Below are 108537 nucleotides of genomic sequence, written 5' to 3' on the forward strand. Positions count from 1 at the left end.
TCTGGAGGGGTTATTTGAAACTGGGTAGCCATATTCGATCACACTATCACCTCAAAACTAACTTCGGTGGGTGATTTCTCTAGTCGAGCGTACACGGGTCAGAGTTCATTGACCTCACGAATCGAGATTGTCGGCTGGCTTCTCGCAAGTAATATTATGAATAATCACTGAATAATTGTGACTAGGATACTTGATATATGATTAGATCGCTTCCCAGTTGCTGCGTTTAGCTTCAGAAAGTAGCAAGTCACGTAATATATAAATATAATAACACTAGCAACTTTACCGCCAGATGATGGACGTCACTTTCGTCCAGGACAGTCGAGTAATTTTCCAACGATGTATTATTCTTTGACAGCAAATAATTTCATCCAAGGCGGGGTCTCGTGGGAATGTTGACTTCTGACACCATGTAGTGTTATCAAATAACTCAGATCACTCCAGGATAATGGTGAATATCCAGATTTATTATCGGTAACTAACAAATGTTTCAACGTCGTCTGCGTCAACCCCACGAAGTACCCCGAGTTAACCCGAAGCACCCCGAGGCTATAAATAGCTAACACAACAATGGCTATTACTACCGGTAGTAGTAAAGAAGTACGTGGATTGTACTTTTTATATTTTTCTTTCTCAGGCGTTTTACATGCTACAATGTTGTTACTTGTCTGCGGTCCAGCTTGGTTAAAAACAACTTGTAGTTAGTTACATTTAAGTCATTTAGTCAATGTTTTACTACTTATTGTCTGTGTCATTCCTGAAAGTGCATTCCACCAGTTAGTTCCTATTTTTAATTTTATTATGAGCTGGTAGTCCGTGTTTTTGATCGACTATTTTTCAAGTCAGTCAGAGCCTGCTTTTAATTATTTTAATTTTGTCATCGGCCCATAGTCTTTTTGATCGTCCTTTTTTTATTTTATGTTTTTTTTCAAATCAGTCTTCTGATTTTTTTTTTTTCATCATCTACACGCTATTATATTAGTGGAACGATCTACGTGATTTATGGACCTGCATTCTATTGTTTTCTCTTCTGCCCTCGGTCCTTTTCTTAAAGTGCGCATCACCCTATGCATCCACTTTTTGCGTTTTTCACACCTCTTACTTACCTCATTTAGGAAATACCATAATATCTTAGAAACCTATGGTAAAATGGACACAACCCACTAAAATGCAACCACTATTTTCCCGAAAATTATGCTGGTGATCTGGCGTACAGTTTATTGCAAAATAAATATATACACGATATTTGCATTTATGAGTAGTCTTCTACATGTATTCCCTCGGGAGAGTACAGTGAACCATGGAGCTCAAAAAAAGATCCACATGAGTGAACGTAATCCTGAATGACAATGCACAGTGTACTTCGGTTTTCCAACTTCTAAAGATTTTAGAACTTACCTTATTTACTGCAAGTCTGTTCTTGTGATAAAACGTGATTTCACTTTCTAATTCTTATCAAACTGCTCTGATTATTGCAACATCAATAAGACTTCCAACGCGGCATGGAGTTTCCAGTCGCCATTTTTCACATTATGTCTGTTAATGTAGATTCATATTCATGTTGTCGAATAATTCAACACTTCAGGTTACACATATCTTGAAAATATCGAAGAAAGAGATGTTTAAGAAATTTTAGTTGTGAAATAAAATCATGTAATTGACCTAGCTTGAACGTAAGTTAGAATTTGTTGATAACAACAGTTTTTTTTTTCGCGTTAAAAAAACGAACGAATGCGAAACAAACACAAGAGACATAATATGTCTGTTCGTTGGCTCATTCCTCTGTAATTGAGCTCCAAGTCGACGTCGTTGAGGGCGTAGGCACAATAACTCGAAATATTGTCCTGTGACTATTTATTTATTTATTTATTTATTTATTTATTTATTTATTTATTTATTTATTTATTTGTTTATTCATTTATTCACTGTCTTTCAATGCACATGTCCATTGAAAATAATGCTGCATACTAGTACTTGAATAAAACTACGATTGTCTGCCACTAAACCATTTTTTGCATCTGTCACTTCCCGGACCTGAAAGCTTTTTTGTCTGAAATGCTGAATATAATTCAAGCGAGGACCGTAATATGTTTTGTTTATATATGTAATATTTTTTTTTTGTATTGGGTAACAGTTCTTACGGTACAACGAAGACCTTATTTTTTTATATACACACTGATCGACAATGATTAAAACCCCATTTTCAATGTTATATACGAAAATTTCAGTCAGGTGTGAGTCGATCTCACGGAGAAATGTGGGGATGGATCTGGGTCCGGAATTAGAAATAATCCTGTAGAAAACCCTGCATGTGGTCGCAGATTTCTCCGTAGATGGGCTGTGATGTCGGGTAGGAATAGTATCTACAGTATCCAGACAAAATTAATTATGAAATTAACGCTATACGACAATACGGCAATCGATTAAACATTGTTCCATTTTTGCCGACTGAACGATTAATTAGTACGAGACCCTAGTTTAAATAACTTTTGATACTTTATAGGCTATCCTAGGTATTGTCCATCGCTATTAATGTTTTATTTTTATTTTTTTATTTTTTATTTTTTTTTTGTGATTTCTGTATGTTCATTCTTGTCGATCCGCTGTACCCCCACTGTCACCATTGTCTTTTAGAGGGTCTATGATTAGACGCTATCTATTGTCTGATATGCGCGTACCATTGACACCACTGGTGGGCAGATTCATTTTATATATAGATCCACCCATTATTCACTTGTTTGAGCTAGACATTAACTATCTGGAATAGTACTATTTTATTGACACCGTTGAGACTATGTTAATGTTTCTTTTAAAGATACGATTGTTAATAAAGGACCAAAAAACACAGATTAAACACGAACACGTTTTCTCCGTATGCAGAGTCATGTGACGACAGAAACTTATGCATTTGAAAATACCGGTAAAAGTTTCATCACAATGGTCTCCGTATGTATTTGCCGAGCTTTCTATGAGTTTTCCGATATCTCTCGACATCACTATTTATATTGATTTTTTGAATAATTTAGATGTATTCCCATATGAGTATTAGGTGTGTGTAGCAAACGCTGTGTAACATAACTACGACATAATGTTTTAAAGGGTAAGTTTTTGTGTTCATTGTAATTTTTAAAGGGACGTGGTCGTCACGCATTTCGTCCCATGCGTTGTATACGTCGCTATGAAACACGACAAGGCACAAAGTTTCGACTTACAAATAGCAAGTTGAAACTACATGTATTGGTATGCTGGCTCATTCCAGCACGTGTTGCTACGTACAGTCTCTCAACCGTGTTGTGTTAGGTTCAACATGCTGGTTAGTGTGAAATATTAAAGTATGTTTATTTTATAAATTAATTAATTATTATTAACTAATTAATATTAATATTATTCTTCCAATCAATATATGCTGCAATAATTCAAAATATAGGAACAACATGAGAATCTCATGAGCGGGTCGAACATCGGAGAAGGATTAAAACGCCTCTAAAAATAAAACTTTCATTTTAAAGATCAATGTTATATTTATTCTTCGATTAAGCCTGCATGTGTATTGTAGTCACGATAATGTGAATGTACATCATGATTATCATGTGCTTTTTTAATAAGTCCAATTTTCCAATTCTCGCTAAAACACTAGTATATTTGTATGGCATTGGTGTAAAATAGTTCATAGTTTGGGGGACATGATGAACATCTCAATGGTGATCGTCATGCTACCCTAGTGCTGTGTAAAACGCGGAACTGGAACTACAATTTTCGTCACCGGAGAACTAATATTAAAGTCGGTTGAAATAAATAAGTGTCTTGGTCAGGCTTCGGGTTTAGGATGATATGCAGTTTACCTACTTTACCCTCAATCTAATGCTATGACACGTTATAAAGGAGTGCGTTTCAATTTAGTTAGATTAAATCGTAGTTAAATTTAATTAATATACTAACAGGACTGCATTTTTAATGTAGTAGATTTAAAGCTCAAATATTATTAAATTAATGTAAATAAACTAAATTTAATGAGGGAAAGGACATATATGCACGTGTATGCGTGCTGCCGTACGTATTCGATTCCGGTTCTATAGCTAACCGTCTGTACGTCCAATGACACATACGTGTACCGACATGTACACACACTTGCACTACACTGTTTTATGGTATACATATCCATTCTATTTTCTGGTGGTTTACTTTCAGTAGTGGGTCTCACCATGAGGTTTAAGACAGCGAGAGTATCTACCTTCATCGTTATCGTTATTGTCGGGTCTGTGTTATACTTTGTTGTAGCGACTACCAATTGTGCTCTACACTTGGATTGGTGGAATGGTGACGTACATCCGATAAGTCGGATTATTATTGAAATTCTCTCCCAGAAAGATCTATATTGACCACAACATTGGCAGTATCCATGCAGTCATAGGCAAGGGGAGGTATGTATGGGGGTCTAAAAACTAACTCTGCGACGCGATTGTGCGACTCGCCGAATGTCGATTATTGCACTCTGCGACAGGATCGCAGTGTCACTCTGCGAAGAGCACGATTCCCATTGGTTGGTTGGTCGAAAAGCATGAATCTCAATGGTCGATCGATGTAAGGGTACACAGCAGCATGCCTTATGGAAATGTTTAGTTTTAAATGGTTATTTCGCCGACTGCTCGCGAACTACGGTAAACAAGTATTTACCGCCGACATGCCGCACGGTTCGGTAATCAGCAACATTTTCCATGATTGAGTAACCCAAATGCTTCCCAAAACACAATGACAGAACTTTACCAGTCTGAGAGCTGTTTACAACTGCAAATAAAATGGCACACTGCCTAGGTGGGTGAAATAAATGGCACACAGTCATACTTTTAAAAACACAAGTTCAATAAGTTAAACTTTATTTATGAAGTCAAAGATTTTGATCATTATTAGATCAATATAATTTATTGATAAGGGACACATTTTGATTTTTTTCTTTTGATTTTCCTTTCAAGTTTTCCTATGACATGGACAACCATACCAAGCTATGAGGCTCCTCATTAGCTTTTCATGTGCATACAGAAATTCCCCTTGTGACGTCAGAAAAGGGAAGTCGCTGGGCAGCTTGCATTGCTGATACGTGTAACTAAGGCAAATTTCTTGTGCTGTTTTCTCATCTTTGACTAAATTGTCACTTATGTACTTGTTCGTCGGGGAAGAATGGACCATAATGAACACATAGTATCAAGTTTGTTGCATGGGGTTTAGTTAGATGCTAAATATGTTCGTTCTGATGTAGCGGGTCACCGTGATCCTCGCCAGGGATCGTCACCGGCGCACATTTGTACACTGTCGCTGGACAAAATCGAGTTTGACGTATGAATTGTCTCGTTATTTAACAGGTTACTAGGCACGTCACTACACTGTTTTATTTCATCGATCGTCTGAGTAAAACAAACAAAAAATCTTTCAAAATTAAAATAAAAAGAGAACATATTTTGACATTCTAAACATTAAACTGCTAAAAAAAAAACACAAATCACAGTTACTAAATAAATGACAGCCGCATGGAAATAAATTGAAATTTTGTTGAAATAGATGAGCGCGTTGGGTCACGACGAGGACAAGTGCGTTAAAGACGTTGTTTAATTAGATAAAGTGGATTCGAGTTAGCGTGATCCATGGCGTGATTGTCATAATTATGACATCATATTAAAACTTTATTTGGTGGAAACACATTGACAGCCCAAGCCCGGATTATTATTCCATAAATTATTACGCAGATCAAGCTGCAAGTAAAGGTAACAGAGGTGTGAAATCGACATTCACCGAACAATTCACAAATTTTCAGCCTGCGAAAATGAAAACAATTAGCAGTGTGTAAGGGCTGTGTAATTTCCTGTTTGTCCGACGCTTCGTTTTTCTTGTCACTGTCAAAATTATTGCTACCTTTTACTTAAAACGGACTAAATGGTCTCTATAAAACGATAATCAGGATCACAAAAGGTTAAATCATTTGAAAAACTTGCCCGACGTCTCTCCCTCTACTGAAATCCGCCTCGGTGATCATGGGCTGGTCCTGAATCTATTTCTTTCAAAAGTGTTGCGCCAGGTTGTCGGCGTTTCTCTTTAAACCTAGTTGTTTTTTTCATGGACGAGAACAGTTTTTAAAAAAAAGAATCTGAAGTTAAGTGGACACTATATACGACGCTGTAAGGAGAAGGTCCACCCCAACCATTTCTCGTTGCTTTCACGGCGTTCGTCCACTCACTGATGTCGCACCTTCGGATCGATTAGAAACGTGTGAATAATTACACTATGACTATACGTATCACTGCAACTGCCCACAACACAACATGTAAAAACTCTCTCAAAAAAATAAAATAGAAAAAAAAAGAAAAAAATCCGACCGAAAAATGTATATTGTTTAAAAGTATATTGAATGGCCAGTGTTATTACGGCTCAGGGGTATGACTTCCTCTCATATTTTGGCATTTGGTGGCGCACTTTCGGAGAGAGTCGGAAATTCGAAAACAGTCGACTGTTTCAGAATAGGTGGGCGTGGTTACAACACGAGAAATGTCTCAAATTTACTTGGATACGAGAAATCATTTTCAGCAAAAAATCAATAACTGCCCATTTCAGTGGGGCACAGATCTAAAATGGGAAACGTGCGGGTGGCCATTGCACAGGCACTTTAACCAATAGATTTGTTGACATGATCACAGCTTGTTGAAAAGTGTATACTTCTCCCCAATGCTCATTAACAGTGTAATTTTATTTTATAGAGATCAAGTAATTATGATAGATGTCAGTCATCAGGAATTGGGCCATCAATCAATAAAGAAAATGTACAAGAGGTCTGGGTAGATGAGGCTGACATCAAGGAAGCCATGCAGTTCAACAACGATGTGCCTGACAATCAACATGCTGATATAACACAAACGGATCATCCTCATTTGATGACTGCAATATTATTGTTTATTCTTTCATGTTGTTTCTGATAGAGGTATTCAGTGCCTTGTGGCATTCATCAAACATCTGCTACTGACAATAGCTACGATCTTTAACATTGATGCGCTGACAAAGTTTGTCAAAATTTTACCAGGCACATTGTTCACTATTAGGAAATTTCTGGGATTTGACAGAAACACATTCAAGCAATATGTGGTATGTGCTAAATGCCATAGTATTTATTTATTTGAGAATTGTTTTAAAACCAAGTTTAACGGACAGAAAGTTTCATTAAAGTGCCAGCATGTTGCCTTTCCACAACATCAACATCGGTCACGTCAAAAGCAATGTGGTGAAGTGTTACTCAAAAAGGTAAAAGGACAAAATGGTTGAGAGTACAGTACTTGTATCCCAAGAAAGTTTATTGTTATAGAAGTCTAGTTACATCCCTGGAAATGTTTGTTAGAAGACCCGGATTTACAACTGTATGCAACAAGTGGAGAGCAAGACAACCAGGAGAAAACATTTTGAATGACATCTATGACGGGAAAGTGTGGAAAGACTTTTTCAATGAAGGATATTTTAAAAGTAAATTTCACTTGAGTCTTACATTGAATGTGGACTATTTACTGTGATTGTACCATCTGACCCTGTATTTCAGTAATAAAATGTGTAAAAATTGCAGATGTTTTGTGTCACAAAAGAAAAGTTACTGTATGTGGCGTCATAAAATGCATTATAGGGCATACTATTTCAGTATCTTGGATTTTCTTTGATAACAGCTATCAGGGGTAAATTCTTTTACTCTCGGGTTCTCCACACTTGTCAGGGGGGATCTCGTCTCGTCTCTATATCTCGTCCCCCCGAGGTACGGGATCGGGAAAGTCACTTATACTTTACAGTCAAATAAGACACACACAACGAAATACGTTTCAGCTCTCGTCTTAGTCGGTCTGTGGAGCACTCTATAAGACACAGCGCCCTGGGGAAAAGTCCCCAAGACTATCGCAAGGCTGACCCAAGACTCTTTTAGACTGCGTCAACACTCGCCCCAAGGCTCTCCAGGACTGCACTAGACTCTCCAGGACTGCTCTAGACTGCGTCTATCGTAGAGTACTTGCCAAGACCAACTCAAACTCTCTTTATTCATTTTCAAAACTCTAACCAATTACAAAGCAGTAAAAAGACTCTAAGGCGTAACTTTCAATCATAAAGCCAATCACACTAAGTACTGAATACGTCATATCTTTTGATTAATCGTTCACTACATTAATAACTATGGATACCAACTGTCAGAATCGCGACGGTTATCTGGTAATTAGTTCCAAATCACTGAGCCAAGTTCCGTCCAAAACTTCAAATAGTCCTGAACGATGACAGACATAACACAGCAATTCGCTAATAATCAACTAATTAAGTCGGTCAACAGATACGCGAAAACAAATTCATGACACAGCTATGAAAGAGCGAATACATTTTTCAGATTTTGTATATAATTGTTTATTATTTTATTATTTTATATGCCGGTCTGCTCTACATAATCATACTTGTTTACTCAGAATGTGATTTTTAAAAGTTTACCTTGGACTATAATCACCCATGCCAGCAGTCTCACTGAAATTATTTACATATGCTTCTATTGGTAATACGCTTCTAATATGCACATTTTTTTCTGTTCATGTGCTTTAAAATGTATTCTTAATTAATCATTTTGTTTTGCAAAACCATGTTTCAGGTGTTATTTTTGGAAATGCACTTCCCATTTGATTGAATAAGGTACTGCATGTGCTTTATTGCTATGGTAAACCTGCCAGTCTGTATTTTTATTAATATTTGGCGAAATGTTTGAGGTCCAGTTTTACCAGAGATGTCACTTTTTAAATAATTATGATGTATTCTGTGTTTCAAAATAATTTTATTAAATGAAAATTTTGTGAATTTGTGTTAATTTTAAGTGTTTGCATTTTACACGTATACAGCACTGCTCAATATGCATCTTGAACTTCAACACAAAAGGTTCTGCCAACCATTGAGTTTGTGCAAAAAAACTGGATTTGGTTAATTTTAACTGTTTTCTGCTGCACAATGCCCCCCCCATTCCATTCATGAAAGTATCTTACAATGCAATGTTTGTTAGAAGCATTCATGACAAAGTAGACTGGCCCAGCTGTGATGACTTTTTTTCATTTAAATGATAATAATAAAAAAAAAAATTGGAAAAAATAATTTTGCAAAATTTCGCGGTTAAAGGGGATTTTGCATTAACACCTCCATTTCGCTATTTTTTTTTTGTTAATTTTAAATTAAAAAAAAATATTATTCGCCCAGACTGTGCCAGTCTAATAACAAAGCAATGTTACATCCCCTAAACATGGCTGTCATTATACATACTAGTCTTGCACAATTATAGTTACCATAAATGATTTAATGTCCAATTCCCAATCAAGTATGGCAAAACTTGCAGGAAAGCAAAACAAGGTTTGGACTATATATATAGCGAAACTAATTGCCCAGGAGTAAATAACAACCTGTCAAATTTATACTTTGTTATCACACAATAATGCATTGCATGGGCGAGTTTGAATTGGGGGTGTTGTGTCGTTTTGAATAAGGAAATTGTTATTTCTTGGTATACCCAAGGGGTCATAACAACATATAAATACCCGAGGTGAGATGTGTACTTATAGTTTGTCAGTATAGTTCAAAACATGTCTTCAAATTTCTCAGCATGTACAGAAACAGATAGCCCCGTTAAGATCAATTCCATATGTCGACGATGTATCTGCACTCCCCCTGTGTAAACCCACCAGTCCGTCAAATCAAATCAAATCAAATCCCCTCACCAGTAGAATTATGTGCCAGTATGTATCAGTATATTTAATTAGATGCATATGTATTTACTTGTATTTGGCTAATACAAGTAAATACATGTACACATCGTAGAAATAAATGGTAAATACATCAGAAATAAACCATGTATTTATAGTAAGTATTTACCTGTATCCACAATGTAATCACCATGTATTTACAAGAGTGCAATTACAGGTGAATAAAGGTATGAATACAGGAAATGTATTTCCGTTTCCTGTTTTCATGTGTATCACCCTGTATCTACCTGTTTTACCAAAAATACAGGCTTTAATAAATGTCTGTACTTAACAATATTTTCGCTATTTCACGTAGTGTAAGGGACTTTTTTTATAGAACATTGTAGAGTGAACATGGCTTTCATCTATCCTCGGGGCGGACATCCGGGTATTTTTACCGCCTAGCAACCATCACGGTGAAAACAAAGGCCGATAACTCTAAAAGAAGTGTACTTTAGGATGGTTGTTGCGACTCCCCTGAACAGCGTACCAAGATTACCCCTACAAGTGCAACATATATAAATGTGGGTGCTCAGTATTATTTCAAAGTTGAGTTTGTGTCGAGTCCTCGACTTTAGCTGTTTTCACTGGCTGTCACCGGGGTTTCACAGCAGCTTGCACAGAGCCCATATATGGTAGAGTGGGGCGCGTCTTAGCAACATGTAACGTTCTGTGACGTAACTCTGCCCCTAAGGATATATCACACAATAACACACAATTTCCCTTCAAATTTCACCAGCGAAATTTTTAAATTGATTGCCTGTACAAAACTTGTATACTAGTTTGTAGGTGTTTACGAAAAAGACAACCCGAGAACACAGTAGAAACTACACCCTCGAAGTTTCAAGTAGCCTGACAAAGTCGCGTGAGTTGCGCCCTCCGCGGTGCTCCAAACCCAACACAGTGAGGTCTGATGCCGTTCGGTCGGCGAGAGCGCCACACACGCCTACATGTCAGGCTAAGTTTCAAGCTGTCTTTATAAAATCAACATGACTGTTTTCTCCATGGAAATGACTCTCCTCGTCAAAATGAATTTTTAATAATAAGATATGGGTCTCTCTAATATCTACGTCTTGACCAAATATGTTGCGATTTTCTTCTATCCTCGGGGGCGGAGCTAAGACGCGCACTAATGCACTCTCCTTTGTTCGCTGGTTCCCGGCGTCCTTTGCGAATGGCAGGTAGGTAGGCTTGGTACGCCATGACACTTGAGGCGGGAACCAGCCGATTGGCTCCTTTCCTTTGCAGAGTCTTCTTGACCTAGGGAGCCACAGAGAGCTGCAACTAGACTCTGCCACAGGCGACATTTTACACCAAAATTGTTGGTATTCCGCGTTTTTTTTAATTCATTTGTTTCTGGTATCCTAAGCTTCTGTTAAAAAAAATGTGTGTTATTTAAAATAAATATGTCAAATATTTTTACATTCAGTGCTAAAATCTTTTCGAAATGTTAAAATAATGAAAAAGTAGATCGTGCGGTAGGAGACGCAGATGTGAATCGTCAGTTCAAATCGTCCGTGCGTTCGCGTCGTTGCCTCGGGGTGACGCAGGCGCCTCGCGCCTGAACAGTTTTCGTTTGGCTGGTTCCCGCCTCAAGTGTCATGGCGTACCAAGCCACAAGAGGCCGGTAACTAGTAACGGTTCCGGCATTCTGATTGGTACACCACTTTCTCGTTGCTTGTTCCATTTCCCTTAGTTACCTGACGTCAGCGCTTACGCTCGTGGCCGTTCAGGGGTTTCCTTTTACTTTCGAAAGTTGGGTAAATAAAAAAAAACTGTTTCTTTTGTTATAAATTTGCATAGAACATATCAAATCTGTAAATCTAAGCAGGCAGTATGTATGAGCATGGGTTTATTGTAGTATTACAGACACGTTTACGCAAAACGGAACTTGGAATGTTTTCAAATTACGTCACTCAGTCACGTGCCTTCCGGCCGGAAAACCGGCCCAAATGGAACAATATGGCGATTACTAGTTACCTGCGTCCTACCTGCCATTCGCAAAGGACGCCGGGAACCAGCAGCGAAAGTTTTCGTTCGCCTGCTATATGACGTCACAACTGGGCGATGTTAGAAAAGAGATAGCGAACTAGGAAATCGATAAGTACAAACGTGTTTAGGTAATTTTCTCAAACATAAAATGCCAGTGGGCGTGATTTCAAAATAAATTTTATACATTTTATACGATTTTCGCTTGCATAGCAACGGACCAATACATTTACTTTCTGCCTTGCTGCAGTTTAGCAGCTCTTATTGGCCGCTTAAGGTAGCAGGATAGTTTTTTTGCATGAAAAATGTAAACACCTATAATCCGAATTAATTTTACAAGAAACCATACAATCTATATATGTTTGGAAAGCTCTTGACTTGTATTTTCCTATTATTAATATTTTGTGAACATTGTGTTTGTTTTAGCGTCACGTGATTCTGAAAATCAGCGGGGCTGATAATTTAACTAACGTGAATTAAATTTTAATTGTCATCTCTACAGTCATTCATGCGATCAAAAACTTTACACTGTTTTGAAGTAAAGGTCATTAAGTTTAAATCCGTATTTCTATTTTTTGCATTAAGTTTTTTTTTTCTTTCCGAAAATCACAAATTTCAAGCACGTTTTTTGGTGTTAAAGTTAGAGTATACCGGTGGTTTGCGCGAGGTTTGTGAAAAAACGCAATAGAATTTTGCAAATATGTAAATACGGATATGAAGCCAACATATCCAAGAGTAAGAAAAGCTAAACGGGGACATCGTAGCGCTATTCACTGAAACGCCATTTAAAATTATGTCAACGGTAATTGGCAAAAACCGAACACCGAGAAATCGGCACTTTTATGATTTCAAACTTCAATCAACGTTAACTCCCGTTTTAGCAGCAAAATTTACATGGGCTAATTGTAAATGAAATGCTTTGAAAGTTGTTTTCGAGAAAAATCATGAACCGACATTTATATCTGTGAAAAACTTTGTTTTTTGGCCGTTTTCTTTCACGCTATGGAGTTTTGTGACTGTCTGTGCTGATAACGAACGGTGGCGTCATTCATTAAAGCTTGGATTATGCAAAGTGGGCGGTTCTGTTTGCGAGTAACAAACAATACAGACACTACACTTGGCAGTTGAAGTGTTTGCAAATACAGTGTATTTATTTTTGGGCCGTTGTGTTTGTAAACTTATTAGTTCAAGCATGCCACGAGTTTCGGAGTCTCCTGGAGGCAGCTCGTACATACTGGCGATAGTGTGGACCCGTTACTGGTTGAGGTAACGCCCGAGGTAACCCCTAATAGCTTGACAGTTTCACCAGAGCGCGCCGTCCCTTTCCAATCGCTCGCATTCCAATGGCAGCTTTTCTATTTATTTCGAAAACTGCTCCCTTTTTTCGGGATGACGGGAAGCTAGGCTGGCTCAGTTTTGATCGAATACAATCAATCTCCTTGCGTGCAAAGAAATTCAAACTGACTGCCTAGACCGTGACGCCTGCGCTCCACTATTGAGATATTGCCTACTTTGCAAAATTGACAAATCTCTTTTTCTAGGGCGCCATTCAACAGTGACATGTCAACGAGTCGAATCTCGCCGTCTTCAAACGATCGGCCGTGACATTCACTTTCACTTTCTTCTTCTACGTCGGAAGGTAACAATATTTTCCTGCGAGATACAGACATCTCTCGAACGTTTTGAACATGAGTATCACCCACTATATCGAAGTCTGATTCATCGGACTCTCAGTGTCACGGTAACACTTTCTTCGCCCACTTCATGGCTGACACTGGTTTCGACGGGGAAATCCGTTCTGTACGAACCCAGCATCGTCTCTTTCAACATCTTTTTTGACAAGAGTGATCATTCTTTTGACGTTTTTCTTCTTTCTTCCTCGCTTTCTTTTTCTTGAAAATTTTCGCGTGCTTACTATCTCGTCCATAATTAGTGAATGACAACTAAACTAAAGAATTACTGATAACCCTCTCCTTCTTTGCATATGTTGCACATTAATGAAGGAAGCTGCCCTGTTTTTTAATTGGTGTGAATAGAATAATTGTAAAATGTGACCCAGTGATGTATGCCGACATGTAGCATTTCCTGTGCTTTAAAATCAAATCCCGCAAAACAGAGTTTTACCGTCACTTGACAGTAACCTCGGGTCTTATACTTGTAGATGAATCTCTTCAACATTTAATTGTAACCGGACTCATTGTTATCATCTATAAAAACTACCTAGATTTTAGATGATCCATTTTTTTTTATACCGAAGTCGTACGAAAAAGTCAACCCTTGCCTTGCGTGAAACACTGGCCCACTATCGGATGTCAAGACGTCGGCCCGGGGGGGGGGGGCTACTATTTCGTTGCCGTGCGTTTTGTTCGCATGAGCACATTAGATAAAACAACCAAGTATTTATCAGACAGATTTATTACATGTAACATAATTTACGAATTTAGAAAAACCTAAGCATGCAAGTATGCCTACTTGGTGAAAACTCCTCTGAAAAATGGATTATATAAACCAGGTCCAAGCATATTCTTATCATTGATCAACCTTTACATGTAGTTTGTGGCCTGTTATCAGAATTTTCATGCAATGCATAGCTACCACAGATGGCCGTATTTTATTGTTTGCAACCATATTTTGTAAAAGGGAGCCCCCTTCCAATGTAACTGCATTACTTCTGGACAAAGAAACTAACCCTATGGTCAGACACCTTTCAATGACAAAGCCAAGAAAAAATATTACAGAAATTTATTGTTAGTTTTTATTCTGTTAACATATAATTACATTGAAGTGGTACATTCATGTACTTTTTTGTTTATTCAAAATTTGTTGTTTCAAAAGCGATTGTTTTGTCTTTGCTGTACTTCCTGTCTAGAAAGGCAGCAGTGCACATGTCCTATCAGCTGTGTGTAAACTACAAACAGATATCTTATCAGTTGTTTGTAAATAGCAAATAAAGAAAGTGGCCCAACTTAAAACTATTTACCCTCAGTTCAGTTATGTTTGTAAACCATGCATATTAATGAGATGCACTAGTTTGGTGTACACTGGATAAACAAAAACTTGGCCATTTGTTTGCACACTAGAAAAAAATCAGTTTACTTGTACAAGATATTTTTTTTCAATAAAATAAAAACACCAATGTATGTAGCATGCCTTAGGGAGCTATTCGTGTGATTTTCAAAAAAAATGTGAAAAGTGCCCAAAAAACTATTCTGCTACCTTAAGCTATTTTGATATTACGTTGCGGCCATCTCTGGTCGCCCGCAACGTATACCACGACTAAGAGAGCTGCATAAACTGCAGCAACTTTCTGCCACGTCGTTTGGGGCACCCTCACGGAGCGACGCGAACGCACTCATGGCAAAGCAAAATGTAGGTCCGGTCATTAATATTTAAATTAGCCTGTGGCAGAGACTAGTGGGACGTTCCCTGGCGACTACCTAGCTTGGTGATAAAAGACCCATAGTCTCTGCGACGGAGAATGGCACTAATGTACATGCATTTCTATGGGCTTTGTGCGCGCTGCTGTAGAACGCCGGTCGAGCCGGTGAAAATTCGAGAAAACAACACAAACTCAAGTTTGAAGTAATCCTGAACAACCAAATTTATATATGTTACACACATAGGGCCAATCTGTTCAATGGAGTTTCAACAACCATCCCAAAGTACCATTTTCAGGGAGTTTTTGGCCTTTGTTTTCACCGCCAGGGTTGCCAAGCGGTGAAAATGCCCGGATGTCCGCCCTCGAGGATTGAAACTTCGGTATTCCCCAATATGTATTAGTGGTAAGTGGGGCCACGTTTAAGTATTCAAAATGTGTGTAAATAAAAAATATACACTTTTTGTATCATAACGTATGAAACATGTAGTCTATTTTGTCTGCGTTTATTCGTTATTAAAGTGAACATCTCCGTCACTTTCCCCGAACATGGAGATTGGCTCCAAACAACGAGAATTGTATAAATTTACAGTGCATTATTTTGACAAATCTCCAAATAAATTTTATGAGGTTTGTACATATTAGGTTTAAAATATTAAGAGAATATCCCGTAATTTCACCTGTATGAAAAAAGTGTGAATTAATGTTTCGAACATTAGTACCACACCCTCAAAATGAACGTTGAGTGCGCTGTTCTAAATACGCGTGGACCTCACAAATTGTGCATTCTTGGTTGTCAAAAATGTTTTCGTATCGAGTGATGCCCCCTGGTCAAGACTTACATTAAATCAGCCGATCTAGTGAATTCTCCTGATTTGGAGATAATCTCCATTTTAGAGGACAATTCTCTACTGACAGGAACATTTCAGTCATTGTGTTGTGTAATGTAATTTATTTCAAGATTTATATATCTTACATACACTCTGCCTCTTTTCTATGTGAATACACATCCCTCTTCCAGATAGAGGTTCTGTGGTTGATATTTACGAATAATTGGTACCGTGGTCCCAATATTATTATTTTGTAGCATGTTGTGGGGGGGGGGGGTTCTCTAAGTCTGTTTATTTAAGGATTATACACAACGATAATTACGTTAGAAAAACTTGTCTAAGAGTGGAATTTGAATAAACCTGAGTTATATTCTAGTTGACCAAATGAGAGGAAATGTCAATTATTCAGTTGAATAACATAGTATGCATGCTGTCTTCTAGGAAAACACACTTTGTGTCACATTTTCAACATAGTTACATAGCCCATATATTCATAAATAAGACTTTATTTTCCCTTGCTGCAGAGGTTATTGTAATCGAGGCACTAAATACAATTAAACTACAATCGTTATATAGATAAATGCAAGGCGAATATACTGGTCAAGCTTCGCTAGACAGTTTCACGTGTAGACACTTATTCCGCTGAATAACTGTAATTAGTGAAACGACCAATTTACTGAATAAATTCCAGTCGTTTTTGACAAATTTTCAATGTCGTTATATACACAGTTGAAAGGAAAAACTTACTGACTGGCGTATAAACCTTTTTTTACTGATTATATTTTAACGGTGTAGCATTCCGTTTCGTTTTCTTTCGTTTTTTTTTTTGTTTTTTTTTGTTCCAATGCCCGAGTGTTGTTTCGGTTCCGCAGCTACGTCATTATTTTATTCTTGTTGACGTTTCATTTTACGCAGTATCCTGAAACTTGAAATTACACAGGAAATTTCGAACTTTTTTTTTTTAAATTTTATTAGGCTACACCGATTTAATTTTATGGATGACATCCGCGCGCGCATTAGTTTTCGCCTGTTCTCTAAAAAAAAAAAAAAAAAAAAAAAATCTCCGACGACTAGTCTCCACAGATCGGTTTTCTGTTCGGAACTTGCCGACTCATATTGTCGCAAAGCGCCGACTTGTCGTAAAACTCGTTTTAGACTACCTCAAAACCAAACTCCGCACAGTTAGATGCGCGTTACGTAAAGCGCAAAGACCTATGGGAAAGAGATTGCCCCAAAACATGCAAATTTTGCCATAAATGATCCAACATGGCGACCACACCACCAAAATACGTGAGCATAAAAGTTCAGAGGTGAAACGGAGGGATTGTTGTAGACTGGTACGCAATTGACGTTGGCCAGGGAGACGTTTACACAGCTATACGAGAGGTCGGTAGCGGCATGCGAGTTTCGCCCAGACAACTTTGAGAACATATTGTCCAGAGTGGCTGTCCCGCGTTTCTTCTGCAATGATGAGAGAAATGGGAGAGGAGTGGAGGTGTATGGTGGCCTAAAAGTCGGTCAGGCGACAAATCAGTTCGGTTGCTTTGTCCGCATTGAAGTCGACAAAACTGCAACAAAGGCAAGCAGAAGCTCCTTGGCCGAAGTCCCCTTATTATTATTTTTTTCATTTTCTGATTCAGATAATTTGCTTGCACACACATTCAGTAATATTTTGATCATATGACCCATTTTCTTCAAGACACATGTACATACTAATTTTCTGCATCCAAATTTTTGTTGACTCTCCGTTGGTGTTTTTTTTTTCAATATCGAGCCTTTTATAATTTGTTACATAGTTGAAGTAGTTCTAGAGCATTTGTGTCTACACTTAGTCTATCTGAAGTGTCACTTTAAAAGCTGTAGTTTGAATGTCAAAGAAGTTAATTTCCAGGTTGCTGTTGACAAACTTATTGTTCATTTTTAATTATTTATTTTTTTCAATACAACACAGTAAGTTTTTCTTTATTATTGAGTTGATGTGTATGCCTTTGGCAAAGCTAACATCTGCATTATCCTCTTGCCTTTTCAAAATCAAAAGTGATGATACCTGTGACAGTAATACAGTACGAAATGTGTACATCAACATGTGCCTCCTACAAATAAAGACTTGTTTTTTTGATACACTGTGGTTAAATTCGTAATAATAGCTCCGTAGTCCTGTTGTTTTAGCAGCATTTTTTTTTTTGCAGAATTTTTTTTTTCGCCCTCTCGCATTAGTTTTGGGGTCTTCAGAGGATGTCATGCATAAAATTAAATCAGTGTGGCTTTATCGTTATTATGTGTTTGTTTCTGCTGTTCCAAAGACCGAATATTTCACTCATTTAACATGATTTCACTATAATATGTGATTAAAAAACAACTTTAATTGTAAAAAGAAGTATCAAGTTCCGTATGTGACCACTAGTGTAAAGAGACGGCGGAGCGCTATTGTAGTCAAGAAGTCATATGACACAGGTAAGGCGTCATGTAAACAGAGGTCTTTTGACGACCTAACGTGACGACCCCAACACACCCACCCATCCACCGCTTTTAGTTTCGTTTGCATATTCAATTTTACTGGAGTTTGTTATACGGTATATTTATCGATGTTTTTTTTGCTTCTTTGAGTTGTGGGACTTATCATGAGGTTGAAGACAGCGAGAGTTTCTACCTTCATCGTTATCGTTATTGTCGGGTCTGTGTTATACTTTGTTGTAGCGACTACCAATTGTGCTCTACACTTGGATTGGTGGAATGGTGACGTACATCCGATAAGTCGGTAAGTATTCTCATTGAAGTGTTCTTGTACACATACCTCATCGTCCGATTCGCGTACGCTTTAACTAAAGCCGGCCTTCCATGTCCAGGCTCACGACGAACCCGTGCGTGATTGCGACCTCAGTTAAAACCTTCCATAGTTAAATTATTCCAACTCGAAAGCGCCTTTGAAGCTGGGTCCATCAATCACTCTCTACAGAGTAAATATCTGCATACTAGTAGTTCAGTATGTTGGTGACCATTATGGTAATATTCCAGGGGCGGATCTAGGATTCTGGAATGGGGGGGGGGGCAATGAGTTGGCCTAAGGCCATGTTCGCGGGCGCCGATGGCGCGAAGCCCTGTTGGTTGTTAAAAATAGGGGGGCCGCGGTCCCCTCGGACTTACGCAAAACTCTGACCAAGGAGTTGGACCCACCAATCAGGTTTACTGTAAGAACAAGTTGCGTCGATTTCAAAATTTAAACGAATAGATTTTGCAACGTGGGCTCGCCCAGAGTGGGCGTGACTACAGGACGACGCCAGCGAAATTCGAAAACCAACCGTTCAGTCAAAACCAAAGCAGTTAGCCATTTCGCTAGCGAGTTTGCAAATTGGCAGCCCCAATACTTCTGAGACTTGCTGTTAGACCAATAAACATTTGACCATTTATAATGGGCTTTGCATCATGTATTTTTTTTATACTGCTTATTGACATACTGTAATTAATGATCTTGTTGCAAAGGATAAAATATTGTTTATTGAAATTAATCCCCATGAAAATTATTTTCCAATATAGATAAATTATAGTATGAAACAAATTTATAACTCATTTTCAACAATGAAATAAAGATATATATATATTTAAATTATTACTAATGCATGTAATGTCCAAGTATCTACCAATATTATACTTATATGTCGATACTCCTATGTATTATTTACGTTGTATTAATGACGTAATGTCACATCCGGGTTATTGGAATAAAGGTGAGATCGAGGCTCCGGCACTTGACCGTTACACCAAGTCACTGTACACACTGTACGAAAGTTGTCTCCTTGTACTATCTTTTGTACTACATTATAATGCATTGCAGTACAACCGAAATTGCAATATAAAATATTCCATCAGTAACACTTCTCAAGGGCGTATTTCGCGGTCAGTGTTATTTACGAAAATATTTGTTCACAATGTCATAAACTGTCTTGGCAATTCCCATCACCAATTAGATATAATGTGTACATGTTTTAATACGTGAACGTACACTAACAAAAAAGACATTTTTATAATATTTATTATATAACCTGGACAAAAGAAATCAATATTTTTCCTTGCTAGAATGATGCATTTTCTCTATCTGTATAACTAATAAAGTTCACAACTGTCGATTTGGCAATATTGGGGATTGTTAACTATCGGATTATTTGTAAGCAAAAGATTCTTATGTGAATTTCGTTCATTAATGGAATATTGTGTGATGACGCTATCTTCAGGACCTAACTGGTTCAGACTCCCATATTGACTATGTCCCGGACTGTTTACTAGTACTTACCATACTTACTTGTCGGTGTCTGACACATCAGAATGGTAAAAAAAAAAATCAGTAAAAGTCAGTTGCCCGTGCCATGAGAGCCGCAGAACCAAAACAATCTGTCGGCTGTCACAGCGGCGACATGATTTTACATTGCATAGAAATGAACACTTTAGATTCATGTGCTACAGGTTACAGAGCACATGCCTAAGCGGCCGTCCATCAGCAAATAATTAAGCCAAGGCATTTTCCGTGTCAAAATCGCGAAACTCTGTTTTTACGCAATTGGAGAAGCTCTAATTACTAAACGAAGTACGACGGAGCTGAAATATCCTAGAACCAACACATACCAAAAACATAGTAATTGGGTATGGCAGGATTAGATTAATGGGTTTCTGCTGGCTTAGCTGTGAAATCATTGCCCTATGTTGCCGGACGCATTTTTTTTTATGTGATTGACTCTGGCCGGCTCATGTGTTCGACATACAACAACAAAATTAATAGGAAGATGTCCAAATGAAATTGTTGGGGCAAAATTTGATTGTATGTAGCACCAAAGAGCTATGGAACCGTGGCTCCTACTGGTCTTGCTGGAATTTCGTTGGTAATTTTATCTATCTTATTTTTTTTTTGGTTTGAATTTGAATTATTAATTGTGAAATACCACTGTAAAGTAAAATTGTATTCGTAAGCATGAATAGGGACGCACAGCGACTCTATTTTGCAGTACGCTAAAACTGTAGACTATAGAAAATAGGGACATCATCTCTTTTTTGAGAAAAGGGAAAAAAATAACTTCCTGTGTACAATGTAGGTTATAATCTCCAGTACAGTTAATCCCATTAATGCTTTTAACTGGAAGATTTAACATCTGAAAACAGTTTTAGTTTTATTTATTTTTATTTTTGATTAAAGCGAGAGGGTTGTCACCTGCGCATGCGTCAGGTGGCCATATCATGTCATTGTTTACAAACAAGCATCTACCCATGTGCCTTTGCGTTTTTAGCGTGTGTTATCGTCGTGTGGAACTCAATTCCCGCGCGTGCGATGACCGAGAGGCGATGACCGAGAGGGTCATATAAAATATATATATATAATAAAATGTAATTATTCTGAGTATATTCAAACCATAAATTTAGTTTATTTTGTGTAGCTACACCCTGGCAGCCATGTTTAGATTTTCATGTATTGTAAATTGTTCTTCAGAATGCTATCGCATAATCACTACACAGTAGCATCGATATATCAAAACATATGGTAAAAATGGTAGTTTTGAATGAGATAACAGACAGGGATCTTCACAGTCTCCCCATTACATTACAAACACGACTAGTAAATAGTTTAGTCGTGTGCCATATTTAAACACAATCCATCCACAAAAGCCTGAAATTAAGTTCCAAAATAGCCTAATTTTACTACCATAGTTACGATTTAGTGATTGCGACATGATGTGTTATGTATAAGTTTGAACATAATTATTCAATGCATGTCATTGTCAGAGATATATTATAAAAATGTAAAATGAAATTAGGAATTTGCTTTATCTGTTAAGTGTACTGTAAATGGAACTTGCATTTTATTTTGTGTAAAAACATAAAATCCTTTTTTTATTTCCTGTACCCCTTGCCCCCCCTCTCTATGCCTCGCTATAAATAAAACCATGTAAAACTTGCGCTGGAGTCATTGCATAACATGTACTGATATAGCTCGGTCAACTGTATTTCTTTTTCCCCCCTTCTCAAAAAAAATCTGCGTACCGCTCATTTCGACTATCCGTTTTTCCCATACATTTTGGCTATCCATGGAGGGTTTCAGCACGCGAGTATACATGAATGTTTTTGCTAACATACATGTTTGTTTTTTCAAAGGAAACCATGCATAGTCAGAAGTTTGCCAGCGGAAAGTCTTGTCAGAGTGTACAACTCGAATATACAGTTTGAAGACACAGGCTCCTTGACTTATCTGTCTAAGTTAACGCACCCAGTCCTGCGTCAGAGATCATGCGCAGTTGTTGGTAACAGCGGAATACTATTAAACAGCAAGTGCGGTGAAGAGATCAATTCCCACGACTTTGTCATCCGATGCAACATTCCGCAAGTTAGAGAATTTACTAGAGACGTTGGGTACAAGACGAACTTAACCATTGTATTTTTAAAAACTATGCAAAATCTACACAAGTACTTATATTCTACAAACATGAAAATACCCCTAGATTTGCTTGACAGTTTGCGATTTTTGAACGATTCAATTGTATGGTACCCCGTAGCCAATTCCTCGTCAATAGCAGATATTCATTATTTGAAATCCAAGTACAATCTGAAGTTCCAATTTGCAATTTCAACTTTTCAAAAAATGACTTTGACTGTGAAACGGTAAGTTGATCTGCATTTTTTGCATAAATTTAATTCTACAATACTAAGCCAGATTGCATATAACGTATATGGTATTGGTATTTCTTTTTAGGCTAACTAATAAGAAAATGAAATAATACAATTCTAAGTTTTCATTTTCCAGATTATTTACACTATATGGTCCTCCAACAACTGGACTACGAGCCGTCACTTCTGCACTTTCTTTCTGTGATAATGTCACTGTGTATGGGTTTTATCCAGACCGATTTGATTCCTATGGTAACGAAGTCCCGTATCACTATTACGGCAAACACAAGACAATAGAGGATCTGCACACATTCCACAACTACCCAAAAGAACATGCTGTATTTAAGTTTCTAAATTCTACACAAGATCTGAACCTGGTCACTGGTCAATGCACAAGATAAAAAAAAATGTATTATCTGAAACTGATCAGCTGCCAAAAAAAAAAAGTAAAAAAGAATTGCCTTTATTTTACTGGTCAGTCAGTCAGTCAGTCAGTCAGTCAGTCAGTCAGTCAGTCAGTCAGTCAGGCAGCTTAGGTTTTTTTTTGCTTCTCAAAATATTGCGAAAAGTCAAAGTGATGGAAACAATCTTGGTTACCGTGTCCACAAACAGGAGGTAATGTGATACTGTTTTTTCCTGTCCATCTGTATGTATGTGACAAATTTTGTTCAAATTATATTTAACCATTTTCTGGATTATGAAGGATATCATAACACCAACCCTTATACATTAAAGACCATGAACAGGTGGAATATCAACTGGATTTATATAGAGGCAAAATATTATATCATTATCAGAAATTGGAGCCAATTAGAATTCGCATTAACGGGTAGCCACTCATTCAACGCCAGCAGTCAACGCTGCACTATTTTATAAATATCAAGGAAGCAAACTGGTTACAAATGTTATTTTGTAATTGTGAAATTATTTTGTTGTTTTATTATTGAAATAGCACAAACAAAACATTACAGCTGGCAAAATAGAAAATGCCACAATAGCCCACATCTCATTCTTGTTTTCTTTTTCAGTTTTTCTGTGTGTGCATGCTTTTGTTACTGTAAATTATTATGTTAAAGCGAGAGGGTCGTCACCTGTGCACGCGCGGGAATTGAGTCCTATGCGACGATAACAACACACGCTAAAAACGCAATAGCTCATGGGTAGACACTTGTTTGTAAACAATGAGACGCTATGGCCATTTGACGCATGCGCAGACGGTGACTTCCCCCGCTTTAATTTTGTGTGGAAAATAAAACATGGGGCCCAGGGGCACCGAAGTCCTTTGGAATTAAGTAGAACTTGGGTCTTGTAATTGATACATCAGAGCAGTTGTTTTGTTAGTATGGGCCAGGAAACTTTGAGTGATTAGTCGGCTATGGGAGTCGAAACCTCAAGTCACTGATGGAGGTGAACATGTTAGACAATGTGCCATTCAGGTTCTCGGGATAGTAGAGGACCTGGAATATTTTGTTATGCAAATTTCCCTCATTAATTATGCATGGTTACCAAAACCTTATCAGAATTTGCATGTTCCATATTATCAGACTTGTTTCATCTGAATATAATGATCGCTTCTTGAGATATCATTTGAACAAGTTTCCCACACAGACAGACCGAGCACTCACTTTGTGCACATTGCTGACATAAGCTCCCCTTTGTGCAGAGCACAACTGGAGCCAAAAATGACAACTGATTCAACTCAACTTTTTAACAAAGTACAAGGCAAGATGGCTACCTTGGCCAGAGCAGCTGTTCTGGCAATACAACACTTCTTTTTTCTTGCCATCTTAATACTGTGAAGGTATATAAAACATGAAGAACTGATGATTAATGAATAAAATGGCACAGATAGTTATCATTAGAAGCATAGACAGGCAGGTTTTTTACTGTATACATAACTACAGGACTTGACACATTGTGAATTTGAAAAAAAAATTGTCCTGATGGTGGACTGAGCTCTGCTGGTATATTGTCAGTGGAATACTGTAACAAGACTGGTTCACTGTAATAGAACAGGGATTTTATCAGGGCAAGCCTGATCTGAAGATACTATAAGCTTCCATCAAAATAAAATCAAGATTTTGACAGGAAATGAGCATGCATATAAAATTTAATAAATACTGACATGTTGGTTTGAAGAATGTGAAAGTATTAATTTGGGGCACAAACAAATTTTATTAAACTTTAATTATGGGTACAAAACGGCAATATTAATATGACTAACTGTGCTTGCTCAATTTCATTAACATCAGAGGCAATAAGTAAACTGTTTGATTAAGAACATGATTGACCACATTACGATTTCGTGTGCTTTGCATAGACCATGGAGCTAAAAAAAACAAGCCATGCATGGCACAGTCCCTGTTACCGGTAGTTATCAAATTTAAGATATATGGTTTTATTTATAGTAATATAGCTGGAATATAACCATGTCAGGAATATGATTTTTTAACATTAAAATGATTGACATTTGTATCTGATCGTCAAACAAGTACTTGTCCATATTAAGAGATATTGCTCTGGAACAGCATTCAAAATCAGCTATTTTGAATACATGTATATATATAACATGATGTATAACGAATATATAAAATTTGAATATAATCAGTCAAAGCATTTAAGAGATATGGCTTTAGAACCCCAATCATTAAAGCAAAATGGCTGTCACTCAGCCATTTTGAATCCAATCTGAAAAATAAAATGATGTGCATCAGGAACCCGTCTAATGTATGTACCAAGTTTGAATGAAATCCATCCATAAATGCCAGAAATGCTTGATATATGATGATTTTTTAGCACAAAAATGATCACCATTCGGGCATTTTGAATAAGATCGTCAAACCAATATATCTGTCTATCTATGAATCATGTATAATGAATAATTAAAATTTGAATATAATCAGTGAAAACAAGTCAGAGATATGGCACAAGAGCCACATTCATTAAAACAAAATGGCCGTTTTAATTTTATCTGAAAAACAAAATTATTTGCATCAAGGTCCTATAACGTCTAATGTATATACCAAGTTTGAACAAAATCCATCTGTAAACAGCCGAGAAATGCTTGATTTTTAGGATTTTTTAGCACTAAAATGGCCGCCATTTGGCCATCTTGAATCAGATCGTGAAACAAAATGATGTGCATCAAGGTCCTATAATGTCTAATGTATATACAAAGTTTGAACAAAATCCATCTGTAAACTGCCGAGAAATGCTTGATTTTTAGCACTAAAATGGCCGCCATTCGGCCATCTTGAATCATATCGTGAAACAAATTGATGTGCATATGTATAATATCATGTATGTGTGAAGTTTGATTGTGATTGGTCCAGGCATTTCTAAGATACAGGTCTGGACACACAGACACACGGAGGTCAAAACATAAGTCCCAGTTTTCGGACTGCGTCCGAACAGGGACTAAAAACTCCATGCACAGACCATCCACGCTCAGGCGAAGCGAACGGTACTTTCAGTGAAATGTCTAGCCATGTGTACGCCACCCTACAGTTTTTAGCGACCGGAACAACAGGCATTTAAAACAGGGTTTAATATTCTCTCAGTGAAACTCCGTAAAAACATGTCAGTACTTTCCAATGATAATATGTTTGCGCTCAGACCACTTTTGAGGTTTGCGTTTGATTCCATTTCCCGACTGACATGATTGACCGCATTACGATTTCATCTGCATTCACACAGACCATCCACGCTCAGGCGATGTGATGGTACTCAGTGCAATGTCGCACTATCAGCACCGGTTTAATATTTTCTCAGTGACACGCTGTAAAAACATACTTATTTTCTAAATGCACTCCATGAGGTAAGACACCCAGGATACGCTAGGAGTTATCAAGGTTAACCTTGAACACACGTTCCTGTACCTCGTGTATTATTCCATCGTGATTCGTATGTGGTTCATAGCTCTCGTCGCCGCCCGAATTTGTTATTGCTCGGCGATATTAGTCGGCCCCAGAGGCGACTGACAAGATACAAAACCATACTAAGAATATAAAACATAGTTGAACTCTGGTGACCTTGCCCTTTGTTATATAATATAATTCCCTTTAACATAGTTTGTTTCAATATAAATATACATTGTCATAATTAATTTTGAATACAAAAAAGTTTTGGGGTTGAACTAACAGTGGGGAATCAGTCTACCGAATGTCCTTTAAAGATGTAAATATCTTATAAAAACATTTGTGCCTTATTTGTTTAATTATTTTAAGGGACATAATTTCCAGTTTTAGTCAAAGTAATTCAGATATTTTAGTATAAAAACAAATGCCTCATTGCAAAAAAAGTGCTGCATTTAGACATGAATAGATTCATAAAACATGCAAGATAACAGAAAATCTTAGCTGGCCTTTGTCCAAGTATTTTGTACAGGTGTCTGTCAAAAATGAATGATTCACTGAGACAAATATGAACTGCCTCATTGTGTGACTACTGTATTATATGAAAAGTAAAAAAAAAAACACCCTTTATGAATAGCTATCATGTTGCAAGCTCTGCTTTGTATGCAAATCAACTTAAATAGTTAGTTGGTGTCCAGTGGAGGGAGAAGTCAACAGTACTGTTGCCTCCTGAGAACCTACATCTTCAAACACTGCAATCTTTCTTTGAAGTGAGTTTTTAAACTAGTATTATAAAAACTCTATCATTCTGTTCTAATAGCTGAAACATATTCCTGTGAGTTTTCATTTGTCGAATGAACTGTTTGTCAAATACAGAATACATATATTTTAGAACAATTTTCTTTTTAAAATGTGGATGAAATGTTTCCTTTTATGTATTTTTTATGTATTGTTTTTGATTTGATAACTTTGAACTAAACAGATTTTCTATTAGCTTCAGATCTTGATCAAAGTTTGGCACCCAGTTCATAGGAGTGCTTATATTGATTTTCTGACATCTTGTTTTCTGTAAAGATTTATTGGTAGTTTTGCAAATGTGTATCAGACTGTGCAATCTCTCCATGAGTTGGTTTTGAAACCCAGTAAGGGATTCTGAGATACATTACCAAGGATATTATTACAAGATAAATCATTTGCTTCATTGAACACATACAACAATGCATATTTCCACTGAGATCAGTGACCTTTGATGTGTATCACCAGTGACCAGTCAAGTAGAAACAGTCAAAATATTTTATCAGTTTTTCTCAATTTTTGCATGATATTTTCATACAGGACATCTGTTGTTCAAACTCAGGGAAGACTTTATACTGATGAACAAGGTGACCAAGTTTGATGAAGTTTGGAATAGAATTAGTAGTTATCATGCACACAATAACGTTTATTAACGACGACGACAACGCCAGACAAAATTTTTCCCTTAATATACCTTTCCCTTCCAACTTTGATGGTACGGGCAAGGTAATAAAAATGTAAAAATCAGCTGTCAGTCGTACAAAAGAGCTAGGGAACCGCAGCTATGAATATAACGGTTGTTGCCTGTCAGTGCCCAGTTCGTGCAATAAAACAGCGCAGCAAGTGTTCAATTCGTCCAATAACAGACACTACTTTATTATCTATCAAAACAATTATTTTACTGTAATTTTCATAGTGAAATTTGAGACATCGAATCACACTGCCATATCGTCCAATGATTGTTTTATGCGTAACTGCGCATGCGTGATAAATTCAAATTGGTACTATTTAATCTATAATTAAACGAATAATTTATGCGATAAACCATCACAACATACGTGAACACATCAATTAATATACATTCTTTATTGTGAAACTACAATTTGATAAGAGAAGTGTGTATCAGAAAAAAAAAACACAAAATGTTTACTATGCAAATTGTGCCACTCACCATGTATGGTAACAAAATGATTCAAGCCAAACTATCATAACGCCAAGTTTCAGAAAAATAAACTGAAGGGTTTTTGAGATATCTTTGTCTACAGCACACGGCCTACAGATTGTGATAGCATTAGTCGGTTGGTCCAAAGGACTAAAATTATTATAAATATAAAAAACAATAATAACCAACTCTGATTCTATTTTTGATAATCAAGTGTCTCTGTTAATAGTTATCATTCATATTTATAATAATCATCAAATTTGCATACTAATCATTTAACTATCAACCTTCAAGTGCCAAATTCTTTCTTGGCAACATTTTGCTCGTTTTTATGTAGTTTTTTTATATTAATTTTGATAATTATGGATCAAATGGACATCATTTTTCATTTGCTGTAAGTTTTGATCAAAATTTTGGAAAAAAATTTGTATGTAGGTTTAAAATTTGTGAATTGTGACAAAAGTTTACTTTGGCACAATCACAAGACTGGTTACGAACGAGTTAAGCAAGGTTAACCGAGTCGTAACCTCAATGTGGTTCGTAACCAGTTTTATGATTGGTTGTTGACAAATTCTGAATAGGCCACGCCTCCAACTGTGCAGTGCATTCGGGCAACCGTTAATTATTCTTAAATGGAGTCATTTTTTGTAGTTTTCTTGATTTATTCTAGTGATATCGGTAAAATATAGGTAAGGCTTTGGCGGAATTTGAAAGAGCAACTAATATTCTTCAAGCTGGTATTTTTTTTAGATTTTATTTTTCATTCAGTTTTTTCCAGTTTAAAAAATATGAGCTGGCTGGAGCCTTCTTCCCTGGTCTATTTCTTACACCCGATAACCCCCCCCCCCCCCCATAGGGACTGCGCACAGTTGATCCATAGTTCCTGGGCTCCCTGTGGTACTTATTAGATTGTTTTCAAGGAAACACGTTTTTGCTTGTTACAATGTAATCTGCACTGGCTGTTTATTCACTGGATTGTAAAATAGTGTTGAAAGTTTATCACTTCTAAATTGAATCTGAAGAGAATATTTGATGGAAAGCTTGTCACATGCATCTACTGAAAGCTTGTGTACATTGATGACCTGGAAATTAAAGCAGGAGGGTTGGCACCTATGCACGCACAATTTTATAAATATCAAGGAAGCGAACTGGTTACACATGTTATTTTGTAATTGTAAATTATTTTCTTGTTTTATTATTGAAATAGCACAAACAAAACATGACAGCTGGCAAAATGACTAGTGACTTTTTTTTACTCTGGTCCTCTCTACAACAATCTAGAATTCTTTCTCAGACCGTTCTCATTAAGGGAAGTCGAGGCAAATATATTGTTCCCAGATGAAAGAGCTCCACAAATGTAGAATGCAATTTACAACTTTTTTTTCACTTTTCATGAGTATTATGTTGACCATCTTGATTCACCAGCAAAGTGTGACATGACCACTGTTGAGAAAACCCGAGCATGAAAAGTGATATAAATCAACTAAGCGCTTCTTACTTGGGTTATAAGTGGAGTAACCAAAAACCTACACGTTTCCATTTGGCGACACTCAAACAGCAGTACTCCCGTAGGATGGCTATAGTAAATAGAGTCAATCACTGTACGTGATTGGTCCGACTGTTAAAGTTTGTATAGCCAATCAGCAAACGGCTTTTATGTTGACAGGTTTTTTCAACACATCAAATTCCGCCTTGTATACATGGTTTACACATGTACCGGAGTTTGAATGTTACAAATGAACACTGCTTTCTGATTGGTTAAATTATTACTTGCTAGAATACCAATCAAACTCACTCTAGATACTCAATTTATTATTTGGCTTTTTTTCACATGTTGCATTGTATTTTACAAGGAAATGACAAACAGTTTTTTCTTACTTATGCAATTTCATATAAGCAGCTATGTTGAGCAGTGTACATGGGTAAGGTAACCGATTGCAGAGATTTTCATTTTTCTATGGCAAAAGAAGTCCAAAAAACGTGCTTGAAAGTGCTTTAGACTTTTTTTAAATTACAAGTACAAGTCTGCTCTCGTCCTCGTGCAATTTACAAGAATTTATGTTTATATCTGCAAACAAAATTTTTTTTGCGTGTGCCCAGTTTCCAACTGGAAAGTATTACTGTAAAATCTGCATTAGAAACCGCAGCTTCTATTAGGGCATCTACACATTATGAATTTATGGTTCTCGGATATCCAAAAAGAATGAGCGAGACTTCTATTAGGGATGCGGCTTCTAATACAGATTTTTGTCGTCTAATTTAGTGAAGTGTTACACAAGTATCTTCGGATATATAAAGCTAAAGTACAAGGACTTTTAAAAATGGGATACAAAGTCTCATCCAAGACTAGTTTGAACCTACCCTGTATGGTTACTTCTCAACACAGTAAAACTAGGGTTATCATTGACATCACTTGATCTGTATTCAAGTGTAAAAATTTACAAGAAACAAAAAGGTGTATAAAAGGTTCTTAAACATTCGTATAAAATTCCCAGAACACTGAATAGACCGACAATGGAGCATTGCAATTGGTCGAGAGGGACTAGCTTATTGGGGTCTGATTGGCCAGTCAATGCAAATCCTCTACCAAAGGGGAAAGACAAAAAACAAAAACACTTGATTTGTAATTGAACAAATACTTGTGCACAAAACAAATTGCCACTATTTATTCATTCATTTTTACATATCAAAGATCGATTGGATACGTCTTCAACAGGTGGTATTTCCATAATCTGACGACAGACTAATCAAACAGACCTACAAAACAAAAATCATTATGGGTTAGTTTTGTTTTTTTCAGTGTGCAATAGTACAAGATGTAAATTAGTGGAATGATAAGCTGATATTTATGCATGTACAACTTCGAATCGTTTTTTGCGCAAGAAGGATGCCCACAATAAATAATTTTCAACTACTCTCCATGAACAAGGGTAAAAGCAGTCAGTTACCCGATATCTACAATTTTTAATGAAATTTGAAGTTAACCAAATGACAGTACAATAACGAGTGCAATGTAAAGGTAGACTAGCTTGCTTTAAAACAAACATTTTTGCTGGGTAATCTGCCTAAAACACATTTCCAATAAACAAAATACAATATATTGAATTAAGAATGTTAGAGTCGTGCCAAGCTATCCATTACTTCATTGACCCTTCGAGTGCCACTAATTTTTTTACCACAATTTTCGTGCAGCATCCTGCAAAATAATTTCTTGTTCTAGAATTTTGGACACAATTTGATGCTGTCTAACCAAAATGTTTTCAAATAAAATTATGGGTGGATGACACTTCAGCGCTTGAAAAAAGGTCAAGACTTTGAACAATGAGTACAAACCAAGACGTTACTAAGCTTTGACGAACTAATTTTTTTTTGCCAATTGAGAAACATCAGCGTTATTTAGTTCACGTCTCACCTAGGTCTTAACTCATACTTGTTATTTCCCTTAGAAGAGGGCATTAAATAGACCATTTTCACGTTCACTGTGAGAATCACAAGTTATGCGTGAAATCGAACGTAAACACAGGACAAACAAAGGTCAGAGCATCGTCAAACATCGCATGCGATTCGACAAACGCAAAAATATTTGGGGGGGGCATTTCCATACTTAATGTGCAGTACACATTTCATGATAGACAATTTCGATTAAATGAGGGTATTCGAAAGCAATATTCCTCTGTTGAAGATCGGTCGATGTGAGCTATGAAATAAAGAAATTTGAGTTTGGTACGCGTCTTTCATGCATCTCGCGAGATCTCGCAGTTGAACGGTAAATCACCTATTGTGGGAAAGATCAATGTTTATCAATACAAAAATCACATGCGTGTTGTGACGACCACCTCACTTTAAGCGTAGTTTAAACGAGTGCTTACCGAATCCCATATCGTCATCGGATTCCTCCTCAGATTCCTCCTTCTTTTCTTCCTTTTCTTCAGGCGCTGGAAATAAAGATAACACATTTACAAATACTTAATTGTGTCAGGTGATCAAGTGGATAACTAGCAGTTGAGAGGAGTTACAAAGTTATTCATATATTCAAAAAATCCTGCACAATAGAACTAATTTGAAAACCCAAGTCAATGAAATGTTCACACCAAAAAGACTTGTATATAGTATACGTTCCCACCAGGATGAAATTGATGTATGTAGCCATGTTCGCCACAAGGGGCTTTAAGTGGGCGGCCTGCCCAGTTACCGTCAACGCCATCACAACTCTTATCCAGCTGAAATGATTTGTAAAAAGCTTGCATTGTTCAAGACGGAAGAGTAATTGCCCAACTCTTTATTTTGCTGTAGTTTCATAAGTCAAGATATAAAGAATGACCACTGGAAGTCTGCAAGCAGTGTATTCATGGCAATGTGTCAATCGTCACAATTCATTGTCGTCTAGCATTGTTACCACTTGTTGCTTACAGTTAGCAACTACAGTAGTTTTGATTCACAGCTGTATTTTTAGTAATCATCTTCCGATCACTATAGTAGGAAGTAAATACGAACAAAATTTATATACACAGAAAATAAATATATTAGCAGACTGCATGTAAAGTCAAACAAAAAATCCGTATTTACAATGTTCGCTGGAGAAGACAAACTTGTGACTTCTTGGCCTACCCTATTCAGAGGCCGTCAGCCACCCAACGCCTGTCGGTGCTGTAACAATTTAGCATCTAAGTTGCATGGGAGAACAAAGCATTGTTCATGTATAAATTCGAAAAGTGGTAACAAAGATCAAAGATGGTTACTGGATTAGTTAACCCCGAGTATTTGTAATTGAATACACATTTTAGGTATCTTTTCCATGTACTTTTTCACTTTTATTAATTTTTTTCATGGTGAATCTTTCAAGAACATAGGATATTGCTCATAAATCACCGGCTTCGAACATTGCATTGCGTAAATATTGATATTGAACAATCTGTTATTTCAAAGGATTTAACACGTTTCAATTAAATGAAAAATAGAATAGTGGATAACTTAGTGTGTATTGCTGTCTGACAAATGCTAGAATGTTGTATGCAAATGACATGCAAATTAATGCTAATTAGGGCCACCCACCAGCTATTTTGGATTGTGGAGAACACTGATGTAGGTCATTATCCCGAATTAGTTAAAGGAAATAAATTTCTATTTTTTTTTTATCAAACCTGAACAAAACAAGATGCTTAAAGGGCAATCACTTTTGCTTTGAATTTATTTTCAAAACAGAGGCCAGTCGATATAAAAATTTACATTTCTTTAACTCTGCTATTTTACGACAGTAAATGTCGTGTAGAATTACAACGTTATTGAAGACTAAATGAATGCATACTTTGCATCTAGGAACGTCAACGTATGCATTAGTTCCACGAAAATCAAGTTTATGTTCAAAATACGTCAAAACAATTCACTGCATTTGATAACTGGTTTTCTAATAATTGCAAGTTATATGATAAATTGAGCAATAAATTTATTTGAATTTACTGGTTAAAAGCAAGTACAGCAAGTTTTCCCGTTTAGGCTTCTATAAATCCTGGATACTCCAAGAATGTACTTCAGGGATCAAGCACAAGGCCTATTGTTGGCTTGGGGTTTTTTTGAAAAGAACACAAGTGAATTATGGAGTGAAGTACGGAGTGAAGTACACAGCAATTACCCCAGCAAACTCGCCTGATGCAAACAATTTATCACCATTATTCAACCTTCGGCTTTGAAATCAATTTATTTTAATTCATAATTTAATAGCATTTGACCATTTAAGGATACAGTGAAAGCTTAACAGCGACAATATTTCATACCACCTCTTCGCCTAACAATGAAATTCATGAAAAAAAAAAAGGTTAATATTACCTTCTGTAGCTGCAGCAGCACCAGCAGCAGGTGCAGCCCCACCACCAGCACCACCAGTGCCAACTGAACTCAGAAGACTGCCAATGTTGATATTGCCTAAAGCTCTTGCAAACAGACCAGCCCAGAATGGTTCCACTTTCACGTTTGCTGCTTTCAGAATGGTTTGGATCTTATCAGCCTGGTAGATTAAAAAAAAAAAAAATTAGTATTGCTTGTGAACAATGCCCAGTTGCCTTTTTTTTTTTTAAATCACCAGTTTCCTATATTTTTATCACAAATTCACAAAATAGTCCCATTTATAGTCTGCACTTTCCTTCAGAAGATTGGGCCAAAAACAGCCAAATTTTTGGAGTAAGAGGGAACTTTGAAAAATACTGATGATTGCAACAGTGGCAGTGAATACCCGTTTCTCGTTGTTTACAGTTTAATGTCAGCTGACAATATTACAGTACAGGTATAGATCAATTGAAAAAAAAAAAAAAAAACGTTGAATTTGAATGTATTTCTACTGATTTCAGTAGAAGTTCCACTATTAACACCAGTGTTCTCCCCAAAGCGTTTTAGCGTAGCGGGGCCGCTACTCCATTATTTATCAGGGTTCTCCCCAGGGCTTTTTAGCGCCGAGGTCCGCGGCGCTATACCTGTGAATCTCGGCGCTTCACTTGGGACCTCGGCGCTACGTGTTCCCACCTCGGCGCTTGATTTCATATTTGACATGCCAATATCAGATGTGAAAAAGCTTTGTTCGCCACGCCGGTCGGCCCCGACCGTCACTCAAAATTAGTGACCACCACGGAAATGCTTCCGACGAGGACTATTGTCTGATTGTTGGTATAATTAAGTACCGACCGACACGCATCCTGCCAGTCGTGGATTATAATTTATAAACAATAGACCTAGTCGCACGATACGTAGCGGCTAGTCAAATTTGTGGAATTAGCACCTCTTTGTTTGTAAGTAAATACTTTCTGCGATGGACACAGTCTTTAGATTTAAAGCTTAAATTATTTCAAAATCAATTCCACCTCGATATAACATGGTCAAATCGGAGTTCACGATCAGTTCACGCTACTCAAGAAAAAAACGTGTTTATTGCGTGATTTGGTAAAATACATTTGAACTGTTATCATTGCGAATCATGTAAAAACTATTCTTTCAAGACCTAATTTACCTTTTAAAAATTGCAAATCACCTCTTTCGAAAGCTGTCATGCAGTTTTCAATTGAAATCGATGCCAACACATCGTGCTACGACATCGCTTTACTTCCGCAATGTAATTTTTACGCTCACTACCATTCGGAAAACTTCGGGTTCTACCGGCATTACCATGCGGCATTTTGATTGGTTAATGGAATTCTTGACCCATCGGGTCAAAGGACACATGCTAATGTTTCACAAACATCATGGCGGGTCTGTTTTTTTTTTACCGAAGCGATCAAGTGATCAAAAATAATCGCTCCCGATAAAAATAAGTCTGATTTTACTTACATTTCATATCAAAAAAAAAAAAAAGTAAAATTTGTTGAGGAATTATTGCTATAACTGGTGTATAACATGGCCAAGTAAGTTATGTCACGTCGTAACTTTGATGATCGTTTTGAAGCTTTATTTGTTCGCTCATTACTGTAATTGTAAACGTTTTAGAAGTTGATGGTACGAATAATAAATTACAACAATACGTCAATTAATTACGTGATCGATTTTTTGAAGGAGAATGTTTTTGGAGTGAATAAAATTATGAGATTCGTGAACATAAATCTGGCTTAACGTTTTGAATGCGTTTCCTTCAACGTTTTACAAAACAATTAAATTGCAACAATAATGTATTTGTGTTTGTTTTTAGTCTGCAGCATTTGTATTTCGAGAATGTTTCAAACTCTTCTAAATTGTGAAACATAATGTGTTGATTCCATTAAAAAAAATATTTGCCCTGTGACTGAGCTCACTAATATTCATAATTGTAAATAAGTTCTGTTAATCAATGAAGGAAAGATATGTAAATGATATGCAAATTATTATGCAAATTAGCCCCGGCGCTATGCATTTTTTCTGGGGAGAACCCTGTTTATGCCGCTACTCTGAGAGATTGCCCGCTACTCTGTGGCATTTCCTGTTACTCTTTCTTTTAGCTTGTTAATACACGTGCGAATCTGTTAGTCAGCGTCATCAGCGTCCGGTACTGTGAGCCAAATCAGGTGTGAATGGAAACATGTCAGTGATTACGCAAAGACAATGGACTAATACAGCTTCGTACTTCGACAATAAACACTTTCGCCCTATTTAATTGGGGTAATAGCGAGTATTTTCTCAGTAGCATATTTGGCTGGAAGAAACAACGATGTCAAACAGCAGAAATATTACGTTGTGGTTCCGCGTAGAACGCCCTGCTGGGCCCCTGGTTGCGAGCGATAAACCCACCAGCAACGCGGTCACCGGTACCCCTGTCGGCAGTGGTACTAAACGTGTCCAAGATGATGTTACAACGAAAAGTGCAAAAAAAATAAACTCTAGATTTGATGCACATGATACGTGGCTGAGAGAAACATCCGATGGCAAAGGTAAAAAAAGTATTTATTTGTAGCGTTTTACTTGGAAGCGAGTTTTGACCTAGTTTAGTAAATTGTTGTATGGCTTCATTTTTTGCCGATCGTCGAAACATTTTTTTGGAAACAACCTTCTTTCTGGAAGTTCAAAAATTGTTGGCTACGATTTATCAAAGTAACTAATACTAGTATTGTGTTTTGAAATAGTTGGGTAAAGTTTATCGTGGCAATTTTTAAGTTTAGCGACTTTTCAAAATGGCGGCAATTTGTTTATTTTCATGTTGATCGTGACGATATTTTTTAAATACAAGTATTGATTCGCTCCTATTTCTTATCTTTTAGGAATGCTGTGACACATATGTGGAAAATTCAACTTAAAAACATCCAGAAATAGTTCTTTGGTATGGAATTCTATGCCATGTATAACTATTACGAAATATGCTATCGATAAACACGCACACTCGGAGATGCACAAGAAGGCCATGTGTAAAGTGGGAAGCAAAGAAAATCACGGCGTTCTCAAAAGCTGCAGATCACTGGGCTTCCATGAAAGTCCGAAGAATCAACATTACATAGAAATCACACAGCAGCAGATTCATTTAATCTTCTACATAAATTTGTTAAAAAATAAAGACACATTTTCATCCATGCAAGCCTGTCATTATTGTTTTCTTTATCTTCAGACAAATGCTAATGATACGTAAATTATATGCAAATTAGCCGCCACTCTGATACATTTTTCTGGGGAGAACACTGTAACACTGCGCAGTTTCACTATATTACGGTAGATGTATAATAAGATTATTACGAGGATACTGCAAAGTACGCGGACGCATCGACCTCCGCTGCGCGTCGTTTGATACTTCTGCTGTACTGTCTTCGTACATACTTTGCAGTATCCTGGTAATAACCTAGTATATATCGACTTTCAGCCCTGAACACTGGCATTACAAAATTTTCTACAATTCTTAGAGGTTAGTGTTTTTATGGTGGCTTTACTGATTGGTGATGAAATCACAGCTATGTAAATGTATATAGTACAGAACAACCAAATGGCAATGTTTCAATTTAGTAAATACTGTATCACCAGCATGTTGAGTGCGATCATGTCCAATTTTGGCCACCAGGGTAAAAGAAGTGAGAATAATAGTCTTATTTTTGGGATTATTGGATGCAATTTATACGATGTTCTCAGACAAATTATCAATAGTGCTTCTATTCAAGATTTACTTGCTACTTATTTTTTTTTAACATTCTTCGATACTGGAACCATGGAACTTTACGTTTATTTTCTAATTACAAGTCATATATTTGAACGCGAGTAAGTTGTTCCCATCAGGATATGTAGCGAACGATATGAACATCACGCACGAAGCAGCGATTGTCGTTGTGTACAATAACCGAACCATCTCTTCTTTTACCCAATTGTCGAAAGAGCAGTGCAAATGTAGACAGACTCGTGGACACGCAATTGTGATAAAAATAACTTATTTGCTTCCGTTCGGGCTTGCTGATCGCAACACACGAAGGTACATACAAACACACATGCCGGTTCAAAAACTCACCGTGATGGCAACATCGTCATCGTGAAGAATAAGTGCGCTGTACACGCACGCCAACTCAGATTGGGAAGCCATTTTCGAAAGCAAAGTTATCAAAATATTGAAGAATATTTTTACGCTATTGATAAGCTTGGATGGCTTAAAATAATGGTACACGTCGCCGGATTGGCCTTAGCTTGACTTCAAGGACTGTGTACCTTGCTTTTCAATATGGCGGAAAGAACGAGCCGAGTTAGACTCTTCCATTATAAGGTGGGAGGGCATACCATTTTCAGGTGGGTGAATGAGCTCTAAAATAAGAGCACAAAGCGTAGAAATAATTAAGTTCATACATTCCGATACATTAAATAGGGCAGTGACAATTCTGAATATATATATATATATATTATAAATATTGCACAATCACACGAAATTTTGTGCTATTACAAATTTCTGAAAATACCCAGATCACATTTTCAAACAGTTTTGACAGAATTAAACACATAGCAAATTCAGGTATTATACTGATAGGTATATTTAAAACAATTGAGCTTTTCCAGGGACATTTTATTGTGGCAAAGAACAGCGGTGGATATCTGGAAACATGTGTTCACTATAGACGTCGGTGAGGGCGCCGTGACCATGACTGCTCTCTCCGTCTCCGTTGCTCTCTCCTGTCCCGAAGTCGTTTTTAAAAAGCTTACTACTCATGAACGCAAATATCAACAATTTGTTCAATTTTGTACTCTCGGGTAATATAAAGATAAATGTTGGCGGTCAATAAGTACCGACAAAATGATGCCTGTATTTTAGTGGATAGTGGCCATTTTCCTGATATCATAACAATGTCAGATACAGTATGCAATATCTCAAATTGTAGACCGGTGACACAGACTGGAAAAATGATATATTGTCATTGATGGAGTAGTTGTACCTTGTACCTTAATTGGTATTTTTTATAAAATTGTGAGCAAGCAGGTGAACCTTTTTTTTCAATATTAATTAATTAATTTATTTATTTTTTGAGAGTACCCAATCAGCTAGACTGGCGCAGTCGGGTGATTAATTTGTTTTTGTAGTTTAAATATAATTTTAAAAAAATCGCGAAATGGAGGTGTTAGCGCGAAATCATTTCGCAGTTACAAGGGATTTTGCGCTAACGCCTCCATTTCGCAATTTATTTAATTTTATTTAAACTACAAAAACAAATTAATCGCCCCGACTGCGCCAGTCTACCAATCAGCCAGTGGCCAGCCCTGTACATAAGCAAATAGTGATCATAAAATGTAAACAATGAAAGCAAACAAACCAGCTGGCAGTGGTGTTTTTGTTTACACTTATAAAAGTTTATTTTCTCCGTTAGTTCTCGTGGTAGCAAAATAAAAATGACATTGTTTGAAAGTAGAGATTATGGGCTGTTGGGAATGGGATGTGAATGGATTCATGTAACCTGACAGGTTGGCGTAGGTGGCGCCCTGGACTGCTGCGATCCTCTCGGTCCCCATTTTCCCATCACCCGGTTCGCAGCAGTCCAGGGCGCCACTCACACCAACTTGTCAGGCTAGGAATCATGCATCTCGGAAAAGGACACATTGGAGACAGTTCACACATTTGAGATTTCATCTATTTCAAGTTGAGAGCCAGAATTAGATGGGAGATCCAGCATACACCCCACCCCAACTACACCCGCTATGACAACATTTGTGAAATGCAACTATATTACATGTATACATGTATACTACTAGCAGCTTGTGATAAGTGGATTTCTTGTTGTCGGTCATTGTTATTTTGTCAACCACGAATAAACTATAAAATCCAGTAAGACTTGTGTTTGATGATGGGTCGCACCAAGTTCTTACTTCACACTAATGGTGTTTTCTAAAAGACAGTCACGGTTTTGGGGGACACTTGGGTGTTTAAGTGGGTATAGAAAAAAATAAATGAACAGTTTAAAAGAATAACAACAAATAATTATTATTAGAAAATGAGAAAATCCCAATATTCTTAGAGGTTTGTTTCGGCTTCGACACTTTCAATCAGTTCAACACATGACGACGCCCTGAACCATTTTCAACGTATGCGTTGAATATCGATACTGAATTGAAGGAGACAACATAAACATGCAGGTCAGCGCTGTTGTAGATTTGTTTAAAGCGCAGTGGTCGTCGTGCAGCGCGTGTTCGACGGAACTTTTCATGTAAATAAACAATGTATTTTACACGCGTTGTATACGTCGCTATGATCTAAGATCTTGTGGAGGGAAAATATTTTTCGCTTTATTGCCCGCAATATATAACGAATTCAGGGAAGCATATATGAGAATATGCGTAACTATACTCATCCAGACCGCGACAGATTTACAATTTTACAATTTATTACCATATGTACATAATTTAAATACAATTATTACAGAAATGTAATACTAGTATAATGCTGATATGGCTGGGAAGTATAAGTTAACTTTATTAATTTAGTCGAGTCTAAGTTTGAAAACAAATGCATGCTCAATTCCTCGTAACAACATCAAAATAATACAATGGTGAAACGACAACAACAAATAATAACAATCATAGCTAGTGGGCAAAATAAAAACGTAATATTCTAAAAATACAAAAGATTTAAGTGATAAATAAGGATAACAATCGGAAAGACATTAAATATATATATTTTTTTAATTTGTGCTTGAAGGTGGAGCGATTTCTTTGTTTTCTTTAGATGGACGGACTACTTAGACCACACTGATGAACTTGTGGGGAGGGGGATTATGGTTATATTAGACAAAGAAAAAGAGTAATCTTGTAACTTACTTGGAGTTTTGCAAAGCATTATGCCGTGCATAAAAGTGCCAAGTTAATATTTAAATTGTTCAAAAATGTCAAGAATGCAGAGAAAGATGAATAGTGGCGCACCGTGAGCCAATCTGTCTTTGAAATTGATTAATATGCGAACTTGCTTTTTTTGTTGTATACAGAGGATTGAGAGAGGTGTAATGGGTGCTGCACAAGGTTTTAAAACTACATGTATGTGAATATGTGGAAGTATTAGTGAGTTATTGAGAAGAACAAGTGACTCGTAGCTTTAGAAAGACAGTGCCATAGTTTAGCAATCAGATTAATAAGTGGATTAATTTTTTTAGTAACATTTTTAAAATAACATTTTCCAAAAAAAATGCTTGTCAATAGTTAAGCCTGGATAGATAGTGAAACAAACTTGTTTCAATATATTATCATCGGAGTTGAAGACCGGATTATTAGTGGGTTTTTTATATAGTTTTTTTCGTTATTAAATTTGCAGACAGTTAATGTTTTGATAAATGTTTCTCTTTCGTTCACCCATGTAGTATATGTTGTCTGTGTGTGGTCGACGGACTCGCGCGGAGCTTTGCCAAGACATCGCAGGATTACAACTTTCGTAACTTTTATGTAGACCAATCATCGCTTATATATAGAGTGAGTGTACAAAACAATGATTTTCAAATGGAGTATTATGCCAGTGGTTTTCCAGCGAAGGAAGTCTTACACACATCAAATACACTCCGTTACATAAAGACATAAATAATAATGCCAGTGTATAATGTACTGAGACAGTTTTTATAAGTTTTCAACCATAACGCCTTTAACGAAAGTATGTCACCTAGAATATCTTTCGCGTGCATTGCAGTCAGTGTCTTCTTTGGATTAAAAAAAAATATATTTTATAAACATTTTATAAATTTCCACAACGTCGTCCATGCTTTCATGAAACGAAGAGTAATTACGAAATATAAATATCTTTCATGAAAAAGAAAAATGCACATTTTGGGCACGGATAGATGGTAACATTATTAGGAAAAGGGGGGGGGACTCAGTAAACAAACGCGGAGAGGATAACGTTAAGACTATATGCATAGAACGTTTTATTGCCATTGTATAGAAGAACTGTGATCCAATCTTCAACTCGACGGAACCAGATGATGACGGTGAAGAAGATCGAAGATACTACTGGTCATATTTCAGATTCGGGACTGAGACGATACAAATTACTTCTTAGCTGGTTCACAGTCCCTTTATCCCTCTATAGATGGACTGTGACTGGTTCAACTGAAACGTGGCAGTCGGCTTTGCTATTTCAGTTTTGATCATGTACTCATAGTTTATGTTTCAACCCAGCGCCTGTGTTTCAACCTACAATGCGTGCGATGTTTTAGTACGATGTTACAAATGATTAGGGTCGATTGGATTCGCGTCTGATCGATGCTCAGAAAGCTCATTTTTTATTCGATAGGGAGAAAAAAATGACAATGAATGGAATAAAAATAATGTGGCGCTATTAATGTTGTCTCTTTTAACCTCCGGTCATCGTCCACTCTCCCTATAAAAAAGTCTTGCAACCCGCGACCTGAACGCCCTCTGTCGGGGATTTCCCAATAAATTATTAAAAATGGCTGATCGCTAATTCAAAGCATTTCCTGGTTGCCGTGATCGTCTGTTTTCTGTACAAGTTCCTGTTCATATACGCGTGCATTCGCATGGCAGGAATTTCGTAGCCAAACATGACAGTGTGGACAATGGTATTAGATGTATTATTCTTATTTCTTTGCTGGTTTGGCTCCGCAAACTGCCTGCCGTTGGTGCTCGGTCGTGGGGTCGTCCCAACTGACTTGCAAGTAATGAAAACAAACTCTGGTCTTTGTGATATTTGGGTCGGATCCAAGACCGATGAAAGTGATGAAACAACGAAATCTGTCTTCTATAAAGGAAAGGAGTTAACAAATCTGAAATTATGCCGTCTCATGATGGACGGTATACATACGGTAAGTCACCCCTGTAACGCCCAAGCCGGGGGACAACTAAGACAACCACGGAACTAAGTTGGGTCAATAATAGGGCGTGGACGCCTCAAGGGTGTGTACTAGTACAGTCACTGTTACTTAAAGTGACTGTTGTACAGGTAAAAGGGAAAACATACAAATATACTTAATAATAACATTCTCTATAACTATATAGCAATATGTTGCTTTCCTAATCACGCTATACTGTTAAGTTACCAAAGTGAAGGTCAGTAATATGCCTTCATTTAGAGATATTGACACATGTCAGGCTTCGGGAATAGGTAGGCATGAGCCAAAATGTGTGTATTAACAGTCAGCACATGCCAAAAAAAATACTCAAATCTCGAATCTAATAGAGAGTCATGATCAAAACTCAGCATGTGCTGAGATTGGCTGTCTGAATGTTCATCCTGAGCAGAAATCACACTATCGGCGCTATACTTTAATGAATATGTATTGATTCTTGATGTTTTCTTTGATAGTTAGGTTTCCCTATGTTGGTCAAACTACAGTATCCACAAATAAGTTCTCCTTATATGTTACTGCACTGTACAAACTAATATTGTGGCTTGAATATCAATTTCCCCTTACAACTAAATACATGTAAATGCAAAACACTTTTGTTGGTGATACAATTTTAGGCTGCATATTGGTTTCTGCTGGTGGGGCTAACATGGACATGAAAAATCAAATTTATCTTTGGCTGTGATGATTAATAATGAATACTACAACAGAAAATAGCATCAGCAACATGTGCAGAGCATGTGTGTAATCTGTTTTGTCTGGGTCAACAGATTAATGAATGACATTGTGATTTCTGAACGAGCCCAGTGGGTCCTAAGTGGGTCCTTATGCTGTCCTGATTAACATGAATTCAACATGAAGGATTGAAAATATTTGGTACAGTAGAGATCTCGTAACATGAACATATTTAATTTTGATGATCCCAAGAGGAAATTATTAGTAGTGTTCACGCTAGAGATCTCGTCATGTGCCGAGACTCAGAACTGATCCCGATAGATGTTCAGGATCGAAACATGGCACGTGCCAAGATTTGCTTGGTACAAACCGAAATCAGACCCTCTGTAGTGAATTTAATGGAACATACACTGATTCATACTTGTATGACATGACGATGGCGGGAAGTACAGCTAGATATGTTCAGATGCTGTAGTAATGAAAGAAATGAATGGTAACTATCGTCAGCAATGCATATTTATGCGCTGCTGCTAACTTTTTTTTCTTGCAATGACACGATATGAAAAAATAATAGTTTTTCGAATCTTCTTTGCCGCTTATGTGCACGATGACTCGTAATAAATACCAAACATATAATTTGGATATAATTCAAAATATAGCAATTATTATTATCATCAACATAGGCGTATTGTTTTCCATGTTTGGGCCAAATAACAGATCAGCGAATATGGGCATGATTACATGTGATTACATGATTACATGCATGATTACATGCATGATTACAGCACAAGCCTAGTGTGTCCCAAGTGGGAATGCAACTGCTGTAATCCCTCTGTAAACACGAAAGATAAAAAAAATTGGCAGGTACCGAGATCCCATAACGTAAACGTAGCAATAGACTAAGGCCCAGCTGAGGTCATTAATTCTTCTGAGGGTTATCATGAACACAATATAAATCGATTATTGGAGTCTTGTGGCCTGACAAACGTTTCTCTCTTTTTTATAAACAGTACAACTGCGCAATAAAAAAAGTCAAGGTCAAGACCGGTCACTGGTAGCATAGTGGTTGTCGCTCCAGACTCATGATCGGTAGACCCAAGTTCAAATCCTACCTTAGGCTGAACATCAAAAGGGTCGACCCCTACCTGGGTGAGTGTGCCACAGACTCAATGGGAAGGCCAATTCCACTGTCCTGTACCCTTGGGCAACTGTACCATCCGTGTACATATTTGTTTTCATTTTCTGGGGAGTATGAGGATTGTGTTGCAGTTTTGTATATTCTCCCGCTGTGCTTGGGTAAATGATATTGTTTGCTCTTTGAAAGTGTTTGATTTCCGGAAATAGCTTTGACTGCCTTTAAACTAAAAAGTTTTCTCGTTGAGGTGAGCCATTGCTGGTCATTCAGTTGTTGCCTAATTTATTTCTCGCTCAGATTGGGGGAAATTTGCTCACATTTTCTGTAATTTTCACTGAATTCAATCTTAATTTTGGATCAAACAGACAAAATGTGATATTGTTTCTAGTTTCCAATCCAAAAATTTTGAATTTGGAAAGCAGACTGTAAATTGAACTATTCTGTGAATGGTGTTTAAAGTTAACTTTGGTGCTCAAATGAATAATCGGTGTATTATTTCTACCGACTTGCGAGCCAAGAATTTCTATAGAGCAGCCAATAATGTGATTGTAACGCAGTGGTGAACTTTTATTTTAGGAATGTGAATACAAAATCCTATAATATGACTGTACAAGAATGTGAATCAGATATAGTTATATAGTGTGTTATAAAAATACTTTATTTAACTGTTATATTATGACTGTACACCATAAACCTAGTTTTATATACATGTGTGTACATCTGGCACTGAAAACAAAAAAAGTTGTTGGACCTTAAAAAGCTGAATCAACACTCATTCCAAAACATATCCTTGGGGCAGACATCCAGGCATTTTCTCCGCCTGGCAACCATCACGGTGAAAACAAAAGCCCGAAAACTTTCAGAAAACGATACTTTGGGATGGCTGTTGAGACTCCCCTGAACAGTGTAACAAGATTAGCCCTGCGTGTGTAACATAAATTCGGTTGTTCAGGATTACTTCAAAGTTGAGTTTGTGTTGTTTTCTCAAATTTTCACCGGCTCCACCGGCGTTCCACAAAAGCGTAAACAGAGCTCATAGAAATGAATGGCATAGTCGTGCGTATCTTAGCAACATGGAACGTCTTGTGACGTAGCTCCGCCCCCGAGGATTGGCACTTTTGTTAGAACATTCGAAATCTCCCATATATAAATGTACATCACCATCATTGATGCATTCAAGGTTATAAAGCGAGAGGGTTGTCGGGAATTGAACCCCAATTCACGATAACAACACATGTTAAAAATGCAAAGGCTCATGGGAGACGCTTGTTTGTAAACAATGAAACGCTATGGCCATCTGATGCATGCGCAGGTGACGACTCCTCCGCTTCAATGTTACATTAAACACTTTCATTATTTACATAGACGTAAAAACGTGAAATTATTTGAATGTCCAACAATATAACAATACAAATTAAATAAAAAATGCATTGCTTGAAAACAGAAGAGGTTTACAGTTGATTGTTAGCACAGGGGTGTATGGAAAAGAGTTTTTGAGTTTTTCCCTCTATAGTTCAATTTTCTATCCAACATTTCTCTGCAAAATCCAATATTGAGTTAACACATTTCTTCCCTATAACAGAAATAAAATCCTGGTAAATGAACGCAAATGCTCACATAACACAAAATGATTCACATTGATATGCACTGTCTTTAATCATACAAAGCTTGCATAGCTGCTAAAATTTGTGACTGTGTTTCAAATTTTCAAGCATAAACCAACATTATACAGTACAAGGATTGCTGCATCGAATGTGTACAGCACATTATTAAGCATGGAAATATATTCCCCGCGATACTTTCACGTTTGTCGAATCCCATGCGATGTTTGACACGACTACGACGCTATGACCCTTTTGCTGTGTCCTGTTTTTACGCATAACGCAGGACCTCGCAGTAAACAGGAAATGGTCTATTAAAAATGCCAGTCAAAATAGGATTTTACCTATTTGGGGAAAGCACATTTTACAAGATGGGGGGGGGGAACTAATTGTTACCATGGAAACATTTTCAGCAATTTTGATGAAACCTTTCACTTAGCAAAAATACCAAGAAATTTTTAGCCAGGCGACAGTTCCGGACATTGAATGTCACTGTTTTTTTGTATGTGCAAATTGCAAGTGGTAGGTGCTGACACAGTGTATTTTTGCCACAGAAGTCATACTGTATTCATATTTGAGACTACATGACATGGCTGTGCGGCCATCTTCCTATCAAATGGCATTTAATGCGATATCCTGGTGTCAGGCTCGGTAGAACACAAGCACCTGCGGACCTTAACCAAGGTTCCCCAAAGTCGCATTCGTTAGTGAATGAATCTCGGCCATTGGAATTGGCTTTTCCATTGAATCTGTGGCACACTCACCCAGGGTTAGGGGTCAACCCTTTGATGTTCAGCCTAAGATAGGATTTGAACTTGGGTCTACCGATCATGAGTCTGATGGGACAACCACTATGCTACCAGTGACCGGTATTTTTTTTTTCCAGCAATTTTAAATAATCTGTAATTTTACTAGTTCACCTCCTACACGGTTACACCCATCATTAATCAAGAGAGAAAGGGGAATTTGTGTTTAGTATCTACTTCAGGTATATAAAAGATTAAATTCTAGTTGTAACTTGGAGGTTATCAGTATAGGGATCAAACTGTATTAACACCTAGATGGTTTCTTTCATAAAATACGCCCTAACAAACAATCTCTTCCTCTAATTGGTAAATTGCATATACAACATATCACCAAAAACAAAAACATTTCAATGTTAGTAAATAATGTTGATGAGCTTTTTGCTTATCAAACAATTTACTCAGGTAAAACTTTGATTTTAATCAACTCATACAGGGGGGGAGTTGCATGACACAATTGGTTGAAATAATCATCTCATTTGCATAAATTAATATTCATGAGCGATTAAAAACTCGTCTTTTTAGTAAAATTCCAAAATGCTTTCCGATAGCATACATGTTAGTTCTAAATTGACTGATACTATCGTTACGAGCTGAAAAAATAATCGGGAAAATAATGTAAAAGTATTTTTTGAGTATTTTTTATTGAACGCAATAAAATCACGCGTAGAACTCGGCCTCCAGCAATACAATTGTGGCGTCAAACTAGTTGTCTGTTGAATTGTTTTGCAATAGACATAATTTTGGAGCCTGTATTTGTCTATGAAATGTTTTTAAGTTCTGTTGAGGATTAATCTGTAAAGAAATTGCTGAAATTATTTCATCTGTTCGTAAATGGGACGTTGTTGCTTAGACGATGGGCTACGGGCGACTGACGTCGAAACGTTCCATTCAGATTGGATAGCGCCCTCTCGTGCCAATCCCCCCCATACATTTATAAATGTGTTTTTGTTGCAAAAGTACTATTTAACTATTTCTGAACAAATATTATGACATATGTACAAATATTCTAACCTCCATATAAAGACCACCTGTCTATATCAACATTATATTAAGATTCCTTGAGTGGTCACTATACACAGGTTTCACTGTACATTGATTGAAAAATCTTCCTCTAAATCAACAAACATCACAGATCGTGATGCACATCACACATTTGATATTTGTACGGTATTTGCTATTACAAGCAGATTTCCAATATAATTGCTTTTATTGTATACTGGGTTATTCAAATCTCATGACATTACGTGTATTACAGGAATAGCAGAGGTTGATGAGTTCCCATACTGCCTGAGTACATACTTTGCGGTATTCTCATCATAACCTTATTATTATACATCTGGGACAGAATTTTATTTCCATCACATACTGATAGTGGCTCTGCATGTGATGTAAACACAGAAATAAGGCATAACATGTGATGTACCATTTTCAAAGGCAGACATTCAAACACTTTTGAACACGTCCATACAATTTGTTAACAGTGTCAGATGTGTAATGAAATATATTTTGACTAAACACACCTTTGTCATTTATATCAGTGCATTCATCATTTTAAAGCGCGGTAGTCGTCACGCCACGTATCGAACAGGACATGGCGCGATGACCACTGCCCTTTAAATACAGTAATAATATACCAAATACAATATCTTGAGTTTTTTTCCAAATCTATGCAGAATATGAGTAACCTCAATCTGTCAAACAGTGTTATAAATTCTTGTACAGTACATGTACTCGTAATTATTACCGCTACTTAATGTATTCTTTATAGTACACTTGTTTACATACATGTAGTAGAATTACAGCTGACTGTGAATTGGCAACAAGCCAATTAAAATTAGTGATTTGTATCCATCTCATGATTTCATATTTTCAAGAAAGATTTCTTTGTCACTTTAATCAATTATTTTGTGTGGTGAACTGTAATTTGTAAAGATTGGTCAATCGTCTCTGTTGTTTTCAAAGTTACCGATGTAGCATTAACTATTTTTGCAATCGAACTAAATCAGACAGTATCCATTTTTTTTCTCATGTAGGCTTCACAACAGAATGGTATTGTGGATGTCGAATGCACTTTGACCTCTGGTGAAGTTATACATTCCTGTTTTGATATGAGTCTAAGAGGTAAGTATTGCTACGTTGACGTTACGAGATTTCGGTACATGCCGAAATCTGTTCCTTCATGTTTGCAGAGGGATTACACTCGGGACTCACTCGGCTAGTGTTGAATCCCATCCTGAATCGGTGATCTGTTATTTGACCCAAACATATGGCAGATAATTCGCATATAATGATAATAATAATTGCTTGTTTAAATATCCATTCAGTGTTACAGTATTTATTATGAAACATCATGAACGACAAAGAAGGATCCATAAAACAGGGTTCTTTCATGCCAATGTAGCATTGCATGAAAAAACTGGTTGCAGCAGCACACAGATATGCGTCACCAACAACGTTCTGCATTTGTTTAAGTCATTACTATATCATTTGACCATATCTAGTTGTACTTCCCTGCTTGAAATTGTCATATTAGTATGAATCATTATATGTTCTATTAAATTCACCACTGAGGGCACGATTTTGATTTGTGTCAAGTGTTCAGACAGCAAATGTCGACACATGCCGAGTTTCAATCTCAGCTGTCCAGTTTTTAAGCATGAGTCGACTCAGTCCCGACCATTCACACACATACATTTCGGTACATGCTGACCCTGTCCGACTCTCAGCCCGTGCTGAGATTCGTAGATTCACATAATTACAAACTGTTTTGTTTTTTCTTGTACTCATTTAGATGTTAACCATGCCATTGGAAGGAAACTACTTTCAAGTGACTTACAGTGGATTGATACAGCTGGTAGTGATGGGGTCTCAACTGGCACTGTGATTGGTGCAGTCAGTGGACTGATATTGTTGCTGGTTGCAGTTGCCATGTGTGTTGGGAAAAAAAAGAAAGCGTGAGTGTTCATTTAAACTATACATCAATTAAAAAATGTAATTTCTGAACATACCATCTTATTTATTTGCTACCAATACTATCTGTACATTAATTAACAGGCCTGAACAGGTTGGAAAATAAAAGACCCTGTCCTAATTGATGCCTAATTGATGATGTATCTGTCTCCATGGAGATAAATTTAAACATTATTTGAAATAAAATTTTCATTTTTCATTCATGGAGCACCAAAAAAACACAAAAACAATAGAAGTTATTGATATGCTAATCATGTTGATTGTAATGACGATATGGTAATTATATGCAAATTAACAGCTTGTTAGGACAAAAACAAGCAACACAATAACAAGTACAGTAATTTCTAATACCTCCTACTAAGGAATTGAAAAAAATATATAGAGAGCATACTACATTGTTCTGAGCAAGTAAGGATTTTTGGAAAAAGTTTCAATTGTTGTTTATTTGTTTCTGTTGTTTTTTAGGTCTGAACCTGTTACAGTCGTGAGTATATCCAAGGGTCAAGGGTCGGTCTTCAGAGTAAGTACATGCAGACAGTTGAGGGCGCCCTTCATGTAAGACAATATCTTTTATAACTATAGTTGTTGTTTTTCATTATTCATCTGTAGCTGTGAATGTTCTATATCTTATTGGATGTTTCAGTGGATGCATTAAATTAATAAAAAAAATATATATTGGAACCTTGCCTGTAGAGGGCGATGTTCAGATCTGTGTGTTTAGCCTTTGATTACTCTCCAAACTGAACTCAGAGAGAGAGGGAGAGAGAGGGAGAAAGAGAAATGTTCTGCTTATGAATACATTCTTTGAAACAAATACCAAAAGAGAATTATGAGAAAACAGATTCATTATTTATTTGGTGACACCAAACACAAACATAAAAACATGGATTGTGAATTTATTTTTCTGGAAATTAGTTTTTAATATTTATTTTTTCACTACCAGTTCCCTCATCACAAATTCACAAAATAGTCCCGGTTATACATGTAGTCTGCATTTTCCTTCAAAAAATTGGGACAGAAATAGCCAATTTTTTTCTTAAAAACTGAAATTGACTCAAATTTTGTCTGTTGGCTCCAAAATTAGGGTTCATTTCCAGAAATATTGAAGAATATAAGAAAAAGTGTAGACAAATTTGCGCGAAAAAGTCTGGTGATGAAAAGGTTAACTAGCATATTATTTTAGCTAAGACTGCTACCCTGTGAATGTTCCTAATTCAAGATGACATTTTAGATAAATTTCAATTTCGTTAATTATTACCTTGAGGAAAATTTGCTAAAATGACTGAAGTCCCAAACATAGACTATGTGTATCTGTAATGCCAACACTTGCGCTTGAAATTTGCACATGATAAAAACAAATCCATGAAAGAACAGTCACTTTCAATGTCTGCAACTGTCCCCTGGTGCAAACATATTTGTCAAAAAGTAGAGCAATTATAGTTTAAATTTGACTGAACCACAAAATATGGGATGTTATTGTTCTACCTCGTATGTGTATGTGATTCCAATTATTGATAACTTTAATCATAGACCTTAGAAAGAAAGGAACAGACAACTACATCATTTCTTTTGTTTTAACCTGGGTTATAATCCTCCAAATAATCTCACAATCCTATTGACAAATAAACAACTATCTGTTTATTTGTACTGTCGGCAGCACTCGGGAAATCGCGCAAAACGCGTGAGTTTCTCTGCGTGACTACTGAAGCGATGGTCATGAATATGCTAATTGTACGTTAATGAGTTTTCCACTGAGTATCACACGTTTCCAAATAGTTTAGAAAATTCAGAATTTCGACTTTTTTTAAAGCATGTAATCAAATTAAAATGTTCAAATTATTTAGTAAACGCAATAATTTGAACAACAGATGTTTTTATTTTGAGAAATCGGGCGAAAATACAGTGATCTAAAACAGACCGGGTCAGCCATTTCCGGTGTAAGCTGCTGACTTTCACGGTTTCAAACAGTTTAGAAAATTCATAATTTCGACTTTTGTATAGCAAGTTATCAAAATAAAATACCCTAATTACTTCGAAAATGGCATGACTCAAGTAAAAAATGCAACAATTTGAACAATATATGTTTTATTTTTGAGAAATCGGGTGAAAATAAAGCAATCAAAAAAAGATCGGGTCAGCCATTTTCGTTGTCGGATGATTGTCACACGTTTACAAGCAGTTTGGAAAATTCAGAATTTCGACTTTTGTAACGAAAGTCATCAAATTAAAATACCCTAATTACTTCGAAAACTGTACGACTCAAGTAAAAAATGCAATAATTTGAACAACAGATGTTTTATTTTTGAGAAATCTGGCGAAAAAGCAATCAAAAAAGATCGGATCAGCCATTTTCGTTGTCGGATGATTGTCACACGTTTACAAACAGTTTCGAAAATTCAGAATTTTGAATTTTGTAAAGAAAGTCATTAACTTAAAATACCTTAATTACTTCGAAAATTGTACTACTGAAGTAAAAAATGCAATAATTTGAACAACAGATGTTTTATTTTTGACAAGTCGAGCGAAAATACGGCGATCTAAAACAAACCGGGTCACCCATTTCCGGTGTAAGCTGCTGACTTTCACGGTTTCAAACAGTTCAGAAAATTCGTAATTTCGACTTTTATAGCAAGTCATCAAAATAAAATACCCTAATTACTTCGAAAATGGCAGGACTCAACTAAAAACCGCAAAAAGTGGAACAATAGATGTTTTATTTTTGAGAAATGAGGCGAAAATACAGCGATCTAAAAACAATCTGGACGAGTCTTGTCTGTCCAGACGACCTTTCAGACAGTTCGAAAATTTCAGAATTACGATTTTAAAATATAGACTAGCAAAACTAAAATACGCGAGTGTCTTTGAAAATAGTATGATTTAAGTGAAAATACGATAATGCAAACAACAAGTGTTTTTATTTTCCCGAAAACGGGCGAAAATGTGCCAGTCGCAGGATAAGTATTATTCAACCATTTGTCACCGCACATAAAATCAGTCGAGTAGTTAATTTATACTGATGAAAAAAAACGAATTGTAACTCTACATATATTAAGCGTCACCTAATAACCAGTACAAAAAATGGATCTTGTATTGAAATTAAAGATTTAATGTAATGAGCACAAACACTGAAAGACGTGTTGCAAACTGCGCGGTCGATTGATTGTGAGTGACGGCATACGGCTTCCTTAGCTTGGTCATTTGTTTATAACTGTAGTAACCCACGTTGCACGCCGGATGTCATGAAATCCTTTGTTTTATAATCCAGTTGCCTGTCCCTCTCTTTCTAAGGTCTATGCTTTAATAGTATTCTCTGAAAAATAACAAAGCACCCTGCATAATTTGCATAACAATATAACATTGTTATTACTTCTATTGTATTATTTGTTATGCTAAATTTTCTTTATTGTTAATTCTAAAGTATTACACTGACTCTGTAATACTCTTGAGAGAATTATGTGATGTAATATCCTAACATTTAGTAATATGAGGTTATTACGAGGATACTGAAAAGTATGCATGAAGACAGTACAGTATCGACGGACGCATAGCGGTGGTTGAAGCACCCGGTATACTTTGGACATGCTTTGCAGTATTCTCGTAATAACCTTATTAATATACATCATTTCCTCCCAGAAATACATCATGGGAATGCCGAAACCCGAAACATTTAAAACAGATTTAGAAAACTTTTTGTGTGGGGTCCGTCCGGTCAAACCCTGGGGGCAGCCGTGTTTTTTTTTTATCATAAGAGGACACTTATGCGTGTAAGCGTTCCATATTTAGAATTTGTGTTTCCGAATATGGTAGAATGAACTACCCAGTGCAATACCGCAAAATGACGGCATGCTGTAACTTATGGCATTACGATGACAGCATTTAACGTACTACCCTATCAGTCATATGTGTTTAAGTAAATGGCAGAGTAGTGTCTTAAAAGGACTTGAAAACAAAAACAAATGTTTCTAGTCAAAATGTTCTCAAAAACGAGGAGATGCAAATTGTTTTAAATTTGGGCTATAATATTTGGCTGCATATAATTTTGGTGGTTTACTGGGGACACTGTGCAGTGCCCCCCCCCCCACCCACCCAGACCAGAAACATAATTATTTTTTCAAGACCTAATATCCAAAATAATATTTTTATGATCAATAAATGTATTTTTTGGTTCATGTGTTCTTACTTCTATTCACTTCTTCTATAGCATGCACCCAGCTACCACCATTTGCTTGTTATTTAACCCACTCATAAAAGATACATTGTCTTACATACAAGGGTGTTCCTTATTAGATTAGCTCTGCATGGAAATAGGGGTACAAGTAACCAATAACTTCAACACTACGACTAATGTAGAATGCACTAGTCATACTAAAAATTATTATAGTATTTTTATTAATTTGTATTATTTTACATGATTTTCTGTGCATTATTATTATATTTACTCATATTATACTTTTTTAATCATGTTACTAGTATTTAATTTAAATTAATAATTTTGTTTTATTTAGTCATTTTTTTGTTTTTTATCTTGAGTTTACTCACACCTAGTTATGGGCATGCAACTTTACATTAAAACTTCATGCATCTTGGGATACATATGCACATCCATTTGTTTCATTATGGTTGAATAGCGGCCATTTTTTGTGCTAAAAATTCATCAAAATTAAGCATTCCTGCCATTTCGGAACTGGATCTCAGTTGTGTATGGTCATATTTTCTTGAAACTTGTTATAAAACATCAGACATTATGGGACCCTTGATGTACTTTTTGTTTGTTTTTCAGATCGGTTTCAAAATTGCCAATTGATGGCCATTTTCTTTCTTTAAAATCAGGCATTCCTACAATTCTTGATCTGGATCTCGGTCTTGCATGTACAGATTTTGTTCAAATTTAGTATGTACATTAAACATTGTTAGACCTTGGTACATGTCATTTTGTTGGACAGATTGTACTTAAAATGGTCGACTGGTGACCATTTTGTTTTAGCGATTGCAGCGTGGAGCCTTATCTCTGACATGCTCAAACAATTCATGTTCAAACTTTATAATTCTTAAATAAAATTTTATGTGACTTTTAATAAGGCGCAAATAAAATTATTGTGGATTCTGAGTTCCTTTGTATTCAAGTTACCAAATTACAATTTCTAAAGATGTTTTTCAAGATCACTATATCAATGTAAATTAGCATAACTACATTAAGGTTGCATCACAACAAATAATGTGCTTCAATGGCACATCATATCATTATAGAGGGCACATTGATGAAGTTCAATCTCAAATCTAAGTTTACACATTCAAGATGTTGTCATGTAAGTAGTGACTTTAAAGCAACACTGCCATCAGAACTGTGCATGTGTATACGAAAGGTTCACACACACGAAAAAAAATGTTTACATTATTTTATTGATAGCGGCCATTATTTAGATTCTGATATAAGTCAGTTGTACATTTAAAAGATAAAGCATTAAAGCAATGTGGCATGCTTGGTCAGAAAAAATGTTTTTTTTGTGACAATTAAAGGATGGTAGTCGTCACGCCTCGCATGCGCGAGATATACGGGTCTTGCATAAATGAAGATGGTGACTTTGACTATTGCGCAGATCAACGAGTACAAACTGAGACGTTACTAAACTTTAATTAGGTAATTATTAGGTGCTTGGAAGGTATCAAAGAAGTCACCGGCGGTAATTAGAGCAGGTCACGCCCAGGTCAAACCTCATACTTGTGATTTTCATTAGAAGAGCACATTGGATTGTGGGAAAATCAATGTTTATCAACACAAATGTCGCACATGCGCAGCGCGGCAACCACTGCCATTTAATTAAGTTTATTTCATTTTGACAAACTGAATAGTGTACGAGATGTACGTAAAGCTTGTCCAAAAAACAAGATAATTATACGAGTAGAATGTGCAGTTTTGACAACAGTGCTACTCTAAAGTCATGCAAAAATCAGAGCAAAGATATAAAGAACCAGAGAAAAATTTTACTTTCTCTAGTTTTTAGTTTTGATAGATTTCAATTTATTTACAAACATAAAATCTTTGAATTTAAGTCCAAAACAGGTAGTGGTGAGAAAGTTACCATGGAGCAGTTGAAGAACTCCCTCAAAAAATGTGAAAGCTCCTCAGAAATAGAGAATGACAAGGCAGATGGGCCGACCAGAAAGAGCAATACCCTAGATAACCACAATCTTGAAGTACCAAGGCCAAGCAGTCAAGTCAGTACTTCAAGTCATGATAGCACTCAGATGAATAATAAACAAGGAGTTAAGGAGCCCATTGAAAGAAGGCTCCCCCAGCCACCTCCGATGACACCACCAGCTGCAGATGATGACGATGATGATGATACCTACGCATCAGTGGATAAAGAAGTCACTGGTTACTCAAAATTAAAAGATCCAAACTACTCAAAAATCAAAAATGCCAGCAAGAATTCAGAGGACGCAAAAGATCTTCCTAACTATGAGAGAATTAAGTTGGTAGGAGAGGAAGAGGAAGAGGCAGAGGCAGAGGGAGCTATTGGAGGTGCAGAAGATGATACATTTTACACGGCAATACCAAATGACTCTTATGCTAAGGTAAGAAAATATGACTAATACTGGTTTCAATGTGTTTAGATATGGTACTCTGCTTTTGTCAGTGTACTTACCATATGATAGTGAACAAAAATTATCTTAGCATGAAATGAGAAATATCCAGTACACTCCAATGCTTTACGCATATATCGTATTTGAAATATTAGTAGCACAAAATGACAGTGACAGTGGTGTGTCTGGTCAAAATAAGTCATATTTTAATAATCCAATATACAATATTGTATTTGCTCTATTAGTAGTGCAGTCACTCAGGTAAATAACAGTGGTGTGTCTATGATCAAAATAAGTCATAATTTAATGATCCAGTATACAATACTGTATTTGCTCTATTAGTAGTGCAGTCACTTACGTAAATGACAGTGGTGTGTCTATGGTCAAAATAAGTTATATTTTAATGATCCAGTATACATTACTGTATTTGCTCTATTAGTAGTGCAGTCACTTACGTAAATGACAGTGGTGTGTCCATGGTCAAAATAAGTTATATTTTAATGATCCAGTATACAATACTGTATTTGCTCTATTAGTAGTGCAGTCACTTACGTAAATGACAGTGGTGTGTCTATGGTCAAAATAAGTTATATTTTAATGATCCAGTATACATTACTGTATTTGCTCTATTAGTAGTGCAGTCACTTACGTAAATGACAGTGGTGTGTCCATGGTCAAAATAAGTTATATTTTAATGATCCAGTATACAATACTGTATTTGCTCTATTAGTAGTACAGTCACTTACATAAATGACAATGGTATGTCTGTGATCAAAATAAGTTATATTTTAATAATGCCTAAACCTGGTTAATTAGTTTTTTTTTAAATCATACACAATAATTAACTTATTTGCATCATAATTTACAAGGTAATTCATGATATGCATCTTTATATCCGTCCAGGTAAACAAGGATCGTACTTCGAAAATGAAAGCAGATACGAAGAAACGAGATTCTTCCACATCCGATAGTTTGTACAGTAGTGTTAGTGATGGTGATGGTGCTCCTCCACCAGTGCCCCAGAAAGCCCCTGATTTAGATATGGATTCACCGGGGACCTCGCGCAGAGGAGACAGGTACAGGCATCTTTCCTATAAGTTGTGCCCTGCAGTGATGAAGTATTATTTTATGGGTGATATGAAGGACATTTGATATCGTTTTGATCTGTAGTTGTTCATAAATAAAGATTTTACTAAATTCTAAAAGACAACTATGCAACCTAACTCAGTTGTTGATTCGAACAACATTGGTTCCCAATAAACCATTTCCATTCCCTGCGAGATCCTGAGTTATGCGTGAAATCAAACGTCAAAACAGGACAAACAAAGGTCATAGCATCATAGTGGCAACAAACATCACGTGGGATTCAACAAACACGAAAGTATTTTGGGGGACATTTCCATGCTTAATAATGTGCTGTACACATTTCATGATAGGCAATTTTTATTAAGTAAAGGTATTCAAACGCAATATTCTCCTGTCAAAGATCGGCCTTTCGATGTGAGCCAGGAAATAAAGTAATTTGAGTTCAAATTTGTGATTTTACTGTGTCATTTCGATAATTTGTTGTGAATTCCAGGGAAACTTATTGCCTGAAAAATAACTATTATTTTGTCTGTTGCTATTTTTATTTACTCTTTTGTCTGTCCAAATTTTCATATGACATAATGCTAAGTGATGTCATTTTATAGAACAAATGATATTGGATGAAAGGTGACCATGCTGTTCTCATTTGTCAATGTTTTATATCTCACTAAATTAAAAACTAACCTAATTATTTAGAACGGCATCACAGTCAAGTACAGGATCTGCTAGTGCCACATCAAGAATGTTACCACAGCAACCGTTACCCATGGTGACATCTTCGTCACAGTCCGCTAGTTCTCAGGAAGAACCAAATTACACGCAGGTGAGAATAAATGATTTTTTTCTTCTTTATTTTGGCATGTCAACATAAAGAACAAAGCATTTATAGCGTGCAGGATTGAAGTCAAGATGGAGTGTCAAAAAACAAGTTGGGTCAGTTTGGTGACTGCTTGGGTTCTCAATCTTTTCACGACCAGTTCCCTCTTTCCATCACAAAACTGTCCCATTTATAGTCTGCATTTTCCATCAGAAAATTGGGACAAAAATAGCAAATTTTTTTTTAGTAAAAACTGAAAATTGTCTCAAATTTTGTCTGTTGGCTCATAAATTAGGGTTCATTTCTAGAAATATTGAATAATATAAGAAAAAAGTGCGGACAAATTTGGGCGAGAAAAATCTGGTGGTGAAAAGGTTAATAAAAATAAAGATGATACATGGCTGTCAGAAGATTTTCTGTCTTTCCTTTGTTTTTCACATATTTTTATAAAATGTGAATTTCATTTCATGAAAGCATAACAAGTTACACTACAAAGAATCTTGGCATAGAGAGCACACTGCTCTTGATTTTATTTAATGTGATTAATTTTTTTTCTTTATATTCCTAAATTTCACATAGATATTTGTTATGTGTTTATTATGTTTAGCTGCTATGTTATTGGATCAAACAGTGAAGTTACATCTTTCAGCAGGCTTCTTGTATATATCGATACTTTAATTTCATGAGCCGAAAATGTTTATGCATCTCTGAAAATTGTAATATTTTGTAGAACCTAAAATGTCAGTGCTGTTAAATATTTAATTTTTGCTTGGAATTAATTTTTGCTATTTTCGCTGAAGGAATGATTCAGTGAAAATAAAATCCAGCAAATATATCCTTTTTCCTATATTTTACATTCAACTCAACTAAAATCAGTGAATATAAATTCCGTACAAAATACCCAAAAGGTCTTTTTAAATGAAAATTAATTCCAGCTAAAATAAAGTATTTTACAGTATTTAAATATTTGTGTGCATAAATGCCATTAAAGCAAGGGAGTCGTCACCTGCACATGCGTCAGATGGCCATAGCGTGTCAATTTTTAGCATGTGTTGTTATCATCGATTGGGACTCAATTCCCGCGCGTGCACATGTGACGAACCTCTCGCTTTAAACTATCAAATCATGACGATTTGTAGCAGTGAAAATTGAACAGTTTGCCGTAAACTTATATGTCTATTCATAACATTATTCAGGTTAGTGTGAGGGAAAGTATTGAAAGCATCAAAGAAAGGGAAGGAAAAAAAACAACCCATCCTTATACAGCAGTGACAGAAGAACCCAATTACTATTCAGTGGTGAATTCTGTGCAGCCACCTAGTCCTACAAGTCCCCCACCACTGCCATCAGATAACACCAGGCCAACGAGTTCAGTGCAAGAGGAGGATATTAGTGTTTCGGTGAAAACGAGAGGTGTAGAAGCAAGGACCAGGGTCAATAGTGCATTGTATGAGAAAATATCTGGTGAAATAGGTGAGTTTTGCGAGTTATGATTTAAGAGAGCAAGTGTTTATGGAAAGCAAATGTCTCATCATTATTGTCAATTCATGTGGTCTCGAAAAATAGCTGCTCAATTTGAAATATAATTATGTGGTCAACTATTGTATGTGAATAAACGATTTGCAGGTTTGAGTATCATGTGATATTTATGTCAGAGTATGTCAAAGTAAATCCACCATTTTGTTTCATATCTAGCCACGTAATAATCCTTAAAATAGTCTTTAAATTATCGATCAGTATTCCACACCAACACGACTTGGCAAAGTAAATGTTAGATTTGAAATATTATTAAATTCAGAAAAATGCAGTCTCAAAAATAATTAATCTGTTGATTAAAATGAGTCTATTGTTGCTATAACAATGTATTTTGTGTGTGTACACCAGAAACCTGCAAATGGTCTATTGGTCATTTTACCATTTGAGGGTTTTTTGTGCATGTAGTCTTGTTTGAGTTGGTTTATGATGTGCTGGGTAACCATGCAAAGAAGTGGTCCCAAGTTTATGAAACTTTTTCAAGGAGGAAGATGATTTCAGTGATTCTTGATTACTCATCAGACAGCAGATCATATGATGTACAAAAATACCAAGTGATACTGAAACCAACAAGTCATCTATTTCGGCAGGTCTTGTTTGCATAATTAATGAGATATGCATAACAAATATAGCATACTAATCTTGAATATATTCACATAGCTTCTATTTGTTGAGATGTTAAGCTGTGCACCAAGTCATATATACTGTAGAATACTTTATTTTCGCTTGGAATTTATTTTTGCTGTTTTCGCTGAAGGGATGATTCCGTGAAAATAAAATCCAGCGAATATACTTTTTTTTTTTCTATATTTCACACTAAACTCATCAAAAATCAGTGAAAATAAATTCCATACAAAATGCCCAAAAAGCCTTTTCAGCGAAAATTAATTAATTCCAGCGAAAATAAAGTATCCACAGTATACTGCAAAATACCTGGTATGGCCTTTTAGCTTTTTTATTGCAGCTCCTGATCACTTATTAGTGAGCTCCTGATGTAAAATGGTAGCAAAAAATAAATAAATAGTTAGCATGTTGTTTTTAACTTATCAGTGATTTTGCTAATTAAAAATAAAGTACCTGTATATTCTCACAGTTAGGCTGAGAAAAAAAAAATCTCTGTTTCTCGTTTCCGCATGGATCATTTTGAACTATGTGCCTCGAACGTTTTTTTCTTTCTAAAGCATTCCAAAATGCTCTTGTACTCGCACTTGTCTCAAATTCCCCCATTTTAGCTCAGTATTCAAAAAAAAAAAAAAAAAAAATCGCCTGGAAACAGAAAATTCCATGAAACAAGAAACAGAGAATTTGTTTTTCCTGGCCTTAGCTAAATTAAGAATCTGTTAATTCATGAATTGTGTCAAATTGACTAAAATGGCATGTAGCCATTTCATTATGTTTTACAGTAGTTGAGAAAACATAGTAATACAAGTGAAGTCTTGCTATTGTCTGTGTTTCTGATGATGTCTATGACTGTTTATAAAATACATACACTTTTATTTCACAACAATTTAACAAACAACCATACATGCATACATACATAAAAGGAAGAGTGTAATCGTATTTGACTCACACATTCAGTCGTGACAATTTAAAATCGATGTTAATAACGTTTCTACATTAATATTGATAGATGATGAGCCGCAAGAAACTAGTGCCCCTATACCAGAATATGCATCAGTTAACAAGTCAAAGAAATCCAAGGGACCCACAGGTAAGGACTACTTACCCCTATCATAGAAATCCAAGGGACCCACAGGTAAGGACTACTTACCCCTATCATAGAAATCCAAGGGACCCACAGGTAAGGACTACTTACCCCTATCATAGAAATCCAAGGGACCCACAGGTAAGGACTACTTACCCCTATCATAGAAATCCAAGGGACCCACAGGTAAGGACGACTTACCCCTATCATAGAAATCCAAGGGACCCACAGGTAAGGACTACTTACCCCTATCATAGAAATCCAAGGGACCCACAGGTAAGGACTACTTACCCCTATCATAGAAATCCAAAGGACCCACAGGTAAGGACTACTTACCCCTATCTTACTTACCTCTGCTATCTTACAAATCATGCCAAGTTCTATCCAACCCAAATCAAATCTACAGTGACTGTACCCTAACATAATTTTATTCTATCAAACACACGAAGAATTTGTTATTCTTACCATTTCATTCGCGAGAATACAATTTCTTGCCATTTATTCTAGCCAATGAAGTGACATAATTTGTATTTCACCTTTGACACAGTGAGAATTTGTAGTCACTCCAATGAAATGGCGAAAATTATATTTTTGCCACTGCCACTGAAGCACAAAAATCTGGAGTCTCTCCACTGAAGTGGCGAGAAAGTGTATTCTTGTCAATTTTGTATTTTCGCCAATGAAATGGTGAGAATAACAATAGTTTCCATAGTGCGAGAAACATTTTCTTCTTCTCGTCTTGCATTTTTCACCAATAGAGAGTACCTTGCCCCCGTGTTCAATGCTCCCACATAGACAATTTAATATAAAAAGCTGATAAAACAATCTAAAATCAGTTTTATTCATATTTCTCATTTTCAAGTTTTTCAACATAACTGTTAAATCTGTTTCATTGAACAAGAGTTTTTTCTAAGAGTATTATATTCCTTGACAATTAAAGATTTTGGATCGTACATTGACAATGGTTGTAGTTTGTTTACTGTCATCTTTGTTTGGTATAGTTTTAGTTTCATTACACCAAAACAAAGTTTGCCTTCATTTTTCCAATATTGAGAAGTGAAAGAATTCATTATAGGTCATCAACAAATTAACTCCAAAAAATTTAGAAATTGTCTGCACCATACCTTACACTGAATTGTCTGCACCATACCTTACACTGAATTGTCTGCACCATACCTTACACTGAATTGTCTGCACCATACCTTACACTGAATTGTCTGCACCATACCTTACACTGCCTTGGCCTTTACATGTATTTCTTTATGTGGATGTACAACTGGTATGTGTATGGGATACTTACACAAAAATGCCTGTAACAATTTGTCAAATTACTAGTTATAATATATTTTTAATAATTATACTTCAGATGTTAGCACACTATACTCGTTGATATCGTGTTGTAAGTCTCTGGATTGCCAGCTGGCTTAAATAAATCCTGAGTTTATTATTAAGTCGTTCTACTGTGGTGATTGGTGCTGGTTGTGTAACAGATAATTTTGCAGACTAATTTTCGTTATATTCCATAATCGCAATGTATCGTCCCCCACATGGGACACTAGTGTTTGCCAAACAATGCCTGTAACAGTTTGTAAAATTACTAGTAATTCTCAATAATTATATTTAATATAATTTTTAATAATTTTACTTCAGATGTTAGCGCACTTTACTCAAAGGTGAATAAGTCACGCAAGAAAATAGACGCAGCGCCAAACCGAGAGAATCAGAGATCAAGTTCAAGGATATCGAAGTCAAGCGATGATGGAGACGTTGATTATTCACGGATCAAAGACAATACTGATGCCACTGATCCCGGCTACCAGGCTATTGATGAACTGAATGCCGATCTCGCCGCTGAGGAGAAGTTGAAAGCTGATGATATGGTGCACATCAGCCAGCATAAAGTAGATGAAGGATTTTGGCAGAAGAAAGACCACACTTACCAGACTATACACGGACAAGAAGAGGACGAAGAAGAAGAGAAACAAGACAAACTGTGGAATACTCCAGACTAGACGGATCGCCCCCATTCAGATCTATACTGTATTTTGTCTATCAGAAACCCAACTCCATGAACCAAAAATCAAATTTATACTATACTGGATCATTAAAATATGAATTATTTGGACTGTAGACATACCTCTGTCATTTACGTAAATGAACTAGACAATAAAATAAAGACGATAGCCCCAAACTCAGTTTAATGTAACCTTTTCACCACCAGACTTTGTCGCCCAAATTTGTCTGCACTTTTTTTCTGATATTCTCAAATATTGAACCCTAATTTTGGAGCCAACAGACAAAATTTGAGTCAATTTTTGTTTGGCGATTTTTAGCACAATCTTTTGAAAGAAAATGCAGACTATAAACAGACTATTTTGTGAATTTGTGATAAAAAAAGGAACTGGTAGTGAAAAGGTTAATAAACGGTTGCCATAATCTTTTGTAGTTCACTTTTCACAATTTAATCCTGCATACAATATATGTATTTTGATCCAGACCTGTAGTTTACGGGGAAGAAATCGTAGAAAAATACATAAAAATATTACTCAAAATTTTTTGCAGGAAAAAGAATAGCGATCAAATGGATATACCGTAAAATCTTTATTAGAAGCCGCATCCCTAATAGAAGCTGCACCTATTCTTTTTGAATAATAGAGAACCAAAAAAAATCACCATTTCCCATGTGTAGATGCTCTAATAAAAGCTGTATCACCTCTGTTGCATTGTACCATTTTATTAGAAGCCGCGGCTTTTAATACAGATTTTACAGTAGTTGTACTCTTAATAGGAATAGTTTATCTCAGTTTTGGTATTATTATGTGATATATTTAGTCACAGGAATATTCATGGAATATGCAACATTAAATACTCAAATCACAACGTTCACAGTATGTACATGCACCTATTTTTTTCTTTTCCATAATGTTTATAATGAAAGCGGTGCAGATTACAGTAGATGATGCATTGTAATGGTTCTACTTTACTCTAATTTTTATATCAATAATGAAGGATTTAGAGGATCAGGGCGTACACAGCTTTCGTAATTATGTACGGTGATATGCGATGAAGTTCTCGTAACAAGCAAATTCTAAAGATTTGCAAATGTTCGTAAGCGGCCCCATTCTGTGCAAGTACGTCAAACATCGTTCAAATCGATAGCATCACAGAACAAAGTAGATGCTTGGAAATATTTGATTGCATAAACAGAAATAAACAAATTTATCATTGCATTCAAAAACGCTAATCGGGGACATGTTTTGTGAATAATCAAAAACGGTCTGAGATGAACGCGAATGAGTACTTTCATAGATTCACTAATTTGCATTAAAATATTAGAGATGTTGTTTTCTCTTGCGATTTTGGGATCATAAAGCAATTCATGTGACTTTTTTAATTCTTCATCGCATATACATTAATCTTAAAAATCCTGCGTGTATTACAAGTTTTTTTTTGTATATAACTGTGATTGAATTTATCAAGTTTTAGTTTAGAGGATTTAATACTTTTCACCACCAGACTTCCTTGGCCAAATTTTTTGATACTTTTTTCTCATATTCTTCAATATTTCTGGAAATGAACCCTAATTTTGGAGCCAACAGACAAGATTTGAGTCAATTTCAGGTTTTACTCAAAATATTTAGCTATTTTTGTCCAAATTTTCTATTGAAGGAAAGTGCAGACTATAAACTGGAATATTTTATGAATTTGTGATGAAAAGGGGAAACTTGTGGTGAAAGGTCTAATTAAATCTTGGTTCAGTTTGTAACTTGCGCACAATGGAGGATTTGGGTGATATAAACCTGTATTGTTTTTATGGATGACACATCACATTGTTCGAATGCAGTACGGCTCTCGCGCAACCTTTCCTGATTTTCACATTCGTATCATGCTTTCATCGCATTAAGGTCACATACAGGCTGCACATTTATCGCATTTGAATTGCGTATTCATAACGTATTCGCGTCGGCCAATTCTCTAGAATTATGTTTATTTAGGCAAAATTTGAACAAAAATCATCAGAAATAATTTTTACCGTCTCAAAAATAGGATTCAGCTCGCAGCGTGGTATGGTAAAAAAGTGCAATAAAAATATGCAATGCAGGTTAGTTGGAAGACGCAAATGTTATAAATGTACGGATGTGTGCAACATGTTTGGTAAAAGCTGTACTGTATTGGTGGCACAAAACAACACGCATACCTACATGTATCCTACATGTATACATTAGTTAACAGACTTTAAGTTAAAGTGGGTATCCTCGGGGGGGGGGGGGGGGGCATCCGGGCATTTTCTACTGCCTGGCAACCCGCGGCGGTGAAAACAAAGACCCAAAACTCGCAGAAAACGGTACTTTGCGATGGTTGTTGAGAGTCCCCTGAACAGTGTAACAAGATTAGCCCTACGTGTGTAACATATATGAATTTGGTTGATCAGGATTACTTCAAAGTTGAGTTTATGCTGTTTTCTCGAGTTTTCACCGGCTCCACCGGCGTTCCACAGCAGCGCGCACAACCCTCATACGTGGTACATTGGTGCGCGTCTTAGCAACGTAGAACGTCCGTGACGTAGCTCCGCCCCCGAGGATATGGAGCAGCAAAATAGTTTCCAAATTCTGTAACTGTAAATAATTTAATTTTGGCTCATTTTGTTATTTGTATTTTGTTATTTAATTGGCCAAAAAGTTGAATCAAAATCATCTAATACGCAGATTTTTGTTTTTTTGTCAAATTAGTGATGTGAATTTTTTTCATATTTCAAAATACACATATTGCTGCCAAATGCTTTTTTAATATACTTCATCAATTTGTGAATTTTTTTTTTTAAGTGTTTAAAAATAGCGGTAAACAATCACTTACTTAATTTTTGTTGTAAATAAGGTCAGTTTTAGACAACATATCTACTTTAAAATGGTATAATACACCTGGACAACACTTATCTCTGTTATACTCTAGGTTTTATTTGAGAATTACTTATTTACTTGTATTTTGAATCAGATGATTTAAATAAATTTAAAAGTGGCCACAAACATTAACAAATTATCCATGCATATTCATTTGCTAATTAGCATATTATTGGAAATATTAATTGCATGAGATGACATTTTTGGATACTGAGGGCCACTGAGTGCAAGTTAAACTACTGTAAAATACTTTATTTTTGCTGTAATTGATTTTTCGCTGAAAAAAACTTTTTGGACGTTTTGTATGAAGTTTATTTTTACTGAATTTTGATGAGTTGAATGTAAAATATTTCCTTGATTTTATTTTCACTCAATCATCCCTTCAACGAAAATAGATTCCAATTTGGTTTACAGTAAATTATTGTGCTTTATCATATACTTAGTATTGCTTGGCCTTGTATCGCTATAGGAAGGGCAATAATTTCCCATATCACGCCTGGCTCAGTGCGCCCGGTCCTGCTTTTATCAATCAAAACGAAATGTGCCATTCTAGATTACATCGTGTAATTACTTCTATAAGGTGTATGATGAAACCTTTATGGACTGAATATAGCCTTTGCTGCCCTCAGTACGGCTTACATTCCGATGCAAGTTAGGGCGTTCCCGCCCTCAGGCAGCAAAAGTTGTATCCAGTCAATAAAGAATATTATATCAGTGAGCTTAAAATTTCATACTAATTACAACAAATATTGTAAATACTGCATTTACCTAAATAATGTTTAAAAAGTGAATTTATGTACTTATACTTGTATTTGGGTTTGATACTATAGTGTGACATACTTGATGTGTGAGTATATAATATGCACACATTCTGTAAAATATTCAAGAATTCACTGTTATTCTTGAAGCGTGGGGTTGTTTACTTTCTTAATTTTCAGAGCTTTTTTTGTATAAACAAGAACAATTATAGTATCCCATAATTCAATGGCACAATACGGGGATTGACAAGTCTTGGTTTAACAAAAAAAACAATTTATTTGACAATTTGTAGCAAAAAAGCAGTACTTTGGAAATTTTAGAAATAGTGAATATTAATTCGATAATTTGCATATATTGACTGATTTCATGTCGTATGTATTACCAAGGGTTTAGGGTATAAATATTATTATATTACTGCATATAATTTTATGAATTTATTACAAATAATTATAAATATCAAGCAACTAGTGTAACTGAGTAGTATTCAGTATTCAGCCCGAATCAAAGGTGATTCTGGTGATATAGGAGGACATTTACATGGTCTGAATCACACTGTTTTGCAAACATGCCCTCCATGAGGCTGTGCTCGATTCTGTCAAGCTACTGTGTACTTTGAAGTGCCTGTGAAACAAGCAGCCAATCAGATTTGGTGTTAGATGGCAATGGAAATCGTGTGGTACTGTATTTATCCCGGTAAGAGCCCAGGGTCTTAAACATGGAAAATTGCCTAAAAATAGGGGTGGGCATATGTATGCCCGGACATGACGTCAATCTCTTACTCGGATAAATACGAAATATTGTATTGCCAAAGAGGACACACTCTACATGTAACTCAAATCTGCATAGGTAATAATCGTGATGTTATGGTGGGATAATTGTACCTTGGCTGATGGGGTATTTCAATGCATCCAACAGCCTTTAAAACAAACTTAAATCTTGTTTCTGTAGTCATTTGGGAACAGGCTTGTAAGATTTGTTGAACACAAGGCTACTTAACTACTTGAATACAGCCAAGACCCCCTAACTACTTAAATACAGTCAATTCAATTTGTAAACGATTCACGATTTCAGATATGCACACATTTCAAATTGGCAATTTCAAGAATGTACATGTTTGTTATATAATTTTCGCTTTACGAAAATTAACTTAAAATGTAATTTATTCTTTTTCCTGCATGGTTGCATGTGCATGGTTGTTTGACTGGCAACATCAGGATTTCCTTTACGTGAATCATAGAGGTAAAAAAGCTTCTTTTTTTTTCACCTCCATGTGTTAATCAACACTTTCAACTCAACCTGTTGTCCTGAAAAATGGTGTCATTTTTATAAAGTGCACCCTCTAGTGACGGATCAGAATGGCCCAGCTGTGGTGATTTTTGTTTTCAGTTAAATTAAAATAAAAAACACTGTTCGCAATATTTTTTATTTAATTTAAAATGAAATAAATTGCCTAAACTGTACCAGTCTATTGACAAATGTATATGGGTACAGGCAATGTCACTCAAATCGATAACTGATTGTGTGGTGGGTGGAATAAAATCTCTCAAAAACATTCTTCACTGATGGATGTCTACAGATAAAAATGATATGATGCTTTTAAAGACACCCATCTATGTCATAGAAGCACTGTATCACTAGAGGGCGCAATTTATTTGACCATAAGCACAGGAATTAATTAGGATTCTATATGACCTGTCACATCAAGCTACAACTTGAGTTGTGAATCCTGTCTTAACCTTCAACCATCAAAGAAAATTACTAATAAATAATAGACCAATAAACTAGCCCAATCAGTAATAATACATATTTAATTATGCATATTAACCCAATCATGCATGGCTCATGAATATATTATAGTGAGAGACTTGTTCAGAATGACTAAATATGCCAGTCTTATGTGGTTGTGCGAGAAGATGAAATAAATCAAAATCTTTCTGGATAAGCCGTTATAACAAGCTGGAGACTGATATAAAATTAGCATACTGTAAAGTACTTTATTTTTTAGCTGGAATTAATTTTCACTGAAAAGACTTTTTGGGGTTTTTTGTATGGAATTTATTTTCACTGATTTTTGACGAGTTGAATGTAAAATATAGAAAAAAAGGTATTTTCACTGAATTATCCCTTTAGCGAAAATTAATTCCAAGCGAAAATAAAGTATTTTACAGTACAGATTAAATAAGACTAACAAAGTTAGGATCTGAATAGTCAAAGTGTGTATTATAGCAAGTCGTGCAAGTTGAGAAATGACCAACAACCTATTGATTTTTTTGCAATATTGTATACACTCTTTTTCATGTCATGTTTATAGGAAATGTACATCTCCATTCTAGACCGAACTGACGCCACGCATTTCAACTTTGCTTTGAAAACCTATGGGACGTTCACGCTTGAGAGGAAAGTGTGATGAAACAGAAGAGACTGCTTTTATTCTGTGCTAACATTGTACATTAAAATCTTAGTAAATGAACTCAAACATTTGTTGTGATCTTCAATAAGCAAGATTTCATCGTTCTTTGTACAATATCTTGATGTTCTGCAGTTGAGAATATATAAGGTAAAATCTGTAGGGCACATACCTATATGCATAGTCTGGTTTTTCTAGTTTCTCCAAAAATGAAGATGAATCCACCATCCTAGTACTAGCAATATGTCTGAGTCAGTGGGAAGGCAAAATCCACTGACCCAGATTAACAAAAAAAATGCCAGGAGAGACATTTGAAGTACAGAACTGTCGCCTGGCACAAATAAATATTGGACAAAGCTTAATTGATTACATCCTGGTACATACAGATAACATATCTCTGGGAAACTATTCTGGGTTCATTACTGACTGGTTATAATAGCGACCCCTTTCAGTCATAAAGAAGCAGCCATGGAAGATCCTGACTGTAGGAACTCAAAACTTGTCTATTGTTTTTCACTCAAACCATATTTATTGTTATTCCAGTAAATTTAATGATTTAATACAATCAGTAATTTCAAAAAGTAGTTTTTGAAAAAAAGAAAAAAAAGAATTACATTTGTGAAATTAACAATCGTTTAGTTTTGTTAGAGTAAAGCTAATGACTTGAGAAAGTTGATAATAGTGAAAGTTGATAATAGTGAAAGTTGATAATAGTGAAAGATATACTGCTCAATACAGATCTCGAGGTCTCGGTGTTCATAGTTTAGAATTTGGATTCTTATGTAGCTTTACATTTGTTCCTTTAATAACATTTGGATAATCTCCTTCAAAGATGCGGTCCAGTGATTTATTATACACCATTCCTTGATTGAAAAAAAACAACAATACATAATATAAACAATTTTGGCAGGAGAACGATTTAGACAATTGACATGAAGGTGGGTACTCATTAGGGCATAGCATCAACTCGAGGGGGTTTGGTCATTAAATGTCAACTTGGAGATCTTTGCCTTTCATTGACATAATTGTTGAACTATACTAACTGAATTTGGGTTATATAATCTCCAAACAAGCAGCCTGTCGGCTGAGATAACTCCACTGTTAGCAATGCACATGGCAATTAAAGAACTGGAGACATCATTAGAAAATGAACAATATATATAGTATCAGAGAAATCGGACTTGCAGTTTTTAACAAGAAGTCGAAAATATCACATTTTACCAAAAATATTCACCAAAATTAGAGAATTGAAGGAAACATCATGAAATGGACAAATCTAAGAGAGGTCTACCCAAGGTACAAATACACCAAGTATCAAAGTATTCAGGCTTGTAGTTTTCAAGAAGTCGAAAAAGTTGACATGGATGACGAACGCTGACGGACAATCACTCACATGATCAGCTCGAGCTCTGCTCGACAAAGTCAACAGCGGAGCTAAAAAGATAAATGTGGGTGATTCATTTATGCTAACAGTACCAATAAAGAAAATATGAGAAAGTAGTAATGGGTCCACCTAGTTTATATTGCTCTTGAAAACAAACCAGTTCATGTGCAATTTACTCAAATATATATTACCTGTGTGCTTTGATATGAAAGCAATTATAGCATTATTCTGTGTTGCCATGGCTACATGGGGGTCCAATCTGTTCTGTTTTCTCCAGTAATCCAATAAGAATGGAAAGTCTGTTTGATTGTCATGGTCTGTACCCCTTGAAGGGGGGGGGGTAATAAATAAGATAATTAGTATGCGTAATATTTGTATTTTGAGAGCAAAGTGGAGAGAATTCTAGAAGAGAATGGATAAGTAGAAATACCAGCTCTCTGATCATATTTTTACATAAAAGTTTAATTTTCACAATTTTTGTCAAAATTCCAGGGATACAAGGCAATCTTTAAATTCAACCAATTCATTTCTTCTCACTTTTGTGGTGATTTAAATAGACATTTTGCAACATGGATTTTTATGCTGATTGTTCAATTTTCAGGACCTTCATAAACTTAAATCCATTTTTCCAGAACATTTCATTCCAAATTCCAGTTCAAGTAAATATGACTGTATAAACCCTGACATACAATAAACATTTATACAACATGCGTTTATTAACAACTGTATCTATTAGGTGTACTCCATTTTCTACATGGTATTCCATGGTCTGCTGACAGTGTGTAATCGAACAAAAACAAAGCAGTTTGCAAAGATAGGAACTACCGGTATGTCAGTTTGTATCCATATTCACCTTGAATATAACCTTAGGCCCCCAAAAAAAATTATTTTGTTGCCCTCAGCGACCGACCGAAAAATATGAAATATTGGGTCGTGTTTTTTTTCCCATATACCTATAGACAAAAAAAATCTGATCGACCGACCCAATATTTCAATTTTTCGACTTGGGTGCAACATAAGTTGTTGTTTTTTTTTGGCCTTATAACCAAACCCCACAATTGTGCCATGCAGACACAGCCGTAAAATACTTTATTTTTGCTTGGAATTAATTTTCGCTTTTTTTCGCTGAAGCGCATGATTCAGTGAAAATAAAATCCAGCGAATATACCTTTTTCCCTATATTTTACATTTAACTCGTCAAAAGTCAGTGAAAATAAATTCCAAACAAAACACTAAAAAAGCCCTTTAAGTGAAAATTAATTCTAGCTAAAATAAAGTATTTTACAGTATTATATCTTAGAACAATTTGACGCTTCCCAAATCCTTTACTAATTTAAAAATTCTTCACTGAACATTATAATATCATGTTGATCAACAAAAGTGATACAAGCCATTAATACAAAACTGTGTTTACTCTTTTCAACACCATACTTTCTTGCCTAAAGTTTTTTGCACTTTTTCAAACATTTCTAGAAATGACCGTAATTTTGAAGGCAACAGACAAAATTAGAGTCAAATTTAAGTTTTTATTCTACAAATTTGGCTACTTTTGTCCCAATCTTTTCAAGGAAAGTGCAGACTATAAACAGGACTATTTTGTGATCAAAATATGGAACTGGTGGGGAAAGTTTTAATACAATTACGTGCTCTCTAAATTTGTTACCGATAATATGAGGTTATTATAACCTTATTGTTATACATCTTTTCCTCCCAGGAATACATCATGGGAATGCCAAAATCCAAAACGTTTAGAACTGATTTAGCGAACTTCTTTGTGCGGAGTCCGATCAAACCCTAGGGGCAGCCATGTTTGATTTTTATAATTAGAGAACACGTAATCACTTCATATTTGGAATTCACGTTTCCTAACATGGTAGAATGAAAATACCTAGTGCAATACCGCAATATTACGGCACGCTGAACGATGACAGATGTATAATAATCAGATTATAATCTGACGAGAACTAATTAAAATATTCAATAACACAATGTGTGAGAATTATTTTCTTACATGATGGTAATCAGTCTTCTTTCTCCACCAGTTTTATCCGATAGAATTCTGTTCATTCGAACAATATTTCCTGTCCATTGAAATCTTTCGTCATTAATGAATAGGATTGGTTGATGAATGTCATATGATATGGTCCTGATATCCAATGGAAACATCCAAGAATCCAACGCAATACAACACCTGTGATTGGTCAATTAAATATTTGATTAATTTAAATATTTCACGTTTGTCTTCCTCAATTCATACATATTCATATCTTTCCCATAACTTCTGTTACATGTGACTGCCATATTACTACACTATCATTCAGTTTGATTGGTGGAAACTTTGTTTGGAAAATGAACCTACCATATCTATTTGATTGGTTGAATTATTGAGTTGGCTGTCACACAATAGCCAGTGCATTAAGAATGGGATGGAGTAAGTAATATCATTCAAGATGATGAGATTCAATTGGTAAACTAATCGAGCAGTGCAGGTGATTTTACAGTAATGAACCTTGCTTGAAATTTCAAATTACCAGCACTGTCTTCGATGTAACGATTGATTGCTGTACGTAACTTGGCTGCTTCATAAAGTAGAAGTCTCCTGTGACCTGGAATTTCTGGTAAAATTCACTTGATTTGAAATTTATCACGTCATATTTATACTAATTTGCCCAACAATTATGAGTAGGCATCTACATTAAAATACTAAATCTGTTTGACCTGAATCTTTTGTCTTGATAGAGAGACTGTATTGCTGTAGTGCCTCCGAATGAGTGACCAATGACAGAGACATTGTCTGTGTCTAGTCTTCCCTGAAATTACAAAACATACATTAATCAGTCAAATGCAATAAACAAGTGCTTGTATTAAAGTTTGTCTACATAAGTCACAGTATTTTAAAGTGTGATTTAAGAAATTGTTTGACATTATGCTTATCTACATGCTGTTTTTAGTTTTGGACTTCCAAATAATACAAAGAGACTACCAGTACTACTTTTGTGGTGTATATATTTCACCTAAGGTGCACATACTAAAGTATAGTTCAAGCACATTTTTTGAAATGAAAATTCACAATAATTCTGATTCTGAATTACCATCAGTGATATAATTCTATTCCCACATACGTAACCTACATAGCAACGGGCGAGGGTCGGATAAAAATATAAAAAGTCAAAAGACAAAAAAATGTAGTTTGTCAGAGTTTTAAGATGTGCTCTCATCACGCTTGTAATCAACGCTGTCCAAATGAGGTGCACGGAACTCAGGGGGAAAGTGAATTGTACAAGTCAATTCCTTTATAGGGTTTACTGGTAGGATTTACACCAATTGTGCCATGTAACGCTATGATACTGGTGACAACAAAGTTACATAATTCCTCATCATGCATTTGTTGCAATAGATACAACGCAATTTAATTTTTTTTTATATTTTTCACTATTCAGAGGTTATCATGAGTGTATACTATGACAGAAGTTATTTTCACGAGTGATGCGAAGCGAGTCAATGTATTTGCATTTATTAGTATAAGGCTTCTAACTTAACAAATTTGTTTAGAAAGTTGGTACATGATAATATTGGTTAGTTCATCAAGTTAAGTAGGTACTTAAAGCCATGCAAGAAAGTATGAACACAAAAAAATGCTCAAATTGTGTATGATACTAGAGATTTGAACACATACTATAATGACTCATTTTTTACTAAATTTCCAGTCGTCTATTTGGCCTACCACATTTGAAAAACAGTAACCCTTGGAAAAAAAAAATTATTGTCAATGTGCTGTAACTGCTAATTTTTGACTCCTGTGACATATGGTACTACAAAAGTAATGCTTTCTCAGTATTGCACTGATTAGGAAATGCAGCTCCCCAACAGTAATTATTTTGGTTACACATTGGATTTATACATAAAAATATGTTCACCTTAAATTGAGAGAAGTTGCAATGAATGTCCATTTGGTTTTGGATCAACTGTCCTTTATTCATTTTCTGTAATAGATCCAGTGTTCTGGTGCACTCCTTAGCTCTCTGTTTTACCTGAGAAACAAAACAAAGTTTAATAATGTATATACTGGTATAACTTGTCACCAATTACCATCCTTATATAATAATAACATTACGGGGATACTGCAAAGTATGCATGAGGAGCTAGAGTACAGCGGGACTATCAACCGACGCATACATACTTTGCAGTATCTTCATAATAACCTTATTATATTATTATACATCATTTACTCCCGGAAATACATCATGGGAATGCCAAAGTACAAAAAGTTTAGAACATACAATGTATTTGACAAACTTGTTTGTGTGGAGTCCGGTCAAACCCTGGGGGCAGCCATGTTTGTTTTTTATTACCAGAGGATGCTTACGCAACGTAATCGTTCCAAATTTGGAATTCGCATTTCCAAATATGGTGGGATGAAAATACCAAGTGCAATACCGCAAAATTACAGCATGCTGTAACTTATGGTGTTATTGTGACAGATGTATAATAATAATGTTCATTTACCTTTGAAACAGAAAAGATAAATGATAATATTAACATAAACAAACAGAAAATAACATTATTTGAACAAACTATAAGACTCTCCCTGAATTCCTTTCTTGAAGCCCAAAATGTCCTAATGAACAGAGATGTTTGTCTCCCAAGAGTATTGTTCACTGTTCATAATGTATCACTAAAAAGTAAAGAGAATCTAAAGTTCAGGCTGCCTGAATAAAATGCACTCATTGAACCAGTCTTCTTAAATTTGGTAAAACTTCTTGTAAATTTAAGTAAAATGTTTTTTCTGGTCTTGGTGAAAACTTGAATTGATAGCCAAACATCATATATGGACCAAACGGTTGATTGGTCAATTATATCTGGACCAAACCACTTAATTGGTCGATTAGCTATGGACTACAACGTTGATTGGCCAATACTGTAAAATCTGTATTAGAAGCCGCGGTTTATATTAAAATGGTACAATACAACAGAGGGGAAGTGGTTTCTATTAGAAAATCTACACAAATGAGAAATTGTGATTTTTTTTGGTTCGCAATTGTTCAAAAAAATTGGTTGCGCTTCTATTCAGGAATGCGGGTTTCTAATACAGATTTTATGGTAATATATAAGCCAGACAGGTCATTAGGTGATTGACTGATTAAAAACAAGGAAGACCATCCCAACTAAATGTTAATTTTGTATACAGTTATATAACTAATGCTAGATGTTCAGTGTCAAGGTCTTGCAGGTTTTGATAAGTTCATCAGTTATAGACTATATATATATATACAGACCTGACTATTTCTGAGTGCATACTCTTCTCTGCTTGGCAATGACAATATAAATGTGACAAACTCTTCTTTAAGAGTCATCTTATCTTCATCAGATGGCCTCAAGCAGTAGGTTGTACATGCAGAATTATCTCTGGTAAATGAATATACTTGAATTAAAATAAAATAATTAACATTCACCTGCAACTCAGCTTTATAATACTATCCTCAGCTTTATTTGTTTGGCCCAACTTAATAAAAATATTGCAAAATGACACAAGATTTCATGGATACATGAATAAAACTGTAAACATTATTAAACCAGGATTGTGTTAAGTAAGCTAACACAACAAAATGATAAAAGAAAAAAAATCAGATCTATTCTATCAGATGTTGTAGTGTATATTATTTAAACCATACAGTTTTTGTTTTGTTTTTGTGCCTACATGTTGGTTGATTTACATGGACACAATAAAATAAATATGGCCGCCAGTTGGCCATATTAAATTAAATCACAAATCAGAGTAAATAAATACCTCAGCTGGTGATATACACATTCAAATATTAGTATTTGAAAAGAAAATTTGATTTTAAAAATTTTGGCCATGAAGCTGTACCATACATTGGAAATAAATCACTGACACAGCAATAGACACTTACTAGTAATAGAAAATAATAAAAGCCCAAACTAATTGTTACTAGCCATTCCTAAAAATTTAGTGGCCCACCAAGATTTTAGTAGATTTTTGCATTTTCCAATATGACAAATTGTGAAATTACACATACATGTTTTGGGAGATTATACCCTCAACATCTGATTGTGAACTCTCATAACAACGTTTAAAAAGTTATTCATAGGTCCATATTTTTCAAAGATCAACAGTTCGCAAATAGACATACGTCTTTAGTCACCATTTAATGAAGTCAGTCGCATTGCGGAATATTTCAATTCACTACGTTCAATTACCCACCATAGACTCCGGTCAGTCAAAATGACTATTTTGAACTGTAGGCATTAATCAGCGATTCTGCCGGTGACGGAGAGATAGAATCCAGGTCAGGGGAAGCCCCATGACCTCAAGATTCTTTTACCCCTTACGTCACGAACCCACGTGACCGAGGCCACATGGCAATGCCATAGGCAGCCGTCCATCACTCTTAATTTCTCTCCGCCTCGAGTGGAGATGAAATCTAGCGAGCTCTGCTGGATCGCCTGCTTTTTTTTCCTGTCCAGATTTATAGCTTGGGTTGTTGCCGCTGCTCGGCATCCGACATGGTAGCTGGTAGGATAAGTTTTCCTTGTCTTTTTTTTACCCTCGTGTCGTTTTCCCCTTTGTGTGTAGTATTTTTCACAGCAAAGAAATCAAAATCCGGCGCCACTACGTAGTCACATGTTGATTTCATGGCGGCACCTTTTACAATTACTGTAATTCGTCTCCCTCATGCATGTCGTCTTTTATTTTTAATGTATTTAGCAATATATCGATGTAATGACAGCTCCAAGGCTCGCTGCCTTTTTTCTTCCGGTCTCCTCGTCTTTCGAACCGACCGTACAGTGGTTTATTCAGAATCTACCAGCATAGAACCCGCATCTAAGATGCTTTGTCGTGGCTACGTGTGGGTTCCGGGGTTTTTTTTTGCATGAAAGCGTGTTTTTTTTTCACTGAGTTCTGAGGCCTGAGATTTTCTTTCAGAGCCATCAAAATCGCTGACACTGACCGCGTCACAGCAAGGTCGCGCATCCAGTAAACAAATCGGTTAAAGTGAGTTGCGTGTTTTGCATGAGTGGAAAGTCCTCACGCTCGGCTACCGGTACTTCATGTACCGGGACGTCGAGTAAGAGGCCCGACGGCGGAGGTACCGATATTTTCTCGGTCTCCCCCGCTGATCGGAGGGCATCCTCACAGTCTGTTTTTTCAGGCGGTGTTTTTTACCCGATTTTACCAGCTGCAGCGAGGCTGTGCCCCTGGAGGCTTTCCTCCTATGGGGCCCGTTGCGGGTCTCTTCGTGGACCCTTCCTCGCACGGCGCCGAGTTTGCCTCCGAGTTGAGGGCTGTAATTGGTCGAAGGACTGTCGGGGCAATTGCGTCCCTGGCAGGCCGGGTAGATCAGACGCAGTCGGAGCGAGCTGTCTCCACTGTGTCCCCTCGGTGGGCAAGCAGGAAGAGACACGAAAGCATGTTTGCATTCAAACACGTCTCTTCCGGGGAACCCCCGTTCCCAGTCACGGCTCTCCCACTATTTTGGGGGGTGGCCGAGGCTCAGGCTAATTACACCGGTCCTTCTCTGGATCCGCGGGCACTGAATGCCAACGGGGTGCTGGCAGCCAAGTCTCCGATCTCGGGGCAGGGCTTTCAGGGCAGGGCACGCGTTGACCCCTCCCCACTTTCAGCCAGCTAGGGTTCGTCACGCGGTAACGGTACAACGATAACGAATTTATCCTTGTGTCCGGTCCCCGCTGTGGGTTTTGACTCCTTTCTTACTGACCCACGGGCGTCCCCAGAGGGAACCGACCCTGTCATGAGACGCACAGTCGAACACGCTCCCTCTCACATATTTTAAGTTAAAGGAGACGCGTTCGCTCGTGTTGGATACAGCCGGTACTCCGGGCGGTCCCTCAGAGTCTTCCATCTGTATGACTCGGTGAGCCACGCTTTTGGGGTGAGGCGGAGTATCATCGTTCCCAGTGATATGATGTATATACCCCCACCCTTGATCCTAAAGCGACCACCTAAGGTTGCTTCAACGCTTATGGGATCACGGGCGTCGGGATCCAAAGCAACCCCGTCGGCACATCTCTCCCCTGTCCGTCTGAGTGCGGAGTGGGGCGCAGAGCACGCAAACGGTGTTGATGGGCGGCGTTGGTCAGCCGCGGAGGATGTAATGCTTAAGGCCCCTGGGTGGGAATAACGTTAGGCAACACTTCCCACTGGACCAAACGCTACCCAGTCAGTGTGTTTCAGGATCAGACCCCATAGCGTGGGATGAGACCAAAACGCCCCCAACAGGATTCCAAGGCTCCTTCCCCAGACCCCGGTACCACAAATTTGGCAAACCGGGCAAAGGGGGATAGCTGCGTTCCATGGGTGTCTTTGCCAATTGAGGACGACCCATCTAGCCCTGAGGGCAGAGTTGCTTGAGCGCATTATTATGCGTGCCCAGCACTCTGGTGACCTTGGAGGCAGAACGCACCAGCCTCCTAGACCAGGCGACATTTTTACTGGTGGGCCACCGCACCTCTACGTGCGACACCCCCTAGTGTTGCCTGGCTCGCTTGGCCAGGGCCACTACTGGGCTACGAGACGCGGCCTTAGACGCACGTGTTTTCGCCGACAAGCTGAGCTGGGGTACGTCCCCCACCTCAGTGATGCAGACTGGACACCCTCCACCCTCTTTATTCAGGGAATGGTGGGTACAGTCTCGGAGCTTCGGAGTGCAATGAATCAGAGGGTTCAGATTGAATCCGCTAGCCAGTTGGTCCTGCCATGGGCAAGCGGAGGGCACCCCAAGCACAGAAAACACAACGCCCTAGGGCATTGCCCGCTAGCCAGAGTCAGCCAGGAGGCAAGTGCTTATACCCTTCCATGGGAGGGAAGGGTAGTGGCGTGCCCCCAGGGAGGTAAGAGCCAGGTGGTGGCTCCTCACCCTCTCTGGGCGGATGTCTACCCGGCAGCAGGGGAAGCATGTTTGACGCTCACCTCTGCAACCGGGGGAGACAGGCACGTGTTCGGTGAGTGGCCAGGTCACAACTTAGTGACTACTTCAGGCCTTGGGGAACTCGCCTCATGGGGGAAGGAAGCACCCTCCCCCCTTGCAACTGCCGAACACATGGCCACACATCCCTGTCGTACACAGATTGCGCCGGTGTAGTCCGGTTTGGAGACGGTGGGTGACCGACCCCTGGACCTTCCCAGGTGGTGACATCCGTTTACGGCATACCGCTGAAATCTCCACTTCCCCCCGTCAGTGTCTCCCCTGTTGGGCACTGCCAGGGGACTCCCGCAAGGCGGAAGCAATTAGACAGGAAGTAGCAGTTTGCTGTGGAAAGACGCCATACACAGGGTACATCAGCCGGAACTAAGTCCAGGCTTCTACTCAAATGTGTTCGTAGTACCAAATCTACAAGTGGCAGGCGTCCAGTTTTGGACCTAGACAGACTGAATCAGTACGTGCCCCTCGATCGGTTCCACATGGAGACACCATTCAGGGTTCTTCTCTCCATCCACCGTTTTGACTGGCTAGCCCCACTAGATTTAAGCGGGGCCTACCTGCACGTACCGATGCACCTAGCGAGTTGCCATCTCCTTCGAATCGCCCAGCTGGGCCAAGTATTCAAACTTCGGTGCCCCCCCTCCATTCGGGTTAGGGACAGCACCCTACGTGTTCACCAGAGGGATGAAACAGGTAGTGCTGCTGCTTCACCAGATGTCGATACACCTCAATCCGTACCCAGACTACTGGTTACCAACAACCCGGGCAAGGGGTAATAGCCAAACGCATCAGGCTAACACAGGATTTACTTCACCAGTTGGGCTCGTTAGTAAATCGACAAGTCCCACCTCGAGCCAATGCGCAGTTGGTGTCCCTGGGCATGGAGTTTTGACACAGAGGTAAGCTTGGCTTAGCTATTTCAAGCATATTGCTTAGCGCTAAGCAGCCTAGCCGAATGCCTAGTCAGCGTTCCCTCGGTGTCCCTCCGTGAACTAATGCGGATCATCGGAATGATGACCTCGGTTCGAAGGGTCGTTCCCCAGGGAACTAGATAGGCGGGTTTCGATCTCGGACCAAGTGAAGGAAGCCCTGCCCTGGTGGTCGTCACTGACCAACCTCGGGCAGAGGGGCCCCCTTGGACCCGCTCGCCGCAGGTATGACTCTGGTAACAAATGCCTCCCCCCAGGGTTGGGGAGCGCATCTATTGGACGAACAAGCCCAAGGATATGGCTCCCGCATAGTTTTGGGACCACCATATCAACCGGCTCGAACTGTGAGCAGTGTACTTAGCACTACCACGCTTTCTACCCGTAGTTCGAGACCACAGAGTCCTGCTCCGCACAGACAACGCAGCGGTGGTCTCCTTCAAGAAGGAGGGGGGGACGCTTTCCCCATCGTTGTCAGTCCTAGCGGAGCAAAATCCTCCTTTGGTGCCTGGAATACAATGGGGAGCTAACCGCACACCACCTTCCAGGGGTGAGGAACAGTCTGGCGACGCCCTTTCAGGGCGACTCCGTCTCCAGAACACGGAGTGGCTGATACCCCAGTGGGTAGCCTCCAGGCTGTTTCGGCTGTGGACGGTCCAAGGTTAGATCGTTTGCCGCACCCCGGAACACCAAGCTCCCGACGTACGTAACACTCCTGCTGACTCCAGGAGCCTGGGCCAGGGTCGCTTTGCTACCCCGCGGATCCACTTAGTTGTGTACGCTTTTCCTCCCTTCCCGCTAGTCCACCGGGCACCGGAGAAGACTTCGACAGGTGCACACCTGCATATTATCATTGGTCGCACCCAATTGGCCGAACAGGGCCTAGTTTCCACTTCTGTCGGAAACGATAGTCGAAACACCAGCAGTGCTTCCGCACTTACCGGACATGCCGTCCCAACCAGACGGCGCACTACCACGAGCCCAGCGGGTATCACTTACCCGCATAGAGGCTCTCATTAGACCCGCCCATACGAAAGCTTTATCTGAGCGGGCTGCCAACGTCCTGGCCAGGGCGAACTGGGATTCCACCAATGCAGCCTACATTTCTAGGCTGCGAGCATACACTGGTTAGTGTAGCGGAAGGGAGATTGATCGATACCATCCCTCTATTGGCCAGGTAGCAGGCTCCTTCGTCCACCTGTTTGACAAAGTGGGTTTGTCCTATGCAGCGATCGTTGGCTACAGGTCGGCCTTGTGCCCCACCATTCAAACGTACGGGAACAAGACTAACCGATTGTCCTACTATTAGGAGACTATTTACTGCTTTCCAGACGCTGAGACCCCATGCAAGGGAACTGCCCAACTGGGACTTGTCGGCTGTGTTGTCCGCTCTAAGCAGACCGCCTTTTGAGCCTCTCCAATCAGCACCACTCAATTTTTTGATGTGGAAAATAGTCTTCCTACTGGCCCTCGCCTCGGGTAGGCGCCGGTCAAAGCTAGGCGCGCACTATCCTTTGCGGACGGTTGTGCCGCTTTTATGGGCGATCAAGTTGTACTAAGACACGAATCGGGTTCTCGCCAAGAACCAAATCCCAGGACACGATTCTCAACCAATCGTCATCCCCGGCTGGCAAATATTGTCAGTCCGGAAGATCAGGAGGAGTTGCTTCTCTGCCCGGTCTGAGCGCTGAGTTGCTACGAGAACCGTACCAGGTTTTCTAGACGGGGACCCAAACACATGTTTTTGTGTTACGGCCCTGACAAGCGGGATAAGCCGGTTTCCCAGACTTCCATCCCCAGGTGGATTACTGCGACTGTCCTGGAGGTCTATAATACACTATCCTCAACACAGACCTTGCAGAGACACCAAGTACAAGAACATGAGGTCTGTGCGATTGCTAACTCACTAGTGCTAGCGTCAGGTGCCCCCTCAAACACATTCTGAGGGCAGGCTTCTGGAGAACGCAGAACGTCTTCATCAACTACTACCTAGGAGACACCCAATCTATTGAGCAGGATCTCTTCAGGTTAGGCCCCGTCGTAGCGGGTCAGGCCTTGTTTGCTGACCCAGCCCGAACGACTGCAGGGGCCTCTGCGCATAGGCGATAAGTCAGTCTCTGCATTTTTGCGGGCAGATTGTCTGTTCCACTAGCACTTCCTGGAAGCTCCCAGGTTTCGCTTCTGTCGACCTACGCCCTCATGCGAACTGTTTCGGTCCTACTTCAAGCTTATCACCCCCGAGTTCGGCTTGGGTCTAGCTTTCTCGGGCACACCGAACCCTGTCACCACAGCAGCATTGGCTTCTTGCTTCTGGGACAGCACAGGCAAGGTAAGACACCACCCTTCTTGGGTCTTAACTTAGGTTTTTGGGTTTGTTTTTCATCCCGGACTGGGGGAAAGTCTTTCATCATTCTCCTTTTTTTTCTGTTTGCTCGGAAAAACCCGTCACCTATCAGTGTCTGACTCTGCCTACAGTTCAAAATAGTCATTTTGACTGACCGGAGTCTATGGTGGGTAATTGAATGTAGTGAATTTAGGCGAGGGTTCTTCGAACCCGCCTATTCACATAGTTCATACCCACCATAGACTCCGGGTCCCCCCAACCTCCCCACTCTTTCCGTCGCGTTGGTCTAAGTCCTCGAGGCGGAGAGAAAGGAACCAGAGTGATGGACGGCTGCCTATGGCGTTGCCATGTGGCCTCGGTCACGTGGGTTCGTGACGTAAGGGGTAAAAGAATCTTGAGGTCATGGGGCTTCCCCTGACCTGGATTCTATCTCTCCGTCACCGGCAGAATCGCTGATTAATGCCTACAGTTCAAAATAGTCATTTTGACTGACAAGAGTCTATGGTGGGTATGAACTATGTGAATAGGCGGGTTCGAAGAACCCTCGCCTAAGTCTGTGACACTCACCTGTGTTCTACAATTGCAACAATGTATCCATGCGAAGCGAGGTCCATACATAGGGTGTTGTACTGAAACCGACTTGAACTAAGTCCATGAGAATATATAACGCTTGGGAAGAGATTCCCATTGGACAACAGCGGACCATTCCAATGTACAGGAACAGTAGCGGAATCCATATTGGATACTAGAGTGAAAACCAGGAAATTGGTCGATTCATTTTTGAATATTATATCCAGGAATACTTTTTCCAATATAGATACACCGGCACTTTTTTTCACAGTATTTTATTATTGGCTACATACATGATGAATATTGACTGCCAAAAAGATATTGTTGAAATATATCATATCAACTGATCAATCTATGAAACAAACGAATAGTAAAAGTAAAGTTTAAATAGTAATAGACTTGTCATTGAAAACAATAGAATTTATCTGTTTAAAACATTGCACAGCCAAGTTTGAAATTGTTATGGACGCATACAATTGTCTTCCTTATTTGGAAAATGTATGTCAAGCTGATGTTTCGTTTGAGCATTTTTGATCATTAAAATCGGTCAAAGCAATAATTTAGTGGTGGACTGAACTATAGAATCATTAAATGTAAACGAGGGCACAGGCATGGATACATAATCTCACTGGCATTTAGGGCTGTTATATGGATATATTTGCTACATTATTACTACATGCAAGAACAGATGTATAATAACTCTGTTATCACGAGAACATTGCAAAGTATGTACTCAGGCAGTACGTGAGTGCATCGACTTCTGCTACATGTTGTTGATACAATTACTATTCTATTTATGTGAATACTTTGCAGTATTTCTACTCACCTCGTCACATTTAAAGATAAAATCGATATTTTTTCAAAAAGCAACCACTTTTAAAAACTGATTATTGATTTTTTTTGTGATTTCTGCTGCGGTAACTGTAATGTACCTTATGACGCTCACTGTTTGTCACTTTTTATCAAAAAAACAAACACATAAACTAATAAATAAATAAACTATAATAAATGAATAAATAAACATACGTAACACCTGTTTGTCTTTCTCATTCACTTCAGGATACCCCTGTTTCAACTGCTTCACAATTGCATCCCTGTATTGTTTCCGTGGAAACCATGGTACTCCTTTCGTCTCATCAGCTGATGTTCCTTTTATTGAGGATGGATAAAATAAGCGGAAGAAACTCCTAAAATAAATTATTTATTGTGAAATAAATAAAATTCTGGCTTCAAATTGAAAGTTTTAATAATAAAACTAAGTATAGTGAAAATAAAAATTAATGAAATTGGTCGTCAAAACAACAACTGAAGAATATACTAGGTCTTATGCCTTATGTCTTCCAGTCACAAATCCAGGTACTGTAAAATACTTTATTTTTGCTTGGAATTAATTTTCAAGTGAAAATAAATCCAGTGAATATCCCTTTTTTCCAATATTTTACATTCAACTTATCAAAAATCAATGAAAATTAATTTCATACAAAAAATCTTTTCAGAGAAAAATCATTAGAGCATTTTACAGTAACTTATTTGATGTTCAAATTCTCTGTTAAAGACATTATTTTTACATTATTTTCTTCATAATTGTTTTCATTGAAACTTAGAAAAAATTGAACATTACAAAAATTGACATATAATATGAAACAAATAGTTACCAAAGTATTAAAACGGAATTTTGACTGAACTGGGGGGGCACTATTAAAAATACATGTATTACAACAAAACCAAACATTGGAATCTATAATCAAAGGAATCATGAGAATTATAATAAATTGTATGCCCAGCCTGTATGGGGGGAGAGGGTGGTGTATAAAAACCATCATACCCCCATACATGCTAGGCGTACAGTTTATCATAATCCCAGTGCTCTCTGTGCTATGACAGATGTCATACTACAACGAGAAGAGGGGGGAAGAATTTTCAATTTTCAATTATTTTTTATGTTTCTCCCAATTATTTAATAAATTCTGCAACCTTTTTTTTCTTTTTTCAATACTTTTTATACATATTTTTGTTTCAATGAAAATCCTCCAGCGCTTCCATGCCTTACTAGGCTTCCCGTGAACATACCTATACGACAGGTCACCGTCCCTCAACACCGGACGGTGGACAGGTGGAGCACAACTTACCACTCAGTCACATCCAAGCCGGTCATTACATCCATGCACCCGACATCATACTGCCCGCTTCCCGGTGGTAACATTTTGCTCGAGACACCTTTCGCTGTTCAGAAAATGCATCAGGATGGGTCACTCGAATGACTTCCCATTCCAGCAAACCGGATTTCAAAGGTCGCTCAGCAATCAATTATAAAGACGGCAACTGGACGATTCAACAAATTGACCTTTCAATGCAGAGTCCAAGGGGCAAGCTCAGGCCGAGCGCCATCTAACGACTGCAACAGGGGAATCTTGCTGTCGGGGGAGGGCGCACTTGTCAACTAAAATAAGATTAATATTACATGTATTTATACTATACGGATCTAATTCTTCCAAAATTATTGACTTGGAACACATAAATAGAGTTCGTAACTCCAAATATGCAAATGAATAAGACGCAATTTTATATTAGAACTATTTGGATATTATTTGCTTAACCATTCAACGCGGGCGCCTTTTCGGAACGTGTTCGCCAAAAAAAACATGATTCTTAACTATCTATAATCAACAATAAACTTACATTTATTCATTTCCATTAGGCATGTTTTGATTTGTATTAATTTAAAACCTCTGAAATGCTTCTCAATTATTCAGTGTTCAGCTTATTTTCCGATATCTATTTATGCAAAAAAGCAATACAGATAGATATGTGTATGTGTGGCACATTTACGCCCATAAAAATACATTTAAAAAGAAGGAGCTCTAGTCGGAGTTTATTATAGAGGCAGATATAACACTGATAATGTAAGTAGAATTTAAAGAAGCCACCAATGCGTCTCAAGGGTAACATTCTGGATGTAAAATGTATTTCGCGTTTTATTTTATCACTTTCTATGTAAAATTTTAATGTTGTTTATCTTTGCAAATATGGGGGAACTATAAAGTATTGACGGGTCGCACACAAACATTTGTGTTCGTATGTTCGTGCATTGCACAGATGGAAGGTCAAAGGGTCAATCACATAGTAAACGAATCGCGCTCTTCTGAAGAACATATATTTTATCAATAGTCTAATGTTGACTGTAACAGACCAGGGTAAAAGACAATTTGACAATCGGCGGGGAATGTATCATGAGTGTAACCTGCGGATTAAACCAACACGTTAACATAACTATTTACATAACAATTCAACATGACCATTCCATGATAAAGTTTCTTCCAATGTTACACCTAGATAAAAATTCGAATATACACGAGGAATCAAAGTACTGTCAACAAAAACATAAAAATAAAATGGCATGTTTCGACATACTACCCAAGTTGTGGATTACTGATATCAACATTGAACGATTTCATGTATGAAAGTCATACACGAAACAAGGACAAGGAGCATGTAGTAGTTTTCACTGCTCAGCGGGTAGTCGAATTTGCAATATTCATGATGCCAGGGAAGACAGTGACCATCAGTCCTCTCATCAGGTACAATTGTTTCTTTAGCTACTAGTTAAGATCCAAAACAAGCACTCCCAGAACGTTGTGTACAAATAGTACAAAAAGATATCAATAAACTAGTGAAGCACGTGTTATTCATTACCCTAGTATTACTAGGCAAATGGCATCTGGCATTTCAAAAGAGCGTATTAAAAGTATTTCAGTTCAAGTATCACATATTTCGTTCTGTTCTCGACGAATATCAACAAAAGGCTCAGACATACAACGCTGATACACAACTATTGGGTCTGTATAAACACTATAACTTCTAGTATATATATGAAAATATAAAATACATTGAACTGCTATGTTACTACCAGCAATAACGCGATAATTTGCCATGGAATATTACATAATACTTATTAACGTAGTCAATTCGACTTGTATCTCATCACACATCACATTGTTTAGGCATGAGTTATATTTTATCTCACGACTGTACGGCAAGTTCACAATAGTTCCTTTTTTTTTGCAATAGATATCTGAGGACATCTAAATCTACATTTGGAATGCCTGGACGTCTTCATGTACAGTTAACTGATTAAGTCACAATGGCTTTATATGCATGTCGTTTTCGGTGACGTTATATATTCGGCTTACGCATGCTCACCCAGTCACTGAGAGAGCGCCTTTATGAAGTCGCCGCTATGAGCTAACTTTTTCGTTGGGTGAATGTGTTAGACTGTGGTCTACCTGCAGTGGCAAAGAGCTTTGCCGAGGTAATGCGTTCGAATCTCGTGTATGTATGCTTATATATTCGGAATCTATACTTTTCTATTCTACCAACAGTATTATTTTAATTCACCCATCAAGGTTATTTGTCGTCGAGAGTATAAAACAAAAGCGAGGTAGGCATGGCAACTAGCTCAACATTAATGTATATATATATCACAGCAGCAGGAGTGCAGTCATCTGTTCATATGTTTATCCACGTGGAATGAGTGGTGTGTAACACATGGCATCAATATATCGTACACTGTGAACGATACAACGGTAATGTAGAGCTTTGCCTGATTTATTGACGATTTCAGGTAATTTTCGACACATTATTTAAAATACATTTGTATATTTGAACTGTTTATAGTACTTTAATCGTGCATTCGCACGCCTTTGTTTTGAAAAGTATGTATTCCCACTCCTACGCTCATTGTTCAATGGTTATATCTTCGCAAGCTTATGGCTGGTTTTTAATAATATGCATGTATTCCTCTCATAAACGTCGTTGACATTGTGTCCTATGTATCCGACTTATTTAGTATAATTATGCTTGAAATCGGACATGTCATTACTGAGTTCGACGATTGCAATGTACAACACGACGCCATTTTGAACTAGTCATTCCAGCGACATGAATGGTGATCCCTTTTTTTACAACTGAATCATTATAATAATGTCTACTGTACAGTGAAAGATATGATTATTTTATTTGTACTTATAATGTTACGACCATTTTGATTTGGGTTTAACTCAAACCCATTTCTGTGCTGTCAATGCCCTGTGGGTTTGTCGACGAGAAAATATGTAAACACTGTGGTTCATATTGGATTTTTGACCAACGATGATATAATTCCCTCCAATTCTGTCCGTAATGCTACACACTTTTGTTTAATGTAGCGAGATAGTTTATTGGCAAGGGAAATGCCGATCTACAAATTGAAAGAAGGGCGTGCGTGAAACCACCAAACTTATATATATTTAGGAAGACCCTGGTTTAACGGTTCGATTAATATTATTTTGTTCAATATTGTGTTTGTTTTATGGCCACATGATCTTCAAAATCAATAAGACTAGTACATTTGTAACATGGATAAAATTGAAAATGGCGGCACCAATGATGGCAATGATCCCGAAAGTTACGTTATCGTAGAAAGAAGGTCTTGAAATTCGATCCTGTATTTCTAATTTTCCTTTCATTTATTTTTCCTGAACAAAAGATTCATATCTTCAATGTATGTAGTCGGTTTTGAAGACATTAATAAAGTATTATTTATTCAATATTACTATTAAGTAGATTAGAGTATATATTAAAACACAATTGTACATCTGTGAATAAATATTTCACGCATTTTGCGCTCATACTAGTTCTGGTAAATTTCCCCACACATATTGTTGACTTTTAAATCATGATATTCACTATAATTGTCCCATAATACAGGCCAAGTGTATTTTGGTCAGTCTTGCGAAATTTAATAATTGTGATTTTTGTACATTCATCGCAATTCATATACTTCAGGAATGATGACTGTCAAATTGATATCACTCAGATTAATTATTGGAATCGTCATCGGCATAGGAGTTGACAGAATATGGACAAGTGTGGTATGTAAAGACAGAAATGAGAATATTTGTGATGGGAAAAATATATTGAACATCAAAATCAGCAACTAAACGCAACTTATATGCACATTAACTTTCTTGCACAAATTCCGATGTTTAATTGTAAGATAATTCGAGATGAAATGAAGGATTAATGTAGTTATGAAAATAAAAACCACATTCCACAACAACTCATTATTTAGAAGAAGCATTGTTTATAATAATAATTATGCATTTTTTTTATATTTCTCCTTCTCCATTTGTATTAAACATTAGACGTCTAGAGAGTCTCATCAGATAGTTACCGGGGTTACCGATGTGACGACACGTTTCATGCTGCAAGAAAAGAACTACTCTTCAAAACAAAACGTTGAAATTGTTGAAAAGCGTCCAAAAGATCTTCATACACCCACGTTCAATAATCATGACAAACTCTTTCCATATGACAAATACACTCTTTTTGGTATGGAATGGAAAAGCATGGCGGAAGAGTTTGAACTGGCTTACAGTAATTTAAACAGAGAAGATGTAACAAGGATTCAACCTTTCTCTATTGGAACGAACAATTTTGGTGTGTCATCGACGACTCACAGTAGGTAAGACAAAACACCAAATTAAAGAAACAAATTAATGTTATTCACCACCATCCCCCAACTGCCCTTTGTTATATTTGCATAACTGTATCTGATGTCTTGTATATAAACAAATCATTTAGTCAATCAGAGATTAGTTTTTATACACCTGCATACAGCTACTAAAAATAAAACATTCTTGTTTTCGTTTTTCCACAGGGTATATTTCCACGACGACACGCATGTCACAAAAGGAGGACACATCCACGTCGTCATAGAGACATTTGATAAATACGGCAATCAACGTAAAAAGGGCGGTGATATGTTTGAAGCTGTTATGTCCAATGAAAAGCTGGTCAAAAGTACGTCAGGGCGTGTAACCGATTATGGGAATGGCACTTATTCTGTGCATTTCTACGCTGCCTGGGCAGGAGAAGCCAATATATCAATTTTCATGCGATTCACACGAGAAATGTTACAATTTATAAACAAAGAACGATCGGGTGAGGGACACATGGAATGGACAGGTGTTTATAGCGCAGGTCGCGATACAGAAGAAGTCGACTGTAAGATAATACGAGATGGAACATGGGAGGATAAATGTAGTTATAAAAATCGAAACTCGTTTGCCAGCACAATGTTCGTTTGCGACAAACCCAAATCATTCACCTGCAAAGAGTTGATTAGTGTTAACCCCACACCGACTAATGTTAAAGATGAATCTGTACAGGTAGAACGCAAACGTGCATCATATATATTTGCAAGGTAAGTCTTGGTACGAGTACTACAAACACGACATTACTACAAACTGACTTCATGACTTAATCTAGTAATTGGAGCACTGAACACAATTTCCCGGTATTATTTAAAAGTACATTGTCTGCTTTGGCATATGGCGGGTCTGTTCGTCAGTTATTAAACTTAAATTCGCCGATAGACTAAGGAGACAAATATGATGATTTTACAAATAAGCAAGCTATGTTCTGATTAGTGGGAATACAAACATCAAATTTAAATAAGTTATGGTTCCTCACAATGTTTATGTTGTTTTTTATCAGTCGTCAAAAGAGTATACTTGCATCCACGCCTATGAAAATCAAGATCAAAGGTACGTAAACACGATTTGTCGACATTGGAGATCTCACCTAACATATCCAACTGTGTAATTTCATTTTCCCAGTTATGATGTTTTATCAGTGGTCAAACTTAAATGACATATTCATAATATTCTGATTGAATCAAGATCGAAATATATTTGACTCCTATGCAAATGCGTTACCTTTGGCATAATCAACAAGTTGCAATGCTACATATATGCATACATATATTTTTTTTAGATTCCTCATCCAGCCTTCCACCGCTGCCACTCTGTGGTCCTGACTTACCAGTTCCTATTTCGGATGGATACTGGACAGACAATGTGACGTATGTATCTCTCGTGTGCAAAAGTCAACACTGGAATCCTGCACAAATTGAGAAGTGTTTGTCAAATGTCTCAATCAAGATGTTTGGAGACTCAACAATTTTCCAGTTAGGTCAATCGATCAGAGCAAAATACAACCTCGGTGACTACACAATAGAGCCTAAAGCATACTTTCCTCTTGGTCCTACCTTCTTCAATATTAGGCTTGAGAGCGAGTTTCTCGATACAATTACGAAAGAAATGTGTGAATCTCGTCCAACAGTTGTTGTAATGAACATTATTTTCCATTATTTCACTTGGTCCATTCCTTCATACTTGGACAGACTTTATGCCACCAGGTTTTCAGTGGAGAGACTTTTATCGCGTTGTCCGACAGTCAAGGTGTTCTTACAAACTTCACATCCGGGAATTGATTTTGATGATATGCAAACATATTTCAGCGGTCCGTGGGTTGGCTTTGACATGGATCGTATGATACGTCGTGTTTTTGGTGGGATGGGTGTCTACTTCCTCGGTGTCTCGCAAATGACATCATCTCACTTAAGTCGAATTGAACTGCACTCAAATCGGTTAGTAATCGATGAAAGAGTAAATCTATTGCTATCTTATATTTGCCCAACACAAGTTGAATCAGTATGAAGCAGCAGTACCGGATTCTGTAGTCTTAAGTTCGGTTGAATATAATACTGAATTGAGGATTATTGATGAACAATACATTATATATTTATAAAGTATCTCACCTTTTAGTTACTAATGTAAAACATGTTGAAAAAGCGACATGCAATTTTAGCGAATTGTGGTAAAATGACGTAATTGCGTAATGTTGATTTAGCGAAACTCTCTTGTCATTGTTGATTTCCCTTTTTCACAATACTCATCTTCCAATAAATGTATGTCGCGTGCCATAACAAATGTGCTGTTATCACCTCCATAAAAACAAAGAAAAACTGTCAAGTGTAATTAGGAAGCGCCCATAGTTTTATATTCCAGATTACTGTATACAAATCCCCAAGCCTTGGCCATTTTGAATTTATAATAAAGTCATTAGCGACATCTTGAATTAGCGAATCAGTTCTCTCGCTAAATTCACGAAAAAGACATGTTTTACAGTAATTGACTTTTGTATAAATTCTGATTAATGTGACTAGAAAATGAACAAATTGGGCAGCAAGGAGTATCATTTGTTGCCTCGTCATGCCGATACTTTGTTGAATAATCGTCCAAATATGATGTCGATCTGCAATTTTAACAATGTGATAATGTCACTTTTATGATATGTAAAGTTTGCATCTATTTTGTGACCCATTACGTTATATTTGTAACGATTACAACCATTTCTACATTTCTAGTTTACGGATACAACAACAATGTTTTGATTGTTATATCCATTCCCCCATCTCTGACAAACTGATAAACCACTTCATCCTCTGTAACCAACACCACGCACAGTGTAAACAAATCATTTATTACAGAGAGCCAGTAAATAATATATTATAATGATATACAGATAATTATACCAGTTGTTTTCATGGTGGCGCAAATGTTATTTAATTATAATAAATAGTTTTGATTTGAATAACGCATTACCTACAGCGCCAGATTCGCAAAAAAACGACACCTCATTTAGAAAATAATGATATGTGTTGCTGGGTCTGTATTAGAAACAGACGTGTATAAAAATAAGATTATACCAGAAAAGATAAATTGGTATATAAAGAAAATGAATTGAATTAGTATTGTGAATGCTGCAGCTGTTTGTAACGCTGTTGCTTTTACTGGTGAGTGTCAGCTGGTATAAATATATACTACTGAGAACTAATATAGATTGATATTTCATTCTGTCAAATAATATAGTGAATTCAACTCTCACAAATAGACAATTACTTATTTTTTTTTATCAAAGTCAATGTTGTTATTCATTGTTTTACATCAGTATCAAAACAATATTTCCAAAATTCCCATCGCGTCTTTGGACGATAATCAAATGTGGGTTTATATACTTACATACTAGCATTTATCTATGATTCATATTATATAAATGGTGTTATGCAATAGTCGTAGATCTAGATTCTGCAACTGCTTAATTAAGTTAAGCCGACTTAACTGGTTTTCCTAATTTTGTTTATGATCGCTATGTTTGTTTATGATCGCTATGTTTGTTTATGATCGCTATGTTTGTTTATGATCGCTATGTTTGTTTATGATCGCTGTATGGTTAATATATATAATAAAAAATATTGATTGTGTAACAATCCACCAAAACACAACCAAAAATGAAAAAAAATTGAAAACGGTCTGATTTATTAAACAGGATTTTGAGGAAATCAAAAATTCGATATATATTCTTAGTTTGTGTTTTAGCAATGTTTAACTGTGTCTCCGAGATTAACTGGAGCTTGTGTAAAAATTTAGATGCACAGACTTGAAAATATAATTATAACTACCATTATGCAGTCATAATCATTGTACATTTATTAAAAAAATGGTATATATAACATATTATCATATATTCATATTTAATTTAATATACCGATTATTATGTTTAACCACACGGGTAAAGAACAAAAAAAGATTTTAAATAAAATAAATATGGTATAAACGTGTTAAATGTTCATGCTTTCAACTTAATTATGCTGATTGTACTTTACTTTATTTACCAATACGCGTGAATGTATATATAATAATTGTATTAGTATGGTATGTTTTCTATAATAATCTTCAAACTTCTAAAACATTGTGTAGTTAATTGCATTACTTTTATACAACTAAGTCATTAATAATGACATTCGATTATATAGCATTAATGAAAAGTATTGTAACGTGACAGTCCATTGCTTTCCTGTGTAGCGTGTATGTGTGACGTTCCATAACACATTTCTTATGATGATATAATCAACATATTTGAAAGGACGTTTTTCATAAAATCACATCATTTTAATTAAGATTTCATTTTAAGACAACACTTACTAATTTTGATTCAAATGTATTGTTTTCAGTACGACACATTACACAAACCTTTTCTTTTCCAAATGTTTGTAGTTCGTGGGCATTACGCTAGATGATTAGGGAAGCAATCGGTCAAAAGGATGACATGATTGCAAATTTTACAGCGGTAAACAGGTAGGCAAACTGTGCTTCATATTACTGGGATGTCATACAATATATACATAATAATCTGAAAACACATTCTGTGAAACGTTTATGTGAACACTTAAAACAATCCTTTGAAGTTGGGAAGGAAAGTTTTAGCGATGACTGCATATTTATTTGTTGAATAAACACCTATAATGACATCATGATTGGCAAAGCAAAGATGGTGATCGTAATCCATAAACCGTAGAATAAAAGTAACTTCAATATTAAGGATTTCTGAGATCAAAGTTCGAGGTCACTTATTTTCATGTTTGATCATTACAATGTACACGGTATTTAATTATATAATATTGCATATCATTGTTAAGTATAATGTAAACTTTATGGAATTAATAATTTTGTCTCAGTATCAAAAATTCATATTTCTGTTTTGATTGAAAACAAATATTCGTAATCTTACAATATGTATATTTACACAAGCAGTTTAGAAAATCAGGAAACCAATTTTGTCCCCTAGATATGTTGTGTTATTAACATCCGTTGGAAATGTGGGAAGACGTTATGAAATAATTTTTAAAGTTTATAGTTTCGATGGGGATGGTGGATTGACGAGCATCGAACCGGGTGTGGCGGAAGTATTGCATTAGCTAATTAAATACGTAAAAGATGTATTATTCCGTGTTAAAATATTTCAGGTACGATATGATCCAGGTAGACGTAAACACGGAAACAATATACGAGTACGAAACTGAGTTCAAAGCAAGCCTATGTCGATATAACACTCAAATTAATCCACTTGTGTGATGGCGCTGTTTCATGTTCTTTTTTGAACCACTTATCCGTCGAATTAGTAATTGACCGAATCGTTTAATTTATTTAGCTTTCAGGGTGTTTCACGTCATTACAGTTCAGTTAAAATGGAAATTTTTTCACAGGAAAGTTGGGTGTTCACTAAGGTTATAGTCAACAGTTGAATTACAACCATTTTTTTAAATAGAGAAAATTGACAAAATTAAAATTAGGGAGTTTAAAAAGAGTTTACTTGCATCTACTATACAATCATGATTATGGCGCTTGAACATGAATATTTATAAAAACAGTATGTAGTTGTACACTGAATGCACACACAAAATACACACGCAACACAGTTCAAATTAAATACAAACTTCTTTTATTCTGCTTAAAAAAAAAACGTGTCCACAGTGAATAGAACAGTGTAAAACAAAAATTAGGATGACAAAAGATGACCTTCCTGACCTTTTACTGACTACGTTAACGCCATTTGAAATAATTTGGATCATTACAACAATGGATTGTAGCGAATTATGAACAAATTCCAAGATCACTGGGGTTCGATATAAGTGTAACGTGACCCATGAAAATGTTCACTGCTACTAGTATGTTTCATAGGTTAATAGGCCACTCTGTAAATATCACTTGCTGTTTATCATTTAAATTTTGATATCCCACAATGTCTCGATTGCGTGTCTGGTAATTCTAAATAACTACTATTTCGCAAAATTTGCTCAGCCGTGCTTCAACCAATCATTTAAATCAACTCCCATATTATCATTCACAATGAAGGTTAATGCAGATATATAGTAAATTACACAGAGGTAACATTACAATACATTTCCCTTTACATTCCCTTGCATTACACAACAGTCTTTGTGCTGAGGCAGTTATGGTTCATTACCATCACTATTTTACTGTAATTGAATAGAACAATGTTCCAAATGTATCAGAACGTTAACTAAAATAAGGTGCAAGAAGGCTTTATATTCAATTTCATACATAGCTTATATTAATAGATAATCGTGATATCCCAGAGCTTAAAAGAAAGAATAAATGTAAAATGCGTTAGATTTGAAGCATAAATATTCAAGAAATATGCTCAGTATCCGTTATATCTTCGGTATTTGAGCAGTATTCTACATCTCTGTTGAAATTCACCAGAGTATCCATGTCACTAATCAAGTAATACTTATGTACCACGAGTTGCTTTTTGTTAGAGAATGCTATGACAAATTGAATTTGAAATTCCAATCTTGACACCAGAGGGCGCGACGATTCATACGTGCTTATAAATTATTAGTCATTGCACTACACTTTGTTAAGCATGTGAATCGTCGGCATAAATAAATGATGTTAAAATACAATCTGACATATCTTTGATAAACGTGATAAATTAAACGGGACATAATAATAATCCTCGAGGTACACTGGAGATATTAAGACTCCATGATGACTAAAGGCTGCCAATGACCTCTGTCTGTAATCTAGTTGATAGGTAGCAGCGAAACCATGATTGAAATTCCCCTGAAAAAACCCTGATTGGAAATTGCTGATTGTACCCTTTAAGCGAAAATATGAAATATTACATTTTCAAAAACCTCGAGATCGGCCTATATTTGTCAGCACCCACTACTAAACTGAGGTTAAAGCTAGTGGCGAGAAGCGCGCTCAGTTCAGTCGTCCAATTGGATAAAATAGTTGTATTATTTGTATACATTATACATTTTGCTCGTGTCTCGTAGTTTTTTGCATTTTTTCTCGTCCTACAATTCCTCATCGTGTTTTCTTTGTTGGAGGTTCGCAATCCATTTAAAAATCACAACACGGAGGACAATACATGTTTTACCAGCAAGCACAGCGTTCTGGCGTTCGTTTAGGTTTGTGTGGCAAACGACGTAGAGTGGAAAACCCGGAATGTGAGAACTATGGAGACATGGAAAGTAAAAAATACTATCATATATTAGAAACGAATGTTAATAATAAACGAATGTTAATAACTATTCTTCGGAATTCGCTTTTCCTAATATGGTAGGATGAAAATACCCAGTAAAATACCGCAAAATTACGGCACACTGTAAACGTATCCGTTTAGGTATCATCGTAATAACCTCATATTAGTTGAAGTATTCTCTCAAAACGGAAAGAAAACGTCCCAAAATCTTTGAACTTGTGAAACGTTCTGTTATAGTATAGCCCTATGAGATCATCTGTATTTTGTATGGTGACAGAAAGAAAAAAAGTCGAATGAGTGAGATTTACTTGTACAACATATGTGCGATGTCCAGCTCTTTTTTTACTTGGAGAAAATAGTTATTATAAAGTGATTTGTTTCTATATAATGGAAATTCTATCTACCCATGGCTGCACTTAACTGAAACGTGTCCCGGATGAAAACAATCGGGAGCTTTGGCGGCAATCTCAAGTCCGTACGTCGGGATAACAGATGCGACATTTAAATGATCGGAGTGCTGTTGAATTGTGAATTAATTGCAGCATTATTGTGAACAATGCTACGTCAAACACTAAGCGAACGAGCGTCTACCAACATCTGCTTATGGGTTTAATGGAATACTGGATCAATAGGCGCAACTTTCTCGCTCTGACTGCTTTCAGGTCACATTCAATAAAATATACTTCACCGACATGCTAGTACACATAATGGTGCGGATTACTCGTGCTTACCTTGAACACGTTGACCCATAAAACACACGTTCTATACGAGTTATTGAATCATATGTGTGTGTATAATATCCTTCTACATGTATACTTATTGTCACACGACGTAGAAACAGCGACAATATTCCATAATCGGACATATATGATTTATGGTACATGCAGTGATTGATACATTTCACAATTCGAATCATGTTTCATAGAGACCAACAGAAATATACATGGTTTGCATAGTACACATGACTGTTAATACCAGATTCATTACTAGACATATATGAATACTAGTATCTATAATTTACAATTAAACAGACAAAGTGTATTCACACTGTACACAACACTAACCATTAATCTGTATAGTATTGGTGTTAAGGTCCATTGGTGTTATATATCACAAACATTTGAACTATACTTTATACAGCATGCCATTCTTTGTATGACTTTTCATGCTAAAATCTCGTAAATTCTCAATCTGACAAAATACCGTTATATGTCAGATAGGAGACAGTATATAGAAGCTCTGTACCCACTGACACATTTATAAAATGATTTAACCTCTAATCATACCTCAAAGATAAAACCAATATCGTATCAAAATCCCTAATTATCCAGTCGAGTCTAGTACATGTATTACATTATTTTATTTGCACGGAAATACATGTACCACATATATTAAAGTCAAGAAAACATATATAGTAAATATATTAAGTATGTTATTTGACTATAAAGCAGGTCTGGTCGTCACAGTATAAATGCATTTTGTACATACGATACATATTCATTGATTTCTAGTGAATTTGAAGATATTCTAAGATACACAAGACGCATATTTTCAAAAGGTATACTGCGAAAAATTAATATGGATTTTCTGTTACATCAATGTAAACAACAATGAGTCATGAAATTGTCGACTGTAAGTAGGTAGGTATCACATAATTGATCACTGATTTCTCATTATAGAAATTTAAATCATTCGTTGTTAAACGAAAGAAATTAGGGCCCACAAAGCCAATCTTTTCATAGTATGTATAAAGAAATAAAGCAAGCTCAGCAATACAAATATTGGGAGTGTGTCTGTGCCATATAACTGAAGGTCGTTGTGCAAACACAAAGGGGGAATTATTATGATCAGTGTTGTGAAACTGTTCCCAGTCCCAGTTTTACAGAAGGTACGGTAGGTATGATGTAATCTTATTTGTATTCCCAAAATAAGAGTGGCCTTGTTCTTTTCTCGTCACTCATAGTGTTAACTATTTCACTATGAAATAGTTTTAAACTAATAATAAATTAATTTTCTCAAAGTCATGAACCTAATCCTCAAAACTAAATATAAAACAAATTTAATATTTATAATTAATTTGGTAAAAAAGGAAATGAACATATTCCTAACATAGTTATTTCAGTTAGCTAAGTGAAAGTACGCATGCCGTATCATTACTCGTTTACGAATCGCTGTGATGCGGAATTCAAGAACCCGTATCATCCCGAACGTTGTTAACTAAAATAAAATGTAATTTTAAAATAGCGACGTTATAACCATGGATATTCTTAGTACATCCATGTTATAACTAACTGTTGTAGCTTTAGAATTTAAAGTTGATTCTTGGGGAATGAATAGTGCAACATCGTGTTATAATATGACGTTAACATCATTATGCTAATTCTTTTGTAATGCATAAAGAAGGTCGATAGAAAACAAACGTACGTGATTGCAATTTCCGAAACAAAGTCAATGTATTAGTAATGCATATTGCCTTTTTTCATATACAGTACAAAATAGATCTTAACAAAAAAACTTCTTTTATCAAGACGACTAGTTTATATGAATACAAACTGTAAGCTTACAATACACGTGTTGAAATTTTTATTTATTTTTTACATTTCAATATTTTCTTTTTTTCCTAAAGCTTTTAATCTTTGCCTTCGGCCAAGATAATCCTCCTGTGCTTGGTCCTTCTTCTTCCTCTTTGCCCTGCGTCTCAAAACTATGAATAGTCCGATTGCAATTATCACGGCCAAGGTAACTGATAACGCAACAATTAAAATAACACCTGTGAATATGAGGAAATGTTTATAGTATCAATCGCTATTATGAATATTTTAGCTACTTCATTAATACAAATTAAACTCCAAAAATCGAAAGAATGTTATTAATTAATCTAGCAAAACGTGATAGGATAAAAGCAGTAAATAACCAATATAGAGATGACATATGCATACTTTTCGTATTTCCATTTGTCTTTTCGTTGATCTCAGTTGTTAATGATTGACCCGTGTTAATTGTGTAGTTGGCTGTGAACAAAACAATTGATTTTATTGGCGATTATACTCATAATTTACAAATTATATTGATATTGTTGAGCACTGTGAAACGCAAAGCACAACATCAATGTAGTTTCATTACTATTCATATTCGAGATAGCTTCCGGGGAAATTGAATAATATCTTACCTAATTGGGTTGCAGTTTCTGCATCAGCATATTGAGTACTAGTGTATGCTGTGAAAAAAACTTTAAAAAAAACTTAATATGTGAATTCCCATAATTTAAGTATATAACCATCCAAATGAAAATGATTTAGGGATGGCAATGTATTTTAATTAAATTTCTCAGAATGTTTGTACACCAATCCGGTTGGAATCCATTTGAAGATAGATTTTAAATGTGTACACTCTTAGGCGTGTTTGTTTGTATACAACCAACGGGTACACACAACTATCAATGTTTTAGATTGTGTGTCATTATTATGCATATGTAAAAGCTAATGTGTAAGATAATTGAACTTAAGTTGTATTCATATTGTACAACCGTCAATATATCAGTCAATACATTCATAGCGATTATTATACTAATATGTACATTTTATCTCGTTATTATTTATCTTGTACCTGATAGCCCATAATATGGATTTCTATTTTTACAGTAAATAATGTTGGCGCTACAAAATCAGAACTGTGAACTGTGATTGTGAATTGTCACAACGTTACTGTTATCCATAATTATAATATTATTGTATTACCTGTTGTCTGGATAGTAACGATTGGCGAAGCAGTATTCACCTCCGGACGAGACCCATAGGAAACTGCAATGTAATCACTTGACGAAAACAAGAAGCTAAATTCACCTGCTCTACCGGATGGTGAAAAGGAGAAATCAACTAAATCATGTGTGGAAAATGAAATGATTAGATTAGCTGCCAGGGTTACAGGTTTTCCATTCATGTCGAGCGCATACATCTCTTTTTGTACTGGGTGTAATACCAACTTCATGTAAAATTGATCCTCGAAGATTGGATATCCCCATGGGGTTTCCAGTTCGGCTCGTTTCTTTGAATACAGTAAGTTGTCTATTCCAATTGCCCACACCATACCCAATCCAACTTCTATGCTAAAAACACAGCACGAATTCTCCAATGGGTCTGGCCATCCCATGCCATCGATTGCCGTTTTCATTACCATCGTATTATTGATAGTTACAGCCAGTAGTGCGGTGTTTCCCATAGCAACAATATCTATGATACCATTCAGCTCATGAATTGGTGTTAATTTTTCTCCATCATGCAAAAAAAGCTGGTTGTCTTTATCAATAAGTAGAACCGAGTAATCTGAAAATATAAAGATAAACATCAATTGAAATTGTTTTCATTCAAGTATAATATACCAGTTTCTTTAGTTTTCCAGAAAATGTTGCAAGTTATGGCAGTTGAAACATTCTCTTTTCAAGTGGTATTTCCTTGATTGTACATACTGGGAATGAAAGTGAATCTTTATGATTTTAATAACATACATGATATAAAGTAACAGTACATATTTTATTTTAAATTGCGCAGTGCTGAGTCGGCGCAAAAGTAAAATACCATATGTCAGAAGCAGTGTACTCTTGAAAATACTGTTAAACTGATAAACCGATATACTGCACATCTTCAGATTAACCTAGATTCTCGAACCAAATAATAAAATTCAAATTAGGCGGTACTAATTAATTTGACAGATATGTTGATCATTTGTGGTCAAAGGAAAATTCAAAATGGTGAAGGACACTTTTAAGAAGGATGTTCAAAGGGTAAATAGTTTTCAAATGAATTACTCGAAAATAGCGAGTACACCGTGTTTTGTTTCGTTCCAAAAAAAATAATATCCCACTCTATGTTTTCGAATTGGTAGTCATGACTCATTCCATATTGTTCAGTGATGGAAATGGAAACACTGTGCGGCACACAGTGGCACCCGCGAGAATAATTTAACCACTTTTCAATCTGTTTTGATTCGTACTATAAAATCAATATATTAAGAAATAAGTAGTATAACAAGTCAGCGAATACAACATAGTACAGTAATACAGTAACTCAGCCCGTTTGTTCGGTATCATGTGCGTATTTACAAATTACTGGTACTGCGTGAACCAAACTATCAACCGTTAAATCATTGATATTAATATTATAGGCATTATCCTGGGCAACGACTTAAATATTACACACACGCACACATGCTATTTTCTTGACCATGCTAGTAGCTGAATTATAAATTAGATTCACATATCAATATCGTGTAAAACAACCGAAATTGTTCACATCGGTATTGGGACACCTCTTCGATTTTTTTTTTCATTTTCAGTCTATACAACATTTTGAGTAAGCATTACACAATGCAATTCAAATTGTATTTACCTTCAAACTGAAGTCGTCCATAACATACAGCGTATGTGTCATTATTTTTTGGTGAGAAAACAACCATACCACCAGAGACAAAAGTGAAATCGTTAACAAGAATAGTGACACTCGTCTCAACCAAATCGCCGCTACGTGACACTAACACAATCATGTGGTTTTCATCAACAGCAAAAATTCGTTCTTGCCACAAAACTACCTTCAGAATAAAAGCATTGTCAAATATGGGAGAACCCCATGCAGAACTCAACGACGAATATGGTTTTGCGTACAACAAATGGTCTGTTCCAACAGCATATATCGAACCCATGCCATAAGCCGCACTGATCACGCAGCAGGAATTAATTATAGGATCTGGCCACCCGACGTCCGTCTTTGTTTTGATAATCATAGTATTGTTGCTGGTCACGGCAATTAATGTCCCATTCTCCATCAGATCGACGTCAATGATATTGCATAAATCCATGCGTCTGTAAACGCCCACTTCGTATGATGCAGTGAGACATTTTTCGTTTTCAATGGTAATGATTGGGTGCTCTGTAAAAAATAAATTCCATAAATGTTATCTGAACCAGTAATTATGTTTCATTTTGAGACAATACCGAGGACACATATCAGCTGACATCCGTGACATAGTGTGTTTTTTCTGCAATGATAACCCACAGCTAAAAACAATGTTACCATTGGTGAATGATTTTCAAGCTACAACTCGGATAGGTTGTCTAGTCATTCGTCGTTTAGAATATAACACATAATACATCGTATGGAGGGAAACACTATTGAGTGGATCCATTTACAAGTCCCTTTGAAGGCACCTTGGCGATTCTCCGCTGGAGGACATAAAGGGCGTTGGTCGTAGCGCAATGAGTGTTCGAATTTCATTTAACGTATTTTACACAAAAACGTTATAGGAATCAACTTGCGTGGTGAATTTGATAGGATTTGTAAAGCTGCTTTTTGCAATATGCAAAATAACTTTGTATACATGTATTTATTGGACGTAATTACAGTAACATGTATACATATTATATACCAACACAAGAAGTGTATTATTCTATTTCTATAGGCTTGTAAATCTAGTTTTATAACACTCCCTGACAAGTGTTTCGTCAACAATTAAATTACACACAGATCTGTATTTCATTAAGTACATAAGCGAGTGACAAATTCACAGAATTTGGAACAGTTACATAATTTTAGCTGGTAATATTGAGTTGAGTTATTTAAGTATACGCTTTCGAATGTATTCCCCGTTATCCCTCCAGAATAGAAATTAAAGAAATCATGTCAACAAAAACTGTGTTCGATGATTCTAAAGTTATTATCTTGGGTTTTAATAAACTATAATAATAATAATAATAATAATTTATATAATGCACTGTTAAAGGGAAGAACGTCCATCGACCAATTTGAAGAAAAAAACCGTCAAAAACGATTAATGTGTCAAAATGTCTGTATCACCTTCTCGTTGTCGATTTCAAGACAACAATAGAATTGACAATTACCTGATACAACTGCTTGCGGTCTGGTACACGGAGTTGAATGTAACATTATAATAGTAACTAGGAATAATGATGTCATGGTTATAATAGCGAATTTCCAACACTCTAGAGATTAAAAGAAGGAACAGGATGATTAAATCAATAAACTGACAAATGATTGGAGATGTAAATAAATATGGTGCTTCTTTAAAGGGCGGTCGTCGTCGCGCCGCGTCCGGTTCGATTGGAACTCATAGCGATATATACAACGCGTGTAAATTACATTCGAACACGCACTGCGCCCTGTAAACAAAATGACGAGAGACAATTTAAATCACAAATGTTATCCATTCTACACTGCCTACCGAGGCCAGTGCATGTGCCAACTCTGTACTGAAAAACAAAACGTAATTAAAATTAAAATGATTGCAAAAAGAATACGAGCTATATTTTACCAGATGTTGCAAGTACCTGACTGAGTGCTAAAACACCTAATAATCGTATCACATCTGTAAAAAAAAAGTATACATCTTGTGATCATGCAGTAAGTTACCGTATGTGCCAAGGGCATGAACATGCCCTGACTATCGCGTTGATATCGTTCTTCTCAAACAACAATTGTAGGAACTTAACGTGATATTGCTAGTATCGGAAGATGTGCAATGAGTTTTTTTATTTGAAATTACCTCCTTTAATTCCATTAAAGTTTAAATCACGGGTTCTCGGTGCCGTCGGAAATTTACTATAAATACAATTTCAAAGTACAGCGATTTAGTCAGTTTATGTGCGAATTATAGGCACTTTATTATGTCTGGCATCGCAGTTTGCCTATAAATGATTCCACAAATTAGTTTTGCAAATTAGTTTGTATAGTTACCCAGGCAAGTCCGAACACAAATTGTTCTTATACGTTTATAGGTTTGCGAACTTTCAGACTATGGCAGAAGGATGTTCATCGACAAAAGTACACCTGGTGATTTGATTGTGTGTTTTGAACTCCCGTAACAATGTGTCAAACTTGTTTGCTACATAATTTGAGCCTGTTCTAGTATTTAACGTTCTTAGCTAAACACACACTCAATATAGTTTGAACATTTCAAATCACGGTTATTTGAATTTGTGAATCGCCTTCACCTGAAGAACCACAAATGAGGTAATATTGATTTATTTATTTTGATATAGTTTTAATCGTTTTGAACGTGTTTGAAAATGTCTCGCAAATATCCCATATGTCTAAACATGGGAAACATTATACCTTAACTAATCACAATTATTCTATTTACATGATCAGAGAATTCCATACTGCACAAATTCTATCTTTTGTCGATATCATTTCCATATCAATCAGCAATTCGTTTCGAGTTACCTGATTCGAGGTACAGGTTACTTTTGCCGAAATCCCTATACGACTCCTGAGTTCTATATTAATCAATGGACATATCAGAGCGTGTTTTTTGTGTCGCAGTATTTGTTAATGCGTTATGATCATTGAAATCACTCGATATATTTTGTAAACTGTACATAAACAGTGTTTAAATGTAATTCGAGTGCATACACTAACAAGTGTGGTGATAGCGATATGCCCTTTATTTTATATCGTGTCCAGTGTGAAAACACTCTAGTTTTCTAATACAAATATTATTCAAACTGTTGGAAACGCTTTTAAAAATCATGTTTGTTAAGGTACTATTATGATAAACACATTTCAAATATTTCTTTTCTAGTGGAAGCAGTTATATGGCTAGTTAAAGCACCTTTTCAAAATGGTTTTCTAATGGAATCACTTTTCAATAAACATATTTTAGGCACGTCGAAACACTATTTCACGCGTCGTGATCATGAACACTTTACAAGAATAAAAACACTGAATATATGAACGTGAATATAAAACATATCATTTGTAAAAAACAACACCTCCTGTGTTTAATTAGTTCGACCACTTGGATTGACATCGCATCAAATTACATCATTTGTAAAGAAAATAACATTCTCTTTTATTAAGGAAAAGTGACTTATCAAGGCGGTAAAGAAAGCCCAAGCTCATTTCCACCAAATATAATATAACGAGTAAATCTAATTTATCTGAGCCACATAATATGACTGAGAGGCCAGCATAATGGTTTTGCAGTTTGTGAAATATTTGCATTAATAATCAGTTTTATAATACATATAACTATATTTTAGTTGAGAGACACGATGTTACTCTAAACAGCTGCAAACCTTTTAGTTTCCATTTTGTCATCACTAATGGGATATCAAGTTATAAATGAACCTCAAACCCCTCCGAGTCGGCTTATAGTGCCCCGAGTAACACGTATACTGTTACCTGATGTGTTATATCTGCGTGTCTATTTTATATCGAAATGCTGAAATTTAGAAAGAATATTGATTGCTTAGGCCAATTGAAACGTTACTGGCAACACGATGCAGAAAACGTCGAGAGAATCAGACTGATATCCTAGTGTTATGACGCGAGCACCTGACAGCTGAAGTCGATAGATAGTCAGAAAGGCAACTTTTTATCCTGAGAGTTGTGTCAGGAAACGAGTGAACATCACAAAATTACAGCGATTTCTAAAGCATTACTATCAACAAGACATACCATGAATATAGTCTTTTGCAATACTGCGACCAAGATACTTTTTGTACTTTATGCTGATGATGTAATCCCAGAAAATAGAACTTCGGCTTCTATTGAATAAAATTGGAAATTCAATGAATTGCATCATATTAGAGTTACCAGATTACGAAGTTCACCGTAAATTACCGCTCAAAACTAGGATTCAACCTACACCCAACTAGGTCACTAGAAAACAACATTTACATTTTATAATAATAATAATACAAAACAATCGTTGAGGGTACAGTGTTATACAAGCATGCATCGTCCATCCACAACCGACGTTCAGGGCGTGCGTCATACTTATAGGAAGAGAGTCGTCTAAATAATCTAGTACGATACATTTCTTTTGGCCACATCTGACCACACAATGGGAGCGACGCAATCGAATATAGATGGGAGCAATGGAGCTAAAACAAATATGTATTTCGTAATAGCTTATTCGATTGCACTGTTAATGTATATGCTATAATATTGAACACACATTAAATGGACATGAAAAAAAACAACATATATATGGACGTCACATTCAACCTCACTGACAGCTCTTACAATCCATATATTAAACCCAACAGCCACCCACTATACGTACATAGAGAGAGCAACCACCCACCCTCCATCACAAAGAATATACCGGCAGGAATCAACAAACGATTGTCATATCATTCATCAGACGAAAAACACTTTGATCTAGCCGCGCCACCTTACCAGACAGCTCTAAATCAAAGTGGATATGATTATCACCTCAAATTCGAACCCCCCACGGAAAGAAGAAGAACAAACAGACCTCGTAACAACATTCTCTGGTTTAACCCTCCCTTCAGTAAAAATGTCACTAACAGCGTCGGGAGAAGATTCCTCACCCTGGTTGATAAGTGTTTCCAACAGGGAAACAAACTCAGGAAAATTTTCAGCCGTAACACCATCAAATTGAGCTACAGTTGTACGAATAACGTGAAGCAAATAATCTGCAATCAAAA

The 108537-nt window shown here is 36.6% G+C and overlaps 6 protein-coding genes and 1 long non-coding RNA gene across 8 annotated transcripts in view; 4 read left to right on the forward strand and 3 right to left on the reverse strand.

The window, feature by feature from the left end:
- The window catches only part of LOC100371719 (uncharacterized), an 11751-nt gene extending 10231 nt beyond the window's left edge, over positions 1–1520 (reverse strand). The window contains exon 1 of the mRNA XM_002734279.4: positions 1399–1520. The gene's annotated coding sequence lies outside the window, so the exon portion shown is untranslated. The remainder of the gene's footprint in view (positions 1–1398) is intronic.
- A 17072-nt stretch (positions 1521–18592) lies between these two features.
- Positions 18593–23017, forward strand: LOC102810132 (alpha-2,8-sialyltransferase 8B-like). The gene is made up of 3 exons (XM_078008839.1): positions 18593–18729; positions 22107–22361; positions 22753–23017. Exons 1-3 carry the CDS (start codon positions 18593–18595, stop codon positions 23015–23017), a joined length of 657 nt encoding a protein of 218 aa, XP_077864965.1.
- An 8030-nt stretch (positions 23018–31047) lies between these two features.
- LOC100372468 (large ribosomal subunit protein P1-like) lies at positions 31048–38589 on the reverse strand. Its single transcript, XM_002734283.3, has 4 exons — positions 38359–38589; positions 34251–34428; positions 32297–32362; positions 31048–31184 (listed from the first exon to the last, which is right to left on the reverse strand). Exons 1-4 carry the CDS (start codon positions 38428–38430, stop codon positions 31171–31173), a joined length of 330 nt encoding a protein of 109 aa, XP_002734329.1. The 5' UTR covers positions 38431–38589; the 3' UTR covers positions 31048–31170.
- Positions 38590–42753: 4164 nt separating this feature from the next.
- LOC102808639 (uncharacterized) lies at positions 42754–65036 on the forward strand. 2 transcript variants are annotated; one of them, XM_006815880.3, is made up of 10 exons: positions 42754–43126; positions 49419–49506; positions 50177–50339; positions 50821–50875; positions 56407–56931; positions 57844–58016; positions 58723–58849; positions 60040–60316; positions 62007–62087; positions 63732–65036. In XM_006815880.3, exons 1-10 carry the CDS (start codon positions 42866–42868, stop codon positions 64091–64093), a joined length of 2112 nt encoding a protein of 703 aa, XP_006815943.2. In that variant the 5' UTR covers positions 42754–42865; the 3' UTR covers positions 64094–65036. The 2 variants fall into 2 exon arrangements, with proteins under 2 accessions (XP_006815943.2, XP_006815944.2); XM_006815881.3 differs by having other exon boundaries at positions 50821–50839.
- Positions 65037–66366: 1330 nt separating this feature from the next.
- Positions 66367–70214, forward strand: LOC146745509 (uncharacterized). Its single transcript, XR_014929409.1, has 3 exons — positions 66367–68431; positions 68953–68977; positions 70050–70214. It is a non-coding gene; the product is annotated as an uncharacterized LOC146745509 (long non-coding RNA).
- On the reverse strand, positions 70141–86699 carry LOC102810013 (platelet-activating factor acetylhydrolase-like). The gene is made up of 9 exons (XM_006815889.3): positions 86462–86699; positions 85359–85519; positions 84330–84507; positions 76806–76935; positions 75447–75560; positions 74248–74339; positions 73541–73720; positions 71721–71854; positions 70141–71008 (listed from the first exon to the last, which is right to left on the reverse strand). The coding sequence occupies exons 1-9, from the start codon at positions 86533–86535 to the stop codon at positions 70902–70904; spliced, it is 1170 nt and encodes a 389-aa protein (XP_006815952.2). The 5' UTR covers positions 86536–86699; the 3' UTR covers positions 70141–70901.
- A 3461-nt stretch (positions 86700–90160) lies between these two features.
- Positions 90161–92872, forward strand: LOC102809909 (NXPE family member 3-like). Its single transcript, XM_006815888.2, has 5 exons — positions 90161–90241; positions 90515–90834; positions 91030–91575; positions 91869–91918; positions 92148–92872. Exons 1-5 carry the CDS (start codon positions 90161–90163, stop codon positions 92870–92872), a joined length of 1722 nt encoding a protein of 573 aa, XP_006815951.2.
- Positions 92873–108537: the final 15665 nt, after the last annotated feature.

The sequence above is a fragment of the Saccoglossus kowalevskii genome, chromosome 5 (genome assembly GCF_978046115.1).
Source record: "Saccoglossus kowalevskii chromosome 5, keSacKowa6.1, whole genome shotgun sequence".
Classification (NCBI taxonomy): domain Eukaryota; kingdom Metazoa; phylum Hemichordata; class Enteropneusta; family Harrimaniidae; genus Saccoglossus; species Saccoglossus kowalevskii.

Coding starts and splice junctions, on each gene's coding strand:
- LOC102810132 (XM_078008839.1), top strand. CDS start 18,593: ATGAGGTTGAAGACAGCGAGAGTTTCTACCTTCATCGTTATCGTTATT. Junction 18,730..22,106: donor GACGTACATCCGATAAGTCG/GTAAGTATTCTC, acceptor GTTTTTTCAAAG/GAAACCATGCATAGTCAGAA. Junction 22,362..22,752: donor GAATTTACTAGAGACGTTGG/GTACAAGACGAA, acceptor TTCATTTTCCAG/ATTATTTACACTATATGGTC.
- LOC102808639 (XM_006815880.3), top strand. CDS start 42,866: ATGACAGTGTGGACAATGGTATTAGATGTATTATTCTTATTTCTTTGC. Junction 50,340..50,820: donor GTTGGGAAAAAAAAGAAAGC/GTGAGTGTTCAT, acceptor GTTGTTTTTTAG/GTCTGAACCTGTTACAGTCG. Junction 56,932..57,843: donor CAAATGACTCTTATGCTAAG/GTAAGAAAATAT, acceptor ATATCCGTCCAG/GTAAACAAGGATCGTACTTC.
- LOC102810013 (XM_006815889.3), bottom strand. CDS start 86,535: ATGTTACCACCGGGAAGCGGGCAGTATGATGTCGGGTGCATGGATGTA. Junction 74,340..75,446: donor GCAACTTCTCTCAATTTAAG/GTGAACATATTT, acceptor TTGTAATTTCAG/GGAAGACTAGACACAGACAA. Junction 71,855..73,540: donor AGAAGACTGATTACCATCAT/GTAAGAAAATAA, acceptor CCCCCCTTCAAG/GGGTACAGACCATGACAATC.
- LOC100372468 (XM_002734283.3), bottom strand. CDS start 38,430: ATGGCTTCCCAATCTGAGTTGGCGTGCGTGTACAGCGCACTTATTCTT. Junction 34,429..38,358: donor ATGACGATGTTGCCATCACG/GTGAGTTTTTGA, acceptor TTAATCTACCAG/GCTGATAAGATCCAAACCAT. Junction 32,363..34,250: donor TGCTGCTGCAGCTACAGAAG/GTAATATTAACC, acceptor CTTTATTTCCAG/CGCCTGAAGAAAAGGAAGAA.
- LOC102809909 (XM_006815888.2), top strand. CDS start 90,161: ATGACTGTCAAATTGATATCACTCAGATTAATTATTGGAATCGTCATC. Junction 90,835..91,029: donor TCATCGACGACTCACAGTAG/GTAAGACAAAAC, acceptor GTTTTTCCACAG/GGTATATTTCCACGACGACA. Junction 91,576..91,868: donor GCATCATATATATTTGCAAG/GTAAGTCTTGGT, acceptor GTTTTTTATCAG/TCGTCAAAAGAGTATACTTG.